Here is a 144,179-nt window from a genome sequence, read left to right on the forward strand (position 1 = left end):
GGCATTACCCACAGACACCTCACCAAGCTGCTTCCCCTCCCTTCAGTCCTGTGTCGTTCCTGGGCGAGGCAGGTGGCTGAATGGCGGCTGTCGGAGGCCTTGCCACCCTCGGTGGCCGCGGCAGGGTGCAGGGAGGTTACCTTTGCTGGGGAGCAGGCCTGCTTTCGGGAGCGGGTTGGTGCCACCGGGGTGCAGGGCAGCACCTGGCAGCAGGGACGGCTCCCTAGGAAGAGGGACAGACATGTTACTCAACTCCTACCTTGTTTTTCCCATTCAAACAGGGGAGTGAAAACTCACTCCAGCTCTTGCATTGCATCAATGACAAAACACCCTTTGAGGCAGAGTTGCAAACAGACAGCAGTAGTACCACAAGAAAACCCCTCCTGTTTTCCATCATGTGCCTGGGGTGTTTCAAAGTATGGCAGAAGCTACTGAATACACACACCATTGCAATTGCTGAGGTGAGGAGACATGCGAAAGCAAAGTCAAGGCAATTTAAGGTTAAAAAGCAATTCCTTGGTGCAGTTTGGAATATGAGAGAGACCTCGGAGGAAGCATGAACATGGGAACCCAAACTGTAGCCTGCTGGCACCCCTCACAGGGCAGTGGGGAAAACCGACCACAGGCTCCCACAACCCATTGCCAGATACCGCCTTGCCGGGGCATGGCTGCTGCAGTGCCAGCTGGATACGCGTGCTGTTCCCCTCAGATGTATCTTTCCAAACACCTTCAACAGTTATGAAATGCTTATTTGGAAATAACTATTTCTTATTAATGGCTTAATTAATAGTTCTAGCTGAAAGTTTATTTTGTGTTCCGAGGATTTTAAAATATCAGCACTGCGAAATAGATAACAGGCAGGAAAACAAATTAATAAAAGCCTTGGTTTTGGCATGTAAAAGTACAGTAATTTTCACTGCATTATTATATATGATAAAGGACTGTCAGGCATTTGAATGTATAGGCAAACATTTCAAGGAAAAAAACCAACACGTTAAAGATTCAGAGTAAATTCCGTTTTATTTGTTTTATGCAGTCAAAAACATACAGATTGTTTAGTCCAATGCTTCCACATCAGCTCCACAGCAAACCAAGTCACGTGCTCTTACAGAACTAATACAACTGACTTCACCATCCCTGTTCCAAAAAATTAAGAAAACTATGGGATAGGATCTGCATCTCAGATTTGATCAGCACCATTGCATCGGTATTCAGGTTTTTTCAATGTACAGAAATGTTAGCCCCAAATCATGTCTCGGTACAACATTTTTTACTTCAAAATCAGAGCTTGAAATTATTCTTTCAAGGACAGAAAGCAACGCCCACTCTTCAACCATAGGAAGTCACCACAGAAAACGATGGTAGCTGCTTGCAATTTGATTTGCCTTGTAAGTTTCAGTACATTTTACATTTATAAAAAGGAATGTTAGAGACCAAAAATCTTTATTTAAAGAGTAGGTAAATACAGACAACAGCAGTGCAGACTTCTCATGTACTCTGATCCACGTCTCCCGGAGGTGAGTAACTTCAACCTCACTGAAGCACTCCATTTTGGAATAGAACCATGAAACAAATCAGTTAATATAAAACACAATTAAACTAAAAACGTTCTACATTTAAAGTTTACTGGTTCTCATTTTTAAAGCTGTCTCAAATATTCAGGATTCACATTTCAAAGGGCCTCACCAAAAAGACAGACTGATACATACTTCAAAAAGAATTTAACCATCATTGCTATCAAGGAGAGTAACTCATTTCAAGCTCTGCATTTAAAGTGCCTGTAATCTTTGACATAGCAACCAGCACATAACACAACTTGTGACATTTATCTACACTGTGTTATCACCACCTATTACAAAGAGCAGGCACCAAACTTTTAAAAATGTTATTACAAACTGTAAAGATTACATATTACTGAAAAGTTAGAATCCATATTCAAGAACCAAGAATTTAAATACTTTTTTGCAATGTTATTTTATGTATATATTTATAGATGAGCAATTACACTCATTTTGGTTTTTGGCCTGTTCAAGTTCATAACCAAAAATCACACTGGAGCATGTAAGGAGGGGAGTGCTCAGGAGCTGGCTGACAATGCAGAATCCTTGCAAGCGTTCAAAACCTGAGCTGCGAACAAGTTATGCTCTGCCAGTAGCTCTAGGTTACCTTTGCAAATAAATATGCTCCCTTCCCACTTCTCCCCACCCGTCCAGTAATATGCGAGAACTACTGGGTTTCTGCCCTTCACCCACGTGCACAATACATAGCTGTGATGGACACTATATAACCAAGCTGTTCCTCAACAGCACAATGTTTGATCAAGTCCATGTAAGTATTTCTTAAAGCATGGTGCAATTTTAGTCCAAAGCACTTCCCCCCTCATACTATCTATAAACAAATAAAGTCTATTTTTAAATCACTATTAGAAGTCAACAGTCTTGTTTCACCTGTATCCTCAAGACTCTTTTGCTTGTTAGAAAGTACACCTACAATCAAAGATGTTTAAAACATTAGGTCTACTTGGTGCTGCAGCGTGTGTACAGAACCCACAGGAGTCCCAGGCTTCCGAGATCAAGTTGCCTCCAACTTACTTCTCCTTCATTTTTTTCAGATAACGAGCCCGTACTTGTTTGTTTGTTCTCATGAGTAAATTCATGACAGCAGATGTAGGTAGAAGAGAGAAGATCCATCCCTTAAAAAAAAGCGGGGGGGGAGGGAAAGTCTTAGCTTTTCTTAGCTTTTTATAGCTTGTATTAAGTGAAATCTGAGAGTTACCAGCACACAAATATTACCAAGTGATTAGAAGTTAAAGAACAAAAATATTTAATATTAAAAATTATTCTTTACTCTTCTTCCGTAATAAACACATACAAAGGACATTCCAGATCCTTACGTTTACCAAGGTGACTTACCATGAGTGCATGGGGTAGGCACCCATTGGTCTGGGACTGCAGGCCTACCGTGCCCAAGGCAGCTCTGACATACGTTTCAGGACTGGGCTTATCGAAGGTCGGCTTGCGGATTTTGGACATTTTTGTTGCCACGTAATACGGTAGAACACTCTGCACGTAGGAAAGATCATGTTAAGCAGAGAATGCTTTCAGATTAATTTACAGATCTATCAAGGAACTAAAATAATTGGAAATTAGGTAACCTGTATACTGAAGTCTAGTTTAAGCTAGCCTTGTGATTCTGGTTCTAAGATCGCAATGTACAATATCAAAAACATTTTTAATCAGATATCTTGTGGGCCACATTTGGAATGTGAAGGATAGTTTAGTGATCTGTTGACAGTCAGCATCCCCAGTTGGGGCCCTAGAAAAACTGCTCTTGTAAGCCTATGGATGAAAAGTTTTTCTTAGAATTTGTGAGTGCAAAATTTCGTTCCAGCTGTTTAACAGAAAATGCTGCAGCGTTGCTGCTTCTCTGTAGTAAACCCCCAATGCTTGCTTGGGAAGGAGGTGCAGAACCCAAGATGGGAGTTTTATACTTGAGTAACAGCTCCGTTACAGTTTGGCACCTGTACAGAGAGAAACACTAAGGCAGAAGGAGGAAAGGGAACGTCAGGACACTTGGAACATTGAGCTTGTAACTCCACAGGAAGGCTCGGAGAAAGGAGGAGATATCGGTACCAGAGTGGAAGACCTCAAGCACAGAAGGAAGGATCATGAAGTGGAGCCCAGTTAGTGGGCTTTTATAGCAATGCTTGGAAGAAACAGAAAAAGCGACAGTGGGTCTCAGAACTACCGGGCCCTGGCATAATGGAAAAGCAAGAGGAAGCGGCATGGGTATGTGGTTGGCAGAGGGACACTGGTACCACAAAGGCATGTCTGTGATGGGGCAAGATAGACCTAGGGGATCCAAAACCACCTATCCCCAGCTCACACTACTGGAGAAGGAAAGGGAAATGCACGTGTACTTGCACACTAAAAAGCAACCCTCTTTCCCCATAGTCATGGTTTTGGCATCGCTTTCAACTTGTCCTCAATCTAGGCCTCTTAAAAAAAAAGAGTGTAATCAAAAAGCCCTGGCCTACAGCCACTCAGATATTGACATACCAGATCTCACAAGCTTTGGAACCCGACCACTTTGACAAGGAGCTCTTAAAACATCGTCAAGTTCATCTGTGGCTATACTAGTGATTCAATTCATACAGTCACTACTGCCTATCACAATAGTGAGTGTTACAATTCATGTACCTTTACAGCAGGTACTCAAGAGGTGTGAATCCACTTATGCATGCTAATGGATCTCAAAATGAGAATACCATTTTAAAATTCAGTATATTAGGGCAAGTTAGTTTGGAAACCTGCTTCCCCATGTTACACTCTTAAAGAACAATGAACACATGCCTGACCTCAAACGTTAGCTTTACTATCACGCTGTTGGAAGCGTAGCACAGGGGTAAAAGGACCACTTGAACTCTCACTGACTATTTATCCATGCCAAGGCTCTGCACATTTCAACAGTTTGACCACCACAAACAGGAAGCACTGGTTATGTCTGCTCATTCCTTCACCTTAGAACATTAAAACCACGCGCTTCTCTCTATAAAAAGGACTTTCAAAAATATACCGCATGAGTCCACTTTCAAATGGAGAGGAAAAACGGAGACCTGAGTTTCAGAAGTGTAAGCAGTTACCATCGCCTTTAAAGTTGCCAAAAGCTACAAATGCTTGGATAAGAAAGCTACTCATTCTGTTACCATAACAGAATGGTACCTAGGTACCTAGTTTCAGCTCCAGAATATGAACCTCATCCATTTTTCAGATTACATTTCTAAACTGAATCTCTAGTTTGGTGTTTTTTAAAAAGGAAAACAATTCTAAGCTTATACACCACCAAATTATATCCGCAACATCCCCACACAGAGTGGCACAATAATTATAGTTAAGATTTGTTTGCTGTCTTCCTCTGCTCAAAACAGACTTCATAACTGAACTGCACTACCCAGTTAAGCCACTGGATAGCATGAAGGGGCAAACAATTGTGCACAAGGATACTTGAAAAAAAGCAAGCACACAGTAGCACTACTGGTTAGCTATTGATCCACAGACTTCGAGGCACATAAAAGCATAGGATTACACTCCAACATTTTTTTCCTCCCAAATGCTCTCTAGAAAACAAAAAGACAGGTATTTAGCTTCAGAAAGATAAGATTTACCATCTTCCCATTAACTGTGCCATATTTTAACATCTATGAAGAGACCTGTTAAATACATTAAGTTAGTTTCCTCCCCTTCCTCCTCCCCACAAGGATCTTGGACATTCATGAACCATATCTAAAACTGTCATGACAGATTTAAAAAAAAAATTAAAAAATCTTTCACTGCTTAAAGCCTTCTAGCACTCTGTATTCAGACAGATATAAACCCACACTACCTGGACAAAAAAGACCTGAACTCTTGCGTGTTTCCAAAGAAGTCTCTTTCCATTTCTCTGTGGGGGGAAAGGAGGGTGGGGGACATAAAGGGAAAATGGAAGAATTGCAGTAACCAAAGCTGGCTTGTAAGAAAGCTAAGGAGCAAAGCTAAAAAGCTCTGGAAGAAGGCAATGCCATTAGTCTGGTGACAACACACTTTTGTGAACACCTGGAGAGAGGTGGGCTTGTTCAGTGTGGTGAAAAGGAGGCTGGTGGTGACCCAACAGCTGCCTATAGTTACTTCAAGGGCACTTAAGATGAGAGCCAAACTCTTCTTGGTAGTGCCAGATAAAATAAGAAGAGGCAAAACTGTCAATTTTGGCTGTGAACTTTCAGACTGGACGCTAAAGAAAAAACTGTTTGCTAGGAGACTAGTACAACACTCTAAGAGGTTGTCCAGGAAGGTCACGGCATCCCTGCCCTTAAAGGTTTTTAAGATTTGGCTGTATAAAGCCATGACTAGCCCATGACCTTGTGTTAGCAGCAATCCCACTGCTAACACTAGGAGAGCAGGAGGTTAGACTAGAAGTCTTCCTAGAGATCCCTTCAAACAAACACTTCCATAATTCTGTGATCTGATATTTTATATAGTGGATGTGGTAGAAGAAAACAGGTAGTGGAAATTTTCACTGTTCCACTTTTACTATGGATAGTAATGAAGTATAGAGGGAAAATGCCAATACTGACTGAAGTTAAAAGAAAAAAAAAAAAAAAAGGAGTAAAAGAAAGGGGTAAAGAACCAAGCAATATTTTTAGACATATTCAAAGAGCAAAAGTTTCAAGAGTGTCTCCAGAAACCTTTCAGGGAGAGATTTTTCAAAAAAATGTCTGGAGGGAAGTCCTTATCGTCCTCATTCCTTTTCTCTCCATGTAAACACACAGAGAATTTTAACCTATGCTCTTACTGTGCTGCTTCTGTAAAATTAAGAGGCCTGTCAGCCAGAAAGAGTATATTTTTAATCTAAAGATGTCTGCATTGCAATAAAAGCACTATATACTATCAAAATTAAGCTTCCACAGAGAAGACAATCCACTTGAGCAAAACTGATATACCTTAGGTTGAAGTTCAGAAATTAGTAAAATACCACCTGTACTGTGTTTCTGCTTTTCATGCAGTGGTGCTCTGCAGGTATTAGCATGGTAGAAGTTAACTGCTTTAAATGGTGATCTCAACTGGAAGTGCAAGTCTGGAATTAAAAGCACTACATTTCTGAAGGTCAGAGAGATCAATTTCAAAGAATCTAAAGGAGATGCAGTCTTCCAAAGGGCTTGAAGAAGGTACGTCAGCTAGTCTTCACAGGAAGGTACTGGTAATATTCATTAGTGGTTTATAGTGTCTTAGGCTTGGACAAGATGACAAGGACATGGACTGCAATAAAATTAGCATAACAAATTGAAGCTGTGACACCTATTGGTCATCAGGCCCACATAACTCAGAATGGCAGTTCACACACTACATTTAGGGGCAAAAAAGCAGTGCTGTCAGGATTTGGCACCCTCAGCCAACGTGGGAGTTACAAAAATACAGCTTACCACAACCTGTTAAGTTTTGTACTGGAAAACATAATTGTTGATACAGAAAGCCAGATTGATTCTTCGTTTGTTTATGGCATTAAAAATATAAGACACTGAAAACTTATTTTCTAGCTTTTCCATATCCGAAAGCTAGAAAATCTTTCCCATACTATCTACATTCATACTGTGTTTAATGTCTTAAGCCAAGCATGAGTTACTAGGTTATTCACCTTTTCAGCTTCAATAGGTACTCCATAGTATCTATTGCAGTATCTGCTCTGTTTTCCTCTCAAACTGATGGAGTACTATTTAAGCAAAACTTGGGAAGGAAGAGACTGCCTGGTTACAAATGCACATAGGAAGAGTGCATCTCAAAGATCATTGAATCATAGAACCATTTTGGTTGGAAAAGACCTTTAAGATCATCAAGTCCAACTGTTAACCTAGCTCTGCCAAGTCCAACCACAAAGCCACGTCCCTCAGTGCCACATCTACACCTCTCTGAAATACCTCCAGGGATTGTGACTCAACCACTTCCCTGGGCAGCCTGTTCCAATGCTTGACAACCCTTTCGGGGAAGACATTTTTTATATCCAATCTAAGATATAACACTTCTTTCCCCTGCGAGCATCTGTCTCTAAATACACTCACACCAAGGTAACTATCAGCAATCATACCTAAGAAAACACCAGAAAACAGAGAAAGAGCTTAGACTTTGTACCGCAACACACACACAAAACCCATCACATCCAGCTCTATTGCCAGTGAAGCTGTGTTGAGCCCATGCCTCACAGTTTGTAGGTAGGCTTAAGCAGGAAAGAAATTGTACCAGAAGATTTCCTGTTACTGATGTAGAAAACAGACATACTCTACCAGTTCCTTCAGTCTCATTTGGAGTCTGTGACCACAGATTAAGAGGGCCACAATGCATATAGATGAAGGCATCAGAAGAACAGCTGTCTGATAATGAAGCTAAATCTGCAGATAATACAACTTGAACCACACTGGGGAGAAAGAAGTAATATAGAAGGGTAAAAGTAAAAAGAAAACTGTAAGGAATTTGCAGTACAGTAAAAATTGATCCATTGCTGGACATTTTGGAGCTGAAGACAAGGAAAGGTTCGGAAAGGCCTGTGGAAGAGAAACCAACAAGGAGACATAAAACACTAAACGGTGCTCCAGCTTAATCCACTTCAAGAACTGAGAGCACACACAAACCACCCCGTACGCTGAACATGCACCTGTTCATGTGCTACTACCTTTTTAAGCATCCTTCATTGCTGTACATTGGTGTGGCCAATAGGTACATCCCAGGGTGCTAGGGCACAGCATCAAACCCTCTGAGGAGAAGTTATGCTTTGGGAGCTCTACGGCAAGTTATAATCTGTCACACCAGCGTAGAACTAACGTCAGCTAGTCTGTCCTCAAGAAGGTCTATAACAAAAGTAATTACAATGCTTTCAGGGACCACCTCTGCTAGCTTCCTCTCCACTGCCAGATCCCAAAAAATCAACCTTAGTATAAGGTTTAAATGAGGTTCCCATTAAAGGGTCAGTGACTGCATGGAATAGCTCACCCAGCAATTGTCTTTTTTCTTAACACAACCCTCTCAGGAACTGGGACAGGACATTATACCAAACATCTGGGACTAAACATCTGGTTATGAAACTGCAGGACACTTCCTGGTGATAATTTCTCATTTTCTTAATTATACTTAAAGGAAAAAAAATCTAGCACATCAAAAAGGTAACACAGTCTTAAATTGGTAGCAATTTCTCCATGGATTTAGCCAGTAACAAAAGCTGTGCGCTCACGCTTAGTGATTACACAAATAAGGTAGGTAACTTTGTGCCTTACTCCTCATAGGGCCTTTGGAGTTCAGATGGTTTTGAGAACCACAACACAGAACAGGGGAGTGACAGACATGGGCATAGGCTAATCCCATTTCTAAGACGACCCCTCACTGAATTAAAAAAGATACACCACTCTCTTCACAGTACAGGTAAGATCTTATACCACCTTTATCAAACTGACTATTGCTCTGGAGAGCAACAGGTGTAATAAGCAATGAAAAACTCAGTGTTTGCAACCAAAGCTGGAAATTCCAGCTACGTTTTGGAAGCAGACACTAAGAGTATGTGAGAAGTGATATTAAAGCAAAATCCCATAAAGCTCTGAGACACTGGCTTGGTTTGCTTTTATGCCCAATCAAAAATAATTAAAACCATGGAAGGTAAACAAATGGGGGGGGGGGGGCGCAGAAGCAAGACTCGTTAGTAACATGGAAACCCAGTACTGAAGAAAATTAAATCAGTCTATTATATACAAAGGGTCTTTGAGGCTTTTATTTGTTCTTACACTAGCAGTTGATTCATGGACACTGCAGGGAATGGACTGCTGCTATCTGAGTCTTTTGAACAGTTACCCATTGAATTGCTGTACAAATGCACTCCAAAAGTGCATTCTAGTAGATTAAGTTGTATAAAGATGTATTCTACAGAGTTGCACAGTTTTACGGAATATTTCATACTTGAAGGTTCAATTACCACCAGCAGCTAAAAAAAAAAACCCAAACCAAAGCCAACCCACAAACAAAAAACGCAAACCATGCCACCCATGTTTTTTGTTGTTTCAATACGCATTGTTTCAGAGTAAATTAAGAAAGCTGCTAATGGGATCAAAGGAAATCCTTATCCTTAATCTGTGTCACATATTCATGAATAAGAGAATATGCTGATTCCCTTTTGTTACCAAGACACCAATGTTGCTGTGGTAACCACACTTACATGAATCAAACTCTACTCACCTGCACAATAATGCCCTTGCTCTTGTATTCTGCATGGAGGCCTCGGGAGAAGTAATCCACAAAAGCCTAGACAGAAAAGAAGGGAAACATGCAGCATGCTACGCATTAAAACAGAAACTATAGTTTGCAGGTTTTTGTAAGCATATTTGAATTACTATTTATAGTTCCTGCTTTCAAAGTGAAAAAAACTTAGGTTTTCAAAGAAACTTTGCATATTAGAGTAATGCCATCTGAATAGAAACCCTATGCTTACAAAGCATTTTTATAGAAGTGAGGCTCAATCTAAACAAATAAAACCCTTTTTAATTTAGAAGGCAAAGGAACTAGATTTCTTACATAAAGCCTAGTTAAAAAAGGAAAATAAGACTTCGTATGTTCACATTGTTAACTACTTATGTCATCTCATTAGATTTTTATTTTTTTTAAAGAGTGATTTAAGTAGGTTTCTTTGTGCATGGCTTTTAAAATAGTGTTTAAATACTTTGTCTTCTGCCTTCACACTTTAAGAGATGCCACTGTATGATGAATACTTCTTCCTAGTCCTGAAGTTCATCTCCACAGATTCTCTTCCAAACTTCTGGAAGTTTTAGAAATTACAAGACTAGAAGTTAAAGAAATGAAAAGACTTAAAAGGTGGATGCTAGTACCTGCCTTCAAGATGCCCTCACATCTGATACAGCCGCCTCCATAACCATGCCGAGAAAGAGTTGTCCTAATAACCCAAGGCTACTCAGCAGTTCAAACCAGTATAGATTCCCCCTCCTGTGTTTAGTTGTTCTAAACCACCTTTCCACTCTTCCCTCCTGCATTCCAGTGAGACAAAATATCAGGTTTTGCTGTGGTTTCTTGTTTTAGTGAAACAATACAGTGAAATAGGATGAATGGAGTACCTTCAACTGAAGGAACTAAACTTTCTTATCCATGCTCGAAGCTAAAATAAATACTAAATTCACGTATTTAAGAAGCAGTTGCTTCAGACCAGTTTCAAAACAGCCAGCAAAGGTCTAGTATTGCACTTTATAGTCTTCCTTTGTTGACCACGTCACTGCTGGATTAACTGAAACCAATGCTTGAAGTTTGCAGCGCCCAGTGTTTTTCCTGTTAATGTCATCCTACTGAACTCAGACTATACAAGAAGAAACACTTCCATGCTACTGGGCGATTTCTACAGATGCTTTTCTGAGCATACACAAGATCTGAAAGAAAACTAGATTATGCTGTGTAGCAGATAGGTTCTTTTATTCTTCAAGTTGCACATACAAGCTAGAAGGAAGTTCATTAAACCAAAAAAGCTTATCTTCTGTCCAACTGTTCTTTCTTTCTCCCTTTCCTCCAAGTATAAGTTCTTAATGAAATCCAGGATTCAACAAGTCTCTGAAAAGGAGGCCTAGCAGCAATGATCCAAGTGAGCTAGTCGTGCTGTTGCAACAAGGCACTCATATAGACATGGGAATATTTCAGTGCAGTCCTTGAACACAGTTGCCAGATGTATGTGTGATAACTGCACAGAGTATATCAATCTATTAAAAATAAATAAGAAACTATATTGTGTTAATCAAAGGGCTTTGATCATTCAAATTTCTAACTATTTCTACATGAGGGAGTCCTGAAATCAGTTACTGCTTCAAATACGGAGAGACCGTATAAAGAGACTGTCATCTCTACTGCTTGAAGAGAGCTTGCAATAAAGAGAATGTTCATTTTACATGAGAAGAAAAAAGCAGCTTCCAGTATCCAAATAAACTTTGGAGTTTTTCTTCTTGAAGAATTTATTTCAAAACAAGGTGGGTTTTCTACCTCCAGATGCTCAAGCCCCCCAGCAGCCTCTAACTTAAAAGTATCTTAAGAACGTGGTCTAATTAAGCATTGCCTGAATAAACAGATAAATATTACATTAAGAAAACTTATCCTTTGATATCCAGTAACACACCCAAATATTAAAGATGTGACGGGGCGGGGGGAGGAGAGGGATAATCATATTTCACTTCTCATTAGTATTAAGACAGGTAGATAGGTAAGCCTGTCAAAAATAGGACTATGATTCCTTTAAAAGTGTCTCATTTCATTGTAAAATATGGAATTCTCCACAGGAAGGTTAAAGACTTGGACTGTGTCTGTTCCTGATAATTAGCCAAAGCCATTGACACAGACCTGAAGGATACTATGCTTTAAATCCCCTCTATATAGGCGAGGAAAAGAACCCTAGAAATTGCAGATACAGACTTTCTATAGCTACATTAGGGGAGTCACTTTCATGCTTACTAGTCTTGCTGTTGCAGAAGATGAGCAGTGCTGAGAATAGGCAGATTACTTAACCTGTAATGGAGTGTCTTAGGGGGAGGGGAGGAAACATTTGAGATTCTCATTGAAAAAAGACTAACCAAAGCAATGTAAGGCATATTATCACTAAAATCAGAACCTCGACTCATTCCATAAAGCTGAAGGCACTGCCACAACAAAAGTGACCTTTCATATTAAAACAAAGAACTTTGCTCTCAGGAAACAGCTATTTAAAGAGCAAATTTTATCAGCAAAAACTAATTCAGGCTTTTATGATTTCTAAACTTAAATATCCTCTCCTTTAGTAGGAATAAAATAGTGTGCATCTGTTCCTTTCTGGAAATATGAAGACATTACTGAGAGTCTAGAGGAAACGTAGGTCTGTTCTGTCATGAATGACATTACTGAAGGTTTCTTCATCCTGTCAAGGTTCTGCTTAGACCCTGAAATCCTTGAAGTATTTAAGGTAATTAACAGATGCACCTGAAAAAGCTGTAGTGCCATACTGCTTCAATACTAGTGTAAATGTCTCTTGCATTTAGTTTTATCACATATACTTCAGTTCCATACTGCGTACCTATATTTTGTCTTTACAGTGTTAACTGGAGATCTTTTAGGAGGACATTTTAGAAGCCCCTATAAGTATCTTTGGGAGAAAAAAAAAAAAAAAAAAAGACTACCAGCTACAGAAAGACAAAACTGTCCCAGTGATACAAAGAGAAATCAGAGCAGATAAATTTAACATGAAATGTAGATCTAGAGTAGCAACTTATGAACTCGTAAAATAAACCAGCCTATTGTCAAAGACGACTGGAAGTTTCAGTAAAAGGAGTGTTTGGCTACGTGGGAAGTTTCTTGAGGAATGAAAATGAGCATACAAGACACAGAAACAAGAAGTAACAAAGGAGAAACATAAAACATTATTTGGTACTTAGGAATAAAATCCAAGCTAGGAAAAGACGAGCAAAGGACAATAAGGGTAGCAGTAAAGAATCATACAGGTACACTAGTTTCAAGAGGAATTTCAGAGACATGGGGATCTGTTGATGGATGAGGGAGACAACCTAGAGATAAAGGATAGAAAAAGGTTAAGGCATTCAACACTTCTTTTGCCTTTGCACAGCCAAAGCCTGCTCATACCTCTGCATGCACCAGCTTTGTTTAACAGAAGAGATAGGCAGAGGCAGCAACAATTTAGGGACTACTCAGAGAATCCGGATGTATTCAAATCCGTGGAGCCACCAAGGATTCACAAGAGTGCTAAAAGAACTAATCCATATGTATACAAGTCTGCTGTCTATGATATCTGAAAAGCTATGGAATCTGGGGGAAGTCTTTGACAACTGGAAGAGGGCTAACATACTCCTCCTTGAAAAAGGCAAGAATGATCCCATCAGCTTTAACTCAGTTTGTGGAAGATCATGGAGCTCTCCTCTTGGAATTCATTTCCAACCACATAAAGGACAAGAAGATATAACAGAAACAGTCAACACAGATTTACCAACAGCAAATCATTTTTAACCAACTAAATTGCTTTCTACAATGGAGTCGACTAGCTTTGTAGATGAGGAAAACAGATTTTTAGTATATATAAACTATATGTGTGTGTATATAGATATATTTTCGCTTCAGTAAAGCTTTTGACATCATCTTCTGCAGAATTCTCATTTGGAATTCAAGCAGATACGGGCTGAAAGGACAAACTTCTGGCCAGACTGAAAATTGGCTGGACCACCAGGCTCAAAGGGCCATGATTAATAGCTTGACATCTGGCTGATAACAAGCAGAGAATCCTACAGATCAATACTGAGGCCCATATTCTTCAGCATCTCCTATCAGCAACCTGGATGATGACACAGACCACACCCTCAGCAAATTTGCAGATGACAACATTAGATGACACAACAGGACTTCAGTCCAGAGAGACCCTGATAATCTTGATGATTGTTAAGCATCATGAGATTTCTCGACTGGCACAGGGCGAAGTGCAAAGTTCTGCATACAGAGTGGGACAACGCCATGCCTTAATTTTGGTCGAGTAGCAGCCCTGCTGCAAAGAACCTGGAATTTATGGTGGCTGCCAGGGAGAAGATAAGCCAATAATCCACTCACTGCAAGAAATCAGACAGCATACTGGGCAATGTTAGCAAGATGTATGGTCAGCAGATCAAGGGAAGTTGACTATTTGGTAATGGTAAGGCCCTAGAGCTCTATCCTTTCTCTTACTTGAAAGGCTAAATATATATAAAAATATATATACACATACATATGTATACATATATATTGAAGATATACAGCTTTAGTAAGATTAGGGAAAAAAGTTTCAAAGTCAAAACAAAAAAGTGTATTAAACTTAGCCAATGCCCTTTCTCAATCTCACACTAAGCTTGCTTGACACACTAGCATCCTGTTCCATGTAAAAGCAGAAGGCATGATGAAATATATAAACCAGTTGTTTCTATGCCAGTAAACCCTTGCACTTATTTTTCTCTTGACCTACCAGCTACCACTATTGGAAAAATTTAAATTAGAAACTCAGTACGTTTAGTTCACAAAAGCACCACTAGATGGACACCAAAACATTTATTCCTGGAGTGCTGGCTTATGTTTGATGCTTGATTTCAGTGTGGAAAAGAACACTTACCTTGGTTGCGGAGTAAAGGGTCAGCAGTGGAGTTGGATGCATCCCAGCAGCTGAGGAGATATTCAGGATTACCCCCTTTGATCTGAAAGGCAGTGAAGATATATTATCATGAAATCAAGGAAACATATTTTATGGTTCAGAAAATTACTGCAAGCCTAAAGAAAACCTTTAGGATGCAATTGTGATTAAGATCTGTTTAAAAACCCCAACCAAATCCTAAATTGAAATTTACTAATATGACTAGGCACAATATAAGTATTCAAGCAGCTGGTATAAATCAGGAACAACTCCAAGGTCAAAACCGCAGGAGAATCAAGCTCCATACATAAATATACACACACACAGAGCTAAACTATGCCGAACTGAGTGAGTGAAGGTGACACAAGTCCAAAAGGCAACTTCTAAATCTTGGGCTAAGGTGTCAGAAATAGCAACACAAGTTTGTTGTATACTTTACACTTTGATTATCCCTTTCATCTTCTAAATGTAACTTCATGATGGATCTTCAGGATAGGAAATATCTGAATCTACTGCTCAAATACAGAAGTGTTTTAATATAGTTTGGAAGATATTCAGTGGATGACAACAGAAAGAGTTGTTTTACAGATGTATTAGAGTAACAGTGAAGGTATTCCACAATAATATTCCGGTAAGGGTACCAGTCTGAAATTAGCTACCGCTTGCTCTGCCAAACACTCCTAAAGATGTGCAGGTAGGACAAAGTAAAACTCCTGGATTTCCCAACCCACTGACTGATTTTAAGCATATCTATTTCTGAGACTGATTTCACCTACAAAACCAGACATATTATTTAGAACTAGGTAGAAAGAGGAATTAATTTTAAAAGCTTCAGGGAAATTAAGGCAAGTATGCTGTTAGAAGGTGCTACCAGATAGTCCAACACAGTGAAAAATGCATCTCTGCTTCTTCTTACCCTGTAGTAAATTCAAGCCAGTTTACCTGAACATACTAAGTATGCTGTGTTTAGTGCGGAGTGAGAACATGCACACAGGTAGGCATCACACAGCTCAACTCCTGCAAATTCACACATGAGTTTCACCACATTCGTTCATCTTCATATACCCTATGCCGCTGCTGCCACGATGATTTATGTAACCATCTTAAAAACAAACAGTTGAGTTTAAGTGACCATTAAGAAGTAAAACTGTTAACTCTGAAAATCATGACAATAGATTCAAACCAACGTGGCTTCTGCCATGACTCAAGTGTGAATTAAATCTGTGATTGATTCACCTCTAGAAATGAGATGGCTAACATGACAGAAAAGAATCACTTCAGTCATTAAGGATTTCAAACACCTTTGCCCAAGTTCATTGTATTTTTCAGGAGTTATCACAGAATCACAGAATGGCAGGGGTTGGAAGGGACCTCTAGAGATCATCTAGTCCAAACCCCCCCGGCTAAAGCAGGATCACCTAGACCAGGTTGCACAGGATCGTATCCAGGTGAGTTTTTAATATCTCCAGAGAAGGAAACTCCACAACCTCTCTGGGCAGCCTGTTCCAGTGCTCAGTCACCCTCAGAGTAAAGAAGTTTTTCCTCATGTTCAGATGGAACTTCCTGTGTTCCAGTTTGTGCCCGTTGCCCCTTGTCCTGTCACTGGGCACCATTGGAAAGAGTCTGGCCTCATCATCTAGACATCCACCCTTTAGATATTTATAAGCGTTGATAAGATCCCCTCTCAGTCTTCTCCAAGTTAAACAGACCCAGCTCTCTCAGTCTTTCCTCATAAGAGAGATGCTCCAGTCCCATAATCATCCTCGTAGCCCTCCTCTGGACTCTCCCCAGTAGTTCCCTGTCTGTCTTGACATGGGGAGCCCAGAACTGGAGACAGAACTCCAGACGTGGCCTCACCAGGGCAGAGTAGAGGGGGAGGACAACCTCCCTCGACCTGCTGGCCATGCTCTTCTTAATGCAGCCCAGGATAGATACCATTGGCCTTCTTGGCCACAAGGCCACATTGCTGGCTCATGGAGAGCTTGCTGTCCACCAGGACTCCCAGGTCCTTCTCTGTAGCGCTGCTTCCCAGCAAGTCAACCCCTAACCTGTACTGGTGCATGGGATTATTCCTCCCTAGGTGCAGGACTCTACACTTGCCTTTCTTGAATTTCATTTGGTTCCCCTCTAGCCTGTCCAGGTCTCACTGAATGGTTGCCTAGCCTTCTGGTCTATCAGCCGCTCCTCACAGTTTTGTATCATCAGCAAACCTGCCAAGGGTACGCTCTGTCCTTCATCCAGGTCACTGGTCATCTGCAAGGCTTGGTTGGTAAAATAAAATAGTAATGTGGATCAAAATATGTAGTATAGAGAAAATAAGACCACAAATTAATCATGAATTTTCACAACAGCAAAAGGTTAATAGCGGATGCCAGAAGTTGTTCATATCAAGACAGGTGGTGCTTGTGATATTTATTCATGAGCTCAAATGGGGATTAGCAGTGAAATGAGTATTCACGCAGTTTTTAAGAGATTACCAGATTGGGGAATACTATAAGGAACTTTTTAAAGAGCTCAGACTGCTGTGTGAATAGACTACAGAATGGCAGATGAAAAAAATCAATATTAACACCACCAACAATGCATACTAAAGAAAATAATGTGAATTAATCACAAACCTTGCAGGACTCTAAATCAACTACCCACTCCCTGGAAAACCTGAACAAAGTCCACAAGGAGTTCTCTTTTATGCAGCAGTCACCAAAACCAGACAAAGAACAGGATCATGGGAATGGCAGGGACAGATCGACCACCACTGAGTTCTTGTATTACAGTCTATGGAACACTTTTATCCCTACAAATATAGGACAGAAATATTAAGAATGTGATGATTTAAGAAAGGGGAAAAGAAGAAAAAACCCTGACACATCAATGAGGTGAAAAGATTGGTTCGATTTAGCTATTTAAGAGACTATTAAGAGCAGCCATGATAAGAGTATGCAGACTAATGAATGACAAAGATCAAGATCTTGATTTATCCTCTCAGAATACAAAAGAAAGATGACACTTATTTAAATGAAAGACTGAAATTTAGATCCGATAAAAGGAAGTGCTCTTCCCATATTCAGACTATGGGAGTACTTGCCACAAAGCTTAATTGAGGATAAAAGCTTAACAGGATTCAAAAAGGGGTAAGTATTTATATGGATAAACACAAGCCTCATGCTTCTAAAACAAACTGATGCTTTAGACTAGAGGCTGGCATTCAGGCTGTAAAGCACAGGTGTCTCAGCATCTGGCTAGACTGCAACTTTCCAGCAGTAGTGACCATCATCTAGGCTCAGAATTAATGGTCTGACCCAGTGAAGAAAACAGTCTTGGAAACAAAAAAAAATGAATAGCAGTCCCTTGCACAAGCTCCATGTATTGGTCTCTTTGAAGCAGTCAATGCCACCACTGTGGGTTTTGTGGTTTGTATTTCTTCTTTATAAAAAAGACAGTCCTTGACTTAAAAGTTTATAACTTAAAACCTCCAGATAAAAGGAAACTGAGAAATGTGCATGTAGGGGGAACACTTCCAATGACTCCAGTTACAATTTTTCCTCTTAAAGAAATTGCAGGAGAAATGTTTTTAGGGAGGAATCTGAAGAAGTACGTGAACATCTGTGCAGCAAAAATTAATTTTGGCTCCATCCAACTCAAGTGTGCACTCAAAAAAAAAAAAAGAGTTGGTCAAGATGAAGAGAGCCAGGCCCACGCCCTCACACCTCCCCATCATTCTACCTTAAACGGTCCAGCGCCAGGGAGGCTATATTTAGCCATCTCCCTGTTGCTGTGGCAACCAGCGCCTGCTCCAGCTGCACGCCAAGTGGAAAGAGCAAGCTTCCTCTGTAATGTAATTATGCACTTGCTACTTCCCTGGCAATAAATACCGTAGTTTGATATTTGTCTAGAAACAGTCAACTGATTTTTGTTGTTGTTGGGTTTTTTGTTCCCAAAGACATCAAGCCTCGATTTTCAATTCTCTGAGTCTCCCACCTTAGGCAGTAGCCTGAAAATTTACAAAGGAACTGCTCATTTAAGTGTAATAGGAAGCAGCAGATTATAAATTGTCACTTTAAGTGCTCAGAGCACAGGAAAGGAGCCACAGCAGAGAATCTAAATGCCATTACCAGAAGAGGTATTCATCTAATGCTGCTATGTTTATTATAAATAAAAAGTAACAGACACTCCAAGATGCAGTTTTGTTTTCTCCTTACAGACCTGGATGCAAGCCATGTAATTTCTGCTCTATTTCTGTATTTGTCTTGTAATATATTGCCATAAAACCCACACTCAAATACTTAAAAGTACGGACTATAGCTGCAAGATGCTATAGCGTACTACGTCACATCTATCTACTCAATGCGCTATCCTCCTTGAACAAGTGAGGAATAACGATGGAAATCCTAGTCTAGTTTTATTTTTAGAGCCTTTTTCGTAACACGTGGTCCCATGAGAGAAATTTATAGTTGGCCCAAAGAGCAGCCAAGTAGAGCTACCATTTGTTCATGCTCTTGGATTTGCTGGACATCCATGTCCTCCTGTGCTTACAGGCTCTTAGCAGTGTAAATGGCCTGTGGGCTATGACTATACAGGAGTTGGCAGCTGCAGACATTGCTTCTGTGCACTGCAAACCCAACTGACTTCACAAAACCAAACAGAAAATGGAAGCTTTCTCAAATATTTTTCCCTGGGACAGAAACCAAAGCCTTCATTCAAATGAAGCAGTCACTCAAAGTGGCTGGTCACAAAGAAGAAAAGCTTCAAGATGTGTACTTTTTTTTTTTAAACCACTATTAACTCTTTCTTTCCAAGCTTCTTGAACATTTATCATTGAGATTCCTGAGGAAATCATGTAGATAGGAAAAGTAAGAAGAAACATGACAGTGTGCGTAAGAGTAGTCAGAACCAGAAAGTCAGCAGGGTCCTGGTTTGCTGCCTTTCGTTCAAATCATCTTACTCAGGTTAAGTAACAGAAAAACATACACAGGGTATTCTATAAGTAGAATATACATCACTCTGTCCTAAGAAGCTAAGAAATCAACTCTGCCAAATGGATATCTATGACATTTCTTTAGACAAAGAAGAAACTGAGGCAAGAAATTGTTAGAGGTTCAAAATTCCAAAAATTGGTAACAAAACAACATTAGATCCTTAGAAAGCAGAATGGCTGTAGTCATATTGGGGGGTGGTTTCACAAAAGGCAGGTCCCTTATCTATCAATAATAGTACACGGGCAAGGAGTAGCTTTTGACTTAAAACCCCGAGCAGGTACCACCACTGTACTATAATCCTCATCCTCCAGCTTTATTGGAAAATATTACACCCCCACCCCAGAGCTCTGTCTTGGGTCTTCTTTTCTAATTCAAAATTCTCTACATGAAGTAAATTCCTTATCTCCTAATTGTTTAACTAAAAATCTAAGCTCACCATTACTCTGATGTGCTAGACACTGACACCCATACTGGCCACCAGCTCTGACAGTTTGTACTTATGAATAAACTTTGTTTTAGATGTGAAACATTTGCTCTGCATCTGTGCAACACTCAAATAATTGAATCCTGATCTGCAATGAAGACTCCCAGATAGTGGGATGATACAAGAAATACCAATTTTTTTTGTCGGATTTGGAGGTTTGCCCCATATATATGTTCCTCCTACAGTATTTGTTTGGAGGCAATACCATGGTGACTGTCATGCATGGTTCTACACAGCTTTCCTCAGTATTGCAAGCATAGTTCAGCCCTGACCTAGGACAACCCCCAGCAAGTTGGGGTTAGCACCGCAACAGAGACGGCAAACAGCCTGGGACAGTCAACATCAGCTAGAAAACAGCCTGGAGAGACTACAAGGAAACTGCGCACCTTTTAGTTTCACCTGGGAGCTAGCTAGGAAGTCAGTACACGTCTTCCATGGCGACAGTGTGTGCATTAACTCTTATTTTAAAGAGCTGGTCTCCAATTCTACTTTTCCAAACGATCACAGAGTTTCCTCAATATACCTCCTACTGTATAATGAGAACATATTCTTTGCATCCATTTTACTTACAATGACTTAGAGAAATAGCCTTAAGAAGGTTATTCCCAGGAACTGTAACCACCCCCTCAGAATAGCGGGTTGTTGAGTTAGTGCTGATGAGTCAGACGGGCTTTTTAATTCTGTTCTAAAAGGAATCACCACAACAGTGGAGAAGGGAGAGGAAAAATAAAAAGGGAATCGAGTGGAAAAGGCTTCCACCGTCTGATGATTCATGCACCATCAGTGTGACTCACCCAGCATTACTCTGCCATTAAAACATGGAGACTAGGCTGATTAGTCACAGTAATGAATTTTTCAAGAAAGGATTCTCCCCTATAAATAATGATGACTTTGTCTGGATAGTGTTAGTGTGACTCACCTTTCCAGCATGCCGGGCAGCACCAATCGTGTCATCTGCAAAAAGAAAACATTCACGATGGCTGGGAAAGCAGACACCAGACAGCCAGAGACCAAGGGAAGCCTCCCTTCCTCCCAGAAGCAGCTGCCACCCCCTCCACCCCAACCAAGGCTCAGGGAAGCAGAGACCATACTTTGCGTAGGCAGTTTATTTTTATTCTACCTGGATAACCCGGCTCTGTCAAGTAGTGTGTGCACTGAATCTGGTGAACCCATCCAGCTAGCAGCATAAGTACAATTAAGAGTGAATAAAAAAAAAAAAGTCTTCACTGCTCTGCAGCATCCGTGGCCTCTAAAGAACATTAAAACACCAGAGTACTACAGTATGCGTATGATCTTTCTCTCCCCACAAAAGGCATCTGTCTTCCTCAAGACTGACTGAATTTACCACCTATGCCAAGACTCAAGACAATATCCAATGCATTTAGCTAGGCTTACTGAACTGCTGATTTTAAGTTAAAAATAAATTGTAGAGCAGCAAAAACACTGGACAAAACTAGTGAAGATAAGTTTCCTATATTATATTACATACAGAAAACCTTTTAAGACCACCAGACATTTTTTGCAGATGACGCAGATGTTTTCACACTGAAGAACTTACACCCCCACATGGAACGTAGCCTGGCAAACCTCCTCACTGCTCTGGGAGCTCCTGCCTTCCTTATGACCCTGAGCAAACTATTTACAACCTGGCTGAAGGATGCTCCAGAGCAGTAATCCTAAAACGAGCTTCCCAGTTGCAGACAGAGCAGCTCTGACAAGGGACACAAATCAAACATTGATCCAAACTTAGACAAATTTAATTAGTGCAAAATAGTTAATTTTCCTCCAGCTATTTACTATCGTCCTAAAATAGGATTTAAGTCCAAAATTTCTGCCTTTAAGAAATAATGTCAAAGTTCAGCTTGTGCCAAATACTACCCCGCCCTCAACCAACCCTGTTAATAAACGTCACATCACTGACACCAAGGACAGATCAGACAAGAAATGTAAATTGTTACCACTTTTCACATCTTCAAAAGGTGTTCCAACAAAGTTCTTGAGAACACAGTGAGGAGGGGGTATAAAATACTAATGGCACCAAAATTTAGTGGTACTCCCACTGATACCAAATTACCCTGATAGCTTAAATCATGAAACATTTGAGTAGTATGAGAGAAAAACACACACACAAAAGAAATCGGCATATACAGGAGCACAAAACATCTGTAAGCACTTTTATTACAAAGAAACAAATGTTATTGCTATTCATATTACTGTCACCACTGTGTTAGCCCAGACATATGGCTGAATCTGGGTTTGGGTTTTGTTTGGGGTTTTTTGGTTTTATTTTTAAATTATAAAACATACCCTTTCAGGTATAAAGGAGAAAAAAAATCACAAAAGAAAACAAAATTTCAGTTGATCGCAGTTGACACACAAAGAAAATGGTAGAGAAGGGCTATGTTTTATATTTTATTGGCATTTCTCACTTAGAATAGATTCTGCCATCAGCCATGCGGCATGACAGCTTCGACAAGGGACTGTGCAGGCAGGGGTTGAACAGACTTTACCTTCATGAAGTCGGCTGGTGACATATTTAACACTCAGCACTGCCCCAGAAGTCAAACTAAGTATTCAGAGTTGGTAAACATCACCAAGCTAAACAGAGCTGATGCAACTTCAAAAAACCCTCTAACATTAAGTCCAAGTATACATGAGCTTTTTCATACACTAATGTTTCAGAAGAGATATGGAAACAGCTATTTATTTTAATGTTAAAGGATAAAGAATGATTCAGGTTGATTTTAAGACTAGTTCAAGACCGGCAGATCTTTTAGCTGGTGCAAGCTTTATGATCTCTCCCGCAGATCCCTTGGCAAAAAGCAGCATACTGCTTCTTGCCTCTGAAGGCTGCACATCACCTCCACAGATTGACACATGGACGTGGACTGAAATTGCCTTCCCTTAGGCAACCCATAAATGGTCTGAAAAACCTGTGCAGGATCTCCCGTTGTAGTGCAGAGGGGACCCCACGTTTGAAACTGTCATAAATCCACAAATACATTCACGGTCTAAATCCAAATTCCAACCCATCAAGCAGCTCTAACAGCCTATCACGAACCTGCTGGTTACTACCGATATCCAAACGAGGGCACAGAAAAACATGCTATAATAATTGACTTGTATAAATTAAAAAACTATGAAGCCATTGACAGCTGAGATATAACAACAGGTACACAATTCAGGTAGAAATCAAGAAGTCTCTCACCACTGGCTGTATTAAATAGTCTGCTTCTAAAGTTCAGCTGGATAGGCAAGCAACTTACACACACCACACCTCCCCCAGAAAAACAGATGGCAAAACTGGCTTTCATACTCATCACCACTTCCATTTGTTTCCACTAACATTAATATATTGAGGGAATTTCAAAAATCTGTGAAATAGAGCAAAATTGGTTTTCCTATCTGTATTTTTATATCTTGTGATGTGTGAAAAGACCTATATGAATATTCAGGATCTTTATGTACAGAAAAAATACTTTCTTCTTTTTTTTTTTTTAAACAATTAAAGTAACAGAAGGCAGGTCTCTGAGTCAGTCTCACCTCACCCAGCCAAGTCCACACTCAGACTGTTCCAGCAGCACAAGGGCACTATTGGAAAAATGCTGGCAGGGCATTCTGCAGCCGTATTTGGGTCTGGCAAATTTATACACTGTACACACACATAAAATATTCCCAGCATTAATGCAAATAAACCAATCTATAGCAGAAATGTAGTTTTGCCACTAGTAACAGTGTCTATATGTGCTTGCACGATCTTTATCCAAAATAGCCAAACTGGTTAACACTCTTGTCTGCAATACCTATAATCTCAGACATGCCATTATGAAAAAGGCAGTTCAACAACAAACATCTAGAATTTAATATCTCCCAGATAAAGAATACAAACTTTAGCTAGATCTTAGAGATAGGCAGTTCTGTAATGGGGTGTATTTCATAAATGCCAAAGCATTGCAAGTCTGAGTCTACAGGAATTAGCATGTAGGATGCCAGAGAACTCTATGGTAGTGTTTCTTTCTCTGAAGGCAATCTAATAAAGGAAGAAAGTGTCAGGAAACCTAAAGGAGAGGTTGGGAACTATCCTAAGAAGAGTGCCTTCAGTTAGTTACTGAACTCACTTAGGTTTCCTTCACACAATCATTTTTCTGAATGAATACTACTTTCCACAGAAATACCAGTGCTGCAGTTAAAAACGTGAACGTTCCCAAAACTCTGAAGGCTCGGGTAATGTCAGACAAGTAGCCAGACACTATGTGAAAACTGCCAGCTCATCCAAAGCAAACTGGTTTTTCTTTTTCGAAGTTTGCATTAGAGCAAGTGAGAATGTGTGTGTGCACATCTGAGAAATTTGCTCAGGACAGTCTTCTCGACATCAGAAGTTGTTCATCTTTTATATTTTATATAGTCTGGCAAAAAGTTATGTTTAGCACACAACCACGAAGAAGTAGTAGTAGTAATAGAGGGGTTTTTGCTTGTTTGTTTTTCAATGGATTTCACATACACACATAATGCTATCATAGCATTTGGGGTATAGTTCCTTTGGTTTGGAGGGCTGCATTATTTTTAAGTCAACTTTTTCACACCTAACCCTCCAGCTCCTGTGTTCCAGGATGCTCACAGCAAATGGCTAACTTAAGGTAGAGATTCATTACAGACCATTTCAATTTTTTTTTTTTTTTTTAACAGGCAGCTATCATTTCTTGATGTCCATTCATCTGCAACTGCATTTATTACATGCCTGGTAAGCACTGGTTGTATTGTCCACTCTTCCTCACTAGATCCATCTTCTACCTCCTAATTTTGGAAAAAGGAACACCACTTTTAGTCTAAAGAAGCAGAGATTCCTCCTTGCAGATACAGAAACACACAGCCATATGGCTAGATTTATGATCTAAAACAGGTGCTACACTCAAAAGCTCCTATTAGAGGACTAACAAATAGTTAGAAATTATAATCATGTATTTCCAGTGGTTTTTCTTCAGAAAAAAACCCAAGTCCCATTCTTAATGATCACCGAGTTGCAGTCTTTTCTCACTCTGATCTAAGCAATAGCTCAGGAGCAGAGTTTAGGGAAATAATTATTATTTCTAAAGTTCTGAATACCTTTCAAGTGATACTCACTCAGACTGCTAAAATAAAGTAAGAAAAGCAGAGGTAAATATTCAAAGTCATCTTTCACATCTTATGAGCCACACAATTGTTATACAAAGCCAGAAATCTAATGCCATAGTTGTATATTTAGAGACAAATCATTCTATGGCATGATGTTATGACTACGAGTCACTCTCTTCCACTTCCAAAAGGTATAATGATCTGTAATTAAGCCTATGCAAGTACAACAAAGGATGAAAGCTAGAGAACTTGGACAAGTTTTCTACTTCGTTACGCAGCTAAGCAGCTTCCTTCAGATCTCATTCACGAATCTGGGGTGAAATTATAACAACTCAAAGCAAAGCAACTTTTTTAAAGTCAGCAGTTCCCTGTGGTGCACCCACTCATGTACAAAAACATCATTGTTACCGTAAGATAATTCATAGCGCCCAGGCAGAGGATTCACACAAGTTCACAAATGCCCTATGTGTTTAACAAATAGTTCACTGACACCGTGCCGGTGCAACGCTCACCCACGGACGTTACGTTGAAAGAACTAAGGAACTGTAGTCATGCACTGGTAGTTAAATTGATCGTAAAACCTAGTCTGTGTCTACTATTAAGTTTTTTTAATGTGTCTCTTTTGAAACAGAATCTTCCTAATGCAGCTCATACCCCAAACTGAACAAGAATTATTTATATTTGTAAAATCTGGCAAGTAAACCTGATGACAATTAAACAGAAAAATCACACAGTAACTGGAAAGGGGCACGGGACATACAAAGGGAACTATGAACAGAACATGCTGCAAGCCCTGTTCGTGGTCACTGACTTTGAGCAACAGTTTTAGAAAAGAAAGTTTTCCCTATTTAGAACCACAAACTTTTGGAGTCCAGTTTGCAAGGGAAAGCCCTCAAAATAAACATCTTCCCTCTGCCCTTTACATAGGAAAAAGACTACTCAAATAATAAGGCTGAACTTTTGCTTTCAAGATGCGGAATATGTATTTGTCTCAATCCCAAATCTACAAAAAGCTACAGAACTCTGGGATTTCCTAAGTTTCCCCAAGTTACCTGTACTTTTAAAAAAAAAAATCCCAAGTGCTTCCCTGACTGTCCCTGACTGAAAAGTATTTATCACAACTACTTTCCCCTTGTTCCAGCTTCCTGTGTATCATGCTCTCGGGTTCAAAGTCAGCAAGGTGGGAAACCACAGCATTCACTCTGGACCATCTGAATGACATTCATGACCACCTTCACAGAACACTTGCTCCTCTTCCGATCATTGGCAACCGTCCCTCTCAAACTTATATTATGTACTTGGCTAAATTGTCATCCCCCCTTTGATTATGACTTGGAATATAAGTGTAAAGAAACCTCTTGACTAGACTGGAATACACACACACACACAGAGTGATCTCTTCTCTCATGTTCCACTTATTGTGATCCTCTCCAATACACAACAAATACAAAAATTCACATGGGGTCTAGCAGGGCACAAGCAACTATCATCTGATTTCTCAGAAGGTACCTTTACAGACACAGTATTAGGCTGCACTAGCCCATCTGAACACTCGTGGGAGATACATCATTTCCTACTGTCTTCCAGGATTATTGCTCACCAGGCTTTTCTTCTTACTACACACAGATCTGCAAAAGATTATTTCCCCTCTTTCTCAAATATGCTAGCTGCTTCTCCTCCTTTTAATTTTATATCATTTGTGGGTTTTGTTGTTGGGTTCTTTTTCCTAAACTCACAGTTTCAGACTTTGTAGGTAGAAGTTGTTCCTTTGTCCTGCCCGGGATTCACAACCTGGTATAATTCAGCTCTCGCTCCTCCTCCATTAAGAGGGCAGCTAACAGTAGATCTCACAGTTCAACACAAGAGTATTTATTTATTTTGAAGTCTTAAGCAAATTATAAGCTTCTCAAATACAGTGATGATAAAAATCCTCGATCTTGTAGGTCTATTATCCCTTTGTATTTGACACTCAGTATAAAACACAAGTAAGGTGATCAGGGCGAAGATTAGCACAGACACAAAGGCATGTACATATACGTAATTTACTCTCCCTTCTCCTCTGTTAATGCCAATTTCCACCCAAAACCTGCCCTGCAAGCCTAAAATTTATATTCCCCCACAACATAATAGCTTGCAAACCAATTCAGTTCCTTGCTTAATCAACTGCTAAGCCAGTACTCCCTCAACTATTTAGTCCTACTCATTTTTCCAGAGAACACAAGTTATGCCTCACTCCCAAGGCAATTAGCATATTGCAATGCTGCAAACAGAAATAAAATTACTTGCTGTTCCTCACATACCAAGTATCTCTTGCAGCTTCCAAAGAAGAAAGAAGGGCTCCCTAAAGTATGTGAAACTATTCTCTATGCTCATTGCCTACCTGTTTTTTTTCCACTGGACAGCAAGTCTGGTATCCTTGGCTTTCAGGACATTAATCCAACAGCCAAATCAAGTTTAACTGTTTTTCCAGGTGAAATCAAAGGCTGTAGCATACAAAGGTGAATCGACACAAGACTATGCAGTTGATACAAAGAAACTATAGATGAAAACTATACTGAACAACTATAATTTTTGTTCTTCAAAACTTGCTGGTTAGTGAAAAAAAACTCGGAGTTTTGACCGGTGTTTTATTCAATGTCAGAAATTTTTAGTTTGTGTCTCAAAATGTGACGAGACATGAAAAAATTACAATACAAACCCACATTACCTGAACTGCCACCAACAATCACTAAAGAAAAGTTCTGCTTTTTTAAATCCCCCCAGAAGCTTGAGATGAGATTATGACAGGAACCATGAAACTTCACATACTACCCTGTTGTCTTCCTCATTTATCTGTCAGCTCAATCCTTGTATAAGGCTGCATTAAGTCTCCAGCTTTCCTGAGAAAGTATCGCAAACAAAAATTCTTCATTCTGTTTATGGCATCACCAAGACCCAAGGCACTTCTTGTTTTGTGTAACATATGAAGAACAGAGTAAATCCTGCACTGCACATCACCATAAAACTGTGACATTTCCAAGAGAGCTTAAAAAAACCTACTGTGGTTGGGGGCGCAGGGTGGTGTTTGGCTAGGTTTTTTAACTAGTATTTTACAAGATGTGAGATTTCCAACATGTTTTACAACAGTTTTACATAGCTTGTCTTCAGTGGTGTACAGGGTAATTTGAAGGCAGATCACAGTAATCGCACCACTTCACACCAAACTGATCCAGCCCCAAAACTGCAACACCGTGGGGTTCGTGGCAACCTAATCCATCAGTGCTCTAAGGACGTGATGGGAGCAGACAGCACAGAATAGGATTTGGGAAAGAAACATCTTTAAAAGCTCTGATAGGAAACAAGTTCTCAAACATTAGGGGAAATTTCATAGTATTAGATTATCTATGTTTGGGAAAAGTATGACAGAACCAACTAGGTTGATAATTTATCCTGTGAGGTAAAGATGGGGTCTTATCTCTCATTGTACCTCTGGGCTGGTTTTGGCTGGGATAGAGTAAATTTTCTTCATAGTAGCTAGTATGGGGCTGTGTTTTGGAGCTGTACTGGAAACAGTGTTGATAATATAGAAGTGTTTTTGTCATCGTTGAGCAGAGCTGACACAGAGCCAAGGCCTTTTCTGCTTCTCACACCACCCCACCAGTGAGTAGGCTGGGGGTGCACAAGAAGTTGGGAGGGGACATAGCCGGGACAGCTGACCTCAACTGACCAAAGGGATATTCTATACCATATGACATCATGCTCAGCATATAAAGCTGGGGGAAGGAGGAGGAAGGCGGGGACAGACGTTCAGAGTGATGGCGTTTGTCTTCCCAAGTAACAATTACATGTGAGGGAGCCCTGCTTTCCTGGAGATGGCTGAACACCTGACTGCCAATGGGAAGTAGTGAATGAATTCTTTGCTTGCACACATGGCTTTTGCTTTTCCTATTAAACTGTCTTCATCTCAACCCACGAGTTTTGTCGCTTTTACCCCTCCCATTCTCCCCCCTATCCCACCAGGGGAAAGTGAGTAAGCAGCTGTGTGGTGCTTAGTTGCTGGCTTGGGTTAAACCACAACAACCCCCTCTACATGATGTATACCCACCCCCCCCCCCAGGAAATCCAATGAGCTGCTCAACAAAGAAGAAGAAAAGTCAAAAGGTAAGGAATGAGCATTATCCTTCAAAAATGCTTACACTTGTGGCTACAAAGCAGACCTTAACGTTTCTGCAGAATCAAACTGTGCTGAATATCTTGACTTTCCCACTTCAAGCCTAAGGAGTGTTTCAGCCAGAACTGAAGTGGAAGTATTTGACGTGTGTGCCAGAAGAGTTATGGTGTCCAACAGAGGTGTTGCTGATAGGACATGGTGCAGGTTACTGAGAAGACAGGGGATATCATTATCTTTTAAGCACTGAGGAAGTTTGGTCCCAAAGGCAAGGAAGTGGGTGGCAGTGTTCCAGAACATAACAATAGACAATTTATGCAACACTTCTGATGAGGATCTGGAGATAACTCTGAGCAGAGCCTGAACAGGTACCAGCAAAACCTGCTTTGCCTCTCCTGTACCTTTACTTCTTCAGCAGGCCTTAATCTCCTTGCTGAAGAACCCAGTGCTCCCTTCCATCCCAAACTTTTAATTGGGCAAGAAGGGAGATTTTTAAATTTTCTTTAAAACACACTTATACCCCTGGATTAGAGATTAAATCAACCTAAAACATTAAACAACATGTTCACAGATTACATCCCAAACATCTAAGAGAAAGGACATACAGACTTTTCTTAAAATTATTTTTTCCCTGTCATGATTCTCTAGTTCTATGGGTTCTCCTGAAAAAATGGCTTACAGATGGTACATATCTCTAATGTGCTCCTCTTCCCAAAACAGTAAGCATCTGGCATGCCTACTGTTTAATTACACAACAGGCTCATGCAGGATGAAACACTTTCAAGCCTGGAAGCTTATGCTCAAACTCTGATTATACCCAGTAGCAGGAGCTTTTCACGGTCAAGAAAAAAAGTTTTCAAACAGAAGGAAAAAACACTATTAACACACAGCAAGCAGATACCCAGTAAGTTTTTATACGTGTGAAGATAACCACGTTAGAATGCAAAGAGGCAGACAATGCAAATTTTACAAGAACCTGTATGACAATTTCATTAACTTAAATGGTTGAACGCCACTGATCATAAACACGAAGACTCAAGCCACAAACCAGTGCTACTTAATTCTGGAAACCGATATAATCTGGCTGCATCTCTGGAATTTTAGGTACATAGCCAGTAAAGCAGACCTCAATGATTATTCTAGCCTACCATCTTCAGAAATACATATTAAAGTAGTTCATCTATAACTTTTCTATTCTAGCAAAATGCTTGCAGGAAGACTGACACCCCAAATTCTTTAATCACTGAATACTGCACTCCCTCTGCTGGCACAGCACAGATGTCACACCTTAGCAGAGGCATTCTGATTACGCTAATCTCTAGCTAAGAGGTCTATGCATTACTTCTTCACATTTATACCTGGGGTAGTCGTGCTAACATTAAAAAAAGTCTGCTAGATGACTTCCATAAGAGAAGCTTTCAAAGGTGCCCATTAGTAACTGACTTCTCTGACAAAAATTTTGCAGTAGTGCAACAAAACACCATGGGCCACAATCCTTAGACAACTAAAATTGTTGTCAGGTTAGCAGTCATTTTCAAGGTGAAAAGTTACTGAAGATCCACTGTTGTAACATTTCTCACTTGCAACAGGTAGTTCTAAGATGCTAAATCACACAAAAGTGAGAGTTAGCAGCAGCAAACTGACATTAACAATCCCATTCAGTCACACAAGGGTTGCATTTTCATTGTTTGTCTACGTTTTAATAAGGTGAGGAAAATCTTACAGAAGCATTGTTTTGAGAGGTCCTGTGCCTCTTCACATGGAAGCAAAACACTTACAGCTCAGACTCCCCAAGAGCAGTGCACTAGATTAATTTAGTACTTGACCTAATCAGAACAGCTGCAAGAAAGTCAAGGCTTTTGAGCCAGCTTTGAAACACCTACTATTTTGGCTTTGAGGCAAACACTTAACTCTCTACTACTGGAGATGCAAGTTTTGTTATGCATAGGAAGAGAAAGTTAAGGTTCAGCAGCAAATAATCACAAGGAGTTTCTTCAGCCCCCTCTGGTAATACACTAACTGACTCCCTGTGTCACGTAAGCAACTGCTATTCCCTCTGCCCCTTTTAAGCTTTGAAATACTACAATGAAAATCTGATCTTTCCATGGGTGTCACGTTAGTAAACAAGGCAACAGCCATATGTTTTAGCCTGATCAACTTAGGTTGATTTCTTCCCAATAAAAATTTCAGTTTAAATATCTAAAAGGGAAGGTAAATACTTCAAAAGTTAATGCACACTTCTTTGAACTTGGTCTTCCTTCTTGCTCATGTATTTCACAGAAGATATTTACGTGTCTTCTCACTACAGTGTACAAAAACCTTAGATGTGCAGAGATGAGGGCTGCCCACCCAAAACACACAGATACAGGGGGAGAAGAATGAACAATTTACAAGGACTAAAACAACACGTATGAAGAAGCATGAAGTGCTGTTTTGTGAACATACCTTGCTCTTCCAAAAAGCTAATAGGTATCTTTGCAATAAATTATATTTCACACAACAATCAGAAGAGTCTGATACGACAATCATAACCTCTGGGTTACTCTAAGATGAAAAATGAACTTGTGATCCAAATGGTGAAAGTAATTGCTTCAGACAACTGAATTTTAATTGTTTACTAGTTTTGAATTAAGATATCAAGAACAAGCGTTGGTAACAGAGCACTTACCTTACAGACAGCTATGATGTTAATGTTGATCATTCTGTTGATTGTCTGCAAGAAAACAAAGTTTGGGGTTGTGTTCTAAGTTATTGATCAATATGTACACACCCTCTGGGTTTAAGTGCCAGGATAAATTAAACCTCACATTTAAAAACATCCACCTTTGCTCCTTGCCTTCCTGCTTAGGTATCAGAAACAGTGACAGACTTTCAAAGCAGTCTGTGAATTGCTCTTGGTCACATTTTCTCTCTGATTAGGGACTCGTACTAGCAAAGAACAATACAGATGTATCACATGGACACTGTATTTCCTAAGACTATTTGCAATATTTATGAATTTAATAAATTCTGATATTTTAGACATGTTCATAAATTAATGTCTGTATTTTGCTTTTCATTTCGTAACTGTTTCGGTGACTTAAAATTTATTCATCAGGTAAGAAAATGGGGATTTTTGTTAAATATTATGAAGCTTATTTGAAGGTGAACAAAAAACCAGATACATTTATCAATGCCTAAGCAGAAAACATGAAACCACAGTGAGCTACAGGGGTTTTGGAAACAAAATCATGCACCAGTGAAATTGTTTATAATCAGAGTTTTCAGTGTACCCAACGCAACCAAGATTGTCATAGAATCACAGAATGGTTTGGGTTGGAAGGTACTTCAAAGATCATCTAGTTCCAACCCCCCTGCTGCGGGCAGGGACACCCTCCACTAGACCACATTGCCCAAAGCCCCATCCAACCTGGTCTTAAACACTTCCAGGGATGGGGCATCCAAAACCTCTCTGGGCAACCTGTTCCAGGGCCTCACCACTCTAACAGTAAAGAATTTCTTTCTAACATCTAATCTAAATCAACCCTCCTTCAGCTTAAACCCATAAGCAGTCCCTACGTTACAAACTGAAACGGTCATATTTAAGTTTCATTACAGTGTTATGGAATATGCAGCTTCCATTCATGAAGTTGCTTGCTTCCCTACAGTCACTTAAGAACCAGCCCCCCCCCCCAGCTAAAGCAGCTCATGAACAGCAGCCAGATGAGACCATGGAAAGGAGTGGATTTCAGGTATTGACCCCAGAGCATCTGTGTGAAATGGAAATATAAAACTAAGAAGCAGGGGAGAGTATGTAAAAAAACATAACAAAAGACCTAAGACTGCCATCATCTGAATTGTGCTATGTTGCTTATGTATCTCTCTCAGCTTTTTGAACCCTTAATTCTAATCTGAAAACCTTGTTATATGTGGGTACCTTAACCAACCCTAAATACTTTTGTCATATCCACTAAGCATTTAGCACTAACAATGAGAAGGCACCACAGAAGCACTTACCTTATCCAGGTCTGGAACATCAAGAAAATACTCGGGATAAACGTATGAAGTTCCCACATTGTTAACTGAAATGAAAGCATGAAGTTTTAATTAGATTGTTTGGATGCCATCTGATTTCTCATGCTCCGATTAATGACAAATTTCAAGCAATACTCTTCAAATGTTGCATTTAAAACATTCTAACCCCTTTATTTTACAGTCAAGGAAATTTGGCTATACTTGTACACACACAAGTGGAACACGAGAGTGAATATGCAAGCTATTTTAAATGTGTAAATGTTAATTCTCCAATTGTTTAAAAGCTGACATATTTAGCACGTTGTACCCATCTCCCACCGCCTTTCACAGCGCAGGGGAAGGTTTCCTCTTTTAGAAATATCAGCGCACACCATGCAAGCGTACGAGCGACATCGCTGCAACGTGGAGTTCTGCAACCCTGCGGAAATGGAGTTTGAAGCCAAAGAAAACCTCTCAGTGCCTGGCAAGACATTAAGTGGAACTGTTTAACTTTTTTTTTTTTTTAATAAAGTGAAATAAGATTTTTAAAAAATATATCTTCTGGCAAGTCTCCCAATACTTCCCCGGCCAGTCGCTCCTTTCCCTGGGTGTCCCGAGGTCAGCAACTGCTTGGGGACACGCAGTCAGCCCGGGATTCCCGCGCAGGGAAGCGGCAGGCACGCCGGTTGCCGTGCCCCGCCGCGGCCCGGGGAGCGGAGCGGAGCGGAGCAGAGCGGAGCGGAGCGGATCGGCGCGGCCCGGGGATCGGGCGGCAGGTGGCAGCAGGAGCCCAGGCAGCGACCGCCGCCCGCAGCGCTCCGCCGGCTCGGGGCGGGAGGCATCGCTGTCAGGGCGAGCTCCCGGCACCGAGCAGCCTGCGTTTTCGACGGAGATTATCTGCCTTTAGAAAGGGTTTCTGGTTTGCTTTCGCTGCGTAGTCAAGGACTCGTTACACGGAGATTCATCGCGGCGAACCGTTCTCCCTGTCACCCCCACATCTGCACAATCTTTCCCGTTGGCAGCATTTAAAATTAACCGAGAGAACGTATTAATTACTTAAACCTTCCCCCCCCCCCCAACACTGCAGACTGACAAGGTTTTATTTTCAGCCATGAAACCAACATCCATTCTTGAATCCCAAAACTTCTGATACCTTTAGAAAACAATGCTGCTCTGTGGCTTCAGTTGCCTCAAACTTAATAAAGCACATTGATATGGAGACAGAAAAAAAAGCAAGCAAATGGGATCTCTGTTTCCTAAGTATCTGTTGTTCATCTTACGCAAGTGAATCGTGTGACATTTGGTTGCTGTGGCAACATTTTACACTTATATAGTGTCTTACACCCCAGAGAATCCCAAAGGGCTATGTATGCTCAACAGCACTGTGCACCTCCAGGGCAGGAGTCTACAGGGGGGTAAGAAACACCGTCAAAAGGTACCAATGCCCTTTTTTTTAAAAAAAAAAAAGAAAAAAAATAGCGTCTACACCTGTGCCAAAAGCTATCATTTTAACATCCAACCTGAAAGATAATTTAACTATCAATAGGGATGCAGGAAACACACAGGAGAGATTCTGGCAAAAACTTCATTCAGAGATTCCCTCGAATGACAGCTCTTTTAGTCCAGATCTTTGTGTATTTATGGAAACTCTTAGTTCATTAGTCATGTTGTGTTTCAAATTTTTAACTTTTAGACAACATTTAAAAAAATAAGAATTGAGGGGAACAGGGAGTTGGCAAATTCCCAGCAGATATTTGCTATACTTAGAGAAAAGTTTTAAAAAGGAAGGAGATCCAATCATGCTATTTGCAGTGAGCCAGATTTTTTCCTTCTTTTCATCCTAAAATAAACTATTTTTCAGTACGTCTCTCTGGAAAGCATTTTGGCTATGAACCGTGGCAGGGTTTTGGGGCTAACCTTGGTTCTTGTCTCCAAATTTAGAATATTTATATGATTCATGCTACAGAGACAGTTGCACAAAATTCACACCCCTTACTGCAGACTTGGTCCTAGATATGTACCCTCCCACTTTCAGCAATCATTTTCTACCAGATTATACTTTGCCGCAGTTCTATTCTTTGGAATAGAACATTAAAAAAAAATAGTTTTCAGTTTGCACAGGCATATTTTACCTAGAGAAATCTGGATAACAGAATAAGATACTGTCCAGCTCAAACTCCTTCTGAGAATCACAGTGATTTAAGAACAGCAAAAGAAAGATTTCCCACCTCTGCTTGTTTAACGTATTGCTGTAGCTAGCACATGTTCGAAGTCACTGACAGACGCTGTTTTGAACACACAGCAAAACATTATGCAAACTCTTTTAGCCTTCGTACGTGGGTGAGAAGAAGCTTCCAAATAAGAAGTTTACAAGGATTTCAATCTGTAAGTACTTTAGTTACACTCTGTGCAACTATATAATCAGAAGCTCGATCTTGAGCAGTATACGTGGAGACTTCAGTGTCTCTAAGCATAAAGCTAAAAAATAATCAGCATCAATCACTGGTAACTATGCTGTGCTACCAACGCTTCTCATACCGACTGCTCCAGATGAGACCTGAAAGAAGAAAATATACTGGAACCTCAGAATTCATCCCTTATGGCTGTTCTCATTTAAACCCATGTCTTCCCTCACACAAATGTGAAAAAACCACAGATCAGTAAAAGCATTTGTTGCAATCCAGAACATAGCTACAGAATTTAAAATATAAGGCACTAAACCATGAAATTAGTTGCCATTAAAAAAATTAAGATACAGTCTTTCTGGAGTAGCCATCATCTGTGTTGAAAAATCACGCTGGCAACGGTTTCTGTTAATACAGCTATCTGGGGGGGGGGTGTGTGTGTGAAACCCCTACATATCATGTAATCTGATGAGCCCAAGAATGAGATCCACTAAAAGCGCTAGTGATTAGTTAGTTAGAAGAGAGATTTCTGTAAACCTGCAGTGGCAATGGCTGCAAGAAAAAAAAAAGCAAAGGAACTCAGCTAGAGAACAGACAAGTCTAGAGCATTTAGTTGCTATTTGTACCATGTTTTTAGTCAAGGTACTCAAGCAAGTAAAAACAAGAACCAGGCTCTGTTTGAGGAACATCAAACATTTCCCTGTAATAAGCTTACACAAAATTTGAGACATATGCACTGCTTTAGTGCCCACTTTGAGCAAGACTATAAAGAGGAGTCAGATTTTCATGGGTTTGTGCATCACCATAACCTTATCACAGCCTAAGAAATAATAAAAACTCTTCCAGTGTGGACATGTACCTCACACAATAAAAGGCTTGCTGGTGTTTTGAGACATTTTAAGCAATACACTATTCTGCAGCAATTGCTACGTGATAGGCAGCTTGCAAGCCTTACATTCCCTGAGTTGATTTGGACAGGACAGATTAGAACAGATGTTAATTTTAATCTTCAAAATTTCTTTGGAACTTATTTCCTTCAGAAACAAGAAACAAGGCATCCACAGCTTTGTCACAACTACTCTTTACACAAAACACGTTGTTGGCCATTGCAGTTGCTCCAATAGATTTGATTTTTTAGAGCCATTAGACACTGGATGTCATGAGTTGCACGTACTCAAATTTGTCAGAAGGATTAGGAAACATTCTGGGCTTTCTCTTTTAATGTTATTTTTCAATCAAGTTCTATATACACTGTTTTCTTGGGCATTTTTTGCAGACATCGTACAACAAGATTCATCTATTAGCAACAAAGTTCACATGGTGTATCATCATATGTGTAACAAATTTATTTTGAAATATGCTTTTAAAAAAACCAGTTCTAGGTCCAATTACTGCACCTCAGGTTAGTAAAATGAATTTTGTGGTGAGAAGTACTTTATCAGATGACATATACCAGTAGATGTCTGAGCCATACAACTTTCTAAAATTTAATGCTTTATGTTTAACCATCACAAGTTCTTAATCTCCATATTTGGTCCTATAGAAATATAGGATATCCACAAGTCTATGTGCTTCTAAGGAAAGAACCAGAAAACTGATAAAAAACTGCCTTTACACCACTGTTCAGAAAAGATTCAGGTAAACTGCAGTTATGTTTAAACTCCTCTTAACTCGTGATAAAACACGTTCTTGAAATCGCCTCAGTTCTACGTTCAACAAAGTAACTGGATGGATTGCCTTGTTTTTTCCAGGACTACCACACCACCTGCACTCCTGCAATATCACAAACCATACTCAGGCATATGGCGTTGCTACCCGCAAAAGAACCGCAGCTTACCAACATGATCAGAACACGCTTAAAACTTTGGAAGCAGGAGCCAGTTACTTGATGCTATATTGTAATGATTAAATTTCAACAGCTCTATAATTAAAAGTTACGGTTCTCCCACAGGACTCTACTGCTAAGCTGAATCTAAGTGGAGCTTGCTTTGCTTCTAAGATGGCATTAGGTCAGATCACTCTGCATGCAGTCAGAAGCTGAAGAGCCTTTAGCAGCCACCAAATAACACATCCAAAACATCCGATGAGCATCGCAATTCCTAGAACGTAGGCACACATGCAAGCACCATCTCGTGTAGTGTATCAACAGGAAGCTAAAAAACACGTTGAGCATGCAGCAACATAGTTTTAGTCAGGCAAATATTAGCTTTTGTGAATTGATTTCAATAAACTTCAATATGGGTAAAAGTTAGTAGGCATGTCAAGACGAAACACCACTACAAAAGATTTAGAAAGATCGGATACAAACCTAAAACACCAATCTCCAGGCCTTCCAATCCCACTCTGATTCTACTGTAAATATCTTCTCTCTCTTCAAAGTCTGCCACAATGACTTTTGTTTCCACTTTGTACTTCTCCTCTAGAAAAAAAGTTTTTTAAACATTACGTTTTAAATAGTTGAGTGACCATTCCGATATTAAGAATACATCAGCTATTATGGTTTTACAAAACATTTTTTAAGTAGCTAGTACTACTACACATTAGCATTTTCACCTCTGCAGTAGAAATCCTTGAATTTTAACTAACCTGCACAAGAAGTTTGGAACATTAAGCTACTTCTGGTGAGAATATAAATTCGCAAATGATTCAGCACATTTTGTTTGTAAGGGACAATGAAGATGGCAAGAAAACATATTATACAGGTTTGCACAGAATCAAAAAAATGCAGAAATTGGAAAACGCATATACATGACAGTGTTCAAGTACAACTTGACAAGAACACTTTTTTCCAGTTTAAGCCAAATGCTAAATGAGTTGCTTCAGAGCAAGCAAAACAATTCTTTATTGCCCTCCGTTTCCATTCTCATTTCTGGTGCCATAAAACTTTTTGAATATTTAGTATTTTGAACATAAATAGAAAAGGGAACGTGTGGGTGAACAAGAAGAGCAGAACTTCAAGTTTCATCATTCCAAAACTGTTCTGATATGGTGTCATCTCTATCCTTAACGGAACAGGAAAAATGCATGTAAGCCAACTACATTTTGAAATAGAAGAGAGCAAGTATTAAAATACTTCATATAAAAAACAATTCTGCTTCCATCAAGCTAAATTAATTACATTGAATTAAAAGCAGTACAATGTTTTCTCGGACTTCAAAAGAGCAGAACAGTAGTTTAACATCGCAGCATCTGTGTTTCACCGCACCTGACTCCCAACCTAGCGTTCCTTAAGGAACCTGTATACAGCTTGAGAAGGATTTTGCAGCACTTTGCCCCCAGAGCCATTCATAAAAGCAGTGCCATGTTAAAGGAAAAGACTCATTCACAAAAAGATTAGAAGCAGCCAGATTCCCATGATGCTCCTTCCCATTCAAGGGAACGCCGCGACTCCCATGATCCTGCCGTCCATTCATGCAGAATCATGAATCTACTGAACTCACTGGTTTGCTGGCTGCCGACCCTCCCCTCCCCACCCCCCTCTGCGATAGCCCTGACGGCAGATGAAATTATTTCTCCTCCTCTTCCCTCTCCCCACCCTCAACCTCTTCATCTCTCCTCAACAGCTGCATTGTTTAAAAATCCCCTGAGAGATGTTGCTATGTCAAATGACGACGTAAATAGCATTAAGCCCCTGCTGCAGCAGCAGTCTTGTGATCACATCAAAAAAAAAGTCAAGTTCAACACCGGGGGGAAGAAACTGTCTATTTTTGAACACAGCTGTTCTAATATTTAGCTTACACATTCAAGTTCTTACAGGACACTGAATTAAAGGCAGCGTTAGAGGCACATCTACTACGTGCAAGTAGACTGGGTGGGCAAAGCCCAAGTCGCACACTTCTACACACATGTCATTTTTAACTGCTTTGTGGGATCTGCAGCTGCCTTCACTGCCACTCAGATGCCTCATGAAATGCAAGCTGTTTAAAGGACCCAAACACCATCCTCACAAATTTGCTCAAATGGTACTGGCCCTTTTATACTAAACACTCTTCATTAGGATTGTTACCAATCTATCTTTGCAGCCTTTTGAAATCACTACAGGGATAATGAGAGGATGACGTAAGAAGAAAAAAATCTGAAGACCTATAAATAGAAAGAAAAAAAGTTCTCACACCACTGTTCATATAAGACCCTTCTTTGAGCCTTTAGAAAAATAGCAAAGAGCCGTTTCATTTAAAGTAGTTAAGCAATACACTTATAAAAAGACGCAGCACCCTTTGTGGACGGGGGGGTGGGTAGTACAGTGTATAAAACCATATGAAAAGTAGAAGACTGCCTACCGGTATGGCCAGAGGACACAGCCTTTGTGTGGTTGCTCACTGCAAACATGTGAGACTGTCTTGCCCCGGCAGATGCCATCCACTGACCAAACCCTCCCTCCCTATTTCACACCAGCGTTCAGGTATCCTGTAACTCCTGCATACCCCGTCCTCTGTCCCAGAACCTGTGATAGGTGGGATGATCTGCTACATGAGAGAAAAGATTAGCAGATACACCTGATAAAATGGGTCCACGTCAAATGATGATGAAAATAGCATTAAGTCACTTCTGCGTAAGATCGTCCTAGTAGTCAGCGCACAATGTGCCAAGGAGAACAGGTGTGCTCTGCTTTGTATGAACAATGGAAAAGGAAATTTCCTTGATCTTAAGAAGGATTAAGATGTTCTCAAACAGATGGGCTAGAAGAGAGAGTAGCACACATACTTGTCTTATCTGCCAAAAAGACTGAGATGCAGTGTAACAGAGAAAGAAGCAACCAGTCTGTGTCCTAATCCAGGATATCTAGCAGTGACTGGGCTCCAAGAAGAGAAAAACTGAAACTCCTTAATGGAACTTTCAGCATGAAGATTGTGAGGTACTTGGGCGCCACAGGGAGCGAAAGAAGGGTATCAGCCAGTTTTTGCAGTCAGCAGCTAGAGGATCTGAAAGAGCTGCCAGTGTGTCCAGCATTCCTGATGTAATACTGAAAAGTGAATCTGATGTTTTGTCTTTGGAACTGGTACTTCAAATGCTGCTTAGCGGGGGACTGAGTATTACACCACAACATTATCAATAGTTGTGCAGCAGTCAGTCATCATCTACCCATAAGGTCTCAAGGATGGGAAAGGAAGTTCAGCAGACCTCCTTTGCATTTCTCAACTCTGGCACACCAGCATTCTAATCATATCATTTACTAAAAATCTCAAGTGAGATCAGTATTGACCCTACAAATAAGTATAGGTTAAAACTTGCACATGATCAGTTAATTTACAGGGCCTGTATGACCTTAGCCAAGACTTCTACTAATTTAGCAAGAGACCAACTATGCACTACAGTATCCTGGTAATGTATTAAAAGCAGATATAATCATCTGCAACCACACCATCATTTGAAAAATAAGTCATTGACCACAAACAAAGCCTTGACAAAATGTCTTCACAGCTGTGGGAAGGTTGAGTGAACAAATAGTCATAAATGGAGATAGAGCAGGATGGTACAAGACAAAAAGGCAAAGTAAACTTTTGTAGAAGATACTGGGATGGATTCTTTTGAAGATCCAGATAGCAACCCAAGAACAGTCAGACTGAAGAGGCATGGGCAAGTCCCAGACCAATACCTATAGAAAAACAGTTGTAACGCAAAGACAGGCAGTATAAAAAAAATACACATTAGAAGGGGAACATAAATGTAACTCAAAAAAAGTGCCACCTTCTGCACAGGTGGTAAAGAACTGACCTCCTGAGGCACGTTCCCATTCTACGCGTTTCTGCACAATACAGGATGAGACGGTCGGGAAACAAATAGGCTATTTAACCACATTCTTCACATACACACCATCAGAAATGCAAACACTTTTACTGAGAATCCCTTGAAGAAAACACTACCTTTGGTATCCTCAGAAGAGGACTCCAAATAGCATCTCAAACTTGGTTAATGTGCCACTATTCAAAATAAGCATAAAAACATTTAAGCAGTCATTCCAGGTCTGTCCAGAGGTCCATCTATGCAAGTATTTGGTATTCTGTAGCAGATAGAGGAAAATGGTATAAAGACTAAGCAAAGTGGTGTGCCTGGATCCATTCTGATTGCTCCATCTGATATTAGGTTTTTGAACTGCCATCTCTTCTTCCTCAGTCATACCTCATAACGGTATTTTTTTCCTTTCCCATTCCTGTCACTATGCATTGGTTGATACTTCACCGACATTTGGTTACTAACATTGAAGAGGTAACTTATTTGCACTACTTTTCAATTTTGAGCCAGAGGACATCAAGATGTTAACATTTACTTGTTTTCATGTCCATCTTTTCAGTTTCCTATGCATGTCAGACTTTTTCTATGCATCTTCTAGATTTTTCAGAATTTGAACCTGCCCCTTTCAGCTTTTACAAAGCTTATTGAATTTCACAAGCACAAGGAAGGTGGAATGGAGACAGCAAAAACCAGTGGCCGCATTTATCCTACACCCCCCTTCTAGGGGATCTCCACTATGACAAACTTTTAAATACACTCACTCTTTGAAAAGAAATGATGCATCATGTGTCCAGATCTCAATAATCTTCCTAAACTCTTGTTTTGCATTTTTAGACAGACATTGTATAATGTTCATGGAAGTTCTTGCAAACAAACACTATTAGAGACTCAGTTTGATATTTTAAAATGAGAAACTAAATTGTCACGTTCAGGGTGTTTATTAAAAGGATAAATTGTGTATGAATACACGAGTAAGTCACCAATAGTTCACAGGCAAAGAATATCTATTCTTACAGAGACGTGACATTAGTGTTTATTACAAATGCAAGAACGAAGGTGGCTAAGGAGCAGATTAAGCCTAAGAGACCCAGAGGAGATGCCCAGTTCTGCCTTATGATGGGAAAAGTACCTCCAGAGTTTGTAGCCAGCAAGATCGTAAGTGAAAGATGCTCCAGCACTGTGGGGGAGGGGGGATGTAAAATACCTAAGAAAGCTGGAAACCATGTGCTTCAGCAAGTGGGCACCATGGAGCAGCACAACTGAGGCAGCAGAGAACTGAAGTCAGAAAGGTAGAGAAAGGACAGCTTGGTGGCAGAAAGCACACCAGCACCGTCCCAAACAAAAGCCAAAAAGACATAACACTTACCTGAGTTCTCATCTATAAGATGGTTAGTTACCACCTCACTGGGTGAAGCAAAAGCTTAATTAACTTCAAAGGCCAGAGAGATGTCTGACTTACAGAAAACATATCCAGTGCCTTGCTACAAAAGGAAAGTCCTAATCTAAATGATTGGGCAAACTAGGGCACATCTTTGCTACTAAAAAGATTCAGGTGCAAAATAGCACTGCATTATCTAGAACACCGGAAAAAAGGATCACAGAGGAATTAAAAAAAAAGTGGGAATTTAGAAACTACAGTAAGCTACATCCATCCTAAATAAAGACTAATAAAGAATTGTAAGGTGGCTAGGAGATAAGCATCTTCAAATTTATTTTTTTGGAAGCCTGCAAATAATTCAAAGCCCCCCTATACTGAAATCTTGGTTGACAGGCTAAAAAAAGTAAAGTTGTCTGGCACAGATAAACTGGGCTTGAAAGAAGGTTCCCCCAGAGGAGTAATCTTGTGTACTTAGATGCAAAAGCAAATAGACACTAGCCTGGTGGTCAGGAGAAGCAGCATCAGTGTTAAAGGGGTCTGTGGTACAAAGTTTTGCTGGGAAACAGGAAAACTAGAAGATTACCATCCCTAACAAAATAACATTAGTACTTGCACCACCTGTTTCAAAGCAGTTGGCTTTGCACCAAGTATGTCAAAACAAATCCAGTCAACTTTGCAACAGAGGTTCAGGATATGAGGCCCACATTGTACTGGGAACAGTTATTTCAAGCTCAAGGAAAGTACATTCAACTCCTCTTGCTAGAACTGAAGCATCTCTTACATTCAAAGCCTCATATAAATATTGCCACCACAGTGATGTGGTATAAAGCGATTGCTTGCAAAAACATAAAAGAAGTCTCACTTGGTCTTTAGCTTCAGGATGGCCAGAGATGCAAGTGAAGCAGTAGAAAAATAGCTCTCCCTTCTTCCTCATACAGGAGGAGAAAATTTTGCTTAAGTAAGGAGATTCAACTACATCCACAAATAAAGATGTCATCTTTCCAGTATCACTGCAGTGGCAAAACTCACCCTAATCCAGTACTGAGTCTCCAGAAAGAGTTTGTAACCTTTCAATAAAGGGTAAGAAGCTGAGAAATGAAAGCAAAACATGAATTTTTTAGTACTATATCTATACTGGGCAGAGATGAAGAAGAATTTCAGACTGTAGAGTGGCAGCAGATAGCTCTACAAAGTCTTTGGGGTTTTTTAAGGGAGAGCCATCCGCTTTGGGAATATAACCAGTTTGGGACTTTCAGAGTTCACAGAAGTAGCCCACCGAGTGTCATGCATGGATGGAATCTGTTTTCCAGAAGGACCAAATACTTTCAGACTGGTGATAGCAGATTGTTACTATGCACTGATATTATTCACCATATATAAGCATGTGAAAATCAGCTGGGAATAACAAGAGCTAACTTTTTCTGATCATTTTGTAGGGACTTAAAAATGCAAGGAATGAGCTTTGCCTTTCAGAAGAATAGAGACCAGCTGCTAATTATAGTTCTATGCTACCCAGTGAAGTCCAAGAGAATGAGAAAAACACGTAAAGTGAGATACAAACCTCCTTCCCCCACCCCCCATATCAGTCACAGTGAAATACAGAATTACTAGAGGAGTGTATGGATACTTATGAGCAAAGAGAGCGAAACCCTGGAGAACCAGCAATATTCTTCAGGAATTAGATCCCAGTAGCCCAGGTAATAGATGGGAAAAAAGTGATCTAGAGCAAAACCTCTGGACTTTTTTGCCACATGCATGTTATTTATGTTTCAATTACCAAATCCATAGACAAACCGAATACCTAAAAGGCTAGCCTTCTTGAAGGGATTAGCGTTCCCATTTGTGTAGCTGTATCAGCCCTTGTCCCAAATGACAGATCACACTTCTTGTTTCTGCGAAAGAAGAAACAAGAGACCCGAGCCTGGAGAGCAGCACAGAAGATAAGGGAGGGTCAGTGCTGATCCCTCATCCAGAGCGATGCTGCGCAGCAGAGACCCCATGCAAGAGAACACGAGCATTCAGAAGGGGAGCAGATATGCAGCAACAGATACAGTAGGATTTTTATTACAATATGTAAGTTGTAGACGTTTCTATAAAACTCTGAAGCAGAGTACCGGTAGCCTAAGGAATAACAAAAGTTGAAGTTGTAGCTAAAAGAAAGCTCTGTTTGCACCTGATTTGCAAAAGAAGTCTCCAGGTAGGAATGCCACAGTGAATCAGTTTCTGCATAGCATAATGAGATGCCTGCCTACAATTTAACAGAACTTGTTATGTTTCAACACATTTTTAAAAGCACGTGTGTATGCACATTTGGTCAAGCACTAACAAATAGATGGAGAATCCTTTCATTCAACTACATGTGCAACACTGCCAGGGAATTCCTTACATACTGTACTAGTTGCACATGTCATTTCATAGATACTACTTCCTTAAAAATAGTGAATATTTTAAAAAAAATCTAATCACATAGAAGTATAGAATGTGTAAAAAATGCCAGATCTTATTTAAAATGTTATAATTCTGTTAAACAGTTAAGTTTCAGTACACACAGAGCTCAATTCCTCACTTCTCAGCTTTCAAATACAACACAGCAGAGGATGGATCTCTAAGCCAAAGTCCACAAACCCTTGAGCCACAGGGGACATTTAAGTTTTTAATGGTTCTAAGCAGCACTGCTACTACAAAACATAGGAAGAAAACATACTTTATTAATACTTGTCTCCATTTGCTCCTCTCTGACTATCATTACATCAAAACATATTACAGCTTCTAAGATACATTTACCAAGTCAGAAAAACATTCTTAGCAACACACAGGATGAATCAATAAGCCCATTCACCCAAATATTATGCTCAACATTGTAAGCTTTCCTAAATCAAGCTTGTCCTAATTACAAAACTAACTAAAAACACAAAATCAAGCAGTCTGTAAAAACAGCTGCAGAGGCAGCCAGGGGGGCTGCAGAGTCAAGTCATCGCAATGTTTCCAAACGTCGATGCTATTTCAGGCAGTAAGGCAAGCACAGCTTTGATGCTCACCACACACAACCCCTCACTCCCCTACACTGCAACGGGGCTAGGCAGAAGAGACACCAACGGATACCACACGTGCGACCGTCCTTGTGCAGGTCAGGAATCCTGCCTTCCAATAACAACATCATTTTGTCCTTGTGCGCTTTTCCTCATCGCTACCTCAAAACATCCTCTGTGGCTGAAGCTGCACAAAGAGTTTGGTAGGATGCAATCCCGAGCTGTTTCAGAGATAAGTGCAACGAGAGGCGTGGGAAGGTTAGTATTGTGTGACAGGCAGCATCTCAAACTCCTGTTCCATCTCTCCTCTTTCCCTGACACTACTTGCAATCCCCTCCACAAGGCTTTTTTTTGATATTTATTGGTGGTGCTGGTTTTCACACAGCATGAGGAAAGCTATTTTTAGTTTACTAACTCATTTTACGAAGGGCACGTGGACTATTTCCAATACTTCCTGTAATATTTAGTTTTCCTTAATGTCATTATTATTGTCTGACTGTGACAATGTGTACGCATGATATGTATGTACACGTAAACATGAATTTTTCATCACTTTTTGCAAATAAAAGTCTAAAATCTTCAGCCCTACAATTATTACAACAGTAAGGATTTAAAAAAAAAAAAAAACACACCACAAAAACATGCCACTTTTTTCTTTTTTCAGATTCACATTCAGAGTGAATTCCAGAATGACCAGAATTACTTAGTTAGAAGAATTTAAGAGACACTCACGGAGATTGAAAGGTATCATAGTATGGATTAACAGAAAAATTGTGCCTTTATTCTCAAGTCAATTTCAAGACATTGAAGTCAGTCAGTCTACATGAATTAAATCAAAAAAAGTGAAACAAACTTGTAGGCTAATTCAGCATTATTTTTTATGTCCCTGATAAAAGTTCTCTGTGGATACTCAATGCAGATGAAAGTGTTTACTGTAGTCAAAAGACAGACTTCAAAGCACAGTTTTCAGGGTTCTCCAAAGTGTTACTTGTAAGGGAAAACACATTGTTAATTAGTCCACATCTAATGCACAAAGTAGTACAGTACCCAGTTCAGCCCTGGAAGTGTGGCACATGCTTAAGGAGTTACACAGCAACCATACTTGTATCCATTAGTTGCACCATTTTTTAAATTGTTTATTTTTCACGTTCATCAATTTTTTCTACAGAATTTGTTGTGAAAAACAGATCAACTGAGTTTCCTTTCTCTGTGAAGAGCTACTAACGCATTAATTATTTTCCTCACCACAACGTATTCCTAAAAAAAAATATAAAAGCAATTATTACCATTTCCTCAGCAGAGAAATCCATCGGGGATTTTTACAGCTTTGACAGATAAAAAAGGCCTGGTGTAATGGATCTCAACCTGCTAAAAAAGTGACAAGACACTAAAACATACCTTCATAGAAGGAAGTTGTAGGAGGACGACAGCACCGCTTGCATCATCCAGTCCTTTCCTTGTGCAGGAAAAAGACTGTTCCCTGCAGAGCCTCTTAAAAGGCCTAATTTTAAGTCTCTTGCCAATAGAGCTTCCACCAATTGCCTTAAACCAGATTTGCAAAACAGACTTTCACTCAGTGAAAACAATCCAATACTCATTTTTCTTGTAATATTCCGTTTATTTTACACCGAAAGTGATAAGCAATTTATTGTAGCATTTGTGTTAACAAAAGGTGTTTAACAGCCCTGGAGACTAGCACAAGGGCTCTTGGTTTTGGCATCCACAAAAGCTTATGTTGTAAACAGATTGTTAGTAGACAGGCATTAAGTTTCTACATAATAAAGAAAATGCAGCTATTCCCTCATCTAACTACTGCCAGGTGGAGGCAGCAGTGATCCTGAATGTTTGCAGGGATGACTAATTCATGGTTCCTCAGTCTCCATTCCAAAAGTACCGAGTCATCTGCGCCATTGATCTAATTGCCTGGCGTGTAGAACATTAAGACTCAAGAAACGATTCGGTCCCAGAGTTAGTCCTGAACCCGTAGACACACTACACAGAGTATCTGAGGTGTGGAAGAGGCTACTTCTGCTGTAGTTCATATTCAGAAAAGAAAACCCAGAACACCTAATTCACATTTAAATAACCTTTACACGTTTCTTCTCATGGACTTTATGAGTTTACACACTAACACAATAGATATTGCATAGAAGCACTCTGGCAGTGAGGTTCACAGCAAGCACGCTTCCAACCCTTCTTTCTGGAAGGGGCTAACTCAGTCTGGCCAGGTGTGAAAAAGCGCCATCTGCTAAAACTTGCTAGATCACTTACTGCTATGTGTAACCCATGACACCAACTGCTAAATTTTCTTAAACTGATTTTCACCCTTAAAAGCAACTATGACAACATGCTCTGTTACTCCCTATGCTGACAGTTGATAGGTAAACAAAGTCCTTTTGAAAGGATGTCACTAGTTACCTGCAGAACATTTTACTCATGGCTCATCCCACCTTGTTGCTGCCTCAAAATTCTCCTAGAGGGTGAAGTAGTCCTAGGACAGCATTCTGTAGCTTGCTGGACATCTGTCTAGTGTTTCTCTCTAAGTATTCTACTCAGTTTCTTCAAATTACTCCAGGCAAAAATTCACTGAGAAAATGCAAGAGAAAATGATAAAAAAAAAAAAAAAAAAAAAAGAGGTACTTAGAGGGAAAAACACCCAAACCACAGAAGCATGATGCTTCTTAAAGGAAAAAAGAAAAAAAAGAAAATAAAACATTTAAAAATAAGCTCTTTTCCCAAATGCTCTATGTTTTTTACATGCTCTGTTGATTGTATTCAGGGTTCATTTATTTCATTTATTGACAAATTAACAAAAACTAATTCAGCCTGAATCCTCTGTCAGCTCTCTACAGTGAGCTCCTTTAGTAAGTGGCTGACACCATTCGAGGCAAAACCATGGGAAATGTCTTCACTTCATCCAAGGGAAACTTTCCTCACAGATGAAAACCAAGAGCTCATTTTGAATCAAAGATCCTTATGCTACAACTTTATGTGAAAGGTGACTTCAGTGCATCCAAACAAGTCCAAAATATTTGATGCCATTTTGTCAAGTCCAAGAAATATAGGGGGATTTCAAGTATGTCAAGCTGAACCTGGCTCGGATGATGGAAGGCTGCAAAACACATTAATTTACCTTGAAATAGATCACAAAAGGTCAAAATAACTGCCGGATTCAGTTAGTCTTCAAATTAAGCTCAGGAAAGTGAACCTTGTCATTTCTGTGCAAGAAAAGTAAGATGATGATGTCTCCTTCCTCACTGAGTTTGTCTGCATTTCAACCTCCTCTAATGCAAATATTCTTACCTGCCAACTCCAAGATGCGAGGAGGATCTACAGGGGCACAGGGAGTGGGGAGGAGATGGAAACGACAGGGCAGAGACTGAGGGGCAAAGTGCTCCCACATAGGTGCGGCTCAGCATCTGCAGCGGACAGATTTGCCACGGGGGGCACTGGCCATTTGCAGCAGTAGGTCATGGTAACAGCTGAGGTGGGAGCACAGTGGTCAGCATCAGGTCTGCTTCAGAATGCTGCCCACTATCTTGTTATCAAGAAAGCAGAAGAAAGCTGTAAAACCCACCTGCCTAAGGAACGGAGAAGGAATGTTTCTGAGTGTGGCACCACATCCCATTCCTTTCTTGTACTCACAGATCATGCCAGAGTAGTGAGAACACAATAGATCCCAAGTCTAAACATGACAAGTATCAGTTTGCGACATACCCAAAATCTGAGGGTTAAAGAGTAGCCCAAGATGAACCTACCACAACCAAGCAACTTCAGGAGCGCTACACACTGAGCTCAGGAAACTTACTAGAAGTAAACAGTCAGCTGCACAGATTTTAATTGCAAAGACCTGTATTTTCTTAAAGACATATAGCAAAATCAAATTAAAGTTTTGACACTAGTTCTTAAACAGTATTAAAGGCTTAAAAGACAATGTATTCCAGCTAAACAATCATTTGTGAGAATACATTGGAAAAAAGTTGATTTTTCTAGTCCAATTTCTTAGGAGCTGTTATTATCACCTGGGTGTATGTAATAGTATCAATCAACAACTTTAAAGCAGCAAATGGGAATTGACTTTAAAAAAAACCTTTTGAATTATATAGTAACTGATGACAACTCAAAATCTCCCATATTGCGTTTATACGCACTTAACTTGCAAGTAGATACTCACACTTGCAAGTAGGAACACTACTTCGCTACAACTGTTTTTTCTTGGCTCCCACAGCTCATGCACAACTCCACCACCTGTCCTGTGAAGCCACCAGCTAATACCTTACAACAATACCAAATTCTTCTCTTGACAATTTCCCTACAGAGCAGCTCTCTTTAGTTTTCCCTGCTTGACTGGTTTTCACTACTTTCTTCATACTGCAGCCCCCAGGTAGTAAGTTTCTACAGCAAAGTTGTTCTCATGTCTGCTCAGAACATACCTATCAGCAGCAGTGCAATAACTGAAGCTTTTCTGCTTCGAAATCCATGGCTCCTGAACCAACTGCTGGCACAGAGCACCTGAGATGTCTTGGACCATACCCATTATTAAATACAGCAAATCAAGGAACAGCCTCGTTACATGGCATTCAAATAATTGTCCGTATTCACAGATAAGTTTTCTTTCTGATCCTCCCTGAACCTTTGAGTGTTTAACAATGTAATACAACAGGCACTTTAAAAAGGTGCTGAACAGTGATGTAGCACGAACTAAACTAGAACAAGGATTTTGTATAGTGATGCTAGTAGTCAGTGTTTGTGTATGAAAACTTGATTAAAAGATCAAATATGTTTCCATAAAACCTATGCAATTCCATGCAAAGGTGGTCCATGAACACTGAAGAAGAAATTAAAAATTTTTTCTTCAGTCTGTGGCCTATGCTCTATTTCTTAGGGAACACAAAGCAGGATTTCCCTCTTGTGGCAAATCCTACAACACTTAAGTATTCTGCAAAAAAACCCCTCAGCTTTACAACATGCTTGAAGACACATTGGAAAGTCTTCTAAAGTCTTTAACTACTTGGTATTAAATCCACTAATTTTCATTGCTCAAACTGAGCTGCCAATTCAGAACATCTGGCCTTCCTGTAACATCAGTACAGCCAGTTCAATGTGCATATACACAGAAAAATATCAGATCCAGGTCAGATGGCATTTAACATTCAGAAAGGCACATCAGTACTTCCCTTATGATGGTGGTTATGCAACTTGCATTTTATATTAGGAGTGATATCTATGTACAAGTATATTGTAAGAGCACAAGAGAGGATTCTTCTGAAATAGAATGAACATACCTGATCCTCAAAAGCCCTTTTTTTTTTTTAATAATGAGGGCATCTATCCATTCACTAGGATGAGCAGGACTCTGATCAGCAAAATGAGGAAGGAACAGAAAACATGCAGGGCTCACACAATTCAAAGAACTGGAATTAAAAAGCCATTCTTCCTTAAACTGATTAAGGGTCATTACTCAAGAGCAGCAAGCTCACCTCAATTTGAACAACAATTGCGGGATCACCATAAAGAAGTTTAAAGCTATCTTAGGAGCCTGCAAGGGAAACACCCAAGTACTCACAGCCTTAGCTCTAACAAAGTCACCCACCTTTATATATGACAACTTCTGAACAGACTGCAGAGACCACATGAGCCTCAGCACAAGAAATTTCTGTACAGCTAAAACCTAGCAGGATCTGAAAGTGCGACTCAGGCTCGCTTGATTATGCAGACTATCCTAATCCTTCAGCATATGCTACAATGAACAAGGTATGCATTTCAGTAGCTCAGTGTTGTCAAAAGAAATGTTCTGAAAACGCAACGTGAATCATCTCATTTCAGAACGGTTTAGGAAAGAAAGCAGAAAAATGTTTGGGTGAGGCCTAACAGTAATTATGTATTACAGGCTGCTCTACATAGGTACACGTACCTATTTTTTTAATCTGAAAAACTCCCCCAGCAGCTATCATGTAAGTACTGAAAGCTCAAAGCAGTAGATTTATCTGTCTTGTCAGCATCATGCTTAATTCCCAAGGAGGAAGAGACTGTTACAGAAAGGGTTATGACCATCTTCAGGAAGCTTGTTGCTTCATGCTTAAGCGCTTGATTCCAGAAAAAGATATTTGTAGATACTTCTACCAGTTACACTTTTACTTAGCAAGACGACTTTATAGAGCATTGTAAGAAACGTGACTGCACATGCCCACACACGCAGCAAACTACCATCCAGCTACAGAAAGGACCACCATGCTGCAACTTCTTAATGTATTTGCAGTCAGCTTCAGTACTCACACAGGTTATCAGTGACACCTATATTGTTACATTTACACTGTGACTATATTGACTAGAGTATCGCAGGTGACATCCTTAAATGCAGGATACTGATGAACAATGCCAATTATTTCCAAACAAGCAGAAGATAAGAGTGAAGATGGCATCGAGTCCTAAGAAGGAATGCTCTCTACCACCTAAACACACACATAGAAAGGAAAGGACTTTTCTGTCTAGAAAACCATTTCATTTGCCATCATATATTGGACACTAAAAATCAAAGACAGCAGCATTTATGTCAACAGATTTGTATGCCCTCTGTCTTTCCATAAACTAGTAAAACAGTTATCGTTAAGCACGTTGAAGTCCTTGAGGCTTTCATAGTCATCCTTACATTCACTAAGCAGCCCCTTACAACTTAATATAGGACGGTTTGTTGAGGCCTGACTTACACCGATTATGCTTTACAGCAAAGCAGAGCCACTAACAAATTTATTAAAAAAATTTAACAAACTCAAGCCAAAATAACACATTTATGACCTCTGAAATAGAGCAGCTCTTACAGTTATCTGCATTATGAAGGCAAACCATTTTAGGAAAGTCTAAGCAAGAAGCATAATCTTAAAGGTTTCTTTACGCAACATCGTTATGCTGAGAAGCCTGCTTTATAGTACACAACTCCCATCCCCACTTATCAAAAACCTCTACATGCAAGGCTACATTTCTCACTTTATCTTGACATACTCTGCATAAACTAATAACCTTGCATGAAATCTGCCTTAATAAACAAGATACAGATTACAAGAGGAATTCCTTGTGTGTTCCTCCGATTGGAAAATCATTTGTCAGCATGAAGCTTGAGGAAGCTTTCTCCTAACTGACCCCATACACATATCCATTTTACATTTGTGATTGGAATACTTAAGTTGCTCTCTTATTTTTGCATTGCAGTCATTTATTGCACAATTACTGAAGAAGCAAACCCTAATATAGGTTCCTAAACACATTAACTCATTCCCCATATTCCTATGGCTATGCACGGTCATCACCCTAGAAGAGCTTACAGCTCTCTAATCTGATCTTTGAGTAGTTTATCCAAACAAAACAAAAAACAAGGAGGAGGGGAAAGTGACCCACAATAAATGCGTATACTTGGTAATATAAGTAACATAAGGAACATGTTTTCAACAACATTGAGTTACAAAGAAACCATCCTTATGGCCAAAGCCCATGAAACCAAACTTGCTTCAAGCTGAGGGAATATTCAGATGAAATAATGGCTACATGGTTTTTTGCCTTATGATTTTAGACAGCTACTGTGGGGATAGACAGTATTTCGGTCTGACCTGGCAAGCTGTTCTTATGGAAGACTAACAGTTTTAGAAGTATGTATTCCAGAATTAAGCCTTGTTGTTCTCAGAAGTTAAATATGAACACTTGTAAAATTAATCTGCAAGGCCTTACCACTTCTATCTGGAACATTTGCATTGTGCAGAGGAGCAAACTTTTTCAAAATCAGAGCCGTATATATTAGCATGTATGAAATCCATGTGCAACTGTATTGATTTATAAGCATGCCTGCTGAAGTTTAGGGAAGAAATTTTCAACTCACTTATTTCACTAGCAACCTGGTCCAGTTTTTCTTTTGACCTACTGATTAGAGCCACCTTCATTCCACGTTTTGCTAACTGCAACAAAACAAAACAGGAGACATAAGAACAGTCATAAATCGCTTCGAAGTTAGTATTCTAATTAAAGGAATTGCATCATTTTTCAAACATAACAATATATGACCAGCAAGTTTGAAAAAATTACAATTTTAAATAGACACATGAAGGGGAAAACAGGACAAATACTTCCATGCTACTTCTTACTTGATTCCCTTCACACCAAATTTATAAACTTCTCAGTCATCCAATAGAAGTGTATAGGCACATTTATAAAACAGAAAACCAACAACAGATATTTTACAGAACTTTTACAACACCTCTGCAAGTCAGAACAAAGAAGTTATTACCCATAATTAAGTTTAACATGCCAAGTTAAGATATCTATGGTCACTTGAACATCCGTGTTGCAAAGTTACCCCAGCACTCAATACTTACTTCCTTTAGTCTGGCTCCACTCTTCCTTTGTACTAATCACAGGTATAAAGGTTAATTTACTCATGCAGTTCTTTTTGGAAGCTGTCTGTGTAACTTAAGCTGTAGCCAGATCCTATCCTGGTCATCAAATCAGACCTACCACTGCAGGTTTGTAAATGATCTAACAACTCAATTTAAAAGTGTCTACAGAAAGACAGCTACATGTCTGAATTACTCTGCAATGAAAACAGACAATGTTTGTGACTACTATAAATCCCTGTTCCAGTGAAAAGTAAAAACAATATATCCACAGTTCATAGCGACACTACCCTTCAGACACTTAACACCTACATACAAAAAACCCAGGTAAGTTCTCAATGCTCCAGTAAAACTCCTTCACTACCTTAGGAAGCAGATGTGAATGGGTCTTAAAGGAAATTAAAAAAACCACCATAGTACAGAGAACCTGAAGTAACTTAACCTCCTCTACCTTTCTAGCAGAAGTATGCAAACCAAGAAAGCTTCTTTCAGAGAGCAGTATGACAAAAGTTTGTCAGTGAACTCCGTACTTCACTCCCATGCGTGATCTCTAAGCAGAAGAAATCTGATGCTAGATCTCTCATGAGCATGGAGTGAGGTGTGATGAAACCAAAGACACTCACACTAGGATTGCTAACAAATCGCTGCCAAGTTCAGGCTCATGGGTAACTTAAGCTTTCCACTCAAGGAAATGATCTAGTGTTACGAGGACAATTGTCTAAAAGGGATGAACACATTCACCTCCAGATAAGCATCTGGCTCACTGGAATAAACTTCGCATAAAGCCAACAGTAGGCTTGGAGGGCAGCGGGGAGAAGGGAATAACATGGCATTCTCTCATTTCACAGGATCAAGGCAGCAAAGGCAAATACTTTACCTAAAAGTTCTCAGCCTGTGACACTGAGGACAACCTGACAGTAATCTACTCAGAGTCTGAAACAGCTGTGGTCTCATGGGGCAAAAAAGCCCAGAGATGTTCCTCATGGGTGCAAGCTCCAGACTGGTGACAAGCACTTTGCTTCCTTTCAGCAGTCATAACCTCTGGGCTCTCAGATTGCTTAAGGAGGTACCTGAGCGTTACAGAAAAGTATCCAACTGTACTTGTCTCAAAAGCAGAGGAAGCAAAGCCATGCCAATGCACCCAGTCAGTGGAACCTCTCAGCACGTTTAGAGAACTTCCACTACAAGAGTGAGCTTGAGAGAAACTGCTGCTATGTTCACACAAAAGGGATGCGCTCCCAGAAGTCTGTCTGACATCTGGAAATTGAAACTCATTTGCAAGAGTACAGGGCACATAAAATGGCCAAGAAAAGAGCCTGTAACTAGGAACGAATACCACTTAAGAGAAGTAATCAAACTTGGAAAAGATACAGTGCTCAATGGCAAGTTCAGTGTGAGTCTGATGCAACCAGATGAGTTTCTGCTGAGTGCTCTGAATTCACTGGTAGAGGCCTAGTAGGTTGAAAGGAACTACAATAGTCCAAAGAGTACTAATGGTCCTCTGAGATCTCAGTAACTCATTAAGTTTTTATATAAGAAACAAGGAAGACCCAGTTGCTTCACAGATAAGCTGCCATTATACTCGGATCTTTGGCCAGTGTCCCAGGCTGAATGAGAAGACCTTAAAACCAATCACAAAAACTCACCCAGAGTACCAAACATTGGTAAGATGTTCTTGTAGTCTAAAGATTAATGCAAGCAAGAGTCACTATTTTAACAGAGTTGGTGGATGTAGGTGTCCGATTTCCTTAAATGCTATGTTAGTAAGTACTACATTTTCCACTTTGGTAGCAAAACACAGCTGCTGTTAAAGCCCTTTCTCTCCAAGATGGAAAGGAATGTCATTGAGAGCCCACCAAAGCAGAGTTAAAGCTCTTATATACAGTAGGTATAGCAAGAGGATCTACAAAAAAGCAATATTAAGCAGATGTGCATAGCAGAGTACTGAACGGGATCACCACCTCTAGTTTATCACTAGCATACAAATACATCTAAGATAAATTTAACTCATGATTTGCAAAAGCAAAACAGCAGACAGCAAGAGAGGGCAACAAATAGCAACTCCTGACTATATCCTTTAAAAAAAAAACCAAAAAACAAAAAAACCGAACAAAATCATGCTGCTTTGGAATCAAAGACTGGGCAAGCATTGCCCGGACACAGAAGAAAGCTTGCATTTACCATGCCACTACCTATGGTGAAGGGGTGGTCTAGTGATGAAAAGGATACCAGTACCGAGCAAGGAATAGAGATTTAATACTGCAAGAATGAAAAGCGTAAAAATGGGTCTTTGCTTGGAAAAGAAGGAAAGTAACCAAAGCAGAGCATAACCAGAGAATTCATGAGCTTGTAATGTTCTTCCATCACTTACAGGTGACCATGTCAAACTTTCAAAGAGGTGATTCTCAACACACTGTTACATTTCTCAAACTCCTCCAAGAAGAAGGGAGTAATCTGCATGATTATAATCACAGCCGTCAGTGACCAAGCTGCTGTCTGCCAGTGGCATTTATAGCATCATGAAGGGAATTGAGTAGAAAGTCAAGCCTCTACTGGCAGTCTTATGAAGACATCTCTAGAGTTAACTGAAAGATTGAGAAGTCTTTTCAGGTATTCTACATTTCAACCTGCATTCACACTTGACTTCACCAAGTATTCTTCATCCACTTAAACTGTCAAAGGGTGGATGTGTTTTATTCTAAATAAATAAACGACAGTAATAATTTTTTTAAATAGAAATGTGTTTTATTCTATTGCCCAAGAATGAATATTTGTACCCTTTGGGGTGCTATGTGCCTACAGCAGAGAAGCTGAAACAGTCAGGTGTTTCCCAGCAGCATCTCATACTTGTGATCAGCTTTCCTAATAGGGGTTTGTATACAGGGGTCTGCCAGCAACACACAACGGTGCTCGAAGGCAGCCTGGATCCTAGAGACACCAGCAGAACATAAAGCAAGCTGTAGTTTCATTCAACCTGATAACCTAACACATAGATCCTGAAACTAATCTCCTATGATGTTCAGTGGGTATCTCTCACACCAGAGAAGATCCTCCCGATAGTGCTATGCCCTGGGCACAGTGACCTCCTTCCACTTGCTCTAGGCAGTTAAATTTAAGCGTTGCATCAAGGGATGGGAAGTTTCACATGTGTGAGTTGTCAGCTGTACACCAGAATTAGGCACTGTTGACATCAGGCTTAATTGCTTTTGCAGCCAACTCCCCTTAACTTGGCCCAGTAGGATGAGGTGCTACTTTCTGCAAAGCAGAAAGGAATCTGGGAGCCGGGGTGCAGGTTGCAAGGCACACAGGGATGAAGGGATATCTGAAGGATGAGGACTACCAGGGAAGAGGAATGTTACTTTCCCTGCAGGCACCACAGAACAAAAGATTCCAGAAAAAGGGAATCTCTCACAGCTGATCTCCTCACACAAAGTCATGCTGGTGTTTCAGAGAACACAAAAATGAGTACAGACAGGCTCGCTTTGGTACTGATGTTGGAGTTGAAAGTTATTTTTGCTATAAATTATTGTAGTCAGCACTATTTGTCATGATGTTCTCTGGGCTTATAGGCTAAATTGCTCCATACTAACGGGCACTTTCTGTCTTAAGCAATACATTCCAGTACCACATTTGGAGCCCACAAATCCATCAAGAGCAAAATTACAGTAAAAGAGATAGAGGTAAAACCCGGCTTCAGAGACTTCATGAACTATAGAGAATAATTGGAACATACTGCAGTCAGCTAGAAATGCCATTTTGTCAGTGCCTGGAAATACCAAAAGGAAATACCAAGGGTTGAGAAAGTTAAAATAAATTGTAACAACTGAAAAAGTTAAAAATAAAAACTGAAGGACAAGGTAAGGGCTAACAATAGAATTCACAAATAAAGGAAACTAACAAAAAGGGATACAACTTTTGTTTTGTCACCTGAGGGAGGCAAAGCAAGAGACATCTTTCTCCACAGATATCTATGTTAAGATAAGGTGAGGAGATATGACCTGCTGCTTGACAGAGTCGAGACAGCATGACATCTCTTGCCAAGGATCAAGATACACTTCCAAACGATAAGAATTCTCACCTCTTCTGCATAGGCTTTTCCAATCCCATCAGTAGCTCCGGTAACCACTGAAAAAGACAGACAGATATACATTAGTTGCTTCAGATACAACTGCAATGGGTGTTCTTTAGTAGGCGACTGAAGTACTCATTCCAGCCAAGAGACACATCAAAGTCTCTAGAATAAGTGTACAACTTCCTAAATCTCTTGGGGAACTTGCACTAAAACCTTTCCGTATCTAAGAAAGGAGAGGAAGAGATGGAGTTCAGAGGCTAACGGTTGTTTCAAGGATCAGGTTCAGCATCCCTTCATCTCATGCTAGTCCTCTGGCCCATTACGCTTCTTTAGCAGCTTTGCAGACTAAGAGAAATTTCCAAGTCATTTACCTAAAAAAAGCTCAGTTATGACTATTAAACCAGCTCTCAACTTAGTTTTAAGAATATAAAAAATAAATAAAAAGTATATTAAAGCCTGTAAGTATCCAATAAAACACATGCTTTAGGACATGGGCAACAGGTCTCTGTTACTGACACTCCAGTAGATTTCAGATCCCCATGACCATTGTGCTTACTAGCAGCAAGTATGAGTGAGTGATGCAGCCATCAGTTGCAAGCTGGGCTTCTAGAGCTTAAACTTTTTCACCCGTGGGTGACTGGGATCTGTGTCAAGCCTCAAGTCTTTCTAGGATTCTTTTCCACATGCTGAGTGACTCAACATGCCATTAGCTTGACAGATTATTCCAGGACTCTCACCACACCAGTAGCTAATAGCTTGCTCGCCAAGTAGCAGCAACTCTATCCAGAATCTGCTTCTCCAACTACTTGTTAAGCAAGCGCATTCAGCACCACTTCTTTTCTCTCAACTCTTCCTTCTCATCAAACCCAATGCCTACACCTCAACAGCCTTCCTCATTTAGCTCTCTACTCATTCATCTGCCTCTGCTCTCATTCTCCAAGTGGCTACAGAATATACTGTATTTTTCTGTTTGTCATCGTGTCAAGATCAGAACACAGCTTGGTTTGTGCTTCCACTGTTTATCCCTGAAAGTAGGCATGCCCAAATAGTTGGGCTTGTTTAATGTTTCAGAAAACTGAACTGAGAATGTTCATTCAACTCTCAGGTCAACCTCTACCTGAGTGAAACTCACAGCAGACAGAGGCATTGTCTGGCACTCGGATTCAGCAATAACTTCCCTTCAGGGCACTAGAAGGAGACATGTTTGCAGATGATTTGATTAGTCACTGCCTGCAGATCACCCATAACAGTTGGCATGCAAACAACAGCCAGAATATTTCTGTTTGAGTAGTAACAGCTAGGAAACGCTGTAACCATTTCAGTTTCTGTGCCTGTTAGCTATAAATAAGTGGACATAATAACAAGTGATGAAGGCACCAAAGGTCCTATTGGAGCTTGAATGGTCAGCCAACATTGCAGTAACAGGCTAAGAATGAAAGATTCAGTCACACGCCTGAATCGAGCTAGATTTACAGATGACCATAGATGAAGGCACATACACATAGTTATCCCTTCCCTGGTTTCAAGGTTTATTTGCAAGATTCCATAGCTCCAGTGTGATAAGGATATGTAGGACTGCACCATTAGCATACTAACACATACTTCACACGCAGGATGCTCTGGTTAGTAAACGGAGTTCTAGCTGCTGCCCTGTCAGCCTCAGAAAATGTTATTGAGAAAGCCAAGTGTCTGTGTCACACCGTTTTGCCACTCCCTACCCAGCCATGATTAGGGAAGTGTGAGTAACAGTTTTGTTACAGAAACAAATCCACATATAGAAAGGTCGAGCAAGGGTCCAAATGATAAAAAAGTAGACCTTGGGGAAGAAATCAAGAATACGTTCCCCAAGAGTCCACTTGCCTGCAACCAAACTTGTACTAATACTGTTACCCATGTAGCCAGACAGCATCACGGTCCTGCGGGATGGCACCACCCCTTGAGTTCAAGGACTAACAAGCTTCAGTTTCAGCCTCACTGATCTTGGGTTTCACATTATGCATTATCACACAATTCATTATTGCTTTAGCAAAACAACAAAACAAACAAGAGCACAGCGAAAACCTGTACCAGCACCACTCCCCGTTAGGCTTACAACAGTACTTGGACATGTTCTAAGTTGACCCAATCTGGAAAACATTCAACTTCAGTGACTCGGTGAAAGGAGTTGTTTCCTTCATTATAGAAAGTGAGGTACCTAAAGAACAGCCATTCCCTGTAACATTTATAGACCGTTTCTCCTCCTTCAACTCAAAAATTCATGGACTTAATGGTTTTATTCCCAGATAACAAGCTCAGCATTTTAAAATACTGTTTTCTGACACTGCGAGTTGTTCGACTTCTAGCAACTACAGCTGAGAGTGCATGCTCCATAAGGCAGGGACTCCAAAAAGCATCTGTAGCACTTTAAAGGCTTAGTAAAGTGCAAGTACAATTTCAGTCAAGGATATTTACCTCATTTATTGAATCCATTGCTTAGGTAAATTGTAATAGAATTGGCTGGAGCATGAGACTTAAGTAGCTGAAGATCAGGGATTTTTAAATGAAGTACAAGTAACAGGACAGTTCCTCTCTTTTTAGGCCCTACTTCAAATTAAAATAACCTGTAGTCCAGACGTTAAAGTACCCTCCAGAACAGAACTGGAGAAATTTAAACAAATCTGATATAGATAAATGATGAAAAACATTACAAAATCCAACCGGGGGGGGGGGGGGGGGAAAAAGTGTTTGAGCCATCACCTACATAAACAGGCACCAAGCCGATACACATCGCTTTGCTTCTGCTGCAGAAGAAGCCATAGGCATCAGAATAAAGTACGCAGCTAATTTTTCTTAGCAATAAGGGAAATCCTCTTCTCACAAGAAGGCACTAACACCATGATTTTATTAGTGGCTCCACTTTGAGAGGGATAACTTTGTCTCCAGCTCTGTGCTCCAACATCACTTTGAAGAACACACACAGTACAAGGACTGCTTTCCAATGTAACCTAAGCCTCACCTTTTTTTCAGGTCACACTTCTCTTCCTAAGACCCTTCGAGAGAAGCCATCTGGCTCAGCTCTCGCCCATTTAAGCAACTGGATTTCCCATCAATGGCTGCACTGGTGCAGAGACCATCGAGGCCAGCACTGGAGGACTGTGATGGGGAAACACGCACTGATACAGACCTGTCCTGCTGCTGACCAGTAGCCCCCAGTTCAGCCAGGGAGCTGTGGTTACCCCCCATTTATGGGATCCTAGCAAGCAGTTTGGTGAGTCTGAAAGGTTGCACAGACAGATAAGTGCCAGAGCAGAGCACAATACTTAGACCCTATGCTGTAAAAGCAAGGAAAGAGGTTTGGTAAAGGCAACTGATTGCACCAATGCCACAAAAGTCAAGACTCAGCCACCTCATCTTCCTCCATGTTCTGGATTACCTAGAGTGTATATGTTATGAGGAAAGGGAGAGTGATAAAAAAAGAGGCTTTGGTAAGACTTGTGCATTAGCAAGGCACTTAAAATTTTCATATTGATTATGTTCATCTCCAGTTTCCATTCCAGGGCCAAGTGTTGCAGTTTTAACCACTCCAAAGCTGTGCCAGTTTAACTAAATCTTTACTATCAATTTGATGCGCTGAAGCTAGTTTAACTCCAAGTGTGGATTAAGCTTTTAAATTCTGTTTCTTCTACAGATTGCCTTCCAACGAAAGTTACAAACTGACTGCAGTTGGCAGAGCTTAAAGAAGGCAAAGCAAGTAGGGTAGGAATTAAGTTATTGTCTGTACAAGAAAGTTGCACCAGCTCATAAGTGTGATTATACACTACTGAGTAAATACTCAGTAGTCAGACTAACTGTAGTAGCTTCCCACTTCAGCCATCTGCCGTCTCCAGAAGAGAAGTGAGAAGAGTGCCCAGGCAGCTCATGCATGAGCCCACCGAATAAAAGTTTGCCTGAACGGAAGCTTGTATTGAAGCACTGGCTGATTTTAGGCAAAGAAGTCAACATCCATCTTCCCCTGACTTTTGGGGCTGTAGAGGAAAAGGGGAAGAAAAATAAGGAAAGATATCCAGCAATATGATACACTCTAAAAACAGCTCACTCTTAATAAATCAATATATGCACTTGCACTAGGCTGGAGATGTTCTGCCCCAGGAAGTTACCACCAACCAGAGTTCAGTAGCTCTAGACACAAGGTATTTCACAAAATAATTAGACTGCATTTGGAACAGATTCTCAAGACATGCTTTTTTTTGAAACTAGCATATGTATAAGTACAGAGCTGACATATGCAAGACTACAGCATCTTTTCTCAGTTCTGAAAAACCTGCCCAAAGACTCCTGTTCCAAGTCAAAGTCCACACAGCTTGGCCCTAGTGAGTCCACACTGAAAGGAACATCTCTTGCTCTTCTACATAATGACACTTTCTTGACTAGGTAAGACTGGCATAATCATTGTTATAATGTTACGGATGTTTGCATGGGTTTTATCCTCTCAGCCCAGCTTTCATTTCAGTTGTGCATGAACAGTCTTATATTCCAACTGACCCTACACTGTTTAAAATGGTAGAGAGTAAGTGGGAAAGCTGGCAAAACGCTTAAAATCACCATTCATGCTAGCCACTAGTGTACACCACATAAGTGACTTTGAACCCACCAGTGCTTTGGACACAGCCTTAAAGTGTAAGTGTGCAAAGAGAAACTTCTGATGTAGTATCGAGGTCTCCAAACAACAAAAAGCAGTATGGGGCATCATCTGCTCACACCACTAGAAAAAGTTATCATAGAATCATAGAATGGTTTGGGTTGGAAGGGACCTCAAAGATCATCTGATTCCAACCCCATTGCCATAGGCAGGGACACCCTCCACTAGACCAGGTTGCCCAAAAAGCCCTGTCCAACTTGGCCTTGAACACTTCCAGGGATGGGGCATCCACAACTTCTCTGGGCAAACCTGTTCCAGTGTCTCGCCACCCTCACAGTAAAGAATTTCTTCCTAATATCTGATCTAACTCTACCCTCCTTCAGCTTAAGGCCATTACCCCTTGTCCTATCATTACATGCCCTTGTAAACAGTCCCTCCCCATCTTTCCTGTAGGCCCCTTTAGGTACTGGAAGGCTGCTATAAGGTCTCCCCAGAGCCACCTTTTCTCCAGGCTGAACAATCCCAACTCTCTCAGCCTGTCCTCATAGGAGAGGTGCTCCAGCCCTCTGATCACCTTCATGGCCCTCCTCTGGACTCTCTCCAACAGCTCTATGTCCTTCTTCTAGTGCGGACCCCAGAGCCGGACACAGTACTCCAGGTGGGGTCTCACAAGAGATATGCCATATGTAGGCTTTAGAACTTTCAACTGCCATTGCATATATACAAGTCATCTGCACAAGAACTCAGGTCAGCAGTTAAGGATAATACTGTAATTAAAGATTTAACACATCAAGCAATGATTTCCATAAATCACAAAAATCTCCACCTTAGAACAGTATAGCATCTTTGCCCTAAAGACTGTGTCAGAATTTTGCTTCCCATATGGTGTGGGGAAGGAAATAAAACAAAACAAACCACCACAAAAAAACCCCCAACCTTTTCAGCTCCTGCTTTGAGTTTACTTACACATCTTTGATTTCTTACAGTGATCTCTTCAATTTAAGATACAGCTACACAGAAATCCACCATAGCCTCTGCTACTGGACTAGTTATTGATAGATGCGCAACTCACTAATTCTCTAAACCTTAACACCACCTAGCCACTTCACCTCCTAAGGTTTCACATGGTGTTTTACAGCTTTTGTCACATATACAACAGATATGATGCAGTGCATAAGCATTGGCATCATTTCCTGTCCAGTATCAAACTCAAGGCAACCCTTGACAAACATAGGGCAAAGTTAAATGAACTCAGCAGTTAGCAAGATGCGGGGTCTTTGGCTAAAAGGGAAAAGCTGTCCTATTATTAAAAAAAAAAAACACGTTGTGTTTCATAGTCACCAGTCAGTGACTTTAGTTTAGAAGATTAATATGCCCAGTGATACATGATGTTAGGGGTTAAAAATGTAGAGTCTTCTCCAGAAGGCTTACAGAGGGGTGAATATGCAAATGCTTCAATAGCACCTGCAGCCTTCAGAAATCCCACAGCCCATGGCCAGACATGCACGGGGTAAGGTACCACCAACACTGGGGGGAGCTCACATGTTCTTTCTACTTCTAAGAAGAGCCACTGCCTTCCCAAATAAGAGGGCACCTAGAAAACATCCACCACCTCCTAAGAGGTACACTGGATATACGTTACCTGCTGTTAAAAAGGGGGCTACCGTTCTACAGCCAGGCAAAAGCAGCACCCAGCAGACCAAGGCAGTCTGTTTTGTCAGTGAAGTGAATATTCAAGGCCCAGAAAGAATACTTTTATCTGCTTCTTAAGCAGCCAGGACATCTTAAAATGAAAGCAAAGAATGGTGCAGTAAAGCATGAGGCAGGCATGTAGAAATCACCTCGTCTCACAACGGGAACAAGGACCAGCATTGACACAGGGAGGGGGAGCAACAGCAAGCATAGAAAATTCTACTGCAGTTCTGCAGAGCAATCACGCTGAAACAAGATTATAGATTCGTGACTCCCCAATTCAAGGTTAGACTACAGCGAAGACAAAGCTTAAAGAGATAAAGCCTGCCTTCAGATACAAACACACGTTTTCCACGGCAAAATAAGCTTTTGAGATGCCTAATGGAGATAAAGCATAGAATACTTTTATCTATGTGGCTGGTAGCAAACAGCACCAGGCATACTCCTTGCACTGCTTTGACTAGCTGCACAATGAAGCTAACACCTATTATGCATGTTCTCTACTAGCCTCTTCTAACTACAAATTCATTTCAGCTCAGCCATTTCCCTGTTTTCATTAAGAAAAGTGTGAGGTTTTAGGCAATCTTTCAAAGTACTGCAGATGCACTCATGCACATCATTACCTAGGATGGAGAACTCAAGCCACTAACAACGTTATTCCCCCTAGAAAGATGCGGGTCCAGCAATCTATACTCCTCCTGCCAAAAAATTAAGCTAACAAACAGATCTCAAGGCAGGCAGCTTAGCTACATTTCTGATCCCCTAAGAGGTATTAAAATTTGTTGTCAAAATGGCCACTGCAGAGCTGCTCTCTCAGGTACATCCTCGGTTCACACAGAAGAGCAATCCCTGTCCTGCAAGACTCAATCCTGATATGAGTGAGGGTCTGTCACGGCACCCAGCTGTAGCAGACATCAACATAAAGAATAAACTAGGAACCTAGCGTGTCTTGTTGAAGCAATACAGTTAAGAGAAACTTCATAGCACAGCTAACCTTAGCAGAGGTTTAAAGTACAACACATAAATAACTGAAGACTCAAGATTCTTCTGCTACGAAACACGGAGGCTATATTAAGAATATGACAGCTCCTGGGGAAAACAAAAGCTGGCAAGGGGAGAAAAGACTATCCCTGCTTGGCATCAAGCAGTGCTTCATTTATTACAGATTTATATAAAACACTGGCATTTGACCAATACCAAGCTTCTAGATTATCTCCAGCCAACAAAAGTACTTTAGTCTGTGCTGGTTAAAAATATTCTACTTTTTGTCCTCAGCTTGCTAGGAACGGCTATTTTTAGTAAGAGTCCAATCAACCTTATCAAAATCAAGCATCAAAAATAGACTGGAGAAACACTGGAAGCAAATACTATTTTTAGCTGCTCTATCCCTGCCGTTACCCACAAATTCTGACTGCACAGGCCATGCACGAGTGCTTAGTTATTCTAGGCAGATCCTCGTCGTGACCCTTTTTTTTCCCTGAACACCTGAATGCAGAAAACACTCGATTGATTAAAGATTAATACAGCCGCAAACCGTGACAGCTGCCTTTCGTCTGAGTGCTTTTGGGGAGGGGGAGAATATGGGATGACAGAGAGCTTGCATCAGTATTCCTCTTGGGGATCTATTACATGGAAAGAAAATTGCTATTTCAATTCCCTTTTGTTGCTAAAAATAGCAGCCCCAATTGATTCAAGCAAACAGGGCACCGGCTTAGCAATGCCAAATTTAGAAACCACTGAAGTCCCAAAGAGTGAACGCTAACGCAGTCTAACACATGCCAGCTCATATTTAACAAAGAACAAAGAAGATAAGCATGCTGGCTGCAAGTTAATAAGACAGCAGTAACTCCCTGCATTTTTATTAAATAAAACCAGAAAACTCAGTGCAAAAATAAGACAAACTTCACTTCTATTCTCAATTTAACTTGCTGAAATAGGAAGCCTCATCAGAATGATCATCTGTACCCAAGCTGAAATCCTAGAAATTCTTTTTTTTTTTTTCTTATGAAGGGCTTTTTTCTGCACAAAGGAGCTAACACCTAATGGTCAGGCTTTGAAAAGACAGGCTACAGAAAAAGGTTCAGTTCCCAGAACCAAACACTTACTTGGTAACAGCTTGTGTCTAGGAGCTAGGATTGTGGGTAGAAAAATATTCTATAAATATCACAGCACCGACAAGTTCCCATTTCATCCAGAACTACAGCAAGACAGGGTTTTGGGCACTGCGCTCTCAAGGTTTCTTTAGACTTGAGAGCTAGAAGCCATCTAGAAATCCCAACAAGAAAACCACAAGGAAGAGTTCATGAGAGTCACAGGCAACGCTTATGCAATATTAGTTCCAACTGCCTCTATGTGAGCCCACACTCCAGTCTTTGCCATGAGGTTGTCTTTTCCTGTTAGTCATGGGGCCGCTGTGTTATGGATATGGGAGTCTGGGGGGAGAGGAGGAACTCTTGTCACTGTCTCCTGCGTTCAGAAGCCCCACCCTGCTGCAAATTTAAGAGCTTTGCTGCTTTCAAGGCTTTTGATCCAGAAAATGTCAGGTGAACCCAAGAGTACCCTGAACTTAACTTCTGCAATAGCAAGGAAGTTGTTCAGATCATCTGCTCAAGTCTGTTTGAGTTAAGCATATGCAAAAGCTACAGCTGACTTGTGCTCAGCAAGACACTACCATAAGAGTTACCGCATAGTATTAATATTCAGCAAAAACAAGCTCTCATTTGTTCATCATTGTAAAATACGTGACAGATGCTGACTGTCACTGCAAGCACAACCAGGCCAAGAAAGCACATGCGCTGAGGTCGTTCAAATTACCATTTCTGGTTCTTCCTGCCTCTAGGAGAGGGTGAATACAACAGGAAAGTTTTTAAGATCAGACAGCTGAGGACTGGCACCATCGGAAGGGTTTTAGTGTTTGCGCCACTGGAAACACGCAAAGGTAAGTTGCTTTTCTGAGAAGGAACTAAGCAGTCACTAGAATGGCCTCTAGGTTTGGAGCCTGCAAAGAGGAAAGAAGGTTCTACATAAGAAGTCATTAAAAGACATTTGTGATTTTTTTTTCTCTTTCACTATTTATTTGTAATAGGCAGAAAAATAAATTCAAGTCAATGACATGGCAACAAAAACCAACACCTGTGAATATAAGAGGATTAACAACTGATCTTGGCAAGCTATGGGCATATTCATTTCAAGTCAAAGCTATGCAAGGTCTCAGAATAATCACAAGCATATAAGAAAGTGGACATTGGGATAAAATGCAGCACTATATCCATTTTTAATCAAAAGGCAAACTGTGCCAAACTTTTTAAAGGCATGACCAGTTTAGACAAGAATAATGCTCCATGTCTACTAGGCAAAACTGTGAAGGTGACCTGGCCCAAGCATAAGAATCTTAGAATACCATCAGGAGCTACCTTGGGAGGTGTCTACAATGGTTCAGACCAAAAAAAGGAATTTTATCAGGATAAAAACAAATTACTAATTACACTCCTGATCTCAGCACAAATCCTGTCCAGCGCTGTTAGTAGTGTCCACCGTGCAAAGACGACAATGCTTTATAAGCTTCACAGACAATCTAGCTACTGAAGAGGATCACAGCATCACACCACAAAGAACTAGATGGTTTAATAAACCAGAGTAATAAAAACATAATATTGCCAGATATTACGTGGTGACATGGCGATATCATATGTCAAGACACCCACTTGAGACTACTTTGCTTAGAGTTGAGGTGACCATTGTATGCAATGGAAGAAAGGTACCTGGGGTGCAGTGGCTGAATATAAAGTGGACTATAAGCTGCCATTCTGATGCAGCTATAAAGACAACTTATATAACCTGATTGCATCCACTGAGGTGCTTCCCATAGTAATAGAAAGCAATAATACATTAAGTAATTTAAATGAGAACAGCTGCAAAAAAAAAAAGGCTGCTAAGATGATTAAGAGTTACCTGTTTGGGGAGATGAGTTTAAAAGGGTTTTATATGCTCTTCATAAGCTCATGTAGTGTAACTACCAGAAAAGAAAAAGCTCAGGTTAACATTGGGAAGAAAATGTAAGTTGGTGACAATTAAGACTAGAAATTAGGATATCTAAAAGGAGAAAAAAAAAATTGTTTCTGACTCTGAAGAGCACAGCAAGCATAAGGAACCTGACCTGCTGGAGGAGCTCTGAGATGTAAAACAGACAGAACAAGACAAACGCCACTCTGGAAACAGAATTACAAACTTGCAACAAGAATTTGTTCATTACTAACCACTTAATGGATCAGAAGGAAAATGAGCCTGACTAATTTGTTGATTGTCATACATTCTATTAATCACATGCTACTAGGCTTCCTCAGGTTGTCAGAGGGCAGAGAAATTCTCCATTTTTCCCCTCCCCATCTCAACACACAATTCGACTGCCAGAATGTCTCTGCTCATCTCTTCATGAAAGAGAGGCTACTTGCAGGTAGAGATACGAGACAAACGCACAGCAGTCCTAACATAACAGACACTCTGGTTCATGAAGAGGATCTCAACTAGGAAGGGGTTCCTTCTGGAACCCCTTATTGTGCTGGCAATAACTCAAATCATCTTACTCAAGCACCCCCATATTCAAAGCAAGGACACCAGTCTCCAAAAACATTTGGGGCATGAAAAGAAGAAACAGCATCTTGTAATGGTTTTTTAAGATCAGACCATGGGCATGAAATTCTGTAATTTTTTGCTGTACATGTCAGGAGACCCCAGAATGCAATGCTAAATACACTCCTTTCTCTACACCTTTGAAACACTGGTTGACTTTTCACAGCTTCATGACTAGGACCTGAACTGTTTAGAATTATACAAAACACGAAGTCTCAAAGAAATCTTTAAATGTAGGTTTGGGTACATTTCAAGCACAATGCATCATTCAGTACAGGCATGGCACATCCCAACACATCAGGTCATTAGAAGAAAAACCCATGTAACTAAATGAAAGCTACTGTCATCGTTCACCTGTTCCCTCCATTTGCACATATCCAGCTATCTATATCAGCAGCAAGGGGAAAAAAAACATACTATAGACAAGCTGTCTCATAGTGTAGTAGTTTTTCACAAAATGAGACCTTCCAGCTCAGAACAGACATCCTGCTAACCCAAGACTTGGTCTCTGGCAGTGATCAGTAATAGGTACTGAGGGGAGAATTTAAGAAGCCACCAAGCACATGGTGATACCTCTCCAGGATACTCTTCCTGTCTCCAGCTTGCAGCTCCACGATTTGGTGGACTACAGCTGGTGATTTGGGACAAATTCTCAGAGAAAAAAAAAAAGCTATCAGATCTTTTACAGTATTTTGTTTTAAATCCATGTAAACTTTTAACAACTAATACAGACCTTAACAGGAAGCTACACAGCTGAACTCCATCCTGCACAGGACAGCATCATCTCCTCCTGTTCTTTTTGAAACTGATCTGCTAGTTTGGGATTTAGTGCTTTTTCCACCCCTCCTAATCATGGTAAGCAATGACGCTGATCATTTTGTCTAACTTTCTGTCCTTTATATTGAAGTTGTGGATTTTCAAGTTATTTTAATAAACTTATTAAACAGGTAAATCTAACAGATAAAACAAAATTTATAAGATTAGACATTCAGGCAACCCTTTGATGGGAGCCTCTATCAGAATCTCTTTGGGCTACAGGTTTGCAGATAGCAAATCAATTAAAAATTTAAATACATTTAAAATACCAAAATTATTTAAATATATTCCCTCTATTAGAAAAATCATGGTCTCTCCCTATCTCCAGAATTAAAATCTTCATTTCAAATGCAAGTTATACAGTAGAATTTCAGTGCGTCAACAATACACCAAAAACAGGCAAACTGGGAAGCACATAAAGACTAAGAAAACTAACACTGTAGAAACTGATTTTTCTTTTTAACTTCCAGCTCCAGTCACCCCAAGCTACAGAACTGCTCAGGCATTTCTTCCCCACCCTCATCAGCACCCTGCCTTGTGCCAAACATAATAAACATTTGAGGCATCTAAGTCTGCAACAAGGATGACTGTTGCAACATTCCCTGGGAAAGACGGGTAGATGGTCTCTGAGAAGAGCGAGCTACAGATACTCTCACATAATGTAGCCGGCTAGCTTTCAGCTCATAAGCCCATCCAGACCCAGGTCATCTCCCGCAGAATCACTGGCTGCCTCCATACGGAGTGTTTCAGCCTCCCGGAGAGCTGAGGAACACCTTGGACTCACGGATTCACCCAAGCAACAAACCTCCTTGCGCACAGCCCCTGGGAAGGAAAGCGGATAGCCAACATAGTCCCCGGTGGGAGCCAGGCTGGTTCACTTTACTTGCTGCCAAACTGGTACCAATACCCCAGCTAGGCCCAGGCTAGCTGTGTTGAAACCATGTACCCACACTATGTTCCTCAGCATTTTTTTGGGCAGAACAGGGTTTACTAGCTAACCTAGGTCTGCATGGATGAACTCGGCCACCATTGCATCTTCCTGCTGAAGGCACACATGCTGCTGCACAGGAGCAGCCTCATGCACGGACAAGCCTTTTCACTCATGGCTCTGACCAGCCACGTCATGCCAGGCCTGTGCTCACTCCATGCAGTCACTAGCACGTTTCTGCCTTACCTGCTTTCTCCTGTAACATTTATCCAACCTAGATATGATTACCCTTCGTGACAGTAAACCAGTTTAGGCCCAGACTCCAATCCTTAACCTCTTATTTACAACATGGTTTCAAACTTATCACAGTCAAAACAGATCAAAAATCTGAAATATATGGGTTACTTCATTTCTTCTGGAATACCACTTACCACTGTACTTTTTTCCCCAGAAGGCCACTTTCCTAGGGTTTACAACCCATAATATGCAAAAATGAAAGAGCTCCATTTTAGGAAGGAATGTTATATATCAGGACAGCTACCTAACTGTGTAGAAGGAAAATCAAGTTTTAACCCTGAGAAAGGCATATTGTTACATTACCTTGTGCAGCGGAAATACGACTGATAAAGTGTGTCTTTGATAAGCTATCAAAGTGTGTCTTTATACATACTTAGGGAGGTTACTAGTTAAGTCATACCACACGCTCAGTATATTATGTGACCATATATAAAAGGTGCACGATTGTACCCGAGAACCCTCCTTAGGAAGATCTAAACCTACAGTGCCTCTCCAAAGAAGATCAAAATCCAACCCTTAAAGAAAGTTTAACACGTGTATATTCAGTCTAAGCATACTGAATCTCTACTTCTAACCCAAGAAGTAGCAGTAACCAACCATCCTAATAATTTTATTGCTCTCACATTTGTGACTACCTACCACTACTTATCAGAACACTTAAATCTGGCCCTGTCCCAACAAGCCATCTTGGTACTAATGCTTGCAAGACTTCAAAAGTTTTTAAATTACAAATAAATCAAAACTAATCAGGACAGAGTTGACTCAGACCCTCAACTACTGATAGAGTATTTGCACCGCTTCCACTTGTTTCTCTCAGTCCCCTTTCAGCATTTGAGATACCACATCTCCCATTGTTCAGGTAAAGCTTAAGTACACAGCTAGACCGTTATGCCACCCATCTCCCTCTTAGGCAGGTCCCCTTCCGGCCGTGAGCTAGCTCAGTTCCAGCACCAAGTGGCTCCTGGTTGCCACCTCCAGCAAGCCACAATTCTTCCCCAACACCAGCGAAAGCAGCCGAGTCACTCAAAAGCAAGCTTCTACCACTGCTGCAGCAAGATCCCCATGTTTGGATTCAGGGGAAAAAGGAAGGGGCCAGCAGGAGACTGTACCAATTGCTCTGGTGACAGCAGTCCATGCTGAGTTCCCTGCAAGCCTAGACAACTCTTCAAGGACTCAAGGAGAAACTCTATGAAAGCCTCAGGCTTTCTGCACGGATACAGGGCAGCTGCACTATGGAGGTTCAGAAGTCCAACACCCAAGAAAGCAACTGTCACATGTGGCACTCCTGCCATAAGAAGAAATTTGTGCTATGGATTCATACTTAGTGAGAGTTAATGCCTCACCATCCTACAACCGCTTTGCTCAGAGGCCCTACTGCCATGCACTAGCTACTTCCCAACATCCCAGACCAGAAGAGATCTCCCCACTTCTATTTTTAGAAGTCAGATGACCTATATAAATTTATTGCAAAGAAATCTTCAATAGCTTCTGCAGGAAGTCATTTTATACCTGACAAGTTCCTGAAACCATACACAAAACTATTTCTCAACAGCACTGTCACATCAGGGTATTTTGGGGGCGAGCATAGAGGGCAGCTGAGGCAATCAGTACAGCAGCAAACCCATTTCACCCCTTCCCATGCCTTCAGCTCTATGCACCAGAACAATTCACCCATTGCAGACAATAAGCAAAGCTGCGTAAGCAGCCGAGTACAGAAGATGAATGAACCGTGTGACGCTATAGATCTGTGAATTGAAAAAAAAATCTAATGCATGAATTAAAATCAGTTCCCCCTCTACCTATACCCTAAAAAAGAAATGCATACAGCAGGACATAAAAGGAGAAGTAGAGAGAGAGGGGTGGAAAAAACGCGGTCTGACACATTTATAAAAACTGATGGCCTGTCACCCAGACGCTGATGAATATTTTTTACAGGATAAAAATGGCAACCTAGAGTCTAAAAATAAAATGCTGTGCTGCAGACCTGTCTGGTTCAGCAACACCACTGGAATACAAACACACTCCCTTGCTGGTACATCTTGACTAAGATTTCAGAATAAGAGAAGGGAAAAAACACTGTAGAACATATGTTCTGTTTTCAAGGGAAGAGATTTGGGTTTTGTGGGGGTTTTTTTATATGAACTTAGATTAGCATTATACTTTGCTTGCATTGTATAATTGCAATTTAAACCCCCCCCCAAAATTTTAAGTGATTGATGAGAATAGCAGACTACCTCGTGCTGCACAAAGCAATTTTTTCTTCCATTCCCCAGACAGTTACAATATAAGAACATATTTATCAGTGTCTTTAAATTGTAATTTCAGTAAGCTTAAAAATGTATTTTTAGAATCATGCTGCAGACAGAACTGTGGACACTGCTACTTCCAAACTCACCCCACCCCCAGAGATAGAAAATAAAACCTTTTATCTTCATTCTGCCTCAAAATTTAGACTAAAAACCTGCTTAGCTGAGAAGCAAAAATAACTGAACATCATTCACAAGAAGCACTAATTTCTCAAGCCTATCCACACTGCAGACAGGCTGCCTTATGCAGTAAAGATGCTATTTTTGGCAAGTGATGCAATAGCTGCAAGGGCTCTCCCAGAATCTTTCATTTAAAAGCTCAAGCCATATTAAAACGTGTTACAAGATACCTAATAACCCTGCATTGTCACCTTCCCATTCTCTGCACCAACATATTACCCATAGAAGCCACCCTTTTTAAAGTTGCATCTTCCAAGAAAGTGTCAGATTTTACACATGAAGATAAAAAGTATATTTATACGTCCATCAGCAAGTACACCTGCCCTTCACTGTATATGACAGGAAAGTTAGACAGCGCTGTATAGGGATTTTCTGACCTCTTGATTTTCTATTGGAATATGAAGCAGCTTGGTTTCCTTGCTGAATTTTTGTGAAGACTTTGAAAAGCCTACAAAGCTAATAAAACATCTGATCTTTCCCGAAGCTATTTCCATTCTTGGAGATCTTTTAAAAAGTTCTTGTGTCTAAGTGACAACTGTTAAGACACATTTCTGCTATATGACTGTTTCAACAACTAAAAATTCTAAAAGTGAGAAGAGTTCCAGAAACACTAGGGCTTTTAAAAATTATTTTTAAAAAATAATAGGGATTTTTCAGCCCTTTGGATCTATGGATCCTTTAGGTTTTGCAATAGCCACGTGGACTTCCACGTAACAGATTCAAGCCAACTGGTAAGTTTTCCACTGACCCCTTATAAATTCAAAATCCTCCTGCCCCCTCCCCAAAAATAACAGAGGTATTCCCAAAGTCAGAACTACCCAAGAAACTACTTTTGTTTGACTTCTGATCTCCAGGGGCCTATGAGGGAGGAAGACATGCAAGGTCAATAAAAAAAAAAATACACTTACTGTTTTGAATATGTGGTCATGGACACAATATATTAATAAATCCATGAGCCCAATCTGCTGCTGTGCAGGGTTTGATTCCTTTGCTTAACACATGCAGGGTATATAGAGCAGATCATCACAGCCAGCATTTAGGGCTCAGGAGAAATTTCCCTGCATGTGTCATGTATGTATAAATCTCACATTTGGCTTGGGTTTTGTGTGGGGTTTGGGGGTTTTTTTTGGGGTGGTGGTGGTGTTTGGGTTTTGTTTATTTTCCTCCCAAACCTTTGCTCTCATGATGTATTTAAACTCTACATTAACAGCCTGATTACGTTCCAGGATTAGCTTTTTCTTTTAAGTAGCCATAAAACAAAAAACAACTTGAGCACAAGTCAATTTGCATCTTACTTCACAGGCCAGTTTGCACAGCCTGCAGACAGCACGAGTAGCATTAACATTTGTTTCAAGTTTTACACCTCAGCTCCTACAGTGCATAACAGATCAGGACAGACCAGGTGTAAAGATGGATCTAAGCACAGCAAAAGCATTTGCCTTGTTTTAGGATATTTCCAAGATCTTCCTCCCTTCATAAGCTCTCATGTCATGTACCACGCAAAAGAGACAGAAGTAGAAAAGCTTGACAACTCTTTGCTAGTTTGGAGCAGTCGAGTTCTGCCTCCCCACCACCCACACAATATATTTACTTCCTCCCCCTCCAACAGAAGCGTGGGGAAGCTGATGTAGGTAGAATTTGTAACATCCGCAGGCTATCTGGGGAAAAAGGAACCTGGCTCCAAAGCAGCGAGACTTGGAGAGATTTCATTCAGAAGCTATATACGGAACAGGGAATTAAACTCTTAGAGATCCTGACTGCTCAGAAGTAAAACAGAAATTAGAGGCAGGAAGACACCCAGTGATATTTTATTCATTTTGGCTAGAAGCAACATTAAAACAAGCTGTACACTGAGAAGTTAGCATTTGCTCCAGGGACACAGAGGTATGAAAATAAGGATTCTGCAGAACAGCTGAAGTGGTAACAAGACTCACGTCCAAACCATGTAACCTGTTCAAAAGTAGGGAAGTTGAAGCACAGAGACTTCCATACCAGAAGCCCCAAAAGAGCAGTATGGGGAGCATTACATAGGGAATTTTACAAGGCCTTGTGAAGGTGGCAGGAGGGTGACAACAGCAGAAAGCAAGCTCAGGCCCTTTATGTACTTACAGCAGGAAACAAGAATAGAAGTGCATGTCTGCTTTACTCCTGTGCCACAGGAGGAACGACAAGCCAGGAGACCGGGACAGTTCCCATAGCCAGTTCCTAGTGGTTTTACTGAGATGATGGAAGAACACAGCAGCAATGTAAGATGTGTCTGTCATATTAGACAGAGGTGAGAAACATTCACTGGTGCCATGAGAGCCTGAAAGAGCTGCTCCCATTCACCCAGCCCACCGCTCCTCACGTGAGGCTGCAGAACTAGGGGACTGCAGGACATTCACAATTTCAAATGAGAGGGTCAATCTGTCCTACTCTTATTACATCTGTGTGCAGCTTGTGTAGGATAAATGTGGACTGACACTAATGTGACCGCTACAGGTGAAAGTCTCCAGTACTTAAATTAGGTAATAAAATTGAAGGGTTCAGAACATAGCCTAGATGGCTTCTTAAAGTAGAGAAGCGACATTTTCTTGTTTAGAGATATTATTGTATATTCTAGTAAAAGGTAATGCTTCTATTCCCACTGAATGGAACGATCCAAAATTTCTGGTCACCAAAACCTTCAGTTCCCAAGTACAAACAAAAGGTGGACTAAACCATTTAAGCTGCCTGTTGCTACCCAAGGAACAAAACAACATCAAATATGACTCTTCCTCCCTTCTCCCTTGCTAGTTTGAAATTAAGTATCTGTGCAATCTTGCTCGAACCAACCGCTAAAGTAGCACTTCTGGGGAGAGAAGAAAACACCCCTCAGGGTGTCCCCTCTCACAGGTTCAAGCATGATTGCACGCACTCCAAGATCCACGAGAAGCTGGTGGGGATGTTTATGCTATGCTAGGAATGGCTCTAAACCTTTTATAACCTCTCACTCTAAATAAGACCATTATTTCTGTTAAAAGTGGAGCCCTCTCAGTTGTACTGGAAATAGCTTCTCGTGCCTTGTCAGAGACAAAGATGGCTTTAGGAGTATATTAGTAGGTAATGTGCTGTTAAAAAGATGCAAAGACAAGCACAGATAAAAGCTGATGTAGCTGGCAAATCTTTATTCAGCTGCCGAGATGTTATAAAGGCAACTCTTAAAAACGCAGAGAAGTAGCACAAGAAGAATTTAAGTTTCTACAGTCTTTGGAAGTTACGTAATTATGATGAGGGAGCAATCCATTCAAATAGATGGGTCATACAAAAAAAGACAAAGTCTAAAGTTGCTGAGAAGCCATTAAACTTATCCTCAAAAGATACTCTGCCTACAACAAGTGTGAGGTACACTTCAATATTTTACATTCTAGCCCACGCACTAGAAACCGATACACAAGCACAATTTTGTTTAAATTAGAAGCCATCTGATTATCTTGCTTTTGTGCACTGCAGTTCTCGAACAGAAGCTTAAACAAGCTCAAACCACACCTTTTGAAAAAGTCTTTCTTCTCCGCATTGTCAGGAAGATTACTCAAGTGCTCAGCAGCACCCTCTAGCCCACAGACTTCAAGAAGGAAGAGAGAACAGACTAGTCCCTTCAATTGAGCAAAACCTACCATTCATAAAAAGGGGGTCGCTTAGACCTGAAAGACAGCGATGCAGAGCTAGAAACCGATCAAATCTGAAGACTATTCTGTGGGTTTGGGTCCTAAAATATTTTTTTTTCTTTTAGCTAAAAAGAGAATATTTGGTAATTACTGTTCCACAGAGGTCCCTTCCATCCCACGCTCTTAATTACATTTGCTTAATTGAGTATTTCTACCCATCGGGGGGAGGGGGGATGAATGATGTTAACACACCCAAGTTAATCAGTTTGGAAGGTTACAGTTGTCTCACGAGAAACGTCCTCGATAAATTACCATCAAGCAGTAGGGAGACTCTTACGTTACAGCGATTTAGAAATCCTTGGCTGTTTTATTTGTATCGGCACTGTTTTACAATAGGTGTTTGCATTAAAGATTGACGGAAAAGCTCAGGCAACACTGCCTTTCCCTCCCCATTTCTAAATAAAGAAAGAGCCACTGATGCCTTCTATATTTCACTCCGAGCCCTTGAAAACTTGCAGTGTTTTCCCTGGTGGAAAACTCCCCTGATTTTCCTACGGAAACAAGACTCACATCAAGCCTCCTTAAACATTTCAGCTACAATTGATTCGATGCACTTTCTTCTCCCTGACAGAGCAGGGAGGCAGAGGAAGCGCCCCTGGGCACTGCATGGGCTGGCGCAGGCTGCGCTCGGCGGCCCCCGCCTCCCCCCCCCCCCCGCACGTGGACCAGCCAGTGTCCCCGTCACGCGAGGCGGCTGCGGACCCCCCTCCCCGGCTCGGTCACATCCAGGCACGGCTCGGGCTGACGAGTGCCCACGGCTGCAGAGATCCGGCGGATGAATGGCGCCCCTGCCGATTCATAGCGTTAGGCGGGCGCCGTCCATTCACAACCCACACGGCTCGCTGCAAACTGTTAATGAAACTTCGGGAGGAGAACTCCTCCTCCGCCCGGCTCGTGGACGGGGGCAGTCCGCAGCCCCTCGGGGCGGGGGGGGGAACCGAGAGCGAGGGCATCCCGCACCCCGGGAGTAACGGGAATGAGGGAGGGGGAAGGCAGGCGCACCCTGCCCGGCCTTAGAAGGGCCCCGCCGCCTCCCTGCGGGGTCTGCGAACCTGCCCCAGCGCTGGCCCCGGGCATTTCGTAAGCGGAGCGGAGGGAGCGCGTTATGTCACCGGTTAGGTAACGGGCGCGGGAGCCGCCGCAGTGACGGCACTCCTCCTCCTCCCCCCCTCCCTCCCGGCGCGGCAGGGGCAGATGAGGTGAGGCGGCGTTAACCCTTCGCGGGGGCGGGAGCGGTCTTCACCCGCGGCGCCCGCGGGGAGCGGATCCCCGGGGAGCGGGGCGGGCTTCCCCCGCCGCCCACCGGAGCCAGCGGGGAGCGAGTCCGACTCCCAACGAGCGGAGCGGCGGCACCGGCTCTGACCGACGGCGCCGAACACCCGCACCTCCCCCCCCCCCCCCCCCCCCCCCCGCCGCGGCGGCCGGGCGGGGCCGACAGGGGGCGCTGCGGCGCCGCGGCGGGGCGGGCAGGACACGCGCGCGCCCGCCCACAGCCCGGCAGCCCCCGGCCCCCGCCGTGCGGCCATTTCCCCGCGCCCACGCGTGATGCCTCTGCCCCAGCCCGTGGAGCACTGCGCCGTCCCCCACGGCGGCAGCAGCAGCTGGGAAGCAGGCGTGCCCGGCGGTGCCGCTCCGCGCGGAAAGGGGCAGAGGCAGCGGCAGGGAAGCAGCAGCTCAGCGTGCAAGCCTCACGTGAGGCCCAGGGTCCAACAGGTGCCAGGAGCACCTTTTATCCTTACATTCATCCCGGTACGTCCACGTCACGGCACACAACGCGATCAACACTCTTGACACTAAAAATGCGCATTACTGAGGTGCTGGAGCCCCGCTCACTTCCAGAGAGCCTGGCTGCCGCAGGCCCAGCTCGGGACTGCCAGCGCTCTCTTTGCAGCCCAGCCCTCACCATGCTCAGCTGCAGCAGCAGGCAGAAAAAGCGACGCAACTGAGAGCATTTCCTGCACCTCACCACCCTGCCCCATGAGTCTCCCCAGCTGGCCTTCGCAGAGGATACAGCAGAGCTTTCACCCTTCACTCGATGCCAACGAGCCCTACGTGCTCCCTGTCCCAAACCCAATCCAGCAGGGGAGGGCCCCCAGCCAGCCCTGACTCTACATGAACTTCAGGTCTTGCTGAGCCCTGGCTGTGTCAGGGAGTACTGGCACAGGCACAGCACTATTCGCCATATCCTCAACACATACCTTGTTCCTGGCAACGTGGAGACAGCTACGTATACTTACACCAAGAATGCAGCACCCCGCCCCCCCATCAAGCTCCACCACAACCTCCTTCCAAGGTCTTCACTGCAATCTCCCTAATGCCCTTTTCATTTAGAGTCCTCCACTCAAGTAAGTGGTGACAGGACTCTTCAGCTCATCCCAAACAAGCTGACCAGCCATGGCTCAAAAAATGAAGCTCAGAGGAATTTCCAGCAACACCCTTTGTCCAGAGATATAATGCTATAAAGGGTGAACAGCATCCACCAACTGCCTGGATGCTCTGGAAAGCAGCATCTACAATAGGCTGCACCCCTCTGGCTCCCTGTTTGACTTTATGAACCTCCTGGCCCATCCCTCTCTTTCTATTTGCTGCTCTCCTCCCTTTTTGACATTCCATCCCTGCAGCTCTACTATCCCAACTTCAAGGACTTTTTGATCTAGAAAGATTTACAGCTTCCACTTGAAGAACAAACAACAGAAAAGGCTTCCAGTAGTGCTCCCCCCACTCCTCTCTGAGTGGGACTGGGGGCCTGCTATTGGACTTTTCTTCCTGTTCCAAGAGAAAACCCTCCTTTAGAAGTCAGACATAGGAAGACCAAAGAAGGTTGCTCTTAGCACCTCAGCATAGACTGATCTCGGTACCTTTGGTCCACTGGCCAGAACCAGCTTGCAAAAACAGATTTATTATCCCCAGGTCCTGCTACCCTCTTTCTCAGAAGACCCCCTCAAAACAGCACAAAGCTCCCCCACTGCCAGCGGGAACTGCTCCAGCAATTCTGCTTTCTGCTGCTCCCCTTCGGGTCCCACAAACCTTTCCTAAAGCACACAGTCAGAGAGTGTCACCTCACCAAAATACTGCTGTCCCCAAAACAACGGGACATGTAAACAGACATCAGCACTCTGAATAGAGGCCAACCAGGCACAGCACAGTCTGGTCGGGTCACTGGTAGAGGCAGAGCAGCCCACCGCACCTGCAAACTAATGCACTACTGAATTTAGGAACATCAGTCACACTAAAAATAGCCATTGTGGAAGTAGCTTGCATCACAGTTACCAAGACACCTTAAGGAAAAAAAAGAACACACACTCACATTACTGCTCCAAGATTTAAGAATAAGGGCAAAATTCAGACTGCAGAAAATTCACCACTAATAAGACTATGTGCAGGACAGGACTGAGCATTAAAAATGATGATGATCAGCATCCCTTGCTTAGACGCATGCCGTACTACTAGTTCCCCTAAAAGTAAGCCTTTAAAAGTGAATATATAAATCAACGTCTACAGAAAAGACTATTTTAAAACAATATGCACTTATAAAATATATTCTCAGATCTACTTCCTCTCTTTGTAGGGAATTTGTGCTGAAAGTAAGCTTGAGAGGCAAAAACACCCCCAAAGTTGCAAGGAGACAAATTCTAGGTCAGTTTATAAGACACATTGTTTCAATCCAAAGCTTACTAACAACAACTGAAACAAGCTAATCTATACAGTACTAACATTTCTCTGAACAAATGCATTATTTTCATATGTTGGCAAGGCAGTGTTTCATATCAGAACTTCTATACTTTGATTTTAACCACAAACAGCAACAGCGTAGAAGTGAGGAATCCAGCTGGGATGAGATCCTACCACAATTCTGCATAGCTGGCAGCTTGAAAATCCACCTCTTTCTCTGTAAGCCAAGAAAGTTTAGTCAAAATAACTTCCGGATGAACAGATTTCCCACTCCCCTCACATTTTCAAACACTGTAAAACATCAAGATTTCAGTTCCCAGAATTAGAGTTTTAAATATAGACAAATACAACTAACTGGTCTGTCCCTAAGGATAAGTCCCCACAGAAAGAACAGAGTACTAAAATTACTGTATAAGGAGTGGCATAAAGTTTTCTTAAAATTAATTCCATAACTAGAAAGTCAATACAAGACCATTATCCTAGTCTTTGAAAAAGGAAAGGAGCTTGCTAGAACTTGTTAGCAAGGATCTACAAAACTGTACTCTGCAACTCACAAACAAGCCTCTCGGCGTATCCACAGGAGGACTGTGTGCATGCCACCCACCCCGACCCACAGGGCACCAGGCAAAACAAGACTTTGGAACAGCCCGTCAAGATGGGGCCAAGCAACAGAAGTGACAACAGGCTTCTCCTGCAGTTTTAGGCTCAGTTTAAGCCAGCGTAGCTGCAGGATGTGACCCAACCATCCATTTCTACCTGCTTCCCCAGCATCTGTTCACCATTGTTTTTCAGGCAAATCAGCAAGCTGATCCCTCCAACCCCGCAGCTGGTCTTTCTTGCAGAGTTAGTTGTCAGCCATCTAGCGAGCAGACCTCACTCACACCACCACCACGCATCAACTAGAGGCAACATAAGGGAAGCAGTGAGAGCTCACAGCCAGCGACTAGAGCAAAAGCAGTTTTTTTGCCAGCAGTCTGGTCTTGGAGCAACTCAAGCTGACCACTGGGCTTAACTCTATCCTCAACATACAGTTTCACAATACTGCCGAATTTCCCTTCTGTTGCACCAGTGCTGGAACTCTTTTGACCCACAGCAAAACAATCTAAGGAGCATAAATAGCCAAAAGTGATCAGTCTTCCACAGGGCAGACTCCTTAACCAGATCACCACAGAACAAACACCAGTGCCAGCACAAGGAGGAGAAAAGCAGAAGAGCTCCCCATCTACCTTCTCTCCCCACACCAAACAATTAGAGCAGAAAGCCACGTACTCAGTCGACTTGTGACTGATGATACCTCATTTATAAACTGGCATCACTTGAGAGGTAGTAAGCCGATACCAGTGCAAAGGAACATGAACGAGGCCCTGGAGGTTGGAGTGAACACTCAGACTGCTCCTAGCATTGGCAAAAAACAGCAAAGGTGAAGAACCAGTCCAGCAAATGGAAGATCTTAGATCAGAATCTAAGAACCAACACAAAACTGCAGAGCACCAAAAGTTTTGACACAGATCTGAAGACAGAATTGGGACTACTGGGGCCAGGAGACTGAGGTAAGGAGTTTGTATTAGGACAGGTAACTTGCCTTTGTGCACAACTCTAAGTTGATCAGAACAACATCACCTTCTGCCACACCAAACACATACTAGGTTGGACACACAGGGTATCTGAGGGCAGGAACAAACACCAAGAAACCCTAAGTCTAATCCCTTGCTCAGCTACTGACAGGTAGCAGCTTCTTCCAGCAGCACAGCGATCCTTTGCTGCCCTATCCCTCTCCTGGCTGGTTGCTGCTTCTCCCTCCTGTTAAGAGATCTGACTCCCAAGCTGTGCTGAATCACTCAGTCACACTCTGGAGATGGAAAGCTCCTGTGGCAGATGGGACTCAGACACCAGGAATACCGGGCACATACATCTCTCCAAGAAAGAAATACTTGTGAAAACTATTAGTGAATAACGAGTTCATAGATCAAATGCTTTTGATGGCAGGATAAAAATCCTAGGGATGCAAGCAGAGGGGCTGAAGCCCATGGGACACAGGTCAACCGGAGGCTTCAGAAGAGGCACAAGGGAAGAGTTTTGGAGCAATAGATTGGCTGGACACAGACAAGGAACATGGAACTGGGACTTACTGGAACAAGGATCCAGTGGTGAAGTAGAGCATGGAGAAGAACAGTGTGCAAGCATAAGGAAGCGTTGGTTGGGTAGCAGCAGTCACACTGTAGATAGTTCTCTACCTTCTGCTTTTCATACCTACACATACCCTTGGGAACCTCTGCATCTAAAAGTGGGGATTAGAGATTTTGGAAGGAGACCAGTCTCTGCAGAAGTTTCTTCCCCTCAACAACAAAAACCTTGCCCCATTGAGCTTATCCCACATCTCCCATTCCCCTTCTCTCATTACAGCTTTTCTCCTTTTCTGCTTCAGTGGTAGTCTTCTAACATACATGAAAATCCTCTGGAAAATCTTTGTGACTAACACCCCTAGAGCTGAGCTCCTCACCCCGCTATTCCTTGTCCAGCAAGTACAGAGCTTCTCGAGAAGTGGAAGTGCAAGTGTCCCTTGGGTACCAGCATGACAGGTGTAATACACCCTCCTAGGACACCATGGCTTATGATTACTTAAGAAAATAGGAAGGAGGTAGAAAAAAGAAAAAACCCCAAGCAACCAAAACCAAATCCTGTACAGTCAACTAGACAGTAAGTACTGCACACACAGAGCCCATGCCTCAACCTAGTTCCCAACCTCTTTGGGACAAGCAACTGAGTCATGAGAGAAACACAAGAGAACCCTCAGGAGAGAAAGAACAGGGAGGGTGACACAAAAATGGAAAAAAAAAAGTACAAGAAACAAAGAAACAGGCACCATTTTCCCGGAGGCTCAGCTTCTGGACATCTCATCTCCAGTTTTAAGGACTACTAGATGAGGTTTCTTTCAAAACCTACAGCTAAACCCCAGGATTTTAGGTGTCACCATCTGTTGCTGAGGGCAGGGGAGTAAATTAAAAGCTCAGTAGGAAATTTTGCATATAGCTCTTTTCAGTGTTAGCTGGAGAAGCTTATATATTGTGGATCAGGATTTCAGCTCTGCTAATGACTCACCCAGTGGGTGATGGTGTACTGCTCTAGACTTCAATTCCAGGAAACTGGGAAGTTGCACAGATTTGGGAAAAAAAGTACTACATTAAGGTTAAATAATCAGGAGTCAAAAAATAGCAGATTTAAGGTAGAATCTTTTTGTGCAGTTAAATATACTGCAGAGCAAGGAAGTCAAGTAGCCCTAATTCTAGCATTTTCAGATATTAATGTACTCAAGCGGAGAAGTGTTTTGCTTTATTCTAGGAACCTAGGTTTCCTAAAGCCTATCAGTAAGTGAGCAACAGAAGTCATCTGAAGTTACAAGCAGCAACCCTAAATCTAATTAGGCAAGTGATTAAACCATGCAAGCCCTACACAACATAAGATGCTTTACCCACTAGCTATGCTGTTTACCCCACATTTGTGTTCATATACAAGCCTAAAGAACAACATTTGGCATTTGTTAGAGTAATTAGGAAAGATATTTTCTTACTATCTTCCATTCTGCAGCAGAGATGGTTGTCCCAACCCTCTGGATTAGGAATGAAAATATTCATAAACCCAAGAACAACAACATGTTTCACCCACCTACCCAAAAAATAATTCCCGGGTGGTAAACTACTGCCATTTTTCCCAAACCCCACCCTCAGCTGTGCCCTCACACCCTCAGGACCTCCTGCTAGCTCCTTTGTTCCTTACACAGGAGTACATTTACTCAAGTGGCTCTAAGACCAGCAAAGAAGTCTAACAGGAACTGTGCTGGGAGACATTTCTGTGCTCCCCACTCCCGCACAAGGCCCTTCCTTGCTTTCACCAGGGCACTTCACAGGTAACCTTCCCAAAGAGGAGGGACGTAGACTGGCCAAAAAAGCAATATAAAGAAACTGGAGCAAGATACTACTCTAGATTACATCCTTGCATAAATTCCCTAGTTTTAAGTAACCAGTTTCCATTACAAGTATTCCTACTTTAAAATAGGAAAGGTTGAGAGGATGAGGTAGCTTAGAATAACACAGCAATTCATCCCCTGGGCTAATACATTTTCGAGTATTTTCCTCTCAGGCTGTTTATCAGAGATGGGTGTTCCTTTCACCTTAATGCAAACAGCATCTCTCCTCCACTCACCATCAGCTTTTTTTTTTTGTAGGTGAAGTGACCATACTACAGCATTTAACTCTCCTTCACATGCATCTCTGTTCCTGCAATTAAACATGGCAAAGCCTGTTCATATTCTGATTCAAGTTCCCCACTGACATTAGCTCCGTGTTACTGACCACCCAGAATTTCACTTGAAAAATGAAAATCATCTCTGAGAAAAAAAAAAAAAAAGGAGAATGGAAGTGTTCACATCAAATCAAACTCTAGAGCTGGAGATTATGAGCCTGGGTGATGCTGAGATTGGTGATGCCCACACATATACATTTAGTCTCAACAGGTGCTGACAGAAGCCAGAAGTGAAGTGCTGAAGCCCATCAGCAGGGACGCAGCAGAACCAGAGATGGGACTCTGGGCTCTAAGCATTTGCTCAATGTCTCCTGACCAGGAAGTGCAAGGAGGAGCACTTAATGCAACAAGTGTTGAGCAATCCTACTAAGCAGACCTTTTAAACAGTCAGTAACATCATGTGCAAAGGAAAACACCCAAAAGAAGCAATCGAGAATAAACACAGTAAAACTGTAGAAAACAGAGTATGGCTCACTCCTTTGTATTATCCAGGAAACAAAACTGATTTTAGGGTATGTTAGTAGTAGTAGCCTATGTAAAAAAAAAAAAAAAAAAAAACCAAACAAAAAAAAAAAAACCCAGAGAACCTCCCTGACTCACTAAGAGCTGCAAGGCCTCAAAAAGAGTTGCAGCCCACTGAAGTACCACGCCACGTGAGCTGCTGAGCCTAGAGCAGCAGGGTCAGAGATCCCACCTCTCTGGGGTTGCTCTGGAAGAGCAGTGCTTGCTAAATCCAACAAAGAGCAGGCTGGAGGGAGACGCTGACAGAAGACTTCTAAATTACACTCTACGAGTAGGATTGACAACTACAGGAATACAGCTAATTTTTCTACCAGAGAAAATTCAGGATGGATACTGGGAAACATTACATGGTAAATGGGAAAAGAAAGAGCTGTACACTGTGGAGCACAGCACTTCTGGGAAGCTCAGACAGGATTAGGACACTTGCACCAGATCGTTCCCAGACCACATTTCAGTGCAGTATCCCTTCAGAAGCACTTTGCAAATAGCCATACAAGAAAACAATGCATGTTCCAAGTTCAGGCTGCAAGTTTGACTTGAGCTGTCACGATCAAGAGTTATAAGTAAGCCAGCATATTTTCACAAGTTCTTAATGTTACTTTCTGGGTTGACAAGTGCCATGTTTTATTTCATACAAGGGTGGAAGTGTTTGTGTAGCGCCCAGAATTGAGCATAAGACCAGAAAACCCTCGCCATGGATCCAAAGTGCTGAAGATGATAAATCCCCGAATACATGATTCTGCTAAAGAATGAGATAACCAAAAGCTCTGCACTCACCAGCCAAGCACTCAGGTGCACGGAAAACAGGGAGTAGCGCAGAGCCTCTCCTCTCACATCCTGCAGAGAGCAGCACTAAGAGAGGTTGAAACTCCCTTCGTTTCCCCACTAACTATACCCTCAGCACACATTGCATGAGGTTGGCTGTTTTAATCTGCAACAGAAATTTGTGACGTGGTCTGTCAACTATCATTGCACATTGCCAAACACCTGCAGAGCAAGAGTGCACTCCTTTGTGCAACAGGGATTGAAACTTATTTGCAGAAAACAAAAAAACCTTTGGGTAACAACTATTTCACTTGACAACGAGGAGCTTGAAAAATGACATTGCTTGTGAAAGCTGCTCAAAGTTATCAACAAGTTACCACCTGGTCAGCACTAAAGTGAATGTCCTTTGTATGAAGTTCTTTAATTGTCATTAAAATCATTTATCACCCAATTTATTTCATTAAGGTTGTCCCAAGAACTTCATCAGAGTCCGTTTTATAAGACACTGTTTCTGGGACCACAGGAAACATAATCACATAGATGGAATCTAACTCAAACCATTTACAAGCACAAAATCCAGCTTGTCACTTCTTCCTCTTCATATAAGCATCACACCTTATTAATCTAATAAAGTAAGATTATTGTTTAGGTCTGATTTAGAGCTTGTTATTACCCTAACCTCCTAGTCAATAAGAGTTTGGGAACCACCCCTCATATTCTTAATTTTTTACAAGACCTGACCATAAAGACACAAATAAGTATCTACTCCACTGCTAACGTATCCAGTTACACACATTCTTCATGCCTCCCTTAGTGGCCCTGGTATACAAATCGCTATTTTTAGATGCTGGACTAAACATGGGCTACATTCGACTATGCAAAGTAAAAGAAGCCAACAAGAACAGGCAGAGAGCGTCATCCAGCTTTGCTGCTGATGAAAGAATTTATTGTTAAACACTTACACAGGAAAAGAACGGTTTAAGACTGAATAAGGGGGTTTTGTCTAAAACCAAATTACAGAAATTTAGAAGCAGTTGAGAGCACCATCCTGATTAATGACCTCTTACAGATTCTTTTTTAAGAAATCTAGAGCAAATTGCCCACATTTAGTTATTTTTGCATGTTAGTGAATAAACTCCAAGAAGCTTAATTAAGGCAAGCTCGTCTTCACAAACATTTGTTGGCCCCAATACAACTGTACAGCTGTGTTCACCACATGAGAAAGCACCACCACTATCAGACATCTTGTAATCAGTAAATGTGAGATTATTCACCCATGCTTGTATCAAAGGCACTGGGGGAAGAAGTGGATGCTTTTCTAAGCCACTGTGAGGCTTGAAAGGAAACAGGACTTTTCTTTGAGTGTCATATGGCCAATTCCACAGCCAAAATAAACTTTGTTTCCAGTTAACACACCACTTCAGTTACAGCAAATTGGGAAAAAAACATATTTCTCATTAAAATATTTGCAATTTTGAGCCAGGAAAAAAGAAAGAAAAGTTTAAGTATCTGACATGACCAAGATGTTACAAGTTTTAGAGCATCAGATCTCTTCAACTTGTAGTGCCAGTGTATTTTGAATACACAAAGTTGACGATTTGCATATACCAAACTGGTCTGATCTCACAGCTGACCCTGCTCTGAGCAGGAGACTGGACTAGAAGCCTCCTGAGGTCCCTCCCAGTCTGAATTACCATAGGATTTTTACTTCATTTCACCAAGTTACTGAAGGGAAGGGGCAGAAAAACAATTTCATCTTTTCCAGAAAAGGAGGCGGCTTCCTAAAATAGGAGATATGGCAACTCTCCAAGCGGGAGCTATGACAGCAGCAGACGGTTCCCTGCTCCAGACACTGCACTCCAGAATACACCCAACTGTCAATGGCAGAGAAGGGAGGTGGCTGCCTGCCATCACCATCAATGGGACACTCTCATCCAACCTGAGGATATACCATTATGGATCACACCTACCAGCGCTGCCAACAGATCTGCCTGTCTAGAGGAAGGCAGGGGAATAGCCACATCTTTGCTGTACTCGTGGTGATTTCAGAATGACTCCTTGGTACTCTGCTCCTGTCAAGTCTCTGGTTTATTTAGCTAAACTTTTTTCCAAGCAAGGGGGCTGTTATTCTTAACTTCTGTTACCAATTTATGAGGCACACTGAAGGTACGGAGCAGTTGACCTGGGAATTTTCACTGTATTCTCGCTCAAGATGCACCCAGAAATCCCACATCAAGACAACATCCACCTAACCTCCATCACTGCAAAGTAGCCAAAACCAAGCCAGATGTGAATTACAGGGAGAGAAAACCAGAAAAGCTGCACACAGACCTTCACAGATAAGCCTGACCGTGGAAAAATTAACTTTTTGTCAAAACAGCTGCTATTTAAAGTAGTGCAAACCTAATTTTCTCAGAGTACATTACCAGTTCACATAGTTTCTCCTCCTCCTCACATCCGTTCCTTCTAAATATCAGCAAATTATACAGAAGCAATTGCATATACGCAACCAAAAACCCACTAAGAAAACAAGAAAAGAATATGCAACTCAATTTCAGACTGTAGAAGAGTTAAAGGGCAGTAAGGAGCCCTTATAAAAGGGCTTGTAAGGGCTTTCTAGTTTTCATAAAGTTGCTTTCTAGTTGTGCAGTAGAAAGAATGTATTGTCACAGTAATCACAGCAGCTAATTAGCATCAAACCCACTGGGTTTTAAAAGACCAGGAGAGGAGGAAATGCACTTCTTCCCACAGTATGACTTAGTAATTCGCTAATTCTCAAGGTGACCCAGTATATCTGCAGCTGTGCTTTCATCCTCCTTTCCAGGAGGAGAGAAAACAGAGAGCCTCCCCAGCCTATTGCTGGTGCCACAATGCACTTCAGGGCAAAACACCAGTCTGCTTATTCAGACTGAAAAAAACTCTCCTCATTTCAGCTGGAGACTGCAGCAGCTGTCCCAGTAAAGCAGCATCTCGCCTGCATCGGTAGCACGCAGAGGATTTACAACAGCCAGCTGATGATAGCCACATGTCTTTCTGTGGTGACGGCTCAGGTCCAAGTTAGTAGGGACCATCATCCTCTTTCTCCATTCTCCTTCACTCTGCAGCAGTGCTCCCACTTCAGAGCAGGAATAATAAACACAGGGAATTTAGCTGCACTGCCAACGCTCCTCTGCCTCCATGCCTTGAAGATCATGATCATGGCAGAGGGAAAGAGTAGTTTTTGTCAGCAGTCATTGGCCACACACAATGGCCTGCAGCTGCCTGCACTTCTACAAAGCAGTGACACGGGACATTTGCATCTCTGTTCTCTGTTCATGGAATGTTTGAGGATGTGAGCGAGGAAAGATGCGTTGTCTACAGTTCGTGGTTCCAGCTGATAAGCTGGCGGCTGGCACAAGCACTACAAACTTCCATGCTTGAAACAACGCAAAACAAGCTAAAGTAACCACCAAGACTTCTGTGATGCACCACAGGCCAGCAGGCAACTGATAATGTAGTAATATATTCAAAACCAACCTTAGAAAGTCAAAGAGGCTTTGAGTCTCCTCTGTCAATCATATCTTTAACAGGCATACCAATTCTCCAGCTGGAAGTAAGACATGGGCCTTAATCCATTGTATGCAATGCTATAACTAGGCCAAAGCACTGCTGCTGTATGTCAAACCTGTGCACGCAGGACCCATGACATGCTCTGGGATTATGTACACTGCCAGCAGCATCGCTGGTTTACCGGTCTCAGCCAGACATTCAATTACCCAACCATGTCTTCAGATACGAGTTCTGTGTTGGCTCTTGCAGAGGTTATGGGGAACCGCATTCATGAGCCCTGCAACCCACCAGCTTGTTGGGGGGCTGCTGTACCTACAGCTCTGCCACCTAGAAGCAGAGTCTAAGCACCTGATGCCCTCCTACTGCCCTTCAGGGAGGGGAATACCTTTTGCAACCTTTAAAACTATCATCTCATCTCAAACTCACAGCTCTTACAGCTTGCAGTTATTTTTATGGCCCATCTTATCAATTCCCAACCAGACACGGGACTTTCTCTTCCCGTTGCCTTTGGCAGGAAAGGATTTTAAACTTCTCTTTGCCTGATCTGTTACACTGGCAGAGCAGCCCTCTCCAATTCCTCATCGTTACTTAAAACCCACTGTAGCAGCGTCAGACTAAGATGGAAGAAATGGTCTTTCCCCAGCGTGGTTCCTGTGACTACGAATCAGAGAACTGAGAAAAGTTAGCACCACTACGTCGTGCTGACAGTCCCCTGCTACAGTTCCACAGCGCTACCGGGATGCCAGTTAAATGCTGTGGCCGCTCTCTCCCGGCCATCGCTACCGTCCCCCCTTTCACCAGGGACGGCCACCGGAGCTGCAGCCCGTTGCCGCCAGCAGCCAGGTCCCGGCACTCGGGCGGGGACGGCCTGCGGCCGGGAAGGGGGCCGGCGCAAGTTTCGCACAGCCGCTCCGTTAGCCAGCCGTTCTCGGCTCGCCTGCTCCCTCGCCCCCGGTCCCCGCGCCCCGAGGCGGCTCGCAGCAGACACGGTCTGGCCGCGCTCCGGCTCTCGGACGCGCCGCCAGCCGCTGCCGAGACGCCGGGACGGCGCCGCTCCTCCGCACGCACGGCCAGCTCGGTGCCGAGGCAGCCGCAGCCCCGCGGTTCCTCCTCGCTCCCGCTTGGGGAGCCCGGGCCGGCGGAGGGGACAGCCCGCGCCTCCGGGGGCGGCGGGGGACGGGGCTGGCGTGACGTCAGCGATGAGGTGCGAGGCCGGCGAGAGCGGAGCCACCCGCCAGCGCCGGCACGGAGGGAGGGGGCGGGCGCGCACCGACCGGCACCGCTGGAAACCGCTGCCGGCACCGGCACCGCTCCCCGCGGCCGCCCCCCGGGAGCTGCGGAGCGCGGACCCCGAGCCAGGCTGCGCGCCCGAGCCGAAGTTCAAAGCAGCCGTGCCCGCCCGACGCGCACAAGTCCCGACAAACAGCGCTCCCCTCAAGACCCGTCCCGACCGGCGCCCTCCGGCCCCGCAGCTTCAGCGGGGAGACTGAGCCCGGCGCAGCGACGGCACCCGCCGGCCCCTCAGCCGCTGTCCCAGGCCGGCCCGCCCACAGGGTGCCGCCCCCGGCCGTCCCGGTTCCTCCGAGGGCCCGCCCGCCGCCCGCTCTCCCCATGAGGAGCGTACCCCGCCCCCCTTCTCGCCGGGCCGAGGCGACCGTCGCGCTGCCCCGCGGGGGCCCGGGCCCGGCGGGGGGGGGGGGGGGAGGGGAAGAGCCGTCGCGGGGGCGGCGCGGCCGGCCGTAACGCGCACTCACCTGCCCAGGCGCCCAGCGCCGGCCCCACGGCGGCGGCGCCGCTGCCCAGCACCCAGACGCGGAAGCCGGCCAGCAGGCGGTAGGAGGCCAGCGCCGCCGCGTACAGGGCGCCCAGCGCGCCCACCCAGTAGAGGAAGCCGGCGGCCGGGAGCGCGGCGAGAGCCACCATGCTGCGGAGGCGGCCGCGGCCGAACTGAGCCCTCCCGGCCACCGCCGACCCGCAGCCGTCACGGCGCCCGCCCCCGCTCCACCGCGATTGGCTGAGGGGCCGCTCAGCCACCGGGTAACCCGGCAACGCGACCGGTCCCGCCCGCCCTCGGGCCGCGCGGCCCCGCCACGCTCCTGCCGCGCCGGAAAGGAGGGGGGCAGGGAGCGAGCGGCCACACGCCCCCGTACTACTTGCGGCCTGCGCCCCACGTGGTCGGCACAGCTCTCCTACCGCCATTGGCCCGCGAGGATGCCCGTCACCCGGCGACCGTACTTCGATTAGCCCTGCCGCCCGGGGGTCTCGCAAGATTGGTGAGAGACGGGTCCTCTTTTCCCGCCCCTACTGACGTCATATGAGCCCATTCATAAAATGCTCAGGCCCCGCCTCGCAGCCGAATACGTCCCTCGGTTCCCCCCCTCCCCCCCCCCGCCCCGCACTGCGCTCCCCCACGGGGCGCCCCCGCGCTGCCATCGCCACGGCGGGGGGCGGGGAGGCCGCAGGAGCCGCAGGAGCCGCGACCCGGCGGGCAGAGGCGTGTGCCCCCAAACCGGCGGAAAGTCCGTCCCGGGGAAAGCGGGTCTGGGCGTCACAGCCCAGCTGCTGTTACACCACACGCACCGTGGGGCCGGCAGCGCCTTCCTGTCTGACCGGCTTCTCTCTGCCTCCCCCGGCAAGGCCCGGGGGCAGCGGAGTCTGCCCGAGATACTTCCCCTGAGCTGACCGCTTGCTGCACCGCGCCTGGGCTTGCTCTTCCCCGCTGCCCGCGGCGCCACGGGTGGGGAGCCCCCGGCCTTGGGACGGGTGCGGGAGACACCTCCGAAATGCTCCCCCCTCCCTGGCCCTTCCCGTGGTGGCAGAGAAGGGCACAAAGCTGCGCTGCCTTCTGCCCCGCGCCCAGCCGGCTGCCGGGGCCCCGCCGCCTGCACCCCCGCTGCGGGCCCCGGGTTTCTCCGTCCTTCTGCCGGGCACCAGCCGGAGGGGCGGGGGGGCAGGTGGGACGCGGGAGGCTGCGGGAGCCCGAAGCCCTGAAGCAGCTCCTGGCTGAGGACTCCTGCCTAACCGGGCTGAAAGGACGGGGGTGCCCGAGATGGAAAATCAGCGGTGACTTGGTGCAATGTGTGGGTCAACTACACCACCAGAAAGTCCAGCAGCGGTGGAGGCGAAGGGGACTGCTGCTTTTAAAGGTGGACTTTTGCAACTCTCAATGTCAAAATCTTTTTCTAGACAGCAAGCCTTTTATACGATTTGACAATGACCTCATTACAACCTCTCTAGATGAGGTTTTTCAGAGACCTACAGCCATCCGAGTTGTTAAGGACAGGTAGCATAGAGGGTAGTGTTCGTGTGCTGCCTTTCGGTTCTCCCCTGCCTTGGAAAACGGGTCATACCCAAATGCAGCTGCTACTGCTCTACCAAAGCACCACTCTGCTTCAGACTTCATCTTTCCACGCCGGCCTTCAGAACGCCTAGCTTTCCGTGCCTCTGCCGAAGCGCGGCTGCCAGGCTGCAGCCATTTGCTGGTTCCCCTCACCCACTCCTCGTTACTTTCCACATGCCATGCTGATGCTGGATGCGGCCTCTGTGAGGTCATCTGCAAACCCCAGCACGCTTCAGATCCCGCTTCCTTTTACAGATCCCGCTCCTGCTCACTGTCAGCTGAATGGATTTACAAGCTCTATTTAGTTTCTCTCTCCTTATCCCGCTCCATGTTTCCTAGCTTTGCCCGCTTGTCTTTCACACGGCACGAGCTCCTTAACACAGGGATTATATTTTTCAGAGTCTGGGAAGATCTTGTTACTAGGCGCTGCCCTAAATGAAACAGGCAAGCAGTACCCTGAGTGTTGCACCCTGAGGTCCCCATCAGATTATGGTGCCATGTGGATGCGGTTACAAAGACTACTGCAACCTCAAAGCTCTTACTTAGAGACAAGACGTTTTCGTATGACATCAACTACCTGATGCAATGAATTGTGTGTCCTCAGACAGATGAGATTGCACTTAATGATCGTTCATTTACACTAAAGAAATTAAGTGAAGAAACAAGACCAAAGAAATTAAATGAAAATATGCTTTGATAGGTTTATGTTTTATTAGTTTAATAAAAACAAATGTTACATTTCCTGTTATTAAATATATATATACACACACACACAAAAAAACCAGCTTTTTGAAGATACATAATTAATACAAATCAAAGGTTTCTGTTCATAACCTATTTGTGGAAAACAATTAAATTCATAGTGGGATTCAACAAAAGACTGTCTGCAGTGATGCAAATTAAAGGCATGAAACTATCATACACTTTGCAATGAAAAATTTGTCAAGTCACTGTCTTATTGGCTGACCTATAGGTTTATGGTTGATTTTTAGAAATTAATCTTTATCATACAACAGTTGTATCAGATCTAATGGGAGGGAGCATGTCACTGGAGTTTGTTCTATTCCACAACAGGAGGCATCCATCCTCACCGAGATTTAGCTTTTTTTTCTTTTGTTTGTCAGTCACTCAATTGTGAAAGGGGACACTGCAGAGGATCAAGCTCTCACCAAGTTCTCTTCCTGTTTTTATTCCCCAAGGCAGCCCCCCTATTGCTTACTGGCCACTATTTTTAGAACAGTGTGATTTGCTAGGGCTAACTCCTGCAGTCTTTCCACAAGGAAAATTCTCATAGGCCTCACTGAGTGTGTATCCTACCTAACACCTGCCAAAGACAGGACTTTGATTATAAGGAAGTGCAAAAGTGCTGGGATAATTTCATTTTCTTTTTGTTCCATACCAGCTTTTCCTTAATTTGTAAAACTACTTTAATCTGCATGGCATTTTTGCATGAACGTTTGTGCGTTACAAAGAAACAATGTTGTTACAGTAACAGAAAAGAACACAGGTAATCGGAGGGAGGTTTGAACATCACTCCTCCTTGGGATCATAGTGCAATTGTAAATTGTTAGAAAGAGCATGTGCTTGCTGCGACCACACCACGCTCTTTTCCTCTACTGGCTGCCAAAGCAGTTCTCAAACTGTTTGCAGGATAACACCGCTGATTCTCACTCTCGCCTTCCAGAGGACCAGGCAATAAAAAGACAGGATATGGCAAAAGCATCTGAAAAGAGAAAAAGAACCAGTTTGGCTCCAGTAAGAGATCTGCTACAAGTCAAAGACAAAACAAGAGCTAAAGTGAGGGATGGAAGGTAACAGTATGTTCACCAGGGTCACCAACTGTCAGAACAGAAGTGGACTGGGCAGCTGGACAGCATGTGTAGAGGCTGGAGGAAAGGAGATGGGTGTTGGGCAACCTGCTGAAGGGAGCAGGCAACTTCCTGCTGGCTGTCCGTGTAAGCCACACGGCAGTTACCACGGGGATGCTGCCAATTACAAATGGGTCAGAAATACAGAAGGAAGTACATGGGTGCTATGGAAGATTCGTTGGCCTCTGTCAGAGCCTACCTATCTTTTATTATAACATCTACTGCCCACTGTACTGCAGTTGTGCCGCTCCTGAGACCTCTTGTCTGAACAACCTTCTTGTTGCAGGTCAGGACAGAACCTGCTCCAGTGTTCTCTTGGGAAACTGATAAATCCCTTGGCAGAGAAGCATAGATACAGCAAGGCAGTCCTCAAGTTTCTTGTGTTAAAAAATAATACTGGTTATTCAACACCACTGCTATTTTTTATGCTACTCTGTTCAGAGAGAAAGGCAGTCCTCTGAGAGGCTTACAGTCTACATTTAGCAGATGAGTCACAGGCAGGGAAAGGGACTCACTGGAAGGGAAAGAATTATACAAAGGTCAAGTGAGGGGTTTTGGATCTCTCGCTTAGGGTCATCACACATTGCTGGGCAACAGACATACCCCCCTTTTCAGGGTTAATCCCGGTCTCCCCACGAGCTTTGCAGGTCTGTTCCCATTTCCCATAAGCTGCTGCAGAGCCCAAAGGAGCACCCAGTCAGCTAAGCTGATGGAGCAGACAGGCACTTTGAATGTACTCCCACATCAACATGCACACACATGTATATGAGGATACCTTGTCAAGGCCCCGGAGATTCACGTTTCCACAGCATCTCTCATCAGTTCAGGCATGTAGTCAGTTCCAGATGACTGCAGATGCAATCTGGTTCAGGGTGGTGATGCAAGCCTAAGTCAACCCACAACTCGGCTACGTTGCTCCATTGCATGGAAGGTGGCCAAACTCTACGGCAGACCACAAGAGAGACAAAAGCGAAAGTACTTAGGAAAGCTAAAGGAGTAAAGACATGCATGAGTGCAAAAGCAACAGTAAATAAAAATGAACAAAAAGTAAGGATGTAGAACTACAGAAAGGAAGACATCAAAAAGAGACAAAGCAAGCAAAAATGTAGCAGAGAGGAGAAATACAATACAACGAATAGGGGATAAAAGAGCATCCAATAAGAGGAGACATTACATTTTTCTTATTAAGTTTTTCTGTGACTTTGCTGCCACAAGTACCTCATGAGCAATCACACATCTCGGTGAGACCACATTCCCATGTCTCGCACGTGCATCCTCCCAGTACCGGAGGAAGACACCTCTCACTACAAGCTCCACAAATGAGAACTGCAGTCAGTCACTCACTGTACGTACAGCGAGGTGTGCGGCCAGGGGGCCTCAGCACTCAGGAGGCCTCAGCGCTGGGATCCACTCCTCACCCCAGCCTGGCCAGCTCAGCCCACAGTGCCATCTACTCTGCAGCAACCCAGAGAGTAGGATGGGACACTGCTGGTTATCTGCAATGTGTCACTTTTTTCCCTGCCACTGAGAAAAGGTGTAGTCATTTGTTTCATTAAATGGCATTCTTGTACCTAGTGATAATTTAATCCCTTCACAAATATGTTTTTCATTCTAGCAAGTCAAGTGCAGCTCTCCCTCTTGTACAGTCATTCTGCTCTCATGCCTTTCTTACCATTACTCACACTTATTGCAGTGAGGCCAGATTCAATAAAGGGCCTGGCTGCTGCGGTGCTGAGCACTGCAGTGTGTCTTTGCCTAAATCCACAGCCCCAAATTAGACACCTTGCCTTGGTGCATATTGAAAGTGAAAAGTAGAATACCCAAGAATGGGATCTACACTGTCTATCCTGTAAAGGGAAGAACTTTACAGGAACCAGCTGGACATGCTAATAAATCTCTCAAGGCACCTCAAATAGCAGTAGATCCTAACACTGGGGTGAGTCAAGATACCTTGTGTGGAATTCCCAATGCTTTTCTCAGGCACCTACTCCACCCCCTTGCAGGGGCTGTAGTACCCCTCCAAGCCCACACGCTACTTAGCCCTCACCCAGGAACTCAGTAACTGTTTTCCCTCCTCTACCTGAAAGGATTTGCACCAGCGACGTGTCTTAACAGCACTGCACAGACGTCTGCTGGGTGAGCTACTCTGGGTTGAAGCTGTTCCACAGCACACAGAGTAACCGGGTTTTCATCAGCTGGGAGGGAAAGCCAGCGGGACTGGAGGGGCTGGGATGCTGGGGTGGACATTCTCAGCCAATCTTAAGCATGTGTCTTTGGGCAACTCTGGAAGCAAGTATTTATGTAACCCTCCTCCCTCCTGGTGTGCTCCCCAGTAAGCAGGGGCTTGGGGATCCATGTTTTAGACACATGCCTTGACAGCGGCAGCTAGCTGGCTCTCAGACCTTCCAGTACTCCCACGGGCCTAACACAAGGTGCCTCGGCACCCGTGAAGAAGGAGCACCCAACTCACCCAAGCACTGAACAACCACAGATGAGCTGATTGTCCCTGCTCTGCAGAGCTGACAGGCGCAAGTGAGCCAGGCAGCAGCAGGTTGAGAGAAAGGGATGGAACGGGTACCATGAAGTGCCCTAACATACAAGCAAAGCAAGCACACGCAAATTTTGATTTGTGTGTCTCTAATCCTGCAGTTGCACACTTTTGACTGTAGTGTCTATGAGGACAGAAACCTGCAAACACAAATCAGCTTTGAAACACAAGTCTTAGCTTTGAAACTAAGTCATCCAGGCACCTCAGGTTACCACACTGTGTAACAGCTGTACACTCCTCCTTGTTTCTTAAACAAGCTTTGGGCGTCAGCAACCTGTCCTTCTGCTTCAGGGATTAAAATCCCAAATTTCTCAACAAGAAATCACTCCAGGCAAATGTAGCAATGGAAGCTGAACAGAACCTAAAGCAAGACGGTAGTCAGCATATTAACTAGTTGTGCCTACAGACTAAGTTTAACACGCACACTGCTCTTTATGAGAAGGTCCATTCAATCTCTCTTAAGAATTGGAAATAATGCAAATGGCACTACCAACTTCTAGTAGTTTATACAGGGATTTTTCACTTTTACATACTATGGATTAGACTGTTCTGCAGTCTCTTGTAAGATCTCAGAATTCCTCTTTTTGTCACCATTCCCTATTTAGAGTTCTCAAAAGAGATTACAATGGGGACCTCCAGATCCTCTCCTCATACTAACCAAGGAAAGGCTTGAGTAGGACATGCATATAAAGTTTTTGGGCTTTTTAATCACCAGGAATGCTGGAAGTCAAGTACTACCACAAATTTTTTTTAATAGTTGTGCATGCTGCAAATCCAAGTGCAGCATGTGTTCAGTGGAGAGACATAATATGGGCCGTGGCAAAAGAAGATTAACCTTCAATCCTACAGCCCACCAAAATGTATTGATTTTGAGCTGAAAATATCATCTGTAGAAACGAAATACTGTGTTCTCATTGTTTAATCCTTGATGTCTCTGCTACCTGGTTTCGTAACTGTAGATAAGCGATACGGATACTTGTCCACATAAAATGAACAAAGTTCAGGAATGTGTGTCCCTCACGCCACTGCCAACACTGTCACCTTGCACGATGCATTCACTTTCAGACCCAGATGATGGACTACATTTGATAATAAACCTTTGTCTCCTCACTTATAACCTATTGTTCATCCACTGCACTGTATTACATACACTCAACCCTCTTTCACTGCATCCTTTTGTGGAGTATACTGAATGTGAGATTGTGTCTATAGCCCTCCCTCCACCCTCCTCCAATGCATCTATGGTCCCTCAGAGAGTCCGCCTAGCACAACCTGGTTCATATCCATGGGACAGGAATCATGTGACGTTTTCTCTCTTCCACAAAAACTACTTCACCTCTTCCATATCCCAGTGGACTAGCTTTGCCATCATATCCTTCAAAAAAATCCTTCTTCCTCGAGTGTCTCCTCAAAGATCTGCATGCCAGACAGTTCTGGTACCCCTGCCATAACCTGGTACTTCTAGAAGACTTTGTCTTGGCTACTCCCAGTATTTCACAAATACGAATGACGCGTCAAAGAATACCTGTTAAGTACAGTATATCACTCCTAGTTTGTACGTGAGGAAATGCAAAGGCTGAGAATTCAACTAAGACCCTACCAGGGACAAAAGTTGACAGCAAAAAGTCTCAGTTTCCTATCTTTAACAGCCAATTATGCTTCTGTATTTTTTTTTCCTTCAAATTCTATGTAATTCTTCAAAATGTCTGGCTTCCAGGCTTCCTGAAGAGTTCTACCATTAAAGTTTTAACCATTAAAGCTGGCATTTTAAAAACACCCAGGGAGATTCATTCATTTCCAGGACTGTATAGTGTTCCCCATTCTAACACGGATTTGGACCCCAAGGACCCACCATTGCCAACAATTGCCCTAACCATCTGCCTCAGCGATGTGGCACTGCACTGTCTCCTGCCCAAACAGTAACAGTTCCTCAGAGGTCCTGGGTGGAACGAAGCATTGAACTCTTAGGAGATGTATCTGCTGAGGTAGGCATGGGATTTGAACTTCACACCACTGATGCATGGTGTGTCTCCCTTTGTGAGGCCCAACTGCAGCCGACCTGCTTTAGGAGACCTGGCAGGACAGAGTCCCACTAACACCGGGGGTGGGGGGCCGTGCTCGCACAGCCCAGGGCAAACACGCTGCTCACTAGCGCTAAGGTTACTGGGACCTTGGCAGGCAGAGAAACCTAGGGGTAGGAACTGAGGTCCTCACACAGTTAGGTGGCATGTGAGCAGGTGATTTGTGGGCCTGACCTTTAGCTTTAGATGCCGAGAGGACAACTACATGTTCTAGTCCTTCGCCCATGGATGGTAACAGGAAAAGAAGTATTGAAGCACAATTATCGTGCTGGGGAATTTATGGTAGTGGAATACTGCCTTGCTCAAGCAGGTGAGGTCTGGCTTCTCTAACTCGATGCTTCTTTGTGCTTGATGGTGGAAAAGCAAAACTCATTTCACCTTCGTAATTTAAACCAAGCTGTCATCTACCTAAATACCTCAATAAGCATAGTAGCAATCATTTGGACTCTCTTTCCATAAAAACACTTGAGACAGGAATGACCACCACCACCCTGAAAGAAGTACGAAAAATAGTTTTATCCTACTTACTTATTAGTTATTCGCTTTGATTACATTTTGAGAGAAGCTTCTGTATATGAAGGCACTGCGAAAAACAAAGTAAGTAGCTCCAAAAGATGGCATTTCTTCCATCCCAGGATTTTCACAAGTTGGAGAGAGACCAGGGGAATGCCAAACTTATTTCTGCTCTTGCCATTTCTATTCCTATAGATGCTGCTATAACAAGAACATCCATCGTCTCTTGTACCAACTATGTATGATCATTCTAGAAGTAATGAGCATTTTTTTTCCTATGGGAGGAGCTTATCGAGGAGCTTATCACTACCTCTCATTTGACTGTTTGGGTTTTTTTCTGGGAATAAGAGCAAGTGAATGATGTAAGACCAAAGACACCATAATAATGTGCCCACCCAGAAGGCCATCTATTCAGGGGTGTAAATCACTATCCCTCTGGAGACATCAATGAAAATATGAAGATTTACAGCTATAAAACAAGCAGCAATAACAAACCTACAAACAAACAAAATCCACAAAAAATGCTGCTGCAAGTGCAGTGAACCATCCCTTTTCCCAGTTTACTGCTACCAAACCAACCTCTGGCATACTTCAAATTTGTTCAGTATATAAGTTCCCTTTTTATATACTGATCCCCTGCTATTTTTATTCATCAGCCAGCATATGCAGCAAAGCAGGTGTCTGTGTATATATACACGTGTGTCAGTATGCACATGTACACATTCCTCCCAGATTTGTTTATATAAAACCAGCAAAAGAATGGATTTGTCCTACTCTTAATAACAGCACTAACACCTTATTTTTGTTTAATATTACCATATTAGCTGTTTCGCTTTTGTTATTGAATCATGTGAGTGTAATTATCAACTTTATTACATGAATGCTTCTCACTTCCACAAGTTTGCTCCTCCAATCAGCAGTGTTTCACAAGGCGTAATATAGCACAAAAGAACAAAAAACTGGTGACACCACCGGAAGTGCCTCTTTTTGCGGCAGAAAGCCTTGTAGGATGACACAGGCAAATCAGGTCCGAAAATTTTCCTTTACTGTAGTCCTAACACTGTGTTCCCACCACTTCTGTGGGAAAGTCCACGACTTCCTCCCAATTCAAAAAGGTCAAGAAAAGAACAAGAGAAAGCATCTGCTATGAATAGGAATAATTTTCTTTCAAGAATCAGACTTATGATGGAAGAGAAAAATATTTTTCAGGAATCCAGGTTAGACGATGACCAAGCACATTTCATTCCATACTCATAGGATCACTGTACGCTCACATTTCTGCCCTGTAAGCTTCAAGATCCTGTCTCACATCCCACCATCTATTATAGTAAAAATGTGCAAGAGACCATTTAGAGATAACATATAATTCTTTTTTTTGTCTTCAGAGTCTTTCATACTGTCTTCTACCAAATGACCCTTCCATTTTCACTTGACTTGTTCACCTCTAGGGGGATGAAGGAAGTTTAATCCCTATAATCCATTCACTCCTCTGCTTCAGCAACTAGTGAAAGTGCCACTGGTAGCACTTAACACGTACACTGATGATTAGACTGATTCCATCACTTAATCTTCTACTGACCACTGAATGGGAAGTTACCCCCTTAAAACAAATTCTTTCTCTCTGAAAAACTTGTGACAGTTGTGGACTGAAAAATAAAATGAAAATGGATGGCTGAGCAATGATTGCTTAATGCCTTGCTTTGTGGAGATATCCCAAACAGCAGAAATGCCAAGTAAAAACCTAACATGCCTGCCTAGAGGATGGCAGCCTAGCTGAAAAGCCATGTACTTTAATTTTAAGGTTCTTCTGTTAATTCTTCAGTGCTGTATGTAAAAACTATACATTTTAAAAAAGCAGAGAAAAAGATACAAGGTCTCAGGTAACATCCCAAGGGAGCTGATTATATATGCATTTCAGAATGCAATCTTGTCTTGCCCTAGATGACTCTAAGTTTTTTGTTTAAATGCTTTCCTAAAAATTGTTCCATAAAGACTTCTACGAATAGCGCATCCAGGGACAAGAAGTCAGGCAGCACTCTGTGAGTGCACCTTCAACCATGGTGTCCAAACTGTGCAGTTTGTCTGCTCCCAGTGTTAAAGTCGGTGAGGTAAAGAACTTCTCTTCTGCCCGCGCAATTCAGAGTGTGCAGGTGATAAGCAGTTGATAGCAAATACAACCAAACTACTCTGCTTCTAGTAAGAGGCCCGAAGAAAAGAACTTGATTAATGGAAAAGGAAATTAAGATGACAAAACCCAGCAGCGCTTTCAAAATGGGCCCACTGTAAATGTACGTATCCATCTCAGAATCCATCTTACTGACATACAAGAATACAGAATTAGAGGGGATATCCAAGATTCCAAAGCTAAATTCCCCACTACTACACAGAACCAAACATCGATGTTCTTCTCTGGATTTATCAAACTTCATTTTAAAAGAAATTTAAACTTCTTTCTCATTTGAAATCACTCCAGAATATCAGTGGTCTGATAGTTAGAACTCTTCCTGTAATTTCCAGCAAACTGTGCTCATTATCGCCTTTATACGCATTTGTTTTGCTTGTTTACTCTAATCTTGAGCTCACATAATTATTTTCCTCCCCTATATAAAAACTGTGTAATTGTCACTTTTGTGTCTTTCTGTAAACAGTCTCTCTATTCCTCTTAACATCCATGTGGTCCTTTTCTGCATCTGTTCCATCCATCTGTTTGAATCCATTTATCGGAATGTGGATGGCAGTTGGGCTTCAGATAAGGTCTCACTAATGCCATATACTTTGACATTAATATTTTCTATACATACAGGAAATCCCTCCTCTAATACATTCTAGGATACTATCTTCTTTTATTATTTTCTCAGCCACATCACATAGCAGTATGCTGTCATTCTGCTACTGACTACTACACCAACTACCAACTCACCACTAAAGCGATGAGCTCTTCTAGAATAAATTGTGATTACCTTCTATTTGCATCAGTAGATTTCATCTAATTCTATTTATCTCAGTTTTGATTCATCTTGTTGGTACACGGATATTCCAATCCTCCTCTCTATTGATACAGTCCATCAGTTTTGTGTCATGAGATTTTATCACCGCAATTCTACTTTTTCACTAGTGTCACTAAGGAAAAACATTAAATAATTTCCAATACAGTCTTTGAAAAATCCAGTTCACAGCCTCCTTCCCATCAGTACATTCTCTTTCCTCCTATTATCTGTCAGTGCATTCCTAAGTCACCTTACAATGTAATTAATCCAAATATTTTCCATTTTACATAATTTCCTCACATGGTACAGTATCAAACACTTTCCTCACAAAGAAATGTATTAGATCTAGTGTACTGCCTCTGTCTAGAAAATCCTAGCATAAGGTAACAAGTTAGTCTGGCACAGTCTCTTTTTGCTAAAACTATGTTGCATTTCATCCCCCCTTTCATTTTTCCCTGTGTCTTTTATTTTGCCCTTCAAAAACTGGTCTACTACCAAGTGTATTATGGCTATCGGATTATGAATATCTGTATCACAAATTTTGTCCTTCCATTTGGTACCCCCAACTGCTTGGCCCCCTTTACACGTAGCTTCCACCACTTACATGGCATTTAAAGTTAGGCTGCACATTTTGGAAAGGGAATATATTGTATTTATTGTGCACTTCCATCGACACTGAAATAAGAAAATAGAAACCAGTAAAATTCATTTCCTATTGAAGAACTGGAAAAGCAATGGTCCTTTTCAGATGGGAACAGCGTGTATGCTAGTAAGTTTAACACACAATACGCAATATGCATTTTCCTTGTCTTGAAATTCTACATTTTATTTTGTTCTGGACTTGCTGATTTTGTATCTATCTCAAGTCATCTTCAGCAGTTTAACTCTGCAAGTCCCAGCCACCAGGGGTTATAAGGCAGGCACTTACACATTCATTCCTTTTTTGTGCCTACCCAATAAATTATTGTCTAAGCACTAGAACAATACCTTCCCTCCAAAAAAAAAAAAATCCTAACTTTGCTACCTTTCTACCAAGAGTTATACCCATCTCCATATACTTTAAGGACTGTATTTCAGGTGACGATCATTGGCAAAATCTGATGTGCCGTCTGACAGAAATACAAGAGTGTTTGTAGAGCTCCTCACATACCTCCTCTCAGAACTGAACTTTAACATGTGCAATAGAAAACAAGCATATTATGGCCTATTTCCTTTTCTTGTTTCATCTCAGCAGTGTTATTTTCTTTCCAGACCTTCATTTATTAGTTAACTAATAAATTACGTCTTCTTCTGCATTTCAAGAGGATTGCTATTACCAAGGAAAAGAAACTACCTAACAAGAATCCTTCCCGTTCCATTCCCATGAGATGATTAAGCATGCTCAGCTCTATGTGCAGTTAACTGCTGACGCATGGCACCACTGTCTTTCAACATATGCCTTCAAAAAGTAAAGGAGGGGAAAAAAACACAAACAAAATTTACCAAGTTCACTTCAGACTGATTTATTTCACATACTGTTATTTGTCATTCCTTTCATACATAAAAGAAGGTAACACCAACTAATTAGCAGATTCCTTAAAAACATTAGAACATTTAACAAGAAACTGATTTTGCACTTCAGGCCCACTATTGGCAGAAATTAATTTAACACGTAATATTTTGCCTCCATTTTCTTCTTTTCTTCCCTCTCCACCTTGTCCTCAGATTAAAAACCTTGCTCTCAGGTAGACTGCCAAGTATCGTTAGCTTCGTGGGTTTGTCCCTCCACCACTTCAATACACTTCAGCACCCGCATGCATCTTAGTTCTTTCCTTTCACATCAAAACAAAACAAACCCACAATCACACATAAAAATTGAGACCCCCTCCTGCCACTTGTAAGCATTAGCTATCCGAGCAAGCAGACTCCTGGAAGAGGCCAGAGGAAGGCACAGCTCTTCATTTTGATGCGGAGCTCACCAGAAAGTGGAAGCAAAACTCAGCAGACGCTGTGAGCCTGCGAGCCAGCCTTCTCAGCCGGAACCCCGCGCAGCCACAGGCGCGACGGGACGGCAGGAGCGCTCCGGGGAAGCAGAGCCGGGAGCGGGAGCCATGCGGACGAAACACATGTGCTGTTTAAAACAAGCAAACTACCGCTCGGGAGGAAGAGGCTTTGGGCGAGCCCGCGGGGAGGCCCTGCCTGCCCGGGCCGGGCCGGTGCCCCGCCGCCCTGCGGCAAGGTGCCGCGGCGGAGCGCAGCCGCCAGCTCGGCTAGGCCAGGCCGAGCGCCCCGCGGCCGCCGGGAACGACTTTCGGCCTGGCCCTCCGCCCCCGCCACCGACGGGCCCTCGCCCCACCGGTCGGTGCCCGTGCCCCGGGGCGCCCCGCGGGGCTCCGCAGCGCACGGCCGGCACAGCCGCGGAGAGCTCATTCGTGGGCAGAAAGGGACAGGAGGGGCCCCAGCCGCCCGACCCCCGTCTGCTCCCCGGCGGGCACAGCGAGCCAGCGCCTCCGCCGACACGAGGGCAGGCCAGGGCTGGCCGGACACGCCCGGCCCGGCCGGCTCTGGGGGAACAGGGCAAACGCGCCACTGACCTGCCGGCGCCTGAGGCGGACGCCCCGGCCGGGCCGCGCCGGCGCCCCGGGAGTGGTCCTCACGGAGCGGGGGATAAAGCCAGCGCTCTTCGAGCAGCGCCCGGCGGACACGGGCCACCCCAGCGCGGCGGCTGAGGGCAGGCGGGCCCGGGGCGCCCGGCCCGGTCGCGCTCCCGGCTAGTGGCAAAGAAGCGGCCCGCCATGCCGGCCGGGGGCCGCGGTGGCGTTTACGACAGCTCCCGGCATGCCGCGGCGCCTACAACTCCCAGCCTGCCCGGCCCCGCCGCCGTTAACCCTCTGCGGCGCCGAGGTGCCTCCGCAGCCGCCGGCCCCGCGCCGCCCGCCCGGCTCCCCCCCCCCCCCGCCCGTCGCCACCACTTTCTCGCGGCGGGCCCTCCGCCGCCAGGCCGCTCCGGTCCCCGACCCGGCTCCTCCGCGGCCCGTGGAGGAAGAGCCGCCCGCTGCCCCCGGCCCGGCCCGGCGGTGCTGCTTACTCCGAGCGGCCCGGCCCAGCCCCGGCCCGCGGATGCTGTGGCAGGTTTCTGTACTCCTGCAGTGTGCTTTCTGGTCCCAACCACTGCTGTTTGTTACTGGCGGCGGTGGTATTAATTGCCCGCTCCCTGCCAATTAATAAAAAGATGAAATATCTTTTTCCAACTGTTTGGGTTTTTTAAAATTTTTGTTTCAAAAGGCAAATTGTAATAAGTAAATTAACTCCAAAATAACCTTACGACCCCCAGAAAACTTTGGGACAAAGTTACCAGGAAATGCTGGGTTATCCGGCAGTGAAAGTTTTCACATGCTCAGTCACATCATCATGTTTTGTCCTCCTTCCCATATACTTTTTATATAGGTGCTCAATATACATATGACTAACACATACAGCACTCTTCCAGCTCCTCTCAGAATAAGCAGCAAATGATGTGCACACAACTAACCCGCTGAAAACAACGACAACGAAAAATAACCCAGACAGTCAGAATCCATTTTTAAAGTAAGAGAGGGATGGGGGCAGATAGCACAAGTTCATGCAGAAGCAGGACCTCGGAGTAAAATCCACTGGGTCTCACGCGACCCCCCTCTGCAGCTCTGCATCCGCGCCCTGAGACACCCCCCGTGCGCACGCAGAGCTCATCCCCTGTGCATCTATTTTATTTGCGATATTTTTTATGAAAGCCTTGCGCAGCAAATACAAGTCAAATGGCTCTCATTTGTAGTGTTACAAACTGTAACATGCTCAGACGTGTAACTGCCTGACAGACTACACAGAAATCTGGCTTATGCTCCAACCTCTGAAACAAATGCAAATATCCAGAAACGTTCTGCTATTTCTCCAAAATTAAAATACTCAGTAAAACAAATCTACTGCCAGATTTTTCATACAAATAGTTTTTAAAAAATAAATGACTACAAATTTATTATTTATTTCAGACTATAGACAACAGAGAGGAAAGAAACACATCTACGTTTTCCTTTTTAAAAAAAAACTTATCGATAAGAAAAGCACATATATAGGTCTTTTTTAAAAGTTTATTTTTTTAATACCTCAACCCTTAAATCAGCCTACAAGCCAATAGTTTTACCTAGAGAAAACACAATTGGCAAGCCTTTTTATGTTGTACTGTTTTTCAGACACTTACAGGAGGTTTTCTAAAGACAATTCACAGCCACGCTATTCCAAATGGCACAAATACAATTATTTAGAATTTATTCTTTACTGTGGCAATTTTTACTTTAGTATATTTTTCAAAATTTCCTGGGAAAACACAATCCATTGCCGTCTACCCTAGCGCACCTACACTGTACCTCTTTCTCTACATTTTCTCTTTACAAATCAACCACAAACATTTTAGAAATATTTTACGTATATACAACGAAGTCTTAAAAAGGACAATACCACAAGAGAAAAGCTCAAAAACAAACTGAAGGTGTAAATGACCTCCTCCCATGTTCCAGACGTACCTACAAAATCCCTGCTCACTGGTACAGGATTATACATTCCATTGTAAGTTCGGCCTTTTTATATTTTGTACTATTTTAACACCCCAAATTTATAGATTTTTAAAATTGGCATGTTAAAAGGGCTTTATTTAAGGATTTCAATGAAAATAGTGTTATGTTTTGTCATATTACCATAATCCTTCTTTTTAAATCACTTAGAATTTCAGTATAACCTAATTAAGTAATTTTAAGTAAGTCTTAACCCAAATACATAGATCTAATAAAAATGTATTTTGCAAACAGGGAAAATGGACTTCTAAAATGGATTCCTCAGGTATGAACAAAGATGCTAAAACCTTTTCTCCCCACAAACTTTGAGATCTGAGCTATTTCACAGCACTTACATTTAAAAACCAAAATACTTATAAGAAAACAATTTTCACCGAATATCAAGCATAATGTTTCATTCCAATTGTATTTGTTTATTCCTTTTATATTTAAAAGAAATCTTTCAATTTTCCTTGACAAAAAGGAGGCAGACTAGGGGAAGAAAAATACTGCAAAATCCTAGCTACCTATCTTCACGTATTGTTTATTTCAAAGCTCTTCTAACAGCAGTTTATATTGGTTTTAAATATTGTATATTATTGGAAATATTGCAAATAGTATTATTTGGATTTTTGCCTTTTAAAAGGATACAGAACGACATTATAGATTTTAGAGACTTCTAACCATTTTTAATCTCTCTTTTTTTAAATGCTACAAATATCCCATTTGATAAATGGAATTTACATTTCTCTCTTGTCTAAATTATCAGAGTTGAATCAACAATACAAAACAGAAAGAACAAGTGATGTACCATAATAAAACAGCAAGTCCAACACTCTAACACAGCTCCTCTCTCTATTGGTGTATAACAAGCTTACACAAAGTATAAAATCTCTCAGAAATATAGCCTCTTTCCTGATCAGAAAATTTTACTTATTGACTAATTTGACCTCAAGGAACTGCATTTTCTCAAAAAGCATCCTATCTATAGCTTTATGCCATTTACAGACTCTTAATTAACCAGTATGCTTTAAAAACAAGTATCATTCCTTCAACTTAATCAAAACAGACTATTTTTAATTGCTACCGCATCAAATATATTTGTCAATACAATAAAGCCACGCACAATTAGAAAGAACTATTTTTTTTAGCCCTGTCTTTGACCAGCCACAAATTACAGCATCCACTTCCAATTTATTTGCTATTCTAATATGAGGTGAACTGAAACACACACCACAGCTCACAAACACATCTGTCTTTCTGTAACATCCTATCATTTGCATCTTTTAATGGGAAAATCCAGAATACCACTGTCAGCACTGCTGTTCTCCTGCAACCGACCAGACTTCGGAAGGACGTGGCATTAACTTCCCTCTCTCACAACACTTTGCCTCCTCGCCTCTCTCAAAATAAAACAAAAATATTTGGGTTTGTCTGAAATGTCAATAAACTCTGAAACCAAAAAGGCCAAAAGGCCAGGTATTATTTCACCTGAACAGAAAAGTTATTTTCTCTCTATGTTGAAAGCCATCAGTAACAGCACCTTACCTGAGAAGTGATGCTTGCTTCCCTTGGACGGCCGTCCTGTCCAGAACAGGGGCTGTGTCACGCTCCCTATACTGTAAGAGAGAATAGATTAAAATTATTATATGTTTAGACCCATTTCTGCACATTCAAATTATCTGGCCCTCAGAAGGTTTTGCATCTCTTGGTCTGAAAAGCATTTTAAAAACTCCTATTACATTCTAATTAGAGGCCTCAAAATTGTTTTTGCTAAGTCAGGTATACGTGTCAAAAATTAGCTCCATACATGGTCAATTGAAGTACCAGATTCTCCAGACCTGTTTTTCAGTTCTTAGAGGCCTGTATACTGCTGCATACTCCATCTCATTAGCAACATTTAATCTGCAAATGGCATGATCTTATATTAAAAAAGAAAAAAGAATATTTTACATATACTGAAATCTAATTTTTTTTAAAAGCCATTTACATGAGGGACAGAGTCCCAAAATACTCCTTCCCACAGCAACTTTTCCCGCCCCTGTTTTAAAAGCTGAATACCTTCTCAGATAAACATGGTGTTTGCTTTACTCATTTTTCTGTAATTTGTGTTACAGTGTACCTATTTATGATGCTTCAGAATTTATACAGGCCTGTAGTTCTGAGACTTCTCTCTCTTCCCTTCACCTGCAAGGAAGATACCAGCTAAAATCACTGTCTACACACCATTTTTGTGCCCTTTTCGCCTCTATGCTTTTTCAAACAAATGTGAGAAGAAAAAAAGTTAAGATAATGAATACAAATTCATAGTGTACTACAATTCCAAAAAAGCCCTTGTTTCAGTTTGTCATTTAATAAGCATTATCAATGTAAGTCATGGTCAGAAAGCCTCAGCACTGTAAAGTGGAGTATTTATGACTAAACTTTTTTTTTCTTTTCTTTTTTTTTTAAAAAAGATCTGCCTGTGTTGAAATCTTCTCTTCCATCTTTTACCCTTCTCCTTCCACATATTTTACCCTCCTCATACTGCTTAGGTCCTAGCGGACTGTTGCCGCACATGTATTTTTCCACCCAATTTCCTAGACATTGATAAATGTGAACCAAGGAAGCATTTTGCACAATGTTAACTTACCTAAACCATTTCTTTCCTCCATTCTCTCTTTTTCTCCACGGCACCCTATGCTTTTTTTTACCCTCTGCTGTTGCTTTGTTTGGTCTTTGCCCACTTTTCTGTACATTTGTCTCCTGCTGATCCTATTAGACTGGGCAGGAAAAATTGACTCTCTCTCTCTCTCCCATCTGCTACACTCTCTCTCATTTTTTTAGTGTTTTACAGATTAAACACATCCTACCATAATTTTCATATATTTTTAGAAATACTTTTTTTTTTCCTTCTCTAGGAACTTGATGATTACAGTCACCCATACTTTTGCAAGGCAAAGTGAGCCCTGTCCTGCACTAGTACATGCTCCTGTCAGCATACTAAGTGTAAATGACTTGCCAGCCTGTGATGCAAAGCATGAAAAAGGAAAAGGGGGTAACATGTAGAGATGACCCTTAACATCATAAAGAAAAAACCAGACATTTTTAACTGATTCAGACTTTTTAAAGAGGTATCATCAAGAGAAAACACCTAACTTTTAGGGGAAGTCTTTATCTAGATCACTAGCAACACTTTTCTACACTAATAAAAGTAAAGAAAATTTTAAAATTCAAATTTACTGTTTGGCATCACCTGTTTAGGATTTACTTTTCTGCATTTCACTAAGCCTGGGGAGTGAAAGTTGCCTGTTGGTTTCACTTTTGTTCTCAGTCAGTTTCACTTTCATGCACTGCCAGTATCTTTTGTATTTTGGGTTCAACAACGTTAAACAAGACATTTACATTTTTAAACAATCCCCATTACACTTATAATATGAACAATTCAAGTCCATCTCTTTCCCAGGAGACTAGGAAAAAAATAATTTGGGGGCCTAAAAGTAACAGGCAGCATCATTCTAAAGGAGCAGCTTTCACCTGTCTCATATTAGGTTGTGGTCTGCTCCTTCTTTCCCTGAGATCAATAGGAAATGTGCTATTAACCTCACTGACAGCAGGATCAGGCCTCTGTGTCTGTAATCTGCAACAAAAGAATGCCATATGCAGACCAATATATTCTTTATAACATACATGCTTGCCTTCAATTATTTTCCTGTGCAAACTCATATGGAAAAAACCAGCCCCTACATTTACCTTTCTGTATGCTTTTAAATTTGCGATAAATACCCTTCTTGACATAGCCCGTATAAAATTAGAGGGCATCTATCCACTTTGGTTTGCATGGGGAGGGAAACACTGTATCTCCCTGCTACCAACTGCAAATAACTCCTCCTCCTCCTCAAGCTCTATGAAACCCTCCAACCAATACAGAACCTTGTCTTGCACCAGGACCTTGTTTAATCAAAGTTTCAAAACCATATACTTACGTAACCCTCATTCTTTTCAGAGTAAACCACAATGCTTCCAGAACTAGAACCATCAACAGCAGGAAAAAAAAAATGGCTTCCATTTATATTTTCAAAACTTGTATCTTCCCTTCTGTATTACCTTCCCTTCTCTACAGCACAGACTCCAAAATGCAGCCATGAACTCACACATATGTGTAGGTACGCACATATACATACAATGAAATCTTCCTCTAGCTGCCAAAGCACTGCAATTTCTGTATTTGTAGACATAAGGGTTTCTGAGGCATTGAGACTTAATGGAAACACTCAGGGGTTTATAGGAGCCACGCAACATTCACTTCTCCAACTTCTTTCCTAGAAATTGTGTCCCACAAGCACACACAGAAACCGTCACTAGCTCTTACAAAAATTATTGTCCTGTTTACATGCCAAAAGTTAAATCTTAAAAGCTTACATATGCAACTCCTGTGAGAATACTTAGATCTCAGTTTTATTTACCCTACTGTTTTAATTCACCATATGAAACGTGAATAAAACCGGGGCATTGCATTGTGATCATGTACCAATCCGCCTCACAGACACACACTTCTGAGTAGACTGTGGTACTATATACAGTACTATATATTTGACTTACCATGCCACGCATCTAGACACAAGCAGCTTCCACAGCACTATGTAGCACGTTTTCTCTTTTTCTGGATGCCACTACACAGGAGGGGAGTAGCTGCTCTCTCAAAGAGTTTCTCTCTGCCTTCCTTCTCTACCTCCACCTCTCCTCTCCTTTCCCCAGAAGACATATTTCATGTTTCCAAGGCCAATTCAACATGAGACTTACACATATACTTAATTTCAAGTGTACAAATACACCCCCTGTGTTCAGTGGGGCTATTCACTCACCTAGGTCAACCACACCTTAAAGTGCTTCAGTGCCATTCAAAGACAGACCCCTATAACCACCTGGGTTACAGAAAACTCTCTTTACTGGAAAGCATGATGACAACGCTGACTTTCACATACTCACAACACGCTACCTCTATGTCCCAGTGCAGCCACATTCCTCGTAAGTGCCGAAATTCACTCTTTCCTAAGTCTTAGGAAAGTCCTAAGTCTACGACTAATTTGCAACAGAGCTGCTGATACAGTGTTTTGGTGGGAGTTAGCTATCACACAGATTTTGCATCAGGCTTTCACCCAGGGCTGCATCTCCCCCACTGATAAAGTGTTCTGGGAGAAAGCCTTGCTACCGCTACCTTTCACGGCATTGGCTTTTAGGGGCAAAGACCCTGAACCATATCAGCTTATTGAAGATGTGATGATGCTTAAGTGGACACTCGTGAAATCAACAATTATCCATCAATTAATATTGGGGGATCATTACCATTGACAGAAATAATTACAGGGAACTAATGCAATAGCCTGTTTCAAAACGGTTCTTTTAAAGGCCTTGTTTTGTAACTTAGGCTTAGTTTTAAATGCAGCTCTTGGTGCACTCCTAGAAATAATTTCCTTCTCCAGCATTCTGTCCCGTATTTTACCTGGCTTTTATATAAATATTTACTATACATGTTTGTATTACTTTAACCAGATAATTTTAACTGTGTGATTGCTATTTATATTCTGTCTTCTGATATTAAGGAGAAAAGCCTCACAGCAAGTATTACCAATGAACCCTTTGAAATATGGGTGTGGCAGAGGGGCAGAAGACAGTTACATGGGAGAGACAACGGAAAGGGGGTTGCTGTTCTTTCAAAGATACTTAATGTCATACTGATTCCTGAAATTAAAAGAACAGAACTCCCTATGAGCTGCCTTGCGTAGCCACGCCAGCAGTCATGAAGGGCTCAGCAGTCTCTCCTTGGGGTTCCTAATGGTCTGTAGCCCTCTCCTGAGAGGTCCTGCTGCAGCACAAGAGGTTATTCACAAGGGCAGCATGCTCTTCTCTTTCTTTTCCCATCTGGAAACAAGAAAGGGAGCAACTATTAACAAATACTCATTAACGTATTTGTTTTGGAAGGCATCAGGCATAACCCCTGGTGCTATGTAATAGTCACATTATTAATAATAATTGTAGCGGAGAGTAACTGTCATGACAGGTAGGTTAAACTGAGGAACAGAGATGTGAACAGGTCAAACAGCGTCTGTGACAGGTATAGAGAGCACAGCCTGGGATCGCTGACTTTTCAACTCTTTTTCACGCTAGTTCAGTCTCAAATACACTGGACTTTAGTTGCCGTTACTTTTTCCTTATCTCTTAAGCAGTGCCCTGGATCCTAACTCAATGGGGCATTCAGGCAGGAGAGACCAAGATGAGCACAGCAATAGCCAGGCTAGCTGCTGGGGATGGGGATCCGTGGAGAGCATCCCAATCGCGTTGAGGACCTCTACCTGTGCCCATAAGCCAACAGCATCCTACTGTTTGCACAAGGGGGTTGACAGAGATACAGTGACTATTACAACACAGGTATGATGAATGTCACCTGGCCCTATTTTAAACAACCAATGTAATGCATCCCCATAGATTGCCAGTACAATCTTTTCCAACTTCTAAAGACCAGCTCATCAAGAGATCGGAAACAACATACATACAACATAGGGGAAAAAAATACTTTCATTTTTGCCTTAAATTTAAAGCAAATATACCAACATCAAAACCTCTTTCTAGTGCGCATATGCCTTATCAAGAATAATTTTGTTTGAAGAGGAACATGAAAGATGGCTGTAACTCAGATGATCATATGGACTTTGCACTGTCACGAAATCATCTAGGTCCTCTGCCACTATCAACAGATGTTCACTGTATCCAGGCTCCACAGACCTGTTTTCTGTCACTTTCTAACTGTGCTGCTAGGGAATTCATTGCTAGATGGGAACTTCACCTCTGCTGAAGAAGCGGTTCTCAAACTATGGGTTGCAAAAGAACACAACGATATTCACAGTGTTAGAAAAAGCAAAAGTTCATCAGCAGTAGCTCAGTTTTTGAGAGCAGGGGACTGAGAAGTTCCTGCAAGTATCTAGGGTAGCCACTAGGCTGCTAACTACCTTGGCTTGCTGGCAGCAAGTCCAGCCTTCCTGGAAAAGGGAGTGAGTTTTCAGGCAGCGATTACAGAGTCTGTCATTGAAAAAGGGAAGAATTTGAGACAGTAACAAGGAGAGAGGTGAACCAAAAGAAGGTCACAGATTCAGAAAGTCTGGTAAATACTCCAAAATGGACATAATGACTTTGCATATAGTAGATCGCAAAAAAGGAAGTGTATATATATATATATTGCCTGCTAACAGGAAAAGGAACCGCACCACAGGTACCAAGCACTTGATCTCTATGAGATTAAAAAGAAACACAAAACTTTTTTAGAAGATTCAGCAGGCTTGATCAACTAACAGCACTTCATTTAGTGACTACCTTTTTGCCATATATTCAGTATCCTTCTATAATTAAAAACCAGGGCATGATCCTCATAGTCCTTCTGAATGAGTTATTAGTGGAAGAATGGGAACGAACTACACACCACTCGTCTCAGTTGGAAGAAGTGCTCAGCATGTCTAAAAATCCTGTGGACTCTGATTGTCTTAAAATGTATCATGACCTTGGTCCTTGTCATTTATTTTGGCTTGTAAGGAGACAGCTGATGAGCTTGCTCTATTTCCCTCTGCTTTTTTGAAGGGCTTCAGCTATGAAAACAACTTATTGCCAAACAGCCCTTCTATTTTCCTGTGCTCAGACCTCAGTTTTGTACACTGCCAAGGTCCTTCCCTAACTATAGCTTGGGGAAGATGGTACGTCATTTCTTCTACAGCAAATCTGACAATAATATATTTTACTTATTTCTACATTTTATTTGACATTACAGGGCACCTAGGCAAATGGCATACATTCAACTCACCATACTAAATTAAACTGCTTGCAAAAGATAAAATACCCCTTATTTCTCCTGCTCTCTTAACAAGCTAGCATAATAAATAACACCTTCTGGTCAAAAAAGGTTGTCTAGAAATTTTTGGTTTGTATCATAATGAAGGTCAGAAACCACGTACTAACAGAGGATGACCAGAACATTCATTTTTATCCTCAGGAGTACCATCCGAAAACACACTATATCTAGTCCTCAAGAACGCATATTCATGGGTTGTAAACCAAGCCGTGTCCAACTAAACTCGGATATACAGTACAGCCATCCCCTTCCTGGACACCAAGTCTAGCCGCTCGCAAATAGCAAAGTACACTTGTTAGCAGTCAATAAGTGAGGGGCTTTCCAATAGTGCAGTGCTGAGCATGACGTAACTATTTAAATGGAATGAAACAAAATCCAATAGACTTCCATAAAAAGAAAATTAAGTGTTCTGGTTTCAGAAATATTCTGGGTGTGACTTTGATCTTTTCCCACAAAATAAAATAAAAATAAAATTAAAAAAAAAATTAAAGTGCTCTATGAAAATTACACCAATGATCCCACAGATTTTTATGAAAAATGAGGCCCTGTCAGTCTTTCTCATGGACATTTCTTACTGTTCTATATGATTTTGCAGCCCTTCAATATTAATGGTTGAACATTTCATAAAAAGGTTTACATTATTTATCTAAATACTGTAGGACTTTCAGTCATGGCTAATAGCAATGTAGTCTTCTCCAGCCACCCAAACATAGTTAAAATAATCAGGAATCAGGCAAGGGCATAGAAGAAAAAAATGTGGGCCTGATATTTATGCATACATTGCTAATTAATTACAGACCTATCTGTAAACAGTGGTTGTGGGTGCAAGTACTTATTCCTGATCCAAGCAGTATGAAGTGGCTACTTCATATAGGTTAAGGCAGGGTACTTCTGCTCAGGTTTTGTGTCTCTCAATATTATGGTACTGAAGCTGATCTTACTGTGTTTTGTAAAGGGACCCAGCTAGCTGCCAGCAGATTAATTCAAACTTCACTCTGTTACGCTTCTTGAATAAACTAAACATGGGGAGAACACTGTTAATTGACACAACCTAGCTAAAATTTTTTTCCCCTTTTGAACCTTCAGAGCTTATATACCACTTACACACCATGCAGCTGAAGAATAGGACCCATACTGCACTATTGTTGCACATCTGTGTGCAACTAGTGAACTCTGAAATTCCAGAGAATGACCTTCATATATGGGAAGCATTCTTAATTTTAATTAAATTTAGAAAATGAGGCACACATGGAGCCCCCATGGATGGAGAGTGAATAGATCAGCAGCCACCTGCTTTTTACCAGTTGTTAGTTTAAGGCAGCCATTAATAACTTCTGGCTTCATGTTACTTTCCATCTCATATGGGCAAGGAATAAATGTACCAGCAGCTAGGTGACATATCACCTATTTTATATGGAGTCCATTCTACATAAAAATATTTTTACTTTGGAAAAGAAATAGTAGCTCTTTATTCCTAAAGTTTCAGTTCCATTTAAGCAAGCAGATAGAATATTCACAAAGTCCAACCCATAAATTTAGAATATCGTACACAGAAATATTCTGATAAATACAACCTGATTAAAACCAACTGCACTGTGCACTAGAATGTAGCCAAATAATTTTTACAAAAACAGGCCTAACCCAAAATTTCTGGAGGACCGAGGAAACGCAGTTGGGTACCACGGACCTGGAACTGTCCCATCCCAGAGCTGGGCAGCTCTGAGGGTAGGCAGGCCTATCTCCCCGCTACGAAGCTCAGCCTGTACCTCCAACTCATCCACACCTCAACTCCAAACTCCATTTCAGTGTGGAGTCAGGCTGCAGCACAACTAGTCCCTGCGACCGCATGAGCCCAATGATCACTGACAAGCTTTTGGCTGGATTTATATATATCAGACAGTTTATATAATTTCACATCTTCACACCTATGATTTTATATGAATTGAAATTTTGTATCTTCAGTTCAGCAATTTACAAAGAAGTTTGGTGTTAACCCACTTAAATCCAGATATCCTTGTATTCCAACCGCCTTCCCTTTGGTTCCCATTAGATGCCCTTGTGCACATCGTGCCATCTCATCTTATATCCCTACGTCAGGAAATACAGATTTGCTGCATTATTATAACAGAAGAATGGTGAAGATTATTTGAATGGTTGCTTTAAATCTTAAAAGCACAAGGCCTGGTTGTTTAAATAGCATTCTATACCATAAGTATAATGACAATTAAAACTAAGAGTTAATAATTAAAACCACAATTTGCAACCTCTGATAAACACTGAGTCCAATTAAATGGATTTTTTTTCAGTGAAAGAAATTGAATTATGGTATATTTTAGGTTAAAAAATACATACTAGTAGCAGCATGTCATTATTACCCCATGAATTTGTCTTAGAGAAACACAGGATTTGATGTGAGTTGGGAAATTATACTAATCTGAGTCCTATTTTTCTCCTCTCCCAAATTAACCAGGGAGAAAAAGGGAAAGGGAAAACTTAAAAGTTAATTAAAGCTATATTAATTAATTCTCATCCTGACAGGATGGATTTTTAGAGACTAGAGATCAAGCAATTAAGTCTTCCTGTTTGAAATACATTAACAATGAAAACTCTGGCAAAAGTACTAGTATTAGTAAATAGACTAGAAATCTAGATAGCTGTAGTAGAAAAAAAATATTAAAATTTGAAACTCTAATACAAATATTTCTCTGGCTATAAGATTACAGCCACAAATGAGGATACTGCATGCCAAATCCTGCAGTATCTGCCTTGCCTAATCTTATACTATCATCAGTAGGAGTTTTGACTGCAGGACTTTGTCTTATATTTATGGTGTCCTACAGAAGAAATTCATATAAAATTACATAATAATGGTTTACTGTAATAATAACAATTTATCCCCAATCTTCATCATTGGGAATTTTTAAAATAACAGATTATATTGAATCATCTTCCACATCTGAGTTATTTTAATGTGAAATATAAAAATCTCGGAAAACTTTTTTCAGACTTAAAACAAATTGGTCATATGTTTGACCCTTTCAGCCACTTCTTTGGCATTATTTCTAGAGAGCAAAAATAATACATAATTTGTGTGACAGGAGAACAAAACATTAAAAAAAAAGTAATAGAGGTATGCATTTGTGAATTAATTCTGGAGAATTTACTATTCACCTCTAAATCTGTTTGTTAATAAATAAAGAATGAAGCATATTACTGATACATCAATTCTGTTTTCCATATTGGGCTTACATGATAGCTTACAGAGCTCACTTTCTAATTAATGAAATATTTAATAACATAATCATATTTAAGCTTATTAATACATCTTTTAAAAGCATATGATTTCATTGAAGCACATACAATTAGCAACCTCAAATTTAAGGTAGTATTTCAGTGGAAATTGCAGTCAAAGAAGTTGGACTTTGCTCCTGACATTTATATTTATGTGCTGCTACTACATTGAGCTGACTCTGAGCTCACTCCCACATCAGATCATACTGTACCTACCTTCCATTTAGTCTGTTAAATCTAGCTTATTGTACTGATTATAGCACTAACATGGCCATAAACAGATGCCCATTGATTTAAAAGTTATGTGGAAATAATTCTTTTCCTTAAAAAATCACTTTTGTGGTGTTCATGTCTCCATCGATCAGATATATGCAATTATTCTTTTCCAAGGTAACCATTTAGGTTTACTTAGTATGTGAAAACATAATTTTTTAATGTAGTTTCAATTAAATTTAAGGAGCTGACCAGTCTTTTGAAAACCTAAATTCTATGGTAGAACTCTCATCATGAGTTTTAATGGCGTTCTTTGAATTTGAATACATTACCAAAGTGAGAAAGCTGTTTTGCCCTCTTAAAAAAATTGCAGCAGGCATTTAAAAACATTTTTATGCAACTATGGGGGTTTTTCTTGTTTGCTTTTGTTCTTTTAAACTCCTTTCCTTACTTCAAGGACTTTAAACTTCAATTGCATAAAGTTACTTGTGCAAAATTACTGTGTATCTCCTTCTGTCAGTAATTTCTTTCAATGTCAGAACAAAATCAATATTTATTATTTATTATAAATTTCAAAAACAACAGGGCTATTGTGTTTATTATTCTAGAAGCCATAAAAGGAAAAAACTCCAAGAATATTAAGTAGAAACTGAAAAGATAGCTTCCAGACACATGATCAATATGAGACTGTTGACATATATTACTTATTACAAATGCTTTTATTTGGATAAAACTTCATGTAGAGTATTTATATAGCTCATTGTTCTGTTAAATAAGTCTCAGTTAAACTTACAAACAAGTATGATGTAACCCGGTCTGCTCAGTCGGTTTAATGAGATATGATCTATAAATAGAAATCTTTTATCGTAAGAAGGTTTATAAATAACCTACACATAATAAGCAAAAATAGAACAAACCACATTTAAAGGTTTAGAAACATTTTTTAAAATTTTTAAGGAAGATTTGAAATAGATTTTTTTTTATCTCAATTTATTTTCATTGCTAACTCCCTAAAAGCCTTAAGAAAGAACAAACCCCCCACTAAGATTCAACAATGCAAATTAATGTTCCTAATAATTGTAACTGTATCTACATCCACGTTTTGTTAATTATTATGTACAGTATTCGATTTGAAAAAGGGCTGTTTTCCAGCTGCAGTCAGTTATAAGTAAGATAATATTATAACTTTCAAAAAGCTTCTTATATAAATTAACTTTAAAAAAATTGTTCAAATAATTTCCTATTAGTAATTTCAAAGTAAAAAATCGGCTTCAAATGAAAGAGCATTTGTGAATTATGATCAAATTTACTTTTTTTTCCTTCTCTGTAGAAAAGTCAATAGCAATTTTTGCAAAAGAGAAACAACATAACTTTTTAATAGAAATATATTCAGTAAGGAGGAGTAACGGTTCTAATATTTTAGTCTTTAAGTCATATGAATTAGTGTGAACTATAGGAATCCATAGGCTAGTAATGAACTCCAAACTGACTTCTGTTTATTTGTCCTTATCAAAGTATTTTCTCTTTGTACATATTCTAAGTTTTAATCCTACCAACTACCCCTCTTTGAAGGTTGTCTCTGCCTGCTATTTAAACAATTTATTTAGTAAATTACAAATTTAAACTCACAAATACAAATAAAGATTTTTTTTTAATGTCTGAAAGACCAAATTTGTATATTTTACTAAAAGAAGTCCTTTCTTGATGCAAAAATCTCTCTGCTTTATTTTCTGATGCTAACATTAAAATGTCAATACCTAAGTAACTAAGTTTTAGATTCAGTAGCTGGATCTAATTGTTCTAATTGCCAAAACATATTTCTGCATTTATTCTGCAAGGGCAGGGCTTTATTTGTTTCAGATCCTATATATGTTAAATGGAGAATGTAAAACATCTAAGTCCTACAAATCACTGAAAAACTGTAGCTAAATAAGATTGAATTCTTTTTATCAAATTATCAGCTGATAGGCTAATAATAGCAACCACCTAAAAGCTTTTTTTAAAGTATTTGCTACTTCTGTTTGCTTAAATTTTAATCTAAATTTTTTGTTACTTTGATTTTAAAGAAACAGTAAAGTTTTATTCTTTAGCAAAATACTGAAGAGTTAATAAATTGTATTTAAAAAGCTGACATGAAATTCAGCTCCCTTTGAAGCCAAAGGGAATTTTACCACTGATTTCAGGGGAGAAGGATCAGTCCACAGGAATTTAAAATCCAATTGTTTCCTAACTTTTACCATATTAATTTGGTAACAATTGGGTATGCCTACTCTTTGGACATATTTTAAAATTTAAATCTTTTTTATTACTGTTAGGAAATAAATCCAGCAAAATGAAAAAAATATTTAGCTGATTATTTTGGCTAAAGTATACATTATTCCCACTTCAGCTTTTTCCTCCATATTTAAGGTACAAAACACCCCACCCTTGCTCTAAATAGATTTCAGAAATACTTGTATTTATATCTATATTAGATAACTGAGCTTACTTTGTTTTATATTTAGCTGCATACTGCGGTAGTACTTTGGCTATTATGGGTCTAACTTCCCAAAATATAATATAAGAAAATATCTTCCCTGAAAATATTTTTTTTTTCAACTGGATGCCATTTAGTATAAATATTCACTTAAAAAAAAGCTGCCCACTGAAATTATCCAGCTGATGGCTGCAGTCCTATAGTGGCTTCCCTAAATTTTAACCTATTCTAATTTTTAATTTCCTTCAAGTCTGAATTCTAAATAATTAAGAGAACCTGCCTCTGTATGTCAATCTTTCACAGTATGTAATACATAGAAACAAAGGCTATATAATGGTCAACTCCCCTCTTTTTTTTTTCCCCAGACAAAAGTAATTTCAGGCAGTACATTTAAGGCAGTAGGTATTTTGCATAAGTTATCTACAGAGGTCAAAAATACTTATATGAAATTTCTCTTAATATTGAAAATATGGTTTTTATGATTGTGTGAAAATAATGTTTGTGGTAGTATGTTATCAAAGCAGCTTTGAAAGCTTATATAGTTACCTTTTCTGAATGTTCTGGCTACTTCTGGTTCTCCCTCATCTGGAAGAAAAAGCTGGTTTCCAACTTAAATTTGCAAATTATTGTTACAAATGCAATCACCGATTTCCTTCCTTTAAAACTCTAGTACTTTGCAACATTTTGCTTATTTAGTTAAAGATTCAAGCTGCTTGTCCTCGAAATTTTAATTTTTGTAGAACTGATTATAGCAGATCCCTAACATCTGAGAAAAGAAACCCAAACAAAACTACAACTAATGGCCTTTTTTGATTACTTGTTTTTTAATTCATTTGAAATACTTAATGTTGTTTGATGTATACTGCATTTGGAAACATGTAGTTAAAAGTTTTAACTTTTACTTTTGATCTATTACTTTCAAAACTTAGCTCTAAAAGCCAGGTACTATGAGAGGAAGTACTGCAGCATTATCAACTGGAGGTTCTACCGGGGCCGTATTATGCTAACCTGCACTCCTAGGAATAATCCTGATCCACAGAAATGTTCCTATTGAGTTCCTTGAGATTATTTTCATGAATATGCATGAATATTCACTAGAGGTTGTAGGATTTAGCCTCCAAATAGCCAGCAGAGATTCCTTACTTTTTCAGTAAAGAGCAGAAAGCATCTTTAGTTCTGATGTTTATAGAAGCTAGGACAAAATAATTTTGGAAATCATTGTTTAGATTTAGCCCCCATGATTTATAAACTCTTTCAGTTAGCAGTGCAGTTTAGCCTCACGTAAAAATGACTCTGAACCCAAGAAGGAGAGTATGGTGCAGAGACAGAGCAGGACATTCACGACCCCCCAGCCCTGAGTGGTCCCCTACAGGCTAAGGACTCAGGGCACGAGCAAAAGCAGGGCTGAAACTCGGCTTCCGATCCACAAACCTGCAGGTGTCAAACAGGGAGGGCAACAGAAAGGCACGGAAGATTAGTCAGGATCAGGCCTTCGTGCTGCACACTTTTGCTAGTATATAGTTGTGAAAAATTAGTAGTTCCATCTATTTTGCCTGTGATTTTGATGTCTCCGGTCTATATGCTGTTAAGCCATAGGCTTCTGCTCTCCCCACCCCCCCCCCCCAAAAAAAAAAGAAGCAAACTGGCAAGAAATTTTCCCAGCAAATACAGAAAGTGTTGAACTGGGAGGGGAGAGGTAAAATTGGTGAAAACTTCTTTACTTTCTCCTTAAAAAGGAGTTAAATCAGGATGGTCCAGTAAAGACTAACCAAACCAAGCAGCAAAGCTTTCCACGCTGATTCTCTGAATTGCTGGAATTGAAGCAAGTCTTTGAGAAGGTGCCGGGCAAGGAAGGGTTAACAAGGTTTTTGTTATGGAGAGACACTGATGGCTCCATTTGAGGTGAGAAAGATAGTTATGGGCCTGATCCAAGGAAATCGAGAGCACTTTCAGCAGAGCAAGAGCTTGAAACTACACAAGGTGTAGGAGACTACACACCTTGTGTCATTTTGTAAAGCTGTTACCAAAAATAAAGCTTTGATAACATTGCCGTTCAGAATTACTCTTCTTTGAGCCAAAAGCTGTCTCACTAAATTAAAAGAGGACATCTAAAATGTCAGTCTAGATGTGTAACAAACTTCTATTTAAACAAGATGTGAAACTTACTTAAAATGTAATTAATAAGTTGTCCTATTTTCAACTTCTAAAAAAAAATACTAATTACTAATAAATAGAAATTAGTGCTATTCAGGTGATTTTGAACATTTCTGTAATTGCAAACAAAACAAGTTCAAGTTCTGAGCTTTATTAATCATTAATAAAGACAATTATTTAAACTAGAAAAGGTGCTTTTATACATGGAAGGTAACTATTACAGGGTATGAAAAAAGTTAAGTCTGCTTTAAAAGACTACTTGCTCCACAGGTGTTATGACCCATGCAGCTGCTGCTTTTACCCTTTATTAGCCCTTTCACAGTAGATCATGATATACTTGTGCTTCCCTAGACAAACCACCTTCCCTTTTAAAAGTCCCCACTTCCAAAGGGTTAACCAAACACCTTAATCCCGGATCTTATTTTTTAAAAGGTCTGTAACTTAACTGGAATCTAATGGTCACAGTTTGGTCTGCTGCCAGTTGCAGGGCTCTTTTGCGTAGCTCTCCCACTGACTGCGCAGTCTCGGGTATATCACCTTTGCTGTGCTTTTGCATCCTTAGCTGTAAAAAAGCCTATCGTGCAAATCAGAGGACCAGATGGGTAAGACAGGAGTTAGAACTACCTTCTGAAAAGTAAAAACATTCTGCATTAAGCAGCAAATATACTTTTTATTACACTTTTCCCACTAAAGTCAGCAGCCATTAACTGGCTTCTAAAAAAACACAACTGAAACCTGAATTCTTGACGTCTGCACCATCCTCTTGGGGTCTGATCACAAAAGCCTCTTGGGGTCTGATCTGCTGAAATCCACTGAGGTCAGCAGCTGCTCTGTGATTAGCCCCCAGTACTGTTAACTCTTTGCTGCAGGTTTATGGCATGTGTCTTCCAGAAAAGTGACTGCAAAATATTAACCATTCCTAGCACATGCATTCAATTCCCTACATATAAATGCAATCTGTTACAGTTACATGGTACACGGTACTGACCCATGGTGGAAAACTTCCAGACGTTTTAAGGGTAAAGATCTCCACGTTTTACTGACAAACTAAAGCCAAAGTTACTGATGTGAACATCTGCAGCTGCAATGATTTTAGTAGTTTCTCTCATGTATGCCAGTAAGGATTCAGGTCCGTTACATGTACTTTTATCACTCTAATGCTGCCAAACTACCTGTATGAGATAGAGAGAGCGGGACTTCAGTCTGCCTGCTAAAGCATCACGACCTCTTACGACTGGAACAGAGAGATCTGCAATAAACATTATGAGAGGCAGTAAGATATACCTTGATTTTCAGATCTTTGGGGCTGAAATGTGGGGAATAACCTGTTTAAAAAGTTACCACCTAACTCTGTGAAATCACTCCCTGTGCTGAGGACCAAGATGTCACCTACGCACAGCCCCAGCCCAAACCTGCAGAGTGCTGTCTGTCTGCGCTCTGCAGAAGTTTTTCCCTAGTTAGAACAAACTACGGAGGTATGCAAAATCTTGTACAGTCGTTTTTTTAACCATTACTACATTCAGAATCTTTTTTCTTAAACTCAGCTCAAATAGTTTTCTTCATACAGGCTCTTTCCTTCAGAAAAGCAAAAAACATTTTGCATGTATGTTACAGTATATTTCATCCATTTTTTTATATTAGGAAAGAGAAGTTTTTTACTAACGCTTTTTTTTCATATTATTTACTGTTTAGCCTGCATCTTGATGTTAGTGTTTAAGGAAATGCTTAGCTGCTGAATTACACATAATTTAGGTATTTCTTTACAAAAGCTGTGTCACAGAACCTGCACTTTTCCCCTTTCTAGCAGAATTCTGCCAGAGCCAGCCCCTCTGAACCCACCCACTAACTGCACTGGCTGGAGATGTATCACCCTTTGCATCTGGTGGTAACGGGGAGTGGGGAGGTGGTGAACTTTGTCATTATATTTGTACAGAGAAGACCTGCTTACCTTTATGCCAGTCACCACAGATGAAACTTTCTCCCCATCCAGTACCTGGTTTCCTCTCTCATGGTAAAACAGAACCGATCTTTTAAAATGGATTTGGCAGGTATTTTTATATTGCTTTTTTCAAAAGCAATGTTAAGGTAAATGTTTTAGTTATGGCATATGTTTTAAATAGCTTCCATACCTTTGTTATCAATAGCACACTGAACTGCTAAAGAGAGCAGTTTTTACAAGTTCACATGTATTTCACAGCTTGTAGTATCTGTTTGTCAGTGCACTTTGGTCATGTTGAACGGTGAAGCTGGACTGGCCAGCTTCTTTCTCTGCCTCCTTGAGTTCCCAGGCTCTACGCAGCCCAGGGTAGCAAGCACCAAACAGCCAAAACGGCCTTGTGATACTATTTTTTACAAATTATGTAAACATTTCTAACTAATCTTAATTATGAATTGAAGAAACAAGTCAGTTTTAAGCTAGATGATAGTCAGATCTGTTTTAAAACATTTTGTTCTTGTTTATCATGAACTATTTCACCCTGTTTGTTCTTAAGCAAACAACCCTCTCGATATTAACAATGGCACACTAGGACTACAATGTGATGTGGCCCTATGGACTTTAATGTGCATATTGGAAACATTGCAAACTGGGCTTGTAAGTTCAAAAAGAAAAAAATGTTGCTCTTTGACAGAGACTATGTCACGTGAGCTAAACACCAAACTGCTGTTCGGTTCGAAAGAAAACCGTATTTCCTACTGCAGTTAGGAGATACATACATGTTGAGGCTGTGTTATTCTAACCAGGATAAAAGGGATGCAACAAAGAAGACATTCCTTCCTCTCTTCTGTCAGCTTAAGTCTTGAATAACTCCAGTGAAGGGATTGAAGTTACTTAGACTTTATATCTCTGTAACTGAAGGTCGCTTACCAATACACCTCCTGGATAGTTTAATCGACAGACATGTCTTCTACTATTTGGTTCAAAGTTTCTGTAGCCCTGCTGTAGCCAAAAATATATTAATTGGGAACAAAACACCTCCAAATTGTTCAAAGTCCTTCTGTCCCAGAAAGCAGTGAATAGATATACCAACGATTCCCCATGTCCTTCCATAGTGCATTGATAATTATCTCCTTCGCAGCTCCCCAGATAGATACGGTGGGACTTACAGTGGATGGGATCTCCTATGTCGATGAATAAAGCCCTCCTATTTTGGACAGTCTTGTTATGTAATCCCTTTCATTAATTAATCAAAATCCATAGCTAATTTGCTTGCCTGTTTCCACTGCTCCTGTAAGAAAGCTGTTCCAGAACGCTACACCTGTGTTGGGTAAAGCCCTTCCCCTACTTCTGAGCTTATATTTTAGGGTTACAAATTAGAAGTACAAATTAGGACAAATCAATAAAATCTCCAAAATAAAGCAGTGCCCATCTGTCTCAGGACATTGTTAATGGGCAACTAAGTAGAAATATGTTGTGAAGAATGACTGCAGAAATGCCCCTTGCTCCAGCATGTATTTCCTACTTTGATGTTTTCCAAGCCACACTGACGTCATCTACCTGGAGTCCTGCCTAGACCGACGCATGCACTTTCTACTGTCGTCAGTGAGAATTCCCATCATGTACCAGGCCCTCTATACAGTCCTTTAGTTTTAATACTGCCAGTACGGCACAGTCAGTATACTGCTGGAAAGATGAGTACACTTCTCCTTGCCTGCTATGTGTTGTAACTCTCTTCTTACTCTAGAACTGTCATGTTTGGGGATGGGATTGAGGATGGGAAAAACCCCCAAATGCCTACACTGTAGATGATATTGATAACACTGCAGAGTTAATCTCAGAAGAGCAGGAAGAAATCTGGTATTGAACAAACTGAACAAATGTATTGTGGTGCTCCAAAAGGACAGATATCATGGAAACTTTCTCCAAATAATAGCTATCTATCACATAGTCAGTAACACTCTGTTCTTATCAAATTCCTTAGATAAATCCAGTCCTCACAGTGGAAATTCAAACATACTGGAATGAACACCAGGATGAAAAAACGGGAGAAAAAAATCCTGGTATGGTCTTGCACTACATATTGTTTTCTGCATGCAGAAAAGTAGTATGGCTCTCCGAAGTGCTGGTAGGAAGCCTCGATACACTTCAATCATTTGACAAATTCATCTATCTCTTGCCATATCCACCAGAATATACAAAGCTTTCTGACATACATCAATGACATCAGTGACTAGGAAGAAGTCATACCATTCAGAAATCAGACATTTAATGGACACTAATACCATCATAATAATTACAAAATAATGTAATGATAAGCCAGAGTAAACAAAATATATGCACAAAAATGGCAAGGAAAAATGCAATTAGAGTCTTGGGCTTGATCCAACTCCCTTTTGTTTTAGTGGGAGTTCTGATAGACTATTACCCCTATGTAATTAAAGATTTAGGCTTAATCCAGCTCCCATTTGCTTCAGGGGAATTGGGATAGGCCCCTATGCCCTAATTTTCTGCTGTCTTGCCCCTTGTATACTCAGTTCTGCATAAGCAAAGTGGACCTGTTTCACCACGCTGGTACTCTGTGTCATATCAGGGAATCAAGTTTCAAGACTTAGATAAGAAAACTGTGTCTACACCTGTTTTGCACTCACTTTGCATGGGCCTGAATTTTTAGATGAAGCAGTGAAAAATCAGGTCTTTATTTTTATTCAAGGTGCTAGAGACTGAAATACTTTTTTTCTGTTACCATTAAAAAAATAATTCCTGGTTCTTTAGCAAACTGTACAAAATGCTCTCAAGGAGATCTTCAGGAAGGTTGCTTCACTTAACGAATTAACTAGACAGAACAACTGATGGATACAGTCCTTCACTTTGGCTCACCAGACAGCTACAAATAGCCTGTAAAACATTTACTAGAGATGCAATTTCCAAATCTGGGATCAGAAATCTAAAGATATGTATTTCAAGCATGAGGCAAAAATTTAAAAAAACCCAACTATCAGAACCAGTCTTGGCTATATTTTGCATTCCCTTAAAAAAAAAAAAAGTCACCTCTCTCACAATGTTGTAATTCTGGGGGGGGGGGGGTTTGGTGGATGAGAGAAAATAGACTCAGTTTTGTGCAAGAAAATGGACATTACTGACTTGATAAAATATCTTTAACGTTTCCAATTATTACTGACCCTGATGTTGTCATAAGCACTCAGTGGTCAGCATTCTGTACACTGATAATGTGTTAAATGTCTGCAAACTAGCACAAACACACTTCCCTTGCACACGTACTACTGCGTAGAGACATACCAGCTCTCCAGATCAGGCAAAGACAGGTTAACCATGTCTACATCAGTGCATGCATACATATATTATGGATGAGCACAGGTCCCGACTAACAGATGTAGTATGAACTCAAGTATGTGCAACCTTTCATTACAACACTGACAGACACAGCTAAACGGATATACTCATGCCTTATACTGACTTGAAAGAACCTTTAAAATGGATTGTACGTATATCCAGAGAGACACACATAAAAATAAATACAAAAATACGTAATCAACTATTTGACATAAACACATACTAAGAAAGCTAAGTGCATCTGCACAGACACATACAGAGAGAACACGTGCATGGTTACACCCAGACAGCACACACGTTACGTAGGCATTCGCATCCTGTGTACACATTCTCATGTTACTGTCCACCCAAATCACTCTCAAATTTTATTTGAGCTTGAACCATCGGTTTTTTCCATTTTTTCTTCCTTCTTGCATAGAGACTGTGTACACATAATGTTTCAAAGACACCAATTACAATAAATGCAGGCACACTTTAGTGTGCACATACCACCACTTACATACATTCCAGAAAGAAGTCCTCATTTTTCAGAAAAAAAAAAATCAGCTATTTTTCCCCATCAAGTATGCCTCTTTCTCTTTATGAGCTGCTTTGCGTTCTTCAGTAGTAAGTGGGATGAGAGAAGCAAAAATATCAGCTATTAAATAATAACTGCTTGGATTACATTTATAAAGATCTTCTTCCCCCACTTTACTTCTTCCAGTTTTATTCCAAAGTATGGCTTTTCACCTGCAGCCTTGTCATGAATGATCTGACTTGAAAATCAAAGCATGGAGGAGCAGAAACAATTAATCCCTTGGTTAGTACGCACAAATTTGAGCTAAAGGAACTGTGCTGATGCCCTTCCTGTTGTTACCGATACGGTGCCGTACATACATACATACATCCCAGTACAGGAAAAAACATAAAAAAATCTGTTGCTGAGAAGCTAATGTTCTAAATTAGACTAATCCAAAACCTACCTTAAGGGGCATGAGGAAAAGCGAGAAATAGAGTGGGGATGCTTGGGCAGTGCAAGGGTTTTCTGCAGAAGACAGCCAGTGGTAGCTGTTTGGATCCACATATTCCTTGTCATTTATTTTATCATCCTTTTCAACCTGTTATCATTGACATTTCACTGGTAGATCTCCTCTGAAAGGACTCGCTGAAGAAATCTGTCCTGAGGAATCTGCAGAAAAAGACAGTACCTGAATAGTAAAATTAACTGAGAGTTGGTGTAATCATTTTGAGAACAGACGCATCCTGGGAGTCAGCGTGGAGATGGGGAGAATGAAAGGAGAAGAGAAATCAAGGGGAACACCTAGAGAAGCTAAGTTAAATTATCTAGAAAGCAAGAATTATGGTTGAAGATGAAGGATAACAATATCCCTTGTCCTTAGGCTGGCAGAAAGGTCAAGGTAGTAGTCAACGTTTTTTTTCTCCCCGAGACACCGGAGCATTTATTGAAGGTGTCCTATGAAAAAACTTTTGTAGTAGAAGACTCTGGTACCACTGGAGTGGTTAGGAGCATTGCTGTCCTTGTAAGTACTAGCCAACACTAAAACTGCCATGGGTGCTATGGGACAACCACATTTAGTCCCACTGTGATAGGATTGTACAGACCCACAACAACTCGCTGCCTCTATCTCAAAGGCAATATGAAGGATAAGCCTGGCCAGAGGAAGAGCTTGGCAGATGTAGTTATGGAACTCCGTTCTGACAGTAAGTATTAACTTACGGCTCACCATCATTATTGGTAAAGCCATTATCAGACAACTGTTTGATAGTTTCTCGTTTGTTAAATGGGGAAAAAAAGCTTTAGGTTTTTGTTGGAGTTTTTCTTCCTTCTTTTTTTTCATTTAAATGGGATTGTTCCTCAATTAATCTTGGTAAAATGTTTGGGGATCTCCAAACTGGCAGCACTATGTAAGTGACAAGAACCAGGCAGTAGGTGCTGTAGTATTTAAAAAATAAATGCACATGCACATTTTGCTGTCTAGCTCACAGTATATACTAGACAGTCTGTGTATGGGCTGGTACTTTGAGCTGTAAGTCAGTATCATTAGTCAATATAGATGTATACTGTCCTCTCAGATGTGGAAGTCAAGTTTCTTCTAGTTCCCTTTATCATCATTTATTAAAACCTGGTGCTTAAAGGAAATTAGTTGTGAAAACAGACAAATTTTAGGGATGCCAATGATAAATCAACACTTTAACTGTATGTATGTATATTAAAAAAAATATATATATACACATATGTAAATAAAATCTTAATGGATCATATTGACTGACAATGAACAATGTTGGTAGTGTGTTTTAATTTTTAATACAGCTTTTAAATATTAGCCTTCTCTGGCAGGATGCACTGGTCAGATGCACTGTCTGATATGCCCTTGGCCAGAATTTTCCTTACACACATTATGCAGTGTGCTATAAGCTGATTATTTTCTTGGCTGCAGCCCACCCTCTAAACCTGGACATTTCAGTGTGGAAGGAATTCCTGTATATATGTCATTTGCAAAGCACTGTGAGATCCTTTGGGTTGAATATGCACTGTTAGCTGTACACAAAAGGAGAAATAAATAATAGATATGCTGTATTTTTGTAGCATTCGATTGGTTAAAAAGTGCTTGTCTCAGAAGCGGACTTTAGGCTTCTTGAGCTGTAAAATAGTTGCACGCATGTGCATGTGTGGTAGTATATTTTACAACTCTTCCATAGTTTAAGTTTTGCTGTTTGAACTCCCCCACAAAATTTCCAGGTAAAATTATAAAGAAGATACATGGTAGAATGGACTGTAAAGCATAATTCTCACAGTGCTTGGTTCGGCGAGTCTTTGAGATCATCTGGAGAAAACGGGGAGAAGTCTGTTGCAGGATGTTGTTCTCAGGAAGGGTTCAACACAATCCTGCTGAATCACTGAGGAAGCAAAGAGCTTTTCAGCCTTGGTCATGGCATTTAAAAAACAGACTTGAACTAAGCAAGTCAAGGAATCACATTTCTGTTAAAACTTTAATCTTTCTAAGGTCCCTAAATTGTAGTTATGTATTTTTGATGCTTCTTGAAGATATGTACATGCTCCTAATTTCAATCTTATTATCTTAGCAGTTAGGAAATTTGCATCAACATCTTCCTGTCTGGGTAATTTAATTCCCTTTTTAAAAATAAATTCAAATTAGCAACAATAAAAGAAAATACAAAACCACCATTGAACTCAAGTAGTTACCATAAACAACCCCCCAAACCAATCAGGCATTGTGCAAAGTTATTGTTTTGTTGAGGAAAGAAATCCTGAGAAAGAGGGCCAGCCCCTGTTCTCACAAAAAACCTATACTGTAATTCCCACTGCCTGAAAGGAGAATGGGGCCAGACCGAGAGGGACACTTGATAACTGGGCTAGGTGTACTAATGCATGCCATGCGGGGAGCAGGGCTGGGACAAAAGGTTGGGTATTTCAGGTCAGCAACATCAACATTACCGGAGTTGCTGGGAATGCTTAATTCAGTCTCATCACTGAATGCTTAAAAAAAAAAAAAAAAAAAAAAAAGTTGACTCAAATCGTGACAGCCTTAAAGGCACATGGCTGCCTCAAAACACAGACTCCTCAGCAATTTCAGAAATCATTTTGTAATAAATTTTGTCACTCTTTTCAGTCTGAGTTTCGGGTCATAATCTGCATTCTGCATTGCAGTACAGGTCACCAATCTACAATGAACAAGATATTAATTTTCCAGTACTTGTTACTCTTTATTTTTTAATTACTGTGTACTAGAAAAGCCCTGTTTTGGTTTTGGATAGCAAATCATTCCAAGGAAAGCTGAAATGCAAAAATATAAATAAAATCATTGTATATTTCAGGAAAAAAGTTCAATGAAATATCTCTACCTATCTTCAGTTGTTTTTATTTCTAAACAAAATTTAAACTAGAAACAACTTCACTCATTTGCTCCTTTTAACTATTATTTCCATGGCAAGATGGATGCAACTGACAGACAAATTATTTGTGAGGTACCTATTGTGGAATGGTTTTTTTGCTGTATTTTCATTTAACTGGCCTTGAATGCGAAGGGTTTCAAAATTCTCCATACTTTTTAACTGTACAAAATATAAAACCACAATTTGTTAACATCATAAATTGCTTTTGGAATATTTTGATAGATGGGCAGACAACACAAAGTCATTTTAATGCTGATGTACCATCAAATTATAATGGAAGGATATTGGTTTGCTTATGCTATGGTAGTCATTGAATACTTGTCAACCAGAAGAAATTATTTTAGTAATATGAGTGCTTTAGGAACTGGATTTTAATGAGAAAATTGTAAAAAATAAACAACTGAGTCAGCAAACTATGTTAAAAAACCAGAAGAGGAATATATGAAGGACTCCATGTCTATACATGATGGGAGCTGTTGTCTAGTCACTACTGAGCTGAGCCTAAAATGGTACAACTAATCTTGAAAAAAAGAAACTGGAAGTAGCTATGTCAGCTAAGCTACCAATCTGAAATCAGCACAGGCACATACAGACCACAAGTTGCAAGCACTATTCATGCATACTGCATGAAATGAATCTGTCAGTCTCAATTCACGTCCCATGTCCACGTCACGAAAATATATCCTTAAAAATTACCTCCCTTGTTGGAATTTCAGCAAAGACATAAAAGGAAGAAGGAGACACAAAAAATCAACCTCCTTTGAACCTTTAAAGCATGTCACAGAGGAGCAGTGTGGGAGAACTGATAATCCTGATGGTCCATGAGAAAGGAATGGGCCTTCATAAATGGTACAGCTGCAGCAGATCTCAGATCATGAGCTATAAACTGTTCTGGATCTACCTCCACACCTTATGTGGTCAGCAGAGGTGTTTAAACTAATGACTGCCAATAACTGCTTTTTCAAATACACACTAAGATCCCTAATGCATATGCATAACAGCCTTTAGAAGTGAATTTTCTTTCAAAGGTCAAATCACAATACATTTTTTTAATATATCCAAGTATAAGAATTTGAAATTTTGTTTAAGAAAACCAGACAGCCACAATTTCAGATTGAGACCAAGCCACCCATATACGTTTGGGGTTTCTTTCAAATTGTGTTGCAACTCTGGGATTACATTTCTGCTGCTCAGGGAACTGGTGAGATCTGTACATCTAGAAAGACCTCTTCCAATAAGGAATATCAGAAGTTCAGCAAGTTAAATATTTTCAAGTGGAGTCATATATTCTGCGTTGTTACCTGGCAAGATATATCCCACAATGCATTTATGAGATTTTTTTTTTCCCAAAATGTCAATGAGCAGACATATTTTTCACGAATTATTGAATGAGTAATTGCCAACATATTTCTGCCCATGAGATTTCTCACAAGCTATTCACTAAAATGACTATTTTGTCTATTTTAGGAATTCACCACTCATACATGAGTATTTATAAGGGGTTGTTGGACACCCAAATCACCTGACATAATTTTTTTACCCTTGGTTGGTAAATTTATAATCCATCAAAGGCTTCCCTAAGAGCTGCATGCAGACTTCCAGTTCAGGCATTCACATGGATACAGAAATGCATCATTGCATGTGACAGTTTTTCTACAGAATATCACTCTAATGAATGTTTGTGCAAAGTGAAGGAATTGCCTCAATTACCATCAAAACAAACAGTTATATTCAAACAAAAGTTCACAATTTTTTTTCAACAGTCATCAGTCTTTATGTACTAACCTCCATTGACAGAATACATTTCCAGATTTTACAGATGAAGAGAACATTTGTTAAAACTACTCTAAAATTCTTAGTTTAGAACATAATAATTCCAGCACTGTATATGCATGACTCCTCCTATCCACAGAAGCCCCATATATACATTACAGGGTAAGAAATAGTCATGGATATTACTTAATGCCATTTGGAGTGTATTGGGCTTTGGTTCCATCTGTCCTGTGCACACACCCCCTCCAAGGATTTGTTTGTAAATCCTAAAACATTGCAAACTCAGTGCCATACCTTCTGACTTTCCCACAGGTTTCCCACTGATTTAAGCACATAGTGGCATCCACGTTAGTGGAGGATTCTCAGTAAAAATACAGTGCAGCTTTCTGAATAGTTTCCAAACAAAAGCCAGTTCATTTTGCTAATTCATTGAAATAAGCAGAGTAGCTGCCACGAGTTAAGCAAACGGCATTTGGCCAGCAGAATATTTCACCCAACTATCAGTCTAACAGAATGCCCCAGAACAGCAAAAATACCAAAGACACTTTGTTTACTTATCCAACATTGCTCTAGGAATAGAGACACTGGTTTGAGAATGTAAGCACAACCTTAATAGACTACCATGAATCTACATGGCACTGTATCGTCACTAATTTGCCCCAAGCCATATCAGCATCTGATTAAAATCTTTTCTTTTAATTTATATTTTTATCTGTAGATTTGTAAAATATTGTTAACAAGAAATTTAAAGTCTTCTCAGTTAACCAAATAATCAGCAAAAGTAAACCACTTCTCCCCGGCTAACCCCTTCTAGACCACTGCCGACAAATGGTCTGACTCAGTACGCAGAAGCCCTATCAACACAGCTGGTCAAATTCAACCAGGGCTTACATCAGGCTACAGAGGACATTTCAGAAAGAAGATGTGCTTTGGGAGATTATTCTGACACAAAATAATCGTGATTTCTTCTGCTGAAGCGCCTACATGGGATCAAAAGAATGTGAATGCCCAAATCGAGAAAGATGTGTTGACCAAGTGCATCCTTTCAGCAGGATCTGTACTATGGGGTTTCTGTGGATCGTGGCAGCAAACTATGAGTTACAAAAAAATACCTGAAAAGGTATTAAGTGATTTATTATCTGCCTTCAATACCTTGGGGTATTAGCAAAGGTTTCTATAATAGATAATGTCCTTTGCTGTGGCATTAAGAGTTTCTGGCAACAGTGACACAGGGACTATGGTGAAGGTGGCACAGGAATAAAAACAGAAATGCCTTTTTGCGTTCCCGGTCATTCTCCCAGTGCACATCCTCACTCCCCTACTACATTACAAAAGAAACTGGCATTTATTAATTAAATCAAATAATATTTATAGAATCCCTTTCCCTATCCTTGGGGAGATAGAAATTCAAACACAATCAAATACAATCACAACAGCAAACTATTAAACAGCTGAAAATAGTAAGCCATTCCAGCATTAATCAGAGTAAAATCTCAGGTTTGAGAGAAAAGACAAAGGGATTGACAACGAGAGGGAACTGCAGCCCTTGTGAAAAGGATCGACCCTTCCATCTTGTTGCTGTGGCAAAGGCTCAGTCATCTACAAGCCTGCTGGCTACACCTCCTCTGAAACATTAAATGGTGCCAGGGACACTACCACTGGCACCTCTTCTCCAGTTTCTAGAAGATCCCTGGCATGGCTGAGGCCGGAGCCAAACAGCACTCTCCCAAAACGGCTCCTGGGTGTGGTCTGGGAGTTACCACAAGCCAGGGACTGTTCTCAATACGCATTTTGCATATGGCTGTCCTGTCTTGGAGTTCAAGACAGCTTAATAGTATGGATGCTGGCTATTTTGTGCCAGTTGACCTCAATGCCAGAGAATGGTCCAGGATGCGTTTAATTTACTAGCATGGACACAGCCAGTGACATGAGTCTTCAAGATACATCGTGCCAGCTCTGAGATACCTCTCAGTGAGCTGCCAGATCCTTTTTCTTTAAGGATTTTAAAGCCATGTGCCCAGGATTTGAGAGACATGCAGGGAGATAGGCGCATGCTCTGTGGCAACTTTAATCTCCTAGATGGCTCTTGAAAATAACTGCATTCTAGTAGTTCCTTTCTCTGCTGGTACAATAACATCAACCAGAACATCAGCACAGCTCCCAGACTACAAACATTTCGCAGCTCGGCACCAGGAACAGCCCAAACCGTGTGTACGCAACCAGTAAAGACAACCATATGGTGCTAGGGAATTGGGGACAGGGTGGTGAAAGAGAGTTTCAGAAAATAGGTTTTTTGTGCCCTTGGTGGCCAGAAGTAGTCCAAGTTTTACAATTTCCCACCATTACTCTAGCAGGCTTTTCACTCCTCAATAAACCCTCACTGCTGGGAAAGGCCCAACAAAACTGAGGTGGTTAGAGGCCACTGCTGAGCGACTTCAGGTACTCTGTCTTTGCACCACTGATGAACCCAGCGAGAGGAGTTGTAGAAATGCAGATAGGATCTGGGTGATGTATGTGTCACCAGGATTTACTAATCATCACTAGGTCAAAAGGCCAGCCAGTCCAAGGCTGTTGGAAGGCAAAGGAATCACTAATAAATAGTATATACAGTTAAGATACAACTTCCATCCACTGAAGTGAAAGACCACCCAAGACAGGACAAGAGGAAACAGTTTCCAAGGCTGAAATTTCTCAGATTTTACCCAATAACAGAACTTTTGTGAGAACAAGTATGGGTGAAAGTGTGGAAAATTACAAGCAAGGAACAAGCCTACCCTGGCCACGGGAACAGGCTGTCATAACCAAGGAGGTCTACAGTCTCTGAATTTCTAATGCAGTTATAAGGAAAACAAGAAGTTGGATTTATTCTTACATGATAGATACGTGTCCAAATAACTGTGCCCATTTGTAGGCACCTAAATTTAATGTTTATATGACATAGAGGGATACGAACTATGCTTTATCACTAATTAACCTGTTTTACACCTTCATACACAGATGAATTCCTGCTCCTTATGGTGTGTAATTTGTAATTGTATTTGCTAGAAGAAGAAGGTAGAAGACAGTGCAACAATACATGTTGAAAAGGCAAATAAGTCTCTGCAAGTAACCACATTGGTCAAAAGAGCAGACATTCGTGCTGCTGTATTGGGGGGGAGGGGGCACAAAGAAAGAAGGGTTATACATTAAAAGCTACCAAAAGTATGGCTTTCGTGTCCCTGATGAAGGAAGTTCTTCAAATTTTGCAGCTCTGTGCCGGTTTTCACTAACCTCATATTGCTCTGGTCACAGTCAACCCACCTTTGCAGGAAGTTAAAAGTACCCACATGTATATAAAAGACCAGAAAGGTAATCAATGTCTGCAGATAAGGGGCCTCCGGTGTCCATCTGATCTTCTGCCCAGGGTTTGTTCTGCAGCCTACAATACCCTCGAAGGTAGAGAACATGGTCTGCAGTGAGGAAAGGGAAGGTTTGCCAGCTGGTGGCACTTACAGCAGCTGCTCAAACTGACAGCAGAGACTGCTTCTCTATCTGTCACCAGCACATCAGTTTGGAGGGGTGGCTGGCCATCACCTTGGTCACAGGATGAATGTGGCTCACATCCACAAATGCTAGGCAGCATAAGAATCTCTGTATTATAAAGGTTTAGACATAATACACTATTTATATTTACGCTAAAGCGAAGATGATAGTGGTTGAGTTAGTCCTAACCAGACTAGCGATTTCCTTAATATTTAACTGCTGATGACCCCACTTTGGGCTTTTACGCAAACAGTGCAGCCCATTGAAATCCATTTGTGAATATCCCTTGTTCCTGTGATGATGCTACTTTTTTCAAGGTGGGCAAGACTTTGCAGTGAGATCAAAGGGATTATGGGAGATATTCTCAATAACAAGCAGAGGACCAGGAAGGAAACCTGCAAGCCAAAGCACCAAGTATGACTACTGAATCAAGTAGAGAATGACCTAGGGAATGAGCTAAGGCCTGACAAAGATGGCAACCAGACAAACTCCATGGCAGACACGACAGTGTCATGCAGAACAGAGCTTAGCATGCAGCAAATATGATTTTCATTACCTAGCATCCAAGAACACATCTGATCTAATGAATTAAAAAAAGCCTGTGCTAGCAATTTTAAAAAGGAGCTGCAAAGGAAAAACAATGAGCTCATGCCTTCTGACCTTGCTTGTTTTTAGCCCGGTTTCCTATGGCAACAAGGCTTGTGATCATGCTGTGTGTGTGCATGTGTATGTGTGCGTACGTGTGATGTAAAGGGCAGACAGAAAGTGACCATCAGAGTGTTCAGTAACTGTTGAATGCATTGTTAGTGTGTAGTCAGACCTGGAACTCAGATTCAGGTCTCAATGATAATCAAGTTCCTACAAGTTTTGTAGATGCAGGTGGCCACCAAGACTACAGACACCTCTAAGTTTCCCAGGTTGGAGGGAAAGGCTGCACTGTGAGTGCATGCCTTGCTAGGCACTGGAGAATCCACACAGGAAAGGGCAGTTATGAATGTCCCAACTGCAGGAGAAGCATCCATCAAAACTTGCAGCAAAGCATGAAACAACCCTAGGAAATCAGCTTTGTCAGTTCTGGTGCTACAGTATGCCAGACATTCAGGCAACATTCCTTTCCCTGTTTTTCCTGGTGAAGGCTAACAGGAACATCCCCATTGCTGGTCTTCAGGAAGCTGATCCTGACTGACAGCAAAGAGACAAGAAATTTTAATTCAGAAATTTTTTTAAGACTGTTGTATAGGTCAATGGCCACATAAATAAAATGTTTTGCAAGACAAATGAGAATCAAGAATTTGATGACTGCCTTCTTCAACAAAGGGCCAAGAAACATGATCGGCGACTTAGCTGGGTCCTCTAAAGACAGCTGAGAAAAACTAAGTGTTGACATGGCTGAGGTGTGTCAGATAAAAAGGACAGTTGATTTCTGGTCAGTGTGGTTTGGGAAGACCCACCAAAACCCTTCTACCTATCTCTGTACATAGCCTTCTACCACAGCAGGCTGCCTTCTTTCTTCGAGTCATTTTTAACAATGGAAAGGGAGCAAATGGCTATTCCAGACAAGACCCTTCAGAAACTATCAGCAACCAGGCCACTCAGATGGGATCACCAAAGCTACACTCATAAGAGAAGTGAACAAAGTAGAATAAATGAGTGTACACCAATCTCCGCAGTTCAGTAACCAGCTGCCTAGGATGCGTCTATCCAAAACTGTATATGCTTGCTGAAGCCTCCATTTTGCTGAAACATGTTTCATGTAAATCCTACATACCATTTGAAAAACAGATGCCTGTCCAGGGTTATACTGAAAAGTTGGTGGAGCCTGGAGGAGGACGTGGAAGTCCTGCTTATTAATGGTCTATTTCAATCACAGAACCTAGCAATTCATTTGGGTTAGTCATATTTACAGGACGGAGAAGCAAAGCCATTACAAAGTAGTTTGAAAAGGGAATGCTGGCCAGTATTGCTGTCAGTCCTTTTAGCAGAGACAGTCGTCTGTAGGATAAAGTTCTACGTATAACCAAATTCCCCCTTTCCTGTAAAAGCTGAAATTGTCATTTGTCATTGCTACAGTTAAATAGCTATCATGTTTGACTCCAAAGAGACTGCTCTCACTGCCTGATGAAATCATATTTCTATACATCGGCAGATCAATTTGGGATCCTCTGATCTGGAAGTCACTCCAGAGTCATCTGAAAATAGTCTTTTTGTTTTGGTTCCAAGTCAGACGTGAAGTGTTAAAATCTTCCCTCACAATGTCAACAGGCAATATATGAGGATATCTAAGGGCAGAACTTGACCCTCATAGTTTTCCTTAATTTTCACTACTGTTAAAACAATATTGTATAAAAGCTTAATTGCCATTTGCTGGGTAGATATATTTGTCACACTTGCAAACATGGCTTCTAAAACATTGATTTTTCTGGCCTCCTTATTTACCATAGACTATGTCCTCAGATCCCTTTTCTCTCATTGCACAAGCTTCTGATTACATTATAAATATTCTCTGAATTGTGAAACACTCTTTTTATGCACCTCTGTCCTTCTGCTTTTACACCATACCCCTCATCTCTAAAACTGCTACTGATCCCATTAAATTCACTGGGAGCAATATCAAGAACCAGGCACGTAGCTTTTTCTTAGCTGGTTTTAAATTTGTGGCTGCAGTTTGGAAGGGATGGGGTGAAGGGGGAAAAAAAGCCTAACTAACTGAAGCAAAATTCTTAGTGAAAAAGAAATAACTTATATATATATAAAATAAAAAGCTGTTAATCTAATAGCATCTTTAATAAGCCTTTTGACCCCTCACAAATTTTAGAGACTGATTCCTGGTTTTGCAAATTTTTCAACCAGGTATTATCAGATGGCAAGACTTATAGGTAACATTCAAACTTCTAGAAATCTAACTAAATCAGGACCAAAGGTTTTAACAAACACAATGATTAGATTTGATTAAGATAGAAAGTTAACTTTATCTTATGGTACCAAATTAAGCAAACAGTTTCATTTATGTGTAATGTGTCCCAAACAATCCAGGCAATTTCATGAAATATACTGTCATATTTCTTGATGATCCTGGCAGGCATATGTAATTAAAAATAAAACTTAGTATCTGTAGCCCTTCCCTGTGTTCTCCTCCATCCAAATATCTGCAGGTCCCAAGCCTGCAAACACATACTTGTTTGAGGAGCCCTGCTGGCTTAGACTACTCACAAAATTAGACTTACTCATACGTACAGAAGTGTTTATAGCCTCAAACCTGAATCCCCAAGCTTGCAAGAAAGACTATCCCAAACAGTGACTGCTCAAAGTAAGAAAACTTCAGTATAGAGTATTTAGTGTTTTGAAATATAAAGTTACAGAGGGGAAATTCTCATTTGAAAGACAAGATATTTCTAAGGAAAATATTAGCAATATACATAGAAATAGAGGATTACAGTAATACAGAAATTAAAACCTGCTTCATCTACCACCCAGAAAGAAATATCAAGTAAAATAGAAAGTGATTACTGGGATGGTCAACAATAAGTGACAAGTAAATAAATTGTTAATCAGTAAGTTTAAATGGAGAAAAAAAATTTCTAGCCTTTGTTCTCAAGAGCAATTTTAAAAATATTTTTAATGTCAAAATCAAAAAAAAGAAGGAAAATATGACTGTTACTATGGAGTAAATACGAAGAGAGGATTAACATTTATTTTAAATATTCATGTTTATTTAATAACATTTATATTAACAGATGACAGAGTGATAAAATGGCAGTATGCTTCTCTGACATTTTTTTTTTTTTAAACTGATTCAAGCTTGTTTAACGTTTAGCTTCCACTACTACCTCAATGGAATTACTTTTCCTTCCTACTTTGGGCTACATTCATATAAAAAATTCATCCTAAACCTGCTTTGTTGGTTGTAAATGTGCAGGAGACTTTTGTTCGCATATCACTGAGCCAAAATATGCTTTCTTTATGCATCTGAATTGCCCTTATGAAGTCAATGGGCTAGATCCTGCGTAAGTGTAATAGGATGAGATTCATGGGACAGAGCAATATGGATTTGACTGTTATCTGAACACGCAATTAGGTTTTGTTTTATTAGCTGTAGCAGTCATTATGCACTTTATATCCATAACCCCCTGACCAGCTATAGTAAAGTTTTAATTTTTTGTTTATTCTCTGCTTCATTATACATTTGGATTATTTTTTTTTTTCCAAAGGATGCAAAGGAGTAATACTCATGGCTAATTTTTAATGCCAATTTCTGCTCTGGCCACTCAGATAAATACTTTTATTTACTGGAAACAAGACTATGGTAAATAATGTACAGAAAGTGAGCTGCATTTGGCCTTTACACATGGGCTTGGAATCTGTATCATGCCTAACAGACACACTTAGCTTTTTTTTTTTTCTTTTTTTGCCCTGCAAAACATTCTGTTACTCACATACTGGACCTTTGAAGAAGCATATACAAACTAAAACTTTCATTAAAGCTTACTTCTAACAAGCAAATGTGCTTCTTAAGTAACTATTTTAAAACGTCCTCAAGGTCTCCATTACAGCGCTGCCTAACTTTAGAATAAATAAAACGAAGCTATTACAAATATTCCTTCAAATAAGAAGCCAAGTCTGCATTCATCGTGCATCCAGAACTTCTAATATCAAAAAAAGCCCCCAAGTATTTTTGGTATCTTTTTGATGTTTAAGTTTCCTTCTCACATTTTTGGCATTCAGTTTGCTTCATTTTTGCTCCTCCTCAACAGACATCGAGGATTAGCTCAAGCCTTGACACTGCAGGCACGGAGGCAGGCTGCTGGCTCAGCTAACCGGTATCAGCCACCACAACTCCAAGCGACTTCACGCACGTTACTGACTGACTGGTTTACAAGACTAAAGCCCTCTAAATTTAAAAAACTATCTGGGACTAAAGGTCAGGACCAATTATGTTCCATTTTTATTCTGACCCAGATGTTCCAACAGGCTGAGCTAGCGCTGCAGCAGGGCAGTGAGTAGACCAGCAGAGCATGACCTAGTGCCGCAACTACAGTAGGGCTCACGCACCAAGCAGGTGGCATTGGCACGATGGTGCACGTCCCCTCTCATGCCCACTCACCCCCTGGATGCTGCCACAGCCTTACACATCTGCTGGCCTGAGAGGGTGGGGAACTGACTGCACAGATCGGTTTCATCCAAGGCCAATGCCTAGATGACCAAATGGGCACATTTCATTGTGCTCTATTACCACAATCTGCACCTTTCAGAATTCCCTGAGATCCAAGATCTGCTATTTGCTCCACTGAAATTCTGTTACTCAAATTCCATACTGTTCAGGGCTGCTAGAAATGACAGAGAGTAAGTTGACTGGGTTCCTTCTTGACATCTTTTCCCAAAACTTCATTAGACCTAACTATGGTTACCTTTTGGATACCAG

General features: G+C 41.4%; 1 protein-coding gene and 1 long non-coding RNA gene across 2 annotated transcripts; both read right to left on the reverse strand.

Moving 5' to 3' along the window:
* Positions 1–1,001: 1,001 nt before the first annotated feature.
* Positions 1,002–92,565, reverse strand: HSD17B12 (hydroxysteroid 17-beta dehydrogenase 12). The gene is given in 13 exon segments (XM_075754710.1): positions 1,002–2,692; positions 2,913–3,062; positions 9,744–9,809; positions 14,668–14,749; positions 21,065–21,099; positions 32,073–32,117; positions 33,401–33,465; positions 38,111–38,221; positions 53,810–53,885; positions 58,399–58,445; positions 92,106–92,279; positions 92,282–92,468; positions 92,470–92,565. Coding segments are annotated over 13 exon segments (1,224 nt in total). The 5' UTR covers positions 92,551–92,565; the 3' UTR covers positions 1,002–2,587.
* A 1,827-nt stretch (positions 92,566–94,392) lies between these two features.
* On the reverse strand, positions 94,393–106,504 carry LOC142602069 (uncharacterized). The gene is made up of 3 exons (XR_012835729.1): positions 106,262–106,504; positions 96,335–96,501; positions 94,393–95,414 (listed from the first exon to the last, which is right to left on the reverse strand). It is a non-coding gene; the product is annotated as an uncharacterized LOC142602069 (long non-coding RNA).
* Between the last annotated feature and the right edge of the window lie 37,675 nt (positions 106,505–144,179).

Source organism: Balearica regulorum, chromosome 5 (genome assembly GCF_011004875.1).
Source record: "Balearica regulorum gibbericeps isolate bBalReg1 chromosome 5, bBalReg1.pri, whole genome shotgun sequence".
In the NCBI taxonomy this organism is placed as follows: Eukaryota; Metazoa; Chordata; class Aves; order Gruiformes; family Gruidae; genus Balearica; species Balearica regulorum.